Source organism: Lactuca virosa, chromosome 5 (assembly GCF_052849685.1).
Source record: "Lactuca virosa cultivar CGN04683 chromosome 5, Lactuca_virosa_CGN04683_v6, whole genome shotgun sequence".
NCBI classification, from domain to species: domain Eukaryota; kingdom Viridiplantae; phylum Streptophyta; class Magnoliopsida; order Asterales; family Asteraceae; genus Lactuca; species Lactuca virosa.
In genome coordinates this window covers 96,939,130-97,083,308 of record NC_136430.1, presented here as the reverse complement: position 1 = coordinate 97,083,308, position 144,179 = coordinate 96,939,130, and positions in this window count along the sequence as shown.

Genomic DNA, 144,179 nt, shown 5'->3' with positions numbered 1-144,179 from the left:
TATTTTTATTTGAGTTTAATGTAAAAATAAAACATTTTAGTTAAAATACTGACCATTGGTTATAATTAATATTTTCCTAGAAATTATATATTTATAATAAATTGGTAGAGAATTGAAATATTATGAATTTTATTTGAGTTTCATGAAAAAATAAAACGTTTTTGGCAACACAATAAAATTTTAACTATTACTTATAATTAATATTTACGTAGATATGAATATAATAAATTAGGAGGGAGTAGAAATAATATTAATTTTATTCCGAGTTTAATGTAAAAATAAAACATTTTAGTTAAAATACTAACTATTGGTTATAATTAATATTTTTGGAGATATTATATATTTATAATAAATTGTGAGGGAATTGAAATGTTATGAATTCTATTTGGGGGTATCGACAAGCTTGCTACCGAGTATCAAGGTCCGAAATGGGGCTCCCTAATTTGCTTATGTTCTCGGCAAGGGGGAGGGGGAGTGGGGGATGGTATAAGTGTGCGCCTGTTTTTGGGTCATTGATTTGGATCCTTGGGGGTATCGGCCAGCTAGCTAGTATCATGGTCCGAGACTTTACTTCTTAATTTTCTTATGTTCTCATTGAGAGGCGCCCTGGTAACAATGTGCGACTGTTTGTGAGTCATGGATGTAGATCCTTGGAGGTATCGGCCATCACGCTGTCTAGCGTCATTGTCCGAGACATGGCTCCCTAATTTTCTAAAGTTCTTAACCCAGGGGGGTGTCCATGTCTGGCTGTTTATGGGTAACAGATTTGGATCCTGCATGAGCAGCTGTGTTGTAGGTCATGAATTTGGATCCTTGGGGGTATCGGCCAAATATATATATATATATATATATATATATATATATATATATATATATATATATATATATATATATATATAGTATCATGGTCTGAGACACTGCCACTTAATTTTTTATGTTCCTTGCCGGGGGCGCCCTTTCAATGTGCGGCTGTATGCATGGATTAATTTGGATCCTTTGGAGGCATCAGCCAACTAGCTAGATAGCTAATATAAAGGTCCGAGATACTTCTCCCTAAATTTATTTTGTTCCCAGCCGGGGGCGCCATTATATCAATGTGTGGCTCTATGCATGGATTAATTTGGATCATTGGGGGCATCGACCAGCTAGTTAGCTAGCTAGTATCATGGTCCGAGATACTTCTCCCTAATTTTCTTACGTTCCCATCTGGGGGGGCTCCCTTGTCTCAATGTACGACTATATGCATGGATTAATTTGGATCCTTGGGGGCATCGACCAACTAGAAAGCTAGCTAATATCATGGTCCGAGACACTTCTCCTTAATTTTCTTATGTTCCCAGCCGGGGGGCGCCCTTGTATCAATGTGCGGCTGTATGCATGGATTAATTTGGATCCTTGGGGGCATCAGCCAGCTAGCTAGCTAGCTAGTATCATGGTCTGAGACACTTCTCCCTAATTTTATTATGTTTCAACCCGGGGGGCCCTTGTATAAATGTGCGACTGTATGCAAGGATTAATTTGGATCCTTGCGGGCATTGACCAACTAAGTAGTATCATGGTACGCAATACTTCTCCCTAATTTTCTTATGTTCCCAGCCGGGGTGCCCCCTTTTATCATTGTGCGACTGTATGCATGGATTAATTTGGATGCTTGGGGGCATTGGCCACCTAGTTAGCTAGCTAGTATCATGGCCCGAGACTCTTCTCCCTAATTTTCTTATGTTCCCAGCCGGGGGCGCCCTTGTATCAATGAGCGGATATATGCGTGTATTAATTTGGATCCTCGAGGGCATCAGCTAGCTAGCTAGATAATATCATGGTTCTAGACACTTCTCCTTAATTTTCTTATGTTCCCAGATGGGGGCACCCCTGTATCAATGTGCGCCTGTATGCATGGATTAATTTGGATCCTTAGAGGCATCGACCAGCTAGCTAGGTAGCTAGTATCATGGTCCGATGAACTTCTCTTTAATTTTCTTATGATCCCAGTTGGGGGTGCCCTTGTATCAACGTGCGCCTGTATGTATGGATTAATTTGGATTATTGGGGGCATCGGCCAACTAGCTAGCTAGCTAGTATCATGGTCCGAGACACTTCTCCCTAATTTTCTTTTGTTCCCATCCAAGGGGCGCCCTTATATCAATGTGACGTTGTATGCATGGATTAACTGGATACTAGGGGGCATCGACCAGCTAGCTAGCAAGCTAGTATCATGAACCAAGACTCTTCTCCGTAATTTTCTGATGTTCCTTGTCGGGGGTGCCCTTGTATCAATGTGCGGCTGCATGCATGGATTAATTTGGATCCCTGGGGGCATCGGCCAGCTAGCTAGCTAGCTACTATCATGGTCCGAGACTCTTCTTCCTTTTTTTCTTATGTTTCTAGCCGGGGGCACCCTTGTATAAATGTACGACTGTATGTATGGATTAATTTTGATCCTTTGGGGCATTGTCCAGATATCTAGCTCAATTGTATCATTGTCCGAGACACTTCTCCTTAATTTTCATATGTTCCCAGTCGGGGGTGTTGTAACGCCCTTTTTTCGGGGCTAAGCATTTTAGATGATGTAATAGTCTAGGTCAACTATTGTAACTATTTTTGAAGTAATAAAGATGAAATATTTGAATACTATGTGAATTATGTGTATTTGTGTGCTTATAACTTAATTATAAATGTATAATTAATAAAGAATAAAAATAAGCGTCAAAATTAAAGTGTGAGATAAGCACTATATATTTACATAAAGTTGTAGTGGTCGAAACAAGGATTCCGGGGATATAAGAACGCCGAAATCCGAGTTATAACGAAGAAGTTATGACCCGTCGAAGTTTTGCGACGGAACCGACATGATACCGGGAAGCGTAAATAGTGAATTTACGATAGAGCGAGTTTTAGCCTTAGCGATCTAAACGAAAGTCGTAGAATACGTTAAACCGAGAGCGTCCATAAAAAGAACGCCCAAATCTGACTTTGTATGAGGAAGTTATGATTTTTCGAAGTTTCGGCTTAACATTGTACAGCCCGAAGTTCGAATATTAGATCGAGCGGTTTTTAGCCGACACAACCTGAACAAGAATCGAAGATCTCGTTAATAGTAGCGTAACGATGAAAAGACAGACGAAAACGGACGTCGGATGAAGAAGTTATGAATTTTTAACGCCCAGCGTACCCCGGCCTTATCCCTTCCGAGTCCGAGTGCGAGCCAACTGTATGCGAGCTGGAGCCTTATCCGAAGCTACGCGCAGCGTAATGCTGCTGAACGCGCATCGTAGGTCCGAAGCCAGCAGCATATAAATAGCTGCGAGATTTCTCGGATTTTTCACACCATTCTCCTTCTCTCTCTAAACTACTTTCTCTCTCTAAGGGTTTTAACCCCCCCTAAACCCTAGGGAACCTCCCTAGCACCCGAAGGAGGCCCCGAGGCTCCCGGAGTCCCGAGAAAAAGGTCTTTCGGTTCGGAAACGCTGCTCCGAGTAGATCAGAATAATAACAACTAGACTATTAATTAGGAATTTAAAATAATTATTTGGGATATTATTATGAGTTATATAGAGTGTTGTTTAACGCTTATATAATAATAATAATAGCGAGACTATTAATTAGTCGCGGTTAACGTTAGACTAAACCCTAGTGGTATTGATACTAGGTTTTGTCGAGAGAAAATTATTCTGAGATAACGAAGCGCTGTTCAAGTGCAGAGTCACCACCTTTCAGGTGAGTGCATAATTACTTTCAGCTTACACATAGATATGAAGTATTTTATATAAATTACGTGTTGTGTGTGCATATTATTTGTATACTTGCTATCTATGCTGGATGAACGGTTTTTATACATGTTTTAAATGATTTAAACTGTATATGTATTTTATATCTACAAAATGTGTTGGGTAAAACATGGGTAGATGTAATAGTTGCTGTGTGACAAAATAAAATAATGAGAGGCCTCGTTATAATTGTTATTGATGATCCAGTCATCTAGCGGTGTATAGATGACGACCACGGACTATTCTAGACAGTCTAGTGGAACGCTAGCAGGCTCGCAACCTGTAGGTGTTTATTTGAATTGTGTGTTTATTTGAACTGTGTGCTCGCCAGGTGTACTCCATCCCCTACATGGTTGCCTTAAGGACATTTATTGCTGAGGAATCCCCTTAGCAGTAGTGTCCATCCCGATGATGATCCTTAGGCTAGGTCCCTCATGATAGGTGTTTTAGGGACGTAAAGTGAGGATAACGGGAACGGGTAATCGGGTTATTGCTGGTTGATGAAATTTAACAACTTATTTATTGTGGGTTGAAAACCCTATGTGCTCACCAGGCTCCCAAGCCTGACCCACTCAGTTTCTTGTATTACAGGTAGTGGCGCATGAACATAGATGTTTGGATGAGAGATAAGGGATTGTAGGCCTGTAAATACGAAATAATGTAGTAAGCCTTATGTTGTACTGTTTATGCTTTTGATCTGTATCGAACATGACATCCCGAGTCTTTTAATGAAATACATTTCTTCGGAAATGCTTTTGATAAAAGCATTAGTTTAAGCGAACTAGGAATTTGTAGGATTTCAAGACTTAAACTTAGAATGTTAAGCGATGATTGTGAGGTGTGAGCACTAGCTTATTTTAGGAATTATGCCTAAAATGTTTTTATGTGCTAAATACTTTGTGCCTGATATGCAGTTAATTGTTCGGATCTATGGTCTGTTGCCGACCGGATCTGGAAACCTTATGTGTTTAGGATTCTAAACGTACGACTACGATATTTGAACTAACATGTAAACGTTTCGGAGTGATAAGGATGATTTGAACGTCAGTCCTAAATAAAGATCTAAATTCACCTTATTCGGTGTATAGATCAAGATGGCAAGGACCCGTAGCGGAAACGTGAATGCAAATGGGAACCGAGATCAACCCCCAGTGATGCAGCAAATACCAGTCGTAGTAGAAGTTGTACCTGAGCCAATCACCATGGCTGGAGTACAAGCCATGATGCGGGCTTTGTTAGCTGAACAAAGGGAAGAAATGAGGCAAATGATGCAAGAGAATAGGGACGAAGCCATTGTGCCCATTGTGCAACAGGAGCCAATTCTCGAACAATCCGAGGAAGGAAACTACAGTAGGTCAGTGGGCCAAGCTGATCCGCCAGTAAATAGAAGAAACGGCCAAGATGATGGAGTCGAGAGAAATGGATGCAAGTACAAAGATTTTCTGACTTGCAAGCCATCAACTTTCACTGGAAAGGAAGATCCGATCGGAGTCATGGATTGGATCTCAGAAATGGAGTTAGATTTTATGATATGCGGTTGCAGAGGCAAGCTGCAAACCACTTTTGCAGTACTCCAGTTCTGAGGAGGAGCCAATACGCTGGTGGAACACCTTGGGGAAGACCTTGAGCCCCAATGAGCCCCTACAGCTGACATGGGCGGAGTTTTTAGTACAATTCAAGCGCACGTACTGCTTAGCCCAAAACTTGCTCGAGCTAGAGAACCAATTTTTGACCCTGAAAAAGGGAAGCATGTCAATCGATGAATACACAAACAACTTCACAGAGAAGATGGAGTTTGCCTTGTGTCTTGTCCTGGATGAGCTGACGAAGATCCACAAGTACGCTAAGGGACTCCCATGGGAATATGCAGTGCCAGTGCGTCAGGCACATACTCTGGAAGCAGCTATCTGGGCTGCCAAATCTGTGGAGGATATAATTAAAGGAAGGGCTGCCAGCAAGGTTGAGGTTGGCGAGAAGAGAAAATTTGAGGGGTCTGCTAAACCCAACAATAAGAAGAGCAAGTTCAGTTCCAAGAAGTTTGGAGGAGGAGGAAATGAATCGAAATGCTGCGAGAAGTGCAAGAAGAAGCACTCGGGAAAATGTAGGGAGGAAGTAACCTGCTACAAGTGTGGGAAAACAGGGCACTATGCCAATGAGTGCACCATCAACAAGAGGGTGTGCTACGAGTGCCATGAAGAACGGCATATTGCTAAGGATTGCTCGAAGAAGAAAGACGCGGCAAGGCCCAACATACCACCGAAGCCGAAGGCGAGAGCCTTTCATATGACGCTCGAGGCTGCGAAGGAGGCAGCAGACGTCGCTTCAGGTACCTTTCTTGTAAATGGATTGCCTGCCAATATACTATTTGATTCCGGAGCCAACTACTCCTTTGTATCGCATAAATTTGGTGGGAAATTAGCATTGCCTGTAGAAAAACTTGATAATGCCCTAATTGTGGAAGTTGCCAGCGACAAGTTCGTACCTGTTAGTAACCGTATTAGGAACATCGTCATCGACCTAAACGAAAACGAATTCCATGAAGAGCTATTGCCCATAGACTTGAATGGTTTTGACATCGTTTTGGGAATGGATTGGCTTAGCGCCAACGATGCAGAGATTCTTTGTAGGAAGAAGATAGTAAGGGTGAACCCACCCGGAAAAGAGTCGTTCAAGGTGTACGGGGACAAACGCATAGTAAATTCTGGAATCATCTCCCTGATGAAAGCCAGAAAATGTTTGTCCAAGGGATGTGCATCATACTTGGCATTCGTAATCGATGCTAAGAAGGAAAAGAAAGTGGTGCAGAATATACCGGTTGTGTGTGATTATCCGGAAGTCTTTCCCGAAGATCTTCCCGGATTACCACCTGATAGACAAGTGGAGTTTCGGATAGACTTGTTACCAGGTACAACACCGATAGCAAAGGCACCTTACCGATTAGCACCGACGGAGATGAATGAGCTTATGACGCAACTTCAGGAGCTGTTGGACAACGGTTTCATTCGACCTAGTTCATCACCCTGGGGAGCTCCGGTGTTATTCGTAAAGAAGAAAGACGGAAGCATGTGAATGCGCATAGACTACAGAGAGCTGAACAAGGCAACGGTAAAGAATAAGTACCCTTTGCCAAGGATTGATGACCTATTCGATCAGCTACAAGGTTCGAGCTATTTCTCAAAGATCGATTTTAGGTCAAGGTATCATCAGCTGAAAGTGAGAGATCAGGATATTGAGAAGACTGCATTCAGAACGAGATATGGATACTACGAGTTCTTGGTTATGTCGTTTGGACTAACCAATGCTCCAGCAGCATTCATGGATTTGATGAACATGGTTTGTGAACCATTCCTCGATAAATCCGTGATAGTGTTCATCGACGACATTCTGATCTACTCGAAAAGCCAAGAGGAGCATGGCAAGCATCTATGGGAAGTATTTGTTGGGTCAAAATATTGGTTTATACTTTGCTTTTCTAGTTGATTGTATTTTTCTGTAATGTTTTATGAGTTTACGGTCATTAAGTGTGCGAAACTTAAGGTGTGTTCTAGAGAGAAAAAGTGAATCTTTGTAAGGAACTTCAATCAAATCATCAATACATTCAAGATTCAAGTTATTCTTCTCCTCCTTCTCTTCTATTTTGATCTGGCATCATCCGTTTGATTGGGATTCCGCACCATCAAACGGATCAGATTGATACACAAGCATTTTGGGGACTTACAATTGGTATCAGAGCTTGGATTGTATCAATCAATTTTGTCAGAACTGGAGCTTATTTGATCTTATTTTGGAAAGATTTTTGCGTTTTTGGATAGATCTTGGCAAAATAAGGGGGAGATTGTTGGGTCAAAATATCGGTTTATACTTTGCTTTTCTAGGCAATTGTATTTTTCTGTAATCTTTTATGAGTTTACGGTCAGGTTTACGGCCAGGTGGGTGTTTACGGCCGTAAACAGGTTTACGGCCGTAAACCCTGTTTACGGCCAATGTTTCTCATGTATACATAGGGGTGAGGGGTGTGAGGTACGGATAAGCTAGAGAGAAGATAGGAGCTTAAGTGTGTGAAACTTAAGTTGTGTTCTAGAGAGAGAAAGTGAATCTTGTGTAAGGAACTTCAATCATATCATCAATACATTCAAGATTCATCATCTTCTTCTTCTCCTTCTCTTTTATTTTGATCTGACATCATCCGTTTGATTGGGATTCCGCACCATCAAACAGATCTGATTGATACTCAAGCATTTTGGGGACTTATAGTATTAGAAGTGCTGAAGAAGGAGAAGCTGTATGCAAAGTTCTCCAAATGTGATTTTTTGATCCGAGAAGTCCAATTCTTGGGTCATGTGGTTAACCAGGAGGGAATAATGGTTGACCCTACAAAGCTGTGATGAAGTGGGAACGACCAAAGAGTCCCACGGAGCTTCGAATCTTTCTAGGATTAGCCGGATATTACCGACGATTTATCCAAGGCTTTTCTTCGATAGCTGCACCATTGACAACGTTGACCCACAAAGGAGCTACATATACGTGGAATGAGAAACACGAAGAGGCATTCGAGAAGCTAAAGAAGAAATTATGCGAAGCACCGATTCTTTCTCTACCCGATGGAGCTGAAGATTTAGCGGTGTATAGCGATGCGTCGGGAGTCGGGTTGGGCTGTGTTATGACCCAAAGAGAAAAAGTGATAACATATGCCTCTCGACAATTGAAAGAGCACGAAAAGAACTACCCCACTCATGATCTGGAGTTGGGAGCGGTAGTATTCGCCTTAAAGATATGGAGGCATTACCTCTATGGCACAAAGTGCAAGCTTTTCACTGATCATAAGAGTCTCCAGTATCTCTTTCATCAGAAATAATTGAACATGAGGCAACGACGCTGGCTAGAATTACTCAAGGACTAATACTGTGAGATACTTTACCACCCCGGTAAAGCAAATGTTGTCGCTGATGCTCTAAGTTGAAAAGTCAATCTTGAAAGGAAAAGGCCAAGAGCGTTAAGAATTGAAGTTGTCTCGACAATTGTGGAAAGTATCAAGAAAGCTCAAGAAGAAGCTTCAGAAAAGAATGACCGAAAGGAAGAACGTTTGGGAAAGACGTTGGTATTCGGTACGAACCGTCAAGGACTGAAGGTATTCCAAGATCGGATTTGGGTACCTAAGACGGGAGGAATAAGAGATATTGTGATGGAAGAAGCTCACAAGACCATGTACTCAATTCATCCCGCTAGCACTAAAATGTATAGGGACCTAAAACCCTACTACTAGTGGCCGACGATGAAGCTCGATGTTGCAAAGTATGTGGCCGAGTGTGTGACATGTGCAAGAGTTAAGGAACAACATCAGAAACCGTATGGGAGTTTAGAACCCTTGCCTGTACCCATGGGTAAATGGGAAGACATCACCATGGATTTTGTGACTAAACTACCCAAGACGAAGAGCGGTCACGACAAGATTTGGGTAGTCGTGGATCGTTTCACAAAGAGTGCACACTTCATAGCTGCCAATGAAAGGTGGTCTATGGATAAGCTTGCAAATGCTTACGTGAAGGAAATTGTGAGACTTCACGGTGTTCCTCTAACGATTGTATCCGATCGTGATAGTCGTTTCACGTCGAGGTTTTGGAGGAGTCTACAAGAGGAACTGGGTACGAAGTTGTGTCTGAGTACAACTTACCATCTGCAGACTGGTGGTCCGAGCGAAAGAACGATTCAAACGCTTGAAGATATGCTGAGAGCATGTACCCTTGAGTTCCAAGGTAACTAGGATGAGCACTTACCTTTGGTAGAATTTTCCTACAATAACAGTTTCCATTCGAGCATCAAGATGGCACCCTATCAAGCCTTGTATGGAAAGAAGTGTCGTACGCCTTCTTGTTGGCTTGAGGCCGGAGAAAAGCAGTTTATGGGCCCCGAGATAGTCCATGAGGCTACTGAGAAGCTGAAGGTGATTAGGGAAAGAATGTTAGCAGCTCAGGATCGTCAAAAGAGCTATGCTGATAAGAAAAGACGACCAATGACCTTCAAAGTTGGGGATTCGGTTTTGCTAAAAGTCTCACCGTGGAAGGGACTTATAAGATTTGGGAAACGAGGAAAGTTGAGTCCAAGGTTTATTGGACCGTTCAAAGTTCTTCAGAAGATTGGGAACCAAGCGTACAAGCTCGAATTACCCGAAGAACTAGATGGTATTCATAACACCTTCCATGTGTGTTATTTGAGGAAGTTCACGGGAGAAGTTCCCGACATAATTCCAATATCAGAATTAAGAATGGATGAGAACAAGAGGCTGATTGAAGAGCCCGAAGCAATTGTTGACCGTAAGACTAAGAAGTTACGAAGCAAGATGGTCGACTTAGTGCTAGTCCGTTGGAAACATTCGAATGGGCCGAATCTCACTTGGAAAACAGAGAGTGACATGATGAGTCACTACCCGTATCTGTTTGCTGATGCATGATTCCGGGACGGAATCATCCTAAGGGGGAGATAATTGTAACGCCCGTGTTTCGGGGATAAGCATTTTAGATGATGTAATAGTCTAGGTCAACTATTGTAACTATTTTTGAAGTAATAAAGATGAAATATTTGAATACTATGTGAATTATGTGTATTTGTGTGCTTATAACTTAATTATAAATGTATAATTAATAAAGAATAAAAATAAGCGTCAAAATTAAAGTGTGAGATAAGTCCTATATCTTTACATAAAGTTGTACTGGTCGAAACAAGGATTCCGGGGATATAAAGAACGCCGAAATCCGAGTTATAACGAAGAAGTTATGACCCGTCGAAGTTTCGCGACGGAACCGACACGATACCGGGAAGAATAAATAGTGAATTTACGATAGAGGGAGTTTTAGCCTTAGCGATCTAAACGAAAGTCGTAGAATACGTTAAACCGAGAGCGTCCATAAAAAGAACGCCCAAATCTGACTTTGTATGAGGAAGTTATGATTTTTCGAAGTTTCGGCTTAGCAGTGTACAGCCCGAAGTTCGAATATTAGATCGATCGGTTTTTAGCCGACAAAACCTAAACGAGAATCAAAGATCTCATTAATAGTAGAGTAACGATGAAAAGACAGACGAAAACGGACGTCGGATGAAGAAGTTTTGAATTTTTTAACGGACCAATCATGTCCCGGCCTGTTAAAAATATAACTTTCAAAATATAGTCAAAATTAGCCGACGGTGTCTAAACGGAAGTTGTAGAGTACGTTCCCGCATACGCGTGGATATAAAGAACGTCAAAAACGGAGCTTGTATGCGAAAGTTATGAATTTTAGAAGTCGGGAAGGAAAACTGCGAAACTGATGCAAACTCAATGACGTGGCAACATCTAGACCATCCATCGCTGATCAAGCCTCGCATCCGATGAACGAGACGTCGCCCCTTCGCTACGCCCCGCGTCCGAGGTTGGGGACGCCCAGCGTACCCCGACCTTATCCCTTCCGAGTCCGAGTGCGAGCCAACTGTATGCGAGCTGGACCCTTATCCAAAGCTACGCGTAGCGTAATGCTGCTGAACACGCAACGTAGGTCCGAAGCCAGCAGCCTATAAATAGCTGCGGGATTTCTCGGATTTTTCACACCATTCTCCTTCTCTCTCTAAACTACTTTCTCTCTCTAAGGGTTTTAACCCCCCCTAAACCCTAGGGAATCTCACTAGCACCCGAAGGAAGCACCGAGGCTCCCGGAGTCCCAAGAAAAAGGGTCTTTCGGTTCGGAAACGCTGCTCCGAGCAAAGCCCGGTTTTCTTTAAAACTCGCTGTAAGTGAGCTACGCCTTCGCAATTTTTAATATAGCTTCTAATTAATTATAGTAACTATATTAGCACCTTAAAATAATTATTTGGGCTATTATTTTGAGTTATATAGAACGTTGTTTAACGCTTATATAATAAGAATAATAGCTAGACTATTAATTAGTCGCGGTTAACGTTAGACTAAACCCTAGTGGTATTGATACTAGGTTTTGTCGAGGGAAAATTCTTCTGAGATAACGAAGCGCTGTTCAAGTGCAGAGTCACCACCTTTCAGGTGAGTGCATAGTTACTTTCAGCTTACACATAGATATGAAGTATTTTATATAAATTACGTGTTGTGTGTGTATATTATTTGTATACTTGCTATCTATGCTGGATGAACGATTTTTAAACATGTTTTAAATGATTTAAACTGTATATGTATTTTATATCTACAAAATGTGTTGGGTAAAACATGGTAGATGTAATAGTTGCTATGTGACAAAATAAAATAATGAGAGGCCTCGTTATAGATGTTATTGATGATCCAGTCATCTAGCGGAGTATAGATGACGACCACAGACTATTCTAGACAGTCCAGTGGAACGCTAGCAGGCTCGCAAACTGTAAGTGTTTATTTGAACTGTGTGTTTAGTTGAACTGTGTGCTCGCCAGGTGTACTCCATCCCCCACATGGTTTCCTTAAGGACGTTTATTGTTGAGGAATCCCCTTAGCAGTAGTGTCCATCCTGATGATGATCCTTAGGCTAGGTCCCTCATGATAGGTGTTTTAAGGACGTAAAGTGAGGATAACGGGAACGGGTAATCGGGTTATTGTTGGTTGATGAAATTTTAACAACTTATTTATTGTGGGTTGAAAACCCTATGTGCTCACCAGGCTCCCAAGCCTGACCCACTCAGTTTCTTGTATTACAGGTAGTGGCGCATGAGCATAGATGTTTGGATGAGAGATAATGGATTGTAGGCCTATAAATACGAAATAATGTAGTAAGGCTTATGTTGTACTTTTTATGCTTTTGATTTGTATCGAACATGACATCCCGAGTCTTTTAATGAAATACATTTCTTCGGAAATGCTTTTGATAAATCTTTAGCATATTTTGTTTGTGGACAAATTCCGCAACACTTTTATTTAAAATGTTACTCTGATTTTCAAACAAGCATAAACAAAATCGGTCTTTTCTGGCCGTGAAAATGGGGATGTCACGGGTGTCATTGTAACAATATCCGACATTATGCATGGATTAATATCGATCCTTGGGGGCATTGACCAGCTAGTTAGCTAGCTAGTATCATGGTTTGAGATACTTCTCCTTATTTTTCTTATGTTACCAGCCACGGGCGCCTTTGTAACAATGTGTGACTGTGTGCATGGATTAATTTGGATCCTTGGAGGCATCGGCTAGCCAGCTAGCTAGCAAGTATCATGGTCCGAGACACTTCTCCCTAATTTTCTTATGTTCCCATCCACATGGGGCCCTTGTATCAATGTGTGGTTGTATGCATGGATTAATTTGGATCCTTTGGGGCATCAGCCAGCTAACTAGCTAGCTAGTATCATGGTCTGAGGAACATCTCCCTAATTTTCCTATGTTCCTACTCGGGGGTGCCCTTTTATGAATGAGCAGATGTATGCATGGATTAACTTGGATACTTGGGAGCATCGGCCAGCTAGTTAGTATCATGGTCCGAGACCCTTCTTCCAGTCGGGGGCACCCTTGCATCAATGAGCGACTTTATGCATGGATTAATTTGGATCCTTAGGAGAATCGACCAGCTAGCTAGCTAGTAAGTATCATGTTCCGAGACTCATCTCCATAATTTTCTTATGTTCCCAACCGAGGGGCACCCTTGTAACAATGTGCGGCCGCATGCATGAATTAATACAGATCCTTGGGGGCATCGGCCAGCTAGTTAGCTAGCTAGTATCATGGTTCGAAACGCTTCTCCCTAATTGTTTTATGTTCCCAGCTGGGGCACCGTTGTATAAATGTACGACTGTATGTATGGATTTATTTGGATCCTTTGGGGCATCGGCCAGATAGCTAGCAAGCTAGTATTATTTTCCAAGACACTTCTCCCTAATTTTCATATGTTCCAAGTCGGGGGTGCCCTTGTATCAATGTGCGGCTGTATGCATTGACTATTTTGGATCTTTGGGGGCATCAACCAGTTAGCTAGCTACCTAGTATTATGGCCCGAGACTCTTCTCCCTAATTTTATTATGTTCACAACTGGAGGCCGCCCTTGTATCAATGTGCGGTTGTATGCATGGATTAATTTGGATCCTTGGGGGCATCGATCAGCGAGCATGCATGGATTATGTTCCCAGCCGGGGGGTGCCCTTGTACCAACGTGCGACAGCATGCATGGATTAATTTGGATCCTTGGGGTCATCGGCTAGATAGCTATCTTGCTTGTATCATGGTCCGAGACGCTTCTCCCTAATTTTATTATGTTCCCTTTCGGGGGTGCATTTGTATCAATGTGAGGCTGTATGCATGGATCAATTTGGATCCTTTGGGGCATCGACCAGCTAGCCAGATAGCTAGTATCATGGTACGAGACACTTCTCCCTAATTTTCTAATGTTCTTAGCGGGGTGGCGCCCTTGTATCAATGTGCGACTATATGCATGGATTAATTTTGATTCTTGTGGTCTGAGACAACTCTCCCTAATTTTATGATGTTTCCACCCGGGGGCCTTTCTATATATTTTCGGTTGTATGCCTGGATTAATTTGAATCCTTGCTGGCATTGACCAACTCGCTAGCTAGCTAGTATCATGGTCTGAGACACTTCTCCCTAATTTTCTTATGTTCCCAGCCAGGGTGCCCTTGTATCAATGTGCGGCTGTCTGCATGGATTAATTTAGACCCTTGGGGCATCGTCCAACTAGCTAGCTAACTAGGTAGTATCATGGTCCGAGACACTTCCCCCAAATTTTCTTATGTTCCCAACCGGGGCTCCCTTGTATCATTGTGCGACTATATGCATGTATTAAATTGGATCCTTGGGGGAATCGGCGAGCTAACTAGCTATCTAGTGTTATAGTCAGAGACACTTCTCCCTAAGTTTATTACGTTCCCAGCCGGGGGGCGCCCTACTATCAATGCACGATTGTGTGCATGAATTAATTTAGATCCTCGGGGGCATTGGCCAACTAGCTAGCTACCTAGTATCATGCTCCGAGACACTTCTCCCTATGTTTACTAGGTTCACAGTCGGGGGACGCCTTTCTATCAATGTGTGGATGTATGCATGGATTAGTTTGGATCCTTGGGGGCATCAGCCAGCTAGCTAGCTAGTATCATGGTCCGAGAGACTTATCCCAAATTTTCTTATGTTCCTAGTTGGGGTGCGCCCTTGTATCAATGTGCGACTGTATGCACTGATTAATTTGGATCCTTGAGGGCATCATCCAGTCAACTAGGAGGCTAGTATCATGGCCCGAGACACTTCTCCCTAATTTTCTTATGTTCCCAGCCGGGGTCGCCCTTTTATCGATGTGCGGCTGCATTCATGGATTAATTTGGATCCTTGGTGAAATTGGTCAGTTAGCTAGCAACTTAGTATCATGGTCCTAGACACTTCTTCTCATTTTCTTATGTTCACAGCCGGTGGCGCCCTTGTATGATTGTGCGGCTGTATGCATGGATTAATTTGGATCCTCAGGAGCATCGGCCAGCCAGCTAGTGTCATGGTCCGAGACATTTATTCCAAATTTTTTATGTTTCTAGTCGGGGGGAGGCCTTGTATCAATGTGCAGCTGCATGCATGGATTAATTTGGATCCATAGGGCATCAGGTAGCTAGCCAGCTGGCTAGTATCATGGTCCGAGACACTTCTCCATAATTTTCTTATGTTACCAGCCGAGGGCGCCCTTGTATTAATGCACATCGGTATCTATGGATTAATTTGGATCCTTTTGGGCCTCGGCCAGCTAGATAGCTAGCTAGTATCATGGTGCGGGACACTCTTTTTGGGGGGTGCACTTGTATGAAGGTGCAGTTTTATGCATGGATTAATTTGGATCCTTGGGGGCATTAGCCAGCCAGCTAGCTAGTATCATGGTCCGAGACACTTCTCCCCAATTTTCTTATGTTCCCTATCGGGGGGGGGGGGGGGTCCTTGTATCAATGTGCGACTGTATGTGTGGATTAATTTGGATCCTTGAGGGCATCGACCAGCTAACTAGCTAGCTAGTATCATGGTTCGAGACTCTTCTCTGTAATTTTCTTATGTTCCCACCCGGGGGCGCCCTTGTATCAATGTGCGGCTGCATGCATGGATTAGTTTTGTATCCTTGGGGGCATCGTTGGTTGCTAATATCATGATCTGACACGCTTCACAATAATTTTCTTATGTTCCCAGCCGGGGGCACCCTTATATAAATGTACGATTATATGTATGGATTAAATTGTATCCTTGGGGGCAACGACCAGATAGCTAGCTAGCTAGTATCATATTCTGAGACATTTCTCCCTAATTTTCATATGTTCGCAGCTGGGGGGTGCCCTTGTATCAATGTGCGGCTGTATGAATGGATCATTTTGGATCCGTGGGGGCGTCATCCATTAGGTAGCTACCTAGTATTACAACCTGAGACACGTCTCCTTAATTTTATTATGTTCCCAGCCGGGGGCCGCCCTTGTATCAATGTTCGTTTGTGTGCATGGTTTAATTTAGATCCTTGGGGGCATCGATCAACTATTTAGATAGCTAGTATCATGGCCCGAGACACTTCTACGCAAATTTCTTATGTTCCCAGCGGGGGGGGGGGGGGGGGGGGGCGTTTTATCAATGTCCGGCTGCATGCATGGATTAATTTGGATCCTTGGAGGCATCGGATAGATAGCTAGCTAGCTTGTATCATGGTTCGAGATGCTTCTCCCTTATTCTCTTATGACCCCAGTCCGGGGCACCCTTGTATAAATGTACGACTGTAGTAATTGTAGTGGTCCGAGACATTCTCCATTATTTTCTCATGTTCCCAGCCAATGGTGCCCTTGTATCCATGTACGGCGGTATGTATGGATTAATTTGGTTCTTTTTGGGCGTCGGCCAACTAGATAGCTAGCTTGTATTATGGTCCGAGACACTTCTCCCTAATTTTCATATGTTCCCAGCCGGGGGCACCCTTGTATAAATGTGCGGCTATATGCATGTATTAATTTGGATCCTTGGGGGCATCGACCAACTATCTAGTTAGCTAGTATCATGGTAAGAGACATTTCTCCCTAATTTTCTTGTGTTCCCGGCTGGGGGACGCCCTTGTATCAATGTGCGTATGTATGAATGGATTAATTTGGATCCTTGGGGTAATCGCCCAGCTAGCTAGCTAGCTAGTATCCTGGTCCTAGACATTTTTCCCTAATTTTCCTATGTTCCCAGCCGGGTGCGCCTATTATCAATGTGCAGTTATATGTATGGATGAATTCCTATCCTTCGGGGCATCGGCCACCTAGTATCATGGTCCGATACATTTCTCCCAAATTTTCTTATGTTCCCAGCCGGGGGATCCTTTGTATCAATGTAAAACCGTACGTATGGATTAATTTGGATACTTTGGGGCATCGGCCAGCTAGCTAGGTAGGTAGTATCATGGTCCGAGACACTTCTCCCTAATCTTCTTATGTTCCCAGCGGGGGGTGCCTTTGTATCAATGTGTTGTTGTATGCATGGATAAATTTGGATCCTTGGGGGCATCAGCCAGCTGCGGGGTGTCCTTGTATCATTGTGCGACTATATGTATGGATAAATTTTGATCTTTGGGCGCAGAGGCCAGCTAGATAGCTACCTAGTATCGTTGTCTGAGACACTTCTCCCTAATTTTATTTTGTTCCGACCCGGGGGGGTGCCCTTGTATCAATGTGTGGATGTATGAATGGACAAATTTGGATCCTTGGGGGCATCAGCCAGCTGGGGGGTGTCCTTATACCATTGTGCGACTATATGTATGGATAAATTTTGATCTTTGGGCGCATCGGCCAGCTAGATAGCTAGCTAGTATCGTTGTCTGAGACACTTCTCCCTAATTTTATTTTGTTCCGACCTAGGGGGTGCCCTTGTATCAATGTGTGGATGCATGAATGGATTAATTTGGATCCTTGGGGGGCATCAGCCAGTTAGCCAACTAGATACTTTCATCGTCCGAGACACTTCTCCTTAATTTTCTTATGTTCCAAGTTGGGGGCGCCCTTGTATAAATGTATGAATTTATTTATTGATTAATTTGGATCCTTTGGGGCATCGGCCTGCTAGCTAGCTAGCTAGTATCATGGTCGGAGACACTTCTCCCTAATTTTTTTTATGTTCCTAGCCGGCGGGCACCCTTGTATCAATGTGTGGTTCTATGCATTGATTAATTTGTATACGTGGGGGCATCGGCCAGCTAGCTACTATCATGGTCCGTGACACTTCTCCCTAATTTTCTTATGTTCCAAGCTGGGGGGAACCCTTGTATTAATGTGCAACCATATGCATGGATTAATTTCGACCCTTGGGGGCATCGACCAGTCAACTACCTTGCTAGTATAATGATCCGAGACACTTCTGCCTAATTTTCATATGTTTCCATCCGGGGATGCCCTTGTATCAATGTGCGGCTGTATGCATGGATTAATTTGGATCCTTGGGGGCATCAGCCAACTAGCTAGCTAGCTAGTATGATGGTCTGAGACACCTCTCCCTAATTGTATTATGTTTCAACCCGGGGGGCCCTTGTATATATGTGCGGCTGTATGCAAGGATTAATTTGGATCCTTGCGGGCATTGACCAGCTAAGTAGTATCATGGTACACAATACTTCTCCCTAATTTTCTTATGTTCCCAGCCGGCGTGCCCCCTTTTATCATTGTGAGACTGTATGCATGGATTAATTTGGATGCTTGGGGGCATTGGCCACCTATTTAGCTAGCTAGTATCATGGCCCGAGACTCTTCTCCCTAATTTTCTTATGTTCCCAGCCAGGGGCGCCCTTGTATCAATGAGCGGATATATGCGTGTATTAATTTGGATCCTCGGGGGAATCGGCTAGCTAGCTAGCTAATATCATGGTTCAAAACACTTCTCCTTAATTTTCTCATGTTCCCAGATGGGGGCACCCCTGTATCAATGTGCGGCTGTATGCATGGATTAATTTGGATCCTTGGAGGCATCAGCCAGCTAGCTAGCTAGCTAGTATCATGGTCCGATGAACTTCTCGTTAATTTTCTTATGTTCCAAGTTGGGGGTGCCCTTGTATCAATGTGCGCCTGTATGCATGGATTAATTTGGATTATTGGGGGCATCGGCCAACTAGCTAGCTAGCTAGTATCATGGTCCGAGAAACTTCTCCCTAATTTTCTTTTGTTCCCAGCCAAGGGGCGCCCTTGTATCAATGTGACGTTGTATGCATGGAATAATTGGACACTAGGGGGCATCGACCAGCTAGCTGGCTAGCTAGTATCATGAACCGAGACTCTTCTCCCAAATTTTCTTATGTTCCTTGTCGGGGGTGCCCTTGTATCAATATGCGGCTGCATGCATGGATTAATTTGGATCCCTGGGGGCATCGGCCAGCTAGCTAGCTAGCTACTATCATGGTCAGAGACGCTTCTCCCTAATTTTCTTATGTTTCTAGCCGGGGGCACCATTGTATAAATCTACGACTGTATGTATGGATTAATTTTGTTCCTTTGGGGCATTGACCAGATAGCTAGCTCTATTGTATCATTGTCCGAGACACTTCTCCTGAATTTCATATGTTCCTAGCCGGGGGGTGTTATTGTAACAATATCCGACATTATGCATGGATTAATATCGATCCTTGGGGGCATTGACCAGCTAGTTAGCTAGCTAGTATCATGGTCTGAGATACTTCTCCTTATTTTTCTTATGTTACCAGCCACGGGCGCCTTTGTATCAATGTGCGACTGTGTGCATGGATTAATTTGGATCCTTGGGGCATCGGCCATCTAGCTAGCTAGCAAGTATCATGGTCTGAGACACTTCACCCTAATTTTCTTATGTTCCCATCCACATGGCGCCCTTGTATCAATGTGTGGTTGTATGCATGGATGAATTTGGATCCTTTGGGGCATCAGCCAGCCAGCTAGCTAGCTAGTATCATGGTCTGAGGAACATCTCCCTAATTTTCCTATGTTCCTAGTCGTGGGCGCCGTTTTATGAATGAGCAGATGTATGCATGGATTAACTTGGATACTTGGGAGCATCGGCCAGCTAGTTAGTATCATGGTCCGAGACCCTTCTCCCAGTCGGGGGCACCTTTGTATCAATGTGCGACTTTATGCGTGGATTAATTTGGATCCTTGGGGGAATCGACCAGCTAGCTAGCTAGTAAGTATCATGTTCCGAGACTCATCTCCATAATTTTCTTATGTTCCTAGCCGAGGGGCGCCCTTGTAACAATGTGCGGCCGCATGCATGAATTAATACGGATTCTTGGGGGCATCGGCCAGCTAGTTAGCTAGCTAGTATCATGGTTCGAGACGCTTCTCCCTAATTTTTTTATGTTCCCAGTCGGGGGCACCCTTGTATAAATGTACGACTGTATGTATTGATTTATTTGGATCCTTTGGGGCATCGGCCAGATAGCTAGCTAGCTAGTATTATTGTCCAAGACACTTCTCCCTAATTTTCATATGTTCCAAGTCGGGGGGTGCCCTTGTATCAATGTGCGGCTGTATGCATTGACTATTTTGGATCTTTGGGGGCATCAGCCAGTTAGCTAGCTACCTAGTATTATGGCCCGAGACACTTCTCCCTGATTTTATTATGTTCACAGCTGGGGCCACCCTTGTATCAATGTGCGGTTGTATGCATGGACTAATTTGGATCCTTGGGGGCATCGATCAGCGAGCTAGATAGCTAGTATCATGGTCCGAGACACTTCTCTCTAATTTTCTTATCTTCCCAGCCGGGGGGTGCCCTTGTACCAACGTGCGGCTGCATGCATAGATTAATTTCGATCCTTGGGGGCATCAGCTAGATAGCTAGCTTGCTTGTATCATGGTCCGAGACGCTTCTCCCTAATTTTATTATGTTCCATTTCGGGGGCGCATTTGTATCAATGTGAGGCTGTATGCATGGATTAATTTGGATCCTTTGGGGCATCGACCAGCTAGCCAGCTAGCTAGTATCATGGTACGAGACACTTCTCCCTAATTTTCTAATGTTCTTAGCGGGGTGGCGCCCTTGTATCAATGTGCGGCTATATGCATGGATTAATTTTGATTCTTGTGGGCATCAGCCAGCTAGCTAGCTAGCTAGTATCATGGTCTGAGACGCCTGTCCCTAATTTTATGATGTTTCCACCCGGGGGACCTTCTATATATTTTTGGTTGTATGCCTAGATTAATTTGAATCCTTGCTGGCATTGACCAACTAGCTAGCTAGCTAGTATCATGGTCTGAGACACTTCTCCCTAATTTTCTTATGTTCCCAGCCAGGGTGCCCTTGTATCAATGTGCGGCTGTCTGCATGGATTAATTTGGACCCTTGGTGCATTGTCCAACTAGCTAGTATCATGGTCCCAGACACTTCTCCCAAATTTTCTTATGTTCCCAGCTGGGGCCACCCTTGTATCATTGTGCGACTATATGCATGTATTAAACTGGATCCTTGGGGGCATCGGCCAGCTAACTAGCTATCTAGTGTTATAGTCAGAGACACTTCTCCCTAAGTTTATTACATTCCCAGCCGGGGGCGCCCTACTATCAATGCGCGATTGTGTGCATGAATTAATTTAGATCCTCGGGGGCATTGGCCAGCTAGCTAGCTACCCAGTATCATGCTCCGAGACACTTCTCCCTATGTTTACTAGGTTCACAGTTGGGTAACGCCTTTCTATCAATGTATGGATGTATGCATGGATTAGTTTGCATCCTTGGGGGCATCAGCCAGCCAGCCAGCTAGTATCATGGTCCGAGAGACTTATCCCAAATTTTCTTATGTTCCTAGTGTTGGATAAGGTGTCTAAGTCCATAACTATTTCTGGTATGTACTTGACCCGACCCGGCATGGTCCATTTGGGTTGCATGGCACCATGCAATTGGATAAACTAAAATGAGAGAAATAACACTTATGGTTTATTAATATATTATAAGTTCTAATATATTAATAATATTATTTAATTAGTTTGATCAAGAAGTAATTTAGAATTAATTAAGTGATCAAAAGATAACTAATTAAATATATGGGTAGATTATGTAAATCTTCCATATCTTATATAGTGGGCTAAGAGGCTCCATGGATTATCAAGTTGGGTTCCACCCATAGGATGCTCCATGGATGCTCCATGGGAGTTACAAACCCATGGGTCATGGAAATGAAGAGTCATGACACATTAGGGTTTACATGGTGTAACCCTAGATGTGTCACCACTATATAAGAAACGCATTCTCCACCAAAATAGGCTATACACTAAGAAACAAGAGGGGTAGAGCCGATTTTGCAAGTGTAAGATTCTCTCAAAGTTTACTCCTTTGCATTTGGTGTTGTGTGAAGCATTTGAGCCATCACACTTGGGGTGCTAGGCTCACAAGGTTTCAAGGATCATAATCAACAACAAGGTAAGTTATTCTATCTTTCATTCAAGTTAAAAATGTTCCCCATGTATGCTAGATAGGAATATAACCTTGGAATTCAACTTTGCATGATTATTAGACAAACATAGATCCAAGGTTATTAGGGTTGCATGTACACTTAGGAAGTGTTAGAATGCTCAAAACCCATCAGTGGTATCAGAGACTGGTTTGTTTGTTGTTTTTTTTGTGTGCAAACAGCTTGAAAAAAAAATCGTTTTTCTGTTTTCTGCTCGTATGAAAGTTTGCACATTTGTTGCTGGAAATGGACTAGAAACATTACCCTAAACTGTTTTGATGTTTTAAAGCTTGTTTTAGATGGTGTAATGTTTATGCTAATCCATTTACAATGGCAATTATTAAAATTACAAGTTTTTTTAAGTGTAATTTTTTTGATTCTTGAAAGTGTTCATATTCATGTTCTTGAACTTATGAAGATTAGATGATCATAAGAATTGTTTGTAACCTTCATGGTAGTTTAATTCATGATCATAATGTGTTTTAATGGAGTCCATAACTTGTCCTCAAGTTATGGAAAACCAAAAGTCTCACTTTTATTAAAGCCATTAAAAGAACACAAGAGTTATAAAAATGAAGAGTCTTCATTTTTATTACTCAATTAATTCATAAGTTATAAGAAATGAAAAGTTTTGGAAGTTTACAAAACTTGCCCTCTAGTTTTGGAACATGTAAAGTCTTGATTAAAACTTTAGTTCCAACCCTTAGAATTTTAAAAGTTAAATTTCAACCCTTATACTTTATAATATTATAAGTTACTAATATATATATGTATAATGTCAAGTCGTCTTACCGCTAGTACGCCTCATTCACGAAGCCGGTCTATAAGGGGGGTATAAGGTTGTTGCCTATAAAATGGCAACTTAATGGGTGTCCACTCTCACCCACCGCTTCCTTGATCGGTGGAGGGTCGTTAGCCGAACGGGTAGGACAAGGACTTATAAATTCTCATTAAAAGTATGATGAATATTATAAAGTAACTAAATGTTTTTATTAAATTCCCAATCTTAGTTACTTTAGGAAAATGTGAATAAGGTGCTAATCCATGAAATTACACTTTACACTTTGTTTAAGTCGTTGGTGGAGCGTGTGTGGTTAACCGACACACTAACTTGGACTTAACAAGGTAGGTAAAGGGTGACTTAAGGTTTACCGTAGCATCGGTGGAGCGTGTGTGGTTTACCGGCACATCGATTGAGTGATAAACCTTGAGGGTACCAAGTGATTTGCATGGTTACTTCACACCTCGTTTTGTGATCCTCGGTATCCCAGTCACAAAACTTGGAGGGCACACTCGAGATTGAAAGATGCCTTTGAAAAGTTCATTGAATCTCAAAAGAATCTAGGAATTTCTAAGAACCAATTAAAAACCTAATATCTATATTTCGTTTTTCATGGTGGAAATTGGTGAATCGTCATTCACCTACCTTTCAAATATGTTATAGCTTGGATTACGACATACCTCTTCTAAGTTATAATATATTGTGATTGGATTCTAGCCTTAATATTATATTTGGGTGTTTTATTAAGGACTCTCTTAATATCTAAACTAATCTTGTTCTCTTCTTTCAGATGTCTTCAAACAATGCTGCTTCTGGCTCTAATCCTAATGGCTCCTTTACCCTTATGAACTTGTGTGGGAAAGTCACTTTTGATGGATCCAACTTCAATGAATGGATCAGAAACATCACGATGATTACCCGCTACGAGGACAAAGAATATGTCCTTGACAAGGAGCTTAAGGAGATTGATGAGACCACTGCAACTCCCCAGGAGATCGCTGACTTCCGGGCACATGAAAGGGATGCTACAAAAGTGGCATGCATCATGTTGGCCACCATGGCAGCGGAACTCCAAAAGTCCTATGAGGACTTCTACCCTTTTGAAATGCACCAAGATCTGATGGAAAGATACCATCAAAGTGCACGACAAGAGAGGTATGAAATCATATGCTCTATCATAACAACCATGATGAAGGACGGGGAATCCGTCACGAGCCACATGCATAAAATGCAAAGGTATGTGGATCGGTTGCTGAAGCTTAATGTGAACTTCCCTGAGGAGCTTGCAATAGATATTATTTTGCACTCCTTACCATCGTGCTATGATCAATTCCGCATGACATATCACATGAATAAGGAAGATGTCACACTCAGCAAACTTCAGGGACTCCTCAAGACCACAGAAACAGGTCTTAAGGGTAAGTCGGTTGTTAACACTCCTACTCCAAACTCCGCCCCGGTTTTGGCAATCGGGAAAGGTAGAGGGAAGAAGAGGAAGAGCTCTTCGAAGGGTACCAAGGCTAGGACCCTTGATGGCTCTTCTTCAAGTGGAACCAAGAAAGGTTTTGCCACTCCTTCTTCTGACCCTAAAGAGGCTTAATGCTTCTATTGCCATGAAAAGTCACATTGGAAGCGGAACTGCCCAAAGTACCAGCAAGATGTGAAGGATGGGAAAGTTAACCATGCAGGTATTTACACTATCTTATCTAATAACTCACCCCATTCTAACTCTTGGGTCCTTGATACCGGTTGTGGTATTCATATCTGTTCTAATTTGCAGGGACTAAGAAGAAGTGAGAATGTGGAGCATGGAAGAATAAACTTAATCATGGGGAATAGGAAAGCTTTACTTGTCACCAAGATTGGAGTTTATACTTTATCGCTAAGTAGTGGGTTTAGTTTAGATTTGAATAAATGTTGTTATTTGCCAGAAATGGCAAGAAATATTATTTCCTTTCATGCATTGTATAAACAAGGTTTCACCTTTTCATTTGATAATGAAGTTGGTTCGATTAATGCTTTCTTTAATAATGTTCTTTATTTTAAAGCATTACCTTGTGATGGTGTGTATGAAACTGTATCTGTGGTTCATAACTTAGGAAATAATGTATTGTGTATTGATTCTGTTAATGATAATAACTTGGATAAAGCATCATTATGGCATTGTCGTCTTGGACATATAAGCAAGAAACGCATAGGCCAACTCCAAAAGGATGGAGTATTGGAGTCATTTGACCTAAAGTCAGATGATAGTTGCGAATCATGCTTACTTGGAAAAATGACAAAGTCACCCTTCACAGGTTCTTGTGAGAGGGGTGAAGGTTTGTTGGATCTTATACACACGGATGTGTGTGGGCCCTTCAAACATGCCACAAGGGATGCTAATCGTTATTATTTGACTTTTACTGATGATTACAGTAGATATGGATATGTCTACTTAATCAAGCATAAGTCAGAGACTTTTGAGAGGTTTAAAGAGTTTAAACAGGAAGTCAAGAATCAATTGGGCAGGATTATTAAGATGCTTCGATCCGATCGAGGTGGTGAGTATCTTAGTTCAGAGTTCCTCGACTATCTTAGGGAATGTGGGATTGTCTCACAACTGACACCTCCCAGAACACCGCAGTTGAATGGTGTAGCTGAGAGGCGTAATCGAACCTTGTTGGATATGGTTCGTTCCATGATGAGTCGAGCTTCGCTACCAATCTCATTTTGGGGGTATGCCTTAGAGACTGCCGCCCATATCCTTAATCTAGTTCCCACAAAGAAAGTTGCCAAAACTCCTCATGAGATGTGGACTGGTAAAGTACCCAAACTAGACCACATTAAGATTTGGGGTTGCAAGGCTTTCGTGAGACGCGAGACTCATGATAAGCTCGAACCTCGAAGTGAGAGGTGTATTTTCATCGGCTACCCACAGAAATCCTTTGGTTACCTCTACTACAGACCTAGTGAGAATGTGGTCTTTGTAGCTAGGAGGGCTTTCTTTCGAGAGAGAGAGAGTTCATAAGCCAAGGAGACAGTGGGAGGCAAGTTGACCTTGAAGAAATTCAAGAGTCAAGAGGTGAAGGAACTTCAAACCCTAGCACTCAACTTGAGGAGGAAACTCCTGTTGAGCCAATTGACAAGTCTGTACCTCTCAGGCGTTCCACAAGGGTTAGTAATCGACCTGAGCATTACTATGGATTCCATATTACTGCGGAAGGTGATACACTTATCAGTGATGAGACACTGATAGGTCTGGATGAACCTAACAGTTACGCGGAAGCCATGGCAGGCCCTGAGTCAGCCAAGTGGAAAGAGGCAATGGACAGCGAGATATAGTCCATGTATGACAATCAAGTTTGGAACTTGGTTGAGAATGTACCAGGTCGTAAGACTGTAGGGTGCAAATGGATCTTCAAGAAGAAGACCGACATGGATGGTAATGTACACACATATAAGGCACGACTGGTTGCAAAGGGTTTCTCACAAACTCCGGGAGTTGATTATGATGAGACCTTTTCTCCAGTGGCCAAGATTAAGTCTATTAGGGTTCTGTTAGCCATAGCCGCATTTCATGACTATGAAATATGGCAAATGGATGTCAAAACTGCTTTCCTTAATGGAAAGTTGGCTGAGGATGTTTACATGAGTCAACCAGAGGGTTTTGTCAACACAGAGTACCCTAATAGAGTGTGTAAGCTTGAGAAATCCATTTATGGGTTAAAGCAAGCACCTCGCAGATGGAATCTTTGCTTTGATGAGTAGGAGTGAAGATGAATCTTGTGTATATGTCAAGGCTAGTGGGAGTATAGTTAGCTTTTTGGTATTGTATGTGGATGACATACTACTCATAGGAAATGACATCCCAACTCTGCAGGAAGTTAAGTCCTGGCTTGGGAAGTGTTTCTCTATGAAGGACCTAGGAGAAGCTGCCTATATTCTAGGGATAAGGATCTTGAGAGACCGGAGTAAAAGACTAATTGGACTTAGTCAGAGTACCTACTTGGATAAGGTGCTGAAGAGATTCGGCATGCAGGACTCCAAGAAAGGAGAGTTACCCATCCAGAGTAACGCCAGATTAAGTAAGACACAAAGCCCTAGTATTGAGGCTGAGATAGCAGAAATGAGTCGAATACCTTATGCTTCGGCTGTAGGATCGATCATGTATGCTATGACGTGTACTCGACCTGATGTGGCCTTTGCTTTGAGCATGGTTAGCAGGTATCAGGGGAACCCTGGCAAGGCACACTGGACTGCGGTAAAGAATATCCTCAAGTACCTACGGAGGACTAAGGACTGGGTCCTTACCCTCGGTGGGAGTGAAGACTTGAGAGTTGTAGGGTATAGTGATGCTAGCTTTCAGACTGATAGGGATAATTTCCGCTCTCAGTCAGGCTGGGTCTTTACCTTAAATGGAGGAGCAATTTCTTGGAAGAGTTCCAAGCAAGAGACAGTGGCTGATTCAACTTGCGAATCAGAGTATATAGCAGCTAGCGAGGCAGCAAAGGAGGCGATATGGTTGAAGAACTTCATTGGAGACCTTGGAGTTGTACCAACTATTAAAGAGCCAATGGAAATTTTTTGTGATAGTGAAAGTGCAGTTGCCTTAGCCAAGGAACCAAGGGATCACGGGAGATCCAGACACATCGATAGAAAATACCATTTCATCAGACATCGAATAGAAGAAGGACTCCTCGTGGAAAAGAGGGTATCATCGGATGAGAATCCAGCAGATCCCCTCACGAAGGGACTGACTCGGGTTAAGCATCTCCAGCATGCTCGGAGCATAGGGCTGAAGGATGATATTAGATTTAGTAGTTAGATAACCTTGAAATTTGTAAAGTGTAATTGACATTAGATGATGAATAAAAGGTGTTTTATTTATGAGTAAAGTGTTGCTATCTCTTGTCGATCGTTTACTGTATTTCTTTTGCATGTTTTGACTTCCAGAATAATTATGTTTGGTATATCATATTATTCGAACCTCCACAGCCGGTCTTATGTCGGAAGTAGGTATGAATCAAGACTGTCATGATTGGTTGCAGAGGTCTAAGTTGTTGGACATGGCTACAACACTCATGAGTGCTCATAAGTTCTGAGCATTGGACTCAACCCACGCTCACTGGAATCACTTCATGGAATTTATCTCGAGTGATCGTGAGACGGTAATATCATATAAGTCTTCAAACCTAGAGATATGATTTGTTACTTATGAGTTGGTTATGCATTGATTGTACGTTAACGCATTGGTAACTCGATGTTATAAAACGTGCTTTTGTGTATAATTCAATGAGTGGTAGAACAAACATAGGAGTCAAAGTTTATCTGTTCCTTCTTGGATTAGAAGCTGATATCTGGGCCCCTCGATGATTTTGTTTTGACCTATGTACCGGGCCCGGTCAGAACTAAGTTGATGTGTTCAATTAAGTTCTTTGTCAAACAAATCGGAAATCGGGAAACAAACTGCTGGACAATAAGTAAGACATTGTTCCATGTATTTGTCCGGCTGATATCTAGAACAGAGGATTATATGATCACTTATCTTAAATGGCGTATCATCATCTTCTCAGTTCCGAGAGACCTTGAAAGAGCTACGATTGCCGATCGGTTCCTGAAGTATTGCAGTTATAGTTATTAGACTTATCCAAGTGGGAGACTGTTGGATAAGGTATCTAAGTCCATAACTATTTCTGGTATGTACTTGACCCGACCCGGCATGGTCCATTTGGGTTGCGTGGCACCATGCAATTGGATAAACTAAAATGAGAGAAATAACACTTATGTTTTATTAATATATTATAAGTTCTAATATATTAATAATATTATTTAATTAGTTTGATCAAGAATTAATTTAGAATTAATTAAGTGATCAAAAGATAACTAATTAAATATATGGGTAGATTATGTACATCTTCCATATCTTATATAGTGGGCTAAGAGGCTCCATGGATTATCAAGTTGGGTTCCACCCATAGGATGCTCCATGGGAGTTACAAACCCATGGGTCATGGAAATGAAGAGTCATGACACATTAGGGTTTACATGGTGTAACCCTAGATGTGTCAACACTATATAAGAAACCCATTCTCCACCAAAATAGGCTATACACTAAGAAACAAGAGGGCTAGAGCCGATTTTGCAAGTGTAAGATTCTCTCAATGTTTACTCCTTTGCATTTGGTGTTGTGTGAAGCATTTGAAGCATCACACTTGGGGTGCTAGGCTCACAAGGTTTCAAGGATCATAATCAACAACAAGGTAAGTTATTCTATCTTTCATTCAAGTTAAAAATGTTCCCCATGTATGCTAGATAGGAATATAACCTTGGAATTCAACTTTGCATGATTATTAGACAAACATAGATCCAAGGTTATTAGGGTTGCATGTACACTTAGGAAGTGTTAGAATGCTCAAAACCCATCACCTAGTCGGGGTGCTCCCTTGTATCAATGTGCGACTGTATGCATTGATTAATTTGGATCCTTGCGAGCATCAGCCAGTCAACTAGGAAGCTAGTATCATGGCCCGAAACACTTCTCTCTAATTTTCTTATCTTCCCAGCCGAGGGCGCCCTTTTATCGATGTGCGGCTGCATTCATGGATTAATTTGGATCCTTGGTGCCATTGTTCAGTTAGCTAGGAACTTAGTATCATGGTCCTAGACACTTCTTCTAATTTTCTTATGTTCCCAGTCGGTGGCGCCCTTGTATGATTGTGCAGCTATATCCATGGATTAATTTGGATCATCAGGAGAATCGGCCAACTAGCTAGTGTCATGGTCCGAGACATTTATTCCAAATTTTTTATGTTCCAAGTCGAGGGGAGGCCTTGTATCAATGTGTAGCTACATGCATGGATTAATTTGGATCTTTACGACATCAGCTAGCTAGCCAGCTGGCTAGTATAATGGTCCGAGACACTTCTCCATAATTTTCTTATGTTACCAGCCGAGGGCTCCCTTATATTAATGCACATCGGTATCTATGGATTAATTTGGATCCTTTTGGGCCTCGGCCAGCTAGATAGCTAGCTAGTATCATGGTCCGAGACACTCCTTTTTGGGGGTGCACTTGTATGAATGTGAAATTGTACGCATGGATTAATTTAGATCCTTGGGGGCATTCGCCAGCTAGCTAGCTAGTATCATGGTCCGAGACAATTCTCCCAATTTTCTTATGTTCCCTATCGGGGGAGTCCTTGTATCAATGTGCGACTGTATGTGTGGATTAATTTGGATCCTTGAGGGCATCGACCAGCTAACTAGCTAGCTAGTATCTGTTGGATAATGTGTCTTAGTCCATAACTATTTCTGGTATGCACTTGACTCGACCCGGCATGGTCCATTTGGGTTGCATGGCATCATGCATTTGGATAGACTAAATGAGAGAAATAACACTTGTGGTTTATTAATATATTATAAGTTCTAATATATTAATAATATTATTCAATTAGTATTGATCTAGAATTAATCTAGAATTAATTAAGTGATCAAAAGGAGACTAATTAAATATATGGGTTGATTGTGTAAATCACCCATAACTTGTATAGTGGGCTAAAAGGCTCCATGGGTTATCAAGTTGGACTAAGGTCCATTGGATGCTCCATGGATGCTCCATGGGAGTTACAAACCCATGGGTCATGGAAATGAAGAGCCATGTTACATTAGGGTTTACATGGTGTAACCCTAAATGTAACACACTATATAAAGAACATGTTATCTACCAAAATCGGCTACACAAGTAGTTGCAAGAGGGCTAGGCCGATTTTAGAAGTTTTCTACATTCTCTCAAAGTCATTCCAAGGCATTTGGTGTTGTGTGAAACATTTGAGGCATCACACTTGGGGTGCTAGGCTCTCAAGGTTTTCAAGGAATCAAAACAACTACAAGGTATGTAATTCTAGCCATCTTTTATGTTTAAAGTTCCCCATGTATGCTAGATAGGTTTATGAACATTGGAAAAAGTATTTTGCATGTATTTTATACAAACATAGATCCAAGGTTTTCTGGAGTTGCATGTACACTTAGGAGTGTTAGAATGCTCAAAACCCATCAGTGGTATCAGAGACAAGGCTTGATTGTTTGATACTTGCTGCAAAATAGTGAAAAAAGTCAAATTTCATGCTGTCTGCACAGGTTACTCGCTGAGTCCATGGGGGGACTCGACGAGTCCAAGCTTAAAATCAACCAACTCGGCGAGTTAGTTCATGCACTCGACGAGTTGGTCAGTCAGAGTGCAGATTTTCGACTTTTGCTGCTGGAAAGAGACTAGAAACATAACCCTAAACTGTTTTGGTGTTATAAAACTTGTTTTAGATGGTGTAATGGTTGTTCTAGTCCATTTACAAAGGCTAATATCAAAATTACATGATTATATGTGTTCATACGTTCTTGAAATTTTGATATGATTATTCATGTTCTTATGAGTTCTTGATAGATCATAGGAATCACTTGTTAAAACTTGTTTAATGCTGAATTCATGATCTTTATGTGTTTTAATGGAGTCCATAACTTGTCCTCAAGTTATGGATAACCAAAAGTCACTTTGTATTAAATCCATTAAAAGAACACATAAGTTACAAAAATGAAGAGTCTTCATTTTAATAACTCATAAGTTATGAATTGAAAGGTTTTGTAAAGTTACAAAACTTGCCCTCAAGTTTTGGAACATGTAAAGTCATCTAATAAACATTAGTTCCAACCCCTAGAATTTTAAAAGTTAAAATTCAACCCTTATACTTAATAGTATTATAAGTTTAATAATATATATATATATATATATATATATATATATATATATATATATATATATATATATATATATATATATATATATAAGATCAAGTCGTTTTACCGTTAGTAGGCCTCATTCACGAAGCCGGTTTATAAGGGGGGTATATGGTTGTTGCCTATAAAATGGCAGCTTAATGGGTGTCCACTCTCACCCACCGCTTCCTTGACTGGTGGAGGGTCGTTAGCCGAACGGGTACGACAATTACTTAAAATTCTCATTAAAAGTATAATGATTATTATAAAGTAACTAAATGTTTTTATAAATTCCCAATCTTAGTTACTTTAGGAAAATGTGAATAAGGTGCTAACCCATGAAATTACACTTTGCGCTTTGATTAAGTCGTTGGAGGAGCGTGTGTGGTTAACCGGCACACTAACTTGGACTTAAAAAGGTAGGCAAAGGGTGACTTAAGGTTTTTTATAGGTCGGTGGAGCGCGTGTGGTTAACCGGCACACTAACTTGGACTTAACAAGGTAGGCAAAGGGTGACTTAAGGTTTTTCATAGGTCGGTGGAGCGCGTGTGGTTAACCGACACATCGATTAAGTGAAAAACATTAAGGGTACCAAGTAATTTGCATGGTTACTTCACACCTTGTTTTGTGATCCTCAGTATCCCAGTCACAAAACATGAAGGGCACACTCGAGATTGAAACATGCCATTGAAAAGTTCAATGAATCTCAAAAGAATCTAGGAGTTTCTAAGAACCAAATACAACCTAATAATTTATATATTTTGTTTTTCATGGTGGAAATTGGTGAATCGTCATTCACCTACCTTTCAAATATGTTTTAGCTTAGATTACGGCATCCCTCTTCTAAGTTATAACATATTGTGATTGGATCCTAGCCTTAATATTACATTTGGGTGTTCTATTAAGGACTATCCTTATATCTAAACTAAACTTGTCTTTTCTTCTTTTCAGATGTCTTCCAACAATGGTGCTTCTGGCTCAAACCCTACCGGCTCCTTCTCTGTCATGAACCTTTGTGGGAGAGTCATCTTTGATGGATCCAACTTTACAGATTGGATCAGGAACATCAGGATGGTCACTCGGTATGAGAACAAAGAATATGTTCTCGACAAGGAGCTTAAGGTACCCGAGCAAACTACTACTCCCGAGGAGCTTACTGAATATGAGGCACATGAAAGAGATGCTACCAAAGTGGCATGCATCATGATGGTCACTATGACAGCCGAGCTCCAAAAGTCCTATGAGGACTACTATCCTTTTGAGATGCACCAAGATTTGATGGACCGCTACCATCAGAGTGCTCGTCAAGAGTGATATAAAATCATCTCCTCCATGATAACAACCCGGATGAAGGATGGTGAACCCATCACGGGCCACATCCAGAAAATGCAAAGGTATGTGGACCGTTTAATGAAGCTGAATGTGAACTTCCCCGAGGAGTTAGCAATAGATATCATTTTTCACTCCTTACCATCGTGTTATGATCAATTCCGCATGACATACCACATGAATAAGGAAGAAGTCACCCTCAGCAAACTTCAAGGACTCTTGAAGACCGCCGGAAGTGGTCTTAAAGGTAAGTCGGTTGTTACCAATCCTACTCCTACTCAAAACTCCGCAACTGTCCTGGGAATCGGGAAAGGTAGAGGGAAAAAGAGGAAGAGCCCTTCGAAGGGTACCAAGGGTAAGACCCTTGATGGCTCCGCTTCAAGTGGAACCAAGAAAGGTTTCGTCACTCCTTCTTCTGACCCAAAAGAGGCTGAATGCTTCTATTGCCATGAAAAGGCGCACTGGAAGCGGAACTGCCCAAAGTACCAGCAAGATTTGAAGGATGGGAAAGTAAAACCCAACCATGCAGGTATTTACACTATATTATCTAGTAACTCACCCTATTCTAACTCTTGGGCCTTGATACCGGTTCTGGTATTCATATTTGTTCTGATTTGTAGGGACTAAGAAGAAGTGAGAATGTGGACCATGGAAAGATAAACTTGATCATGTGGAATAGGAAAGTTTCACCTGTCACCAAGATTGGAGTTTATACTTTGTTGCTAAGTAGTGGGGTTACTTTAGATTTGAATAAATGTTGTTACTCGCCTGAAATGGCAAGAAATGTTATTTCTTTTCATGCTTTGTACAAACAAGGGTTTACTTTTTCTTTTGATAATGAAGTTGGTGGAATAAATGCTTTCTTTAATAATGTGTTTTATTTTAAAGCATTACCTTGTGATGGTGTGTATGAAGTTGTGTCTATTGTATCTAACTTAGGAAATAATGTGTTGTGTATTGATTCTACTAATGATAATAACTTAGATAAAGCATCATTATGGCATTGTCGTCTTGGACATGTAAGCAAGAAACGCATAGGCCAACTCAAAAAGGATGGAGTCTTGGAGTCATTTGACCTAAAGTCAGATGATAGTTGTGAATCATGCTTACTTGGAAAAATGAAAAAGTCACCCTTTACTGGTTCTTGTGAAAGGGGTGGAGGTTTGTTGGATCTAGTGCACACAGATGTGTGTAGAGCCTTCAAAACTGCCACTAGGGATGCTAATCTTTATTAGTTGACTTTTACTGATGATTATAGTAGATATGGATATGTCTACTTAATCAAGCATAAGTCAGAGACTTTTGAAAGGTTTAAAGAGTTTAAACAGGAAGTTGAGAATAAATTGGGCAGGAACATTAAAATGCTTCGATCCGATCGTGGTGGTGAGTATCTTAGTACAGAGTTCCTCAACTATCTTAAGGAATGTGGGGTTGTCTCACAATTGACACCTCCCAGGACACCACAGTTCAATGGTGTAGCTGAGAGGCGTAATCGAACCTTGTTGGACATGATTCGTTCCATGATGAGTCAAGCTTCGCTACCAATCTCATTCTGGGGGTATGCCTTAGAGACTGCCGCCCATATCCTTAATCTGGTCCCTACAAAGAAGGTTGCCAAAACACCTCACGAGATGTGGACTGGAAAAGTTCCTAATCTAGCCCACATCAAGATTTGGGGTTGCGAGGCTTTCGTGAGACGTGAGAGTCATGATAAGCTCGAACCTCGAAGTGAGAGGTGTATTTTCATCGGCTACCCACATAAATCCTTTGGTTACCTCTTCTACAGACCTAGTGAGAATGTGGTCTTTGTAGCAAGGAGGGGTGTCTTTCGAGAGAGAGAGTTCATAAGTCAAGGAAACAGTGGGAGGAAAATTGACTTTGAAGAAACTCAAGAGTCAAGTGGTGAAGGAACCTCAAACCCTAGCAGTCAACTTGAGGAGGAAACTCCTATTGATCCAATTGACGAGTCTGTACCTCTGAGGCGTTCCACGAGAGTTAGGAATGCACCTGAGCATTACTATGGTTTCCATATTACTGCGGAAGGTGAGACACTTATCAGTGATGAGACACTGGAAAGTCTGGTTGAACCTAACAGCTATGCGGAAGCCATGGCAGGCCCCGAGTCTGCTAAATGGAAAAAGGCAATGGACATCGAGATATAGTCCATGTATGACAACCAGGTTTGGGACTTGGTTGACAATGTACCAGGTCGCAAGACAGTTGGGTGCAAATGGATCTTCAAGAAGAAGACCGACATGGATGGTAATGTACACACGTATAAAGCACGACTGGTTGCAAAGGGCTTTTCTCAAACTTTGAGAGTTGATTATGATGAGACCTTTTCACCAGTAGCCAAGATTAAGTCTATTAGGGTATTGTTAGCCATTGTTGCATTTCATCACTATGAAATATGGCAAATGGATGTCAAAACTGCTTTCCTTAATGGAAAGTTGGCTGAAGATGTTTTCATGTGTCAGCCAGAGGGTTTTGTCAGTACAGAGTACCCTAATGGAGTGTGTAAGCTTGAGAAATCCATTTATGGATTAAAGCAAGCACCTCGCAGATGGAATCTTTACTTTGATGAGAAAGTCAAAGAGTTTGGCTTTTCGAGGAGTGAAGATGAATCTTGTGTATATGTCAAGCTAGTGGGAGTATAGTTAGTTTTTTGGTATTGTATGTGGATGACATACTACTCATAGGAAATGACATCCCGACCTTGAAGGAAGAGAAGTCCTGGCTCGGGAAGTGTTTCGCTATGAAAGACCTAGGAGAAGCTGCCTATATTCTAGTGATTAAGATTCTGAGAGACCGGAGTAAAAGACTAATTGGACTTAGTTAGAGTACCTACTTGGATAAGGTGCTGAAGAGGTTCAGCATGCAAGACTCCAAGAAAGGAGAGTTACCCATCCATAGTAATGCTAGATTGAGTAAGACTCGGAGCCCGAGTACCGAGGCCGAGATAGCATAAATGAGTCGAGTACCTTATGCTTCTGCTGTAGGCTCGATCATGTATGCTATGACTTGTACTCGTCCTGATGTGGCCTTTGCATTGAGCATGGTCAGCAGATATCAGGGGAACCCTGGTAAGGCTCACTGGACTGTGGTAAAGAATATCCTCAAGTACCTGCGGAGGACTAAGGACTGGGTCCTTACCGTCGGTGGGAGTGATGACTTGAGAGTTGTAGGGTATAGTGATGCTAGCTTCCAGACTGATATGGATAATTTCCGCTCTCAGTCGGGCTGGGTGTTTACCTTAAACGGAGGAGCAATCACTTGGAAAAGTTCCAAGCAGGAGACAGTGGCTGATTCAACTTGCGAATCAGAGTATATAGCGGCAAGCGAGGCAGCAAAGGAGGTAATATGGATGAAGAACTTCATTGGAGACCGTGGAGTTGTACCAGCTATAAAGGAGCCTATGGAAATCTTCTGTGATAGTGAAAGTGCAGTTGCCTTAGCGAAGGAACCAAGGGATCACGGGAGATCCAGACACATTGACAGAAAATACTATTTCATCAGACATCGTATAGAAGGACTCCTCGTGGCAAAGAGGGTATGATCGGATGAGAACCTGACAGATCCCCTCACGAAGGGACTGGGTAGGGTTAAGCATCTCCAGCATGCAAGGGGCATAGGGATGAAGGATGATATTAGTTTTAGTAGTTAGATAACTTTGAAATTTGTAAAGTGTAATTGACATTTGATGATGAATAAAAGTTGTGTTTATTTATGAGTAAAGTGTTGCTATCCTTTGTCAATCGTTTACTATTATTTCTTTTGCATGTTTTGACTTCCAGAATATTTATGTTATGTTTTACATATTATTCAAATTATCCACAGTCGGTCATATGTTCGAAGTAGATATGAATTAAGACTGTCATGAGTCGGTTGTAGAGGTCTAAGATGTTGGACATGGCCTCAACACTCATGAGTGCTCATAAGTTCTGAGTATTGGATTCAACCCACGCTCGCTGGTATCACTTCATGGAATTTATCTCGAGTGATCACGAGACGGTAATATCATATAAGTCTTCAAACCTAGAGATATGTCTTGTTGCCTATGAGTTGGTTATGCATTGATCGTACAAAAATGCATTGGTAACTCGATGTTATAAAACATACCTTTGTGTGTGATTCAACAAGTAGTAGAACAAGCATATGAGTCGAAGTTTATCTGTTCTTTCTTGGATTAGAAGCGATATCTGGGCCCCTCGATGATTTTGTTTTGACCTATGTACTGGGCCCGGTCAGAACTAAGTTGATGTGTTCAATTAAGTTCTATGTCAAACAAATCGGAAATCGGGAAACAAACTATTGGACAATAAGTAAGACATTGTTCCATGTATTTGTCCGGATGATATCTAGAACAGAGGATTATATGATCACTTATCTTAAATGGCATATCATCATCTTCTCAATTCCGAGAGACCTTGAAAAGAGCTACGATTGCTGATCGGTTCCTGAAGACATACTTGCAGTTATAGTTATTAGACTTATCCAAGTGGGAGACTGTTGGATAAGGTGTCTAAGTCCATAACTATTTCTGGTATGCACTTGACCCGACCCGGCATGGTCCATTTGGGTTGCATGACATCATGCATTTGGATAGACTAAATGAGAGAACTAACACTTGTGGTTTATTAATATATTATAATTTCTAATATATTAATAGTATTATTTAATTAGTATTGATCTAGATTTAATCTAGAATTAATTAAGTGATCAAAAGGAGACTAATTAAATATATGGGTTGATTGTGTAAATCATCCATAACTTGTATAGTGGGCTAAAAGGCTCCATGGGTTATCAAGTTGGACTAAGGTCCATAGGATGCTCCATGGGAGTTACAAACCCATGGGTCATGGAAATGAAGAGCCATGTTACATTAGGGTTTACATGGTGTAACCCTAAATGTAACACACTATATAAAGAACATGTTATCTACCAAAATTGGCTACACAAGTAGTTGCAAGTGGGCTAGGCCGATTTTAGAAGTGTTCTACATTCTCTCAAAGTCATTCCAAAGCATTTGGTGTTGTGTGAAACATTTGAGGCATCACACTTGGGGTGGTAGGCTCTCAAGGTTTTCAAGGAATCAAAACAACTACAAGGTATGTAATTCTAGCCATCTTTTATGTTTAAAGTTCCCCATATATACTAGATAGGTTTATGAACCTTGGAAAAAGTATTTTGCATGTATTTTAGACAAACATAGATCCAAGGTTTTCTAGGGTTGCATGTACACTTAGGAGTGTTCGAAAAACCCATCAGTATCATGGTCCGAGACTCTTCTCTGTAGCTTTATTTTGTTCCCACCCGGGGGCGCCCTTGTATCAATGTGCGGCTGCATGCATGGATTAGTTTTGTATCCTTGGGGGGCATCGTCGGTTGCTAATATCATGATCCGAGACGCTTCACAATAATTTTCTTATGTTCCCAGCCGGGTGCACCCTTATATAAATGTACGATTGTATGTATGGATTAAATTGGATCCTTTGGGGCAACGACCAGATAGCTAGCTAGCTAGTATCATATTCTGAGACATTTCTCCCTAATTTTCATATGTTCCCATCCGGGGGTGCCCTTGTATCAATGTGCGGCTGTATTAATGGATCATTTTGGATCCGTGGGGGCATCATCCATTAGGTAGCTACCTAGTATTACAACCTGAGACATTTCTCCTTAATTTTATTATGTTCCCAACCGGGGGACGCCCTTGTATCAATGTTCGTTTGTGTGCATGGTTTAATTTGGATCCTTGGGGGCATCGATCAACTAGCTAGATAGCTAGTATCATGGTCCGAGACACTTCTACGAAAATTTCTTATGTTCCCAGCAGGTGGGGACGTTTTATCAATGTGCGGCTGCATGCATGGATTAATTAGGATCCTTGGGGGCATCGGCTAGATAGCTAGCTAGCTTGTATCATGGTTCGAGACGCTTCTCCCTTATTCTCTTATGCCCCCAGTCCGGGGCACCCTTGTATAAATGTACGACTGTATGTATGGATGTGCGGCTGTATACATTGGTTAATTTGGATTCTTGTGGGCATCGGCTAACTAGGTAGTATCATGGTCCGAGAAATTTCTCCCTAATATTTTATGTTCCCAGTCGGGGGGGGGGGGGGGGGGGCGGGCTTGTATTCATATGCGACTGAGCTTATGGATTAATTTGGATCATTGGGGGCATCAGCCAGCTGGATAAGTAGCCAGTCGGGGGGGAGGGGGGGCTTGTATCCATAACGACGGTATGTATGGATTAATTTGGATCTTTTTGGGCGTCGTCCAAGTAGATAGCTAGCTTGTATCATGGTCCGAGACACTTCTCCCTAATTTTCATATGTTCCCAGCCGGGGGCGCCCTTGTATAAATGTGCGGCTATATGCATGTATTAATTTAGATCCTTGGGGGCATCGACCAACTATCTAGTTAGCTAGTATCATGGTATGAGACATTTCTCCCTAATTTTCTTATGTTCCCGGCCAGGGGACGCCCTTGTATTAATGTGCGTATGTATGAATGGATTAATTTGGATCCTTGGGTGAATCGGCCAGCTAGCTAGCTAGCTAGTATCCTGGTCCTAGACATTTCTCCCTAATTTTCCTATGTTCCCAGCCGGGTGCGCCTATTACCAATGTGCAGCTATATGTATGGATGAATTTCGATCCTTGGGGGCATCGGCCACCTAGTATCATGGTCCGATACATTTCTCCCAAATTTTCTTATGTTCCTAGCCGAGGGATCCTTTGTATCAATGTACAACCATACATATGGATTAATTTGGATACTTTGGGGGATCGGCCAGCTAGCTAGGTAGCTAGTATCATGGGCCGAGACACTTCTCCCTAATCTTCTTATGTTCCCAGCGGGGGGTGCCTTTGTATCAATGTGTTGTTGTATGCATGGATAAATTTGGATCCTTGGGGGCATCAGCCAGCTGGGGGGTGTCCTTGTATCATTGTGCGACTATATGTATGGATAAATTTTGATCTTTGGGCGCAGAGGCCAGCTAGATAGCTACCTAGTATCGTTGTCTGAGACACTTCTCCCTAATTTTATTTTGTTCCGACCCGGGGGGTGCCCTTGTATCAATGTGTGGATGTATGAATGGATTAATTTAGATCCTTGGGGGCATCAGCCAGTTAGCCAGCTAGATACTTTCTTCGTCCGAGACACTTTTCCTTAATTTTCTTATGTTCCAAGTAAGGGGCGCCCTTGTATAAATGTATGAATTTGTTTATTGATTAATTTGGATCCTTTGGGGCATCGGCCCGCTAGCTAGCTAGCTAGTATCATGGTCGGAGACACTTCTCCCTAATTTTTTTTATGTTCCTAGCCGGAGGGGGGGGGGGGGCACCCTTGTATCAATGTATGGTTCTATGCATTGATTAATTTGGATCCGTGGGGGCATCGGCCAGCTAGCTACTATCATGGTCCGAGACACTTCTCCCTAATTTTCTTATGTTCCAAGCTGGGGGGGAACCCTTGTATTAATATGTAACCATATGTATGGATTAATTTCGACCCTTGGGGGCATCGGCCAGCTAGCTACCTAGCTAGTATAATGATCCGAGACACTTCTCCCTAATTTTCTAATGTTTGCATCTGGGGATACCCTTGTATCAATGTGCGACTCCATACATGGATTAATTTTGATCCTTGCGGGTGTTGTCCAGCTAGCTAGCTAGCTAGTATCATAATCCGAGACACTTCTCCCTAGTTGTTTTATGTTTTCACCTGGGGTGCGACCTTGTATGAATGTGCAGATGCATGCACGGATTCATTTGGATCCTTCGGGGCATCGGCCAGCAAGTATCATGATCCAAGACACTTCTCCCGAATTTTTTTATGTTCCCGGCCGGGGGCGACCTTGGGCGCTTAGATCAATGTACGACTGTATGAATGGATTAATTCGGATCGTTTGGGGCATCGACGAGTTAGCTAGTATCATGGTCTGAGACACTTCTCCCTAACTTTATTATATTCCCAGCCGGGGGGTGCCCTTGTACCAATGTGTGGCTGGATGCATGGATTAATTTGGATCATTGGGGGCATCAACCAGCTAGGTAGCTACCAAGTATCGTGGATCGAGAAACTTCTCCCTAAATTTATTATGATCCCAGCCAGAGGGCGCCCTTGTATCAATGTGCGACTGTATGCATGGAATAGTTTAGTTCCATAGGGGCATCGACCATCTAGCTAGCTAGCTAGTATCATGGTCCGGAGACACTTCTCCATATATTGATTATGTTCCCATCCGGGGGCCCCCTTGTATCAATGTGCGGATTTATGAATGGATTAATTTAGATCCTTGGGGGCATCGGCCCGCCAGCTGTCTAGGTAGTATTACGGTCCGAGACACTTCTCCTTAATTTTCTTATGTTTCCAGCCGGAGTGCCCCCTTTTATCAACGTGTGACTGTATGCATGTATTAATTTGGATCCTTAGGGGCATCGACTAGCAAGCTAGTATCATGGTCCGAGACACTTCTCCCTAAGTTTCTTATGTTCCTAGCTGGGGGTGCCCTTGTATCAATGTACGACTATATGTATGGATTAATTTGGATCCTTTTGGGCATCAGCTAGCTAGCTAGTACCTTGGTACAAGACACTTCTTCCTAATTTTCTTATCTTCCCAGATGGGGGTGCCCTTTTATCAGTTTATGGCAATATGTTTGGATTAATTTGGATCCTTTGGGGCATCGGCCAACTAGCTAGCTAGCTAGTATCATGGTACAAGATACTTCTCCCTAATTTTATTATGTTCCCAGCCAGGGGGTGCCCTTGTATACATGTGTGGTTGGATGCATGGATTAATTTAGATCGTTAGGGGCATTGTCACACCCCAAAACCGGAACGGCCGAAACGTTCTGGGGTGGAGGACGTCATGTACAGTATCATAACAATGCATAATAGTAAAGACAAGCAACAACATCCATTGCATTAATATAATAGTTAAGTACAAGTGTGTTCTTTTGTAAGTTTAAATGACACCAAAAATGTACAATTAAAATGAAGACGAGTCTTGGATCCACTCCGTCCTTCAAAAGCTGCATGGGTATACCTGTCTTACTGGTTCCCTGAGAATACAAGTTATTTTGAAAGAGAGTATCAGCATAAAATGCTGGTGAGTTCATAAGTATTTAGTGTCATTGCTTGAATGAAAAATGTTTGTAACAATGTAGTATAAATATTCGTAGCTGTTTGTAAATGTTTGAACTCCCTAGAAAATCCTATATTTTCTACTGAAATGTAGTCTTCTACCAAGAACCGACTATTTGTATGTTTGTTCTTTTGTAAATGTGAGAGTTTTCCCCAGTGAAACTATCATTATAAAAATATAGCTTAAGCCATCATTTATGTGAGATGATTACAAAATAAATGTAATAAGGGAAAATAATGTTTTACCTCAGCAGTGACACTGCTGGCTATAAAGTAATAAAAATCCAGACTTTAGGTAGTATTAAAATGTACAATACACCTCGGGGAGTCTGTTTGCCTTTAATTCTTAGTCGGTTAATTAAAGGTTTGAATGTGAACCCGTATGTAACCATGCTGATCGACGACTGAATAATTGATGACCCTCCGGTGTCATATGTAGTGAGGTAACATTCTGTCACCCCTTGACCTTATCAGCTGGGACTGTAGCTAGCAGTCGGGGTGTGGGAGTGTCTGTCCTGTATAGATCTATACACACAATGCCCGCTCTCCCTCCAGGAGACTCTGGTTACAAGGTGATACAACAATGTAGTGTCGTATCGAGAAGTATTATATCACATTCTGGTTATCGTATTCAATTGTTTGTATAATATGTCATAGTATAGTAGTCTTTTACCTCCACTAGTGTATAGTATATTCTTCTGTATAGAGTATAGTATGTTCTCTTGTATAGTGTATAATATGTATTGTTTCTCATTATAGTACATGTGTAATGACTCGTAAATGTAATGACTCTTGTATGTGTCGTTGTGATAGTAATAGTGAGTAGTAATCTCTTAAACTATACCTATTATAGTTTACTAGTAATGTTGTTTGTATGACTTTGCAACTTAAAGGTACGTAACTGAAATAAAAGCCTTTATATCTAAACACATATACATGATATATAACTAAGGTTTCAACGACCTTTGGACAAATAACATAATACTCTATGTCCACAACCAAACAAGGAACATGAAATAAAGTGAGCTATCAGTCCTAAGCCCTTCAAACCTTACTTATATAAATATATCTGTAGAGATATGAGTTTGATAATAATGAAGTTTAAAAGAGTTTGATAAAATGTTTTGAAGTGTTTGAAATCCATAAGTCTGATAACAATTTGAAAGTAATAGAAAATTTTTCCGTTTGTTCTAGTTATTAATCACTTGTGATTACTGCAATAACTAGAATGTTTCTACTTGTATTTTCCCCCATAAAAGCATTTAAAGTCATTTCAAAGGTTGATTAAGGGGGTATGAACTCATCTGTAGTGAGTAACTCGAATGGAAGGTCGATATAGGATTATTGGGTGTCAATTGGAGTCTTGAGCACAAACGAATCCTATTTAACATACAATTACTCATATATGAATACATTTAATGTATATAACCACTAATGGTGATAGGGACCTGCCTTAAGGACATAAAAACACTTAGAATTAAGTGTTACCAACACATATGGTTGCACATAAGCGGTGTATGGCCCTATATTGGAGTGTAAGGCCACCAAATCATGGGTTTTGTGTGTGTGCGGCCAGAGTGTGTGGTCAAGTGTGTGTGCGGCCACACACTCACTATAAAATGTGTCAAAAACGTGTTTCCAAGCCTTAGGAATGTTCTAGGGAAGGTGTTTTGACCATTGCATAGCCGGAATGGAAGTTTGTTGCTATTTTGGACCCTTAAAAGGGTGTGTGCGGTTACACATGGTGTGTGTGGCCAGGTGTGTGCGGCCATGGAGTGTGAGGACGCACACTCCTACTAAAAATGGTCCAAAACATATTTCCAAGGTCATATCTTGTATCCCCTAAGTGTCTTTGATCATGTGCTCGAATACTACTTGAGTTTGAGGTCTTAAAGCACCAAAATAAGGGGTGTACGACCACATGAATGTGTGCGGCCGCACACTCCTTGCAGATCGAGTTTTGGACGTTTTCTAAGGATCAAACATAGCTAATAACATGTAGGATAAGGGTACTTACAATGTAGAAGCCTATAGGGGTGTTTGGAGCCCAAGAACTTAGCAGGTGTTCTTGGTGAATTTGAAGAACACTTGAAGATCTACTAAAATAGAGTGATTTCATGGATGAAATCAGTGATCTAAGCTAGATGAAGTAAGGAATCAACAAATCAAAGGATAGAAACACTTACCACTTGAAGATCTAGCTGAAAAATCGGTAGTTACTTGAGAGAAAACGAGTTCTTGACTAGGAGGGTCAAAAAGGGTTGAATGAAGGCCAAGACTCGATCATATAGCATCGAGTGTGCTGCCAGAGGAGAGTGTGCTGCCGGAGGAGGGGTGTGCGGCCGCACACCCAGGTGTACGGCCGTACACTCCTCGAGTTGGAGTGTTTGGCCACTTTTTGTGTCGGGTGAGCTTGCGGAACACAAATCCGAACTTCTAACTTGCAACTACTAGTTTTAGAACACCCAAATGACTCAAAACAAAGCTAGAAAATAGTAAAACAACGAGTCTAACTTTAGCTGATTTGAATAATACTACTAGATGAAAATTTCGAGTTGTCACATCATCCCCCCGTTAGAGGGAATTTCGTCCCGAAATTAGAGTTCAAGCAACTAAGTTATTACAAATAACTAAGGGAAAAGATGAGGATTTTTTAGTTTAAACTGATCCTCGCGCTCCCAAGTGAATTCAGGTCCTCGCTTGGCGTCCCAACGAACCTTCACTATCGGGATACGACTTTGCTTCGTCCGCTTGACCTCTCGGTCCATAATCTCAACAGGTTCTTCCACGAAATTGAGGCTCTCGTTGATCTCGATCTCGTCGAGTGGGATTACAAGAGTCTCGTCGGATAGGCACCTTTTCAAGTTCGAGACGTGGAAAATAGGATGTACGTTACTAAGCTCATGGGGTAGGTTGAGTTTGTAAGCTACATGGCCGATTCTAGCGAGAATATCGAAAGGCCCTATGTATCTTGGATTTAGCTTTCCACGCTTTCCGAAGCGTATCAAGCCCTTCTAGGGTGAGACTTTCAAAAGGACTCGGTCTCCCACCTGGAATTCCAAAGGTTTCCTTCGTTTGTCTGCATAGCTTTTCTGTCGGTCTCTAGAGGATTTCAGTCGTTCACGGATCTGAACGATCTTCTATGTCGTTTCCCGAATGATCTCCGGACCCGTGAGAGTGTTGTCAGGAACTCGTCCTTTAGCTAACTGAGTGTCACCCACCTCAGCCCAGCACATAGGGGATCTCAACTTCCGGCCATAGAGGGCTTCAAATGGAGCAGCCTTTATGCTCGTGTGATAACTGTTGTTGTAGGAAAACTCGACAAGGGGTAAATGTGTATCCCATGTCTTCCCAAAGTCGATCACACAGGCTCGCAACATGTCCTCCAAGGTTTGGATAGTTCTCTCACTTTGTCTGTCGGTCTGTGGATGGTAGGCTGTACTCATGTCCAGCCTCGTTCCTAAGGAGTTTTGTAGCGACTGCCAGAACCTGGAGGTGAATCTACTATCTCTATCGGAGATAATGGATATAGGAACACCATGCATTCGTACTATCTCCCGAATGTATGTTCTTGTGAGCTTCTCCATCTTGTCGGTCTCTTTGATGGGTAGGAAGTGTGCGGACTTGGTCAATCTGTCGACGATGACCCAAATGGTATCCAGTCCACTCGTTGTCTTGGGTAGCTTGGTTATAAAGTCCATTGTGATCCGCTCCCACTTCCATTCTGGTATCTCTGGTTGCTGTAGAAGACCAGAGGTATTCGACCTTGACCTTGGCGCAAGTAAGGCATTTACTCACGAAGGTAGCAATTTATGCTTTCATGTTAGGCCACCAGTATAGCTTCTTAAGATCCAGATACATCTTATCTGAACCCGGGTGGACGAAATATCGAGTGTTGTGCGCTTCTATCATGACCAAGTCTCTGAAGCCACCGTGTTTCAGTGTCCAGATCCTGTCCATGAGATATAAAGCTCCGTCACCCTTGACTTCCAAGTTCTTATCCATTCCTCGCAGAGATTCACCCGCCACATTTTCAGGTTTTAAGGCTTCGAGCTAAGCCTCCTTAATTTGTGTAGACAGATGCAAATGGATAGTCATAGTTAATGACTTGGCTCTTCGACCAGATTATTCTTTCCAACTTAGGGCGTCTGCTACCACGTTGTCTTTACCCGGATGATAACGAATTTCACATTTGTAGTCATTGAGTAGTTCGACCCACCGTCGTTGTCTCATATTGAGCTCCTTCTGGTTGAATATGTGTTGCAGGCTTTTGTGGTCTGTAAATATAGTGCTTTTCGTACCATACAGGTAGTGTCTCTAGATCTTCAGGGCGAACACAACTGCTGCTAATTCAAGATCGTGTGTGGTGTAGTTGACCTCGTGTGTCTTCAGCTATCTTGAGGCATAGGCGATGACCTTACCTCGTTGCATCAGAACACAGTAGAGCCCCTGGTTGGATGCATCGCAGTATACTACGAAGTCTTTTATCCCTTCGGGGAGGTATAGTATCAGTGCGGTGCATAAGGCTCGCTTCAGTGTTTGAAATGCCTTCTCTTGTTTCTCCTTCCAGTCAAAGGTCACACCTTTCTGGGTCAGTGTCGTAAGAGGTTTTTCAATTCGCGAGAAGTTCTGTATAAATCTACGATAGTAGCCAGCGAGGCCTAGAAATTGACGAATTTCTGTAGGCGTCTTCGGTGCTGACCAGTTCTCGATGGCCTTAATTTTGGAAGGGTCCACGTGGATTCCTTCTTCGCTAACTACGTGACCTAAGAATTCGACTATGCGGATCCAAAATTCGCATTTGGAGAACTTAGCATAGAGCTTCTCAGATCGTAACGTTCCTAGGACTTGTCGTAGATGATTGCTATGTTCTTCCTTACTTCGAGAGTAGATAAGTATGTCATCGATGAAAACGATGACGAACTGATCCAAGTAAGGACGGCATACCCTATTCATTAAGTCCATGAATACTGCGGGCGCATTAGTCAATCCGAATGGAATCACTACGAACTCGTAGTGTCCGTAACGAGTTCGGAAGGCTGTCTTCGGAACATCCTCCTCAAGCACTCGTAATTGGTGATACCCTGATCTCAGGTCAATCTTAGAAAATTAGCTCGCCCCATGAAGTTGGTCGAATAAATCGTCTATGCGCGGAAGAGGGTAACGATTTTTGACCGTAAGCTTATTGAGTTCCCTGTAGTCAATGCACATACGGAACGATCCATCTTTCTTCTTTATGAATAAGACCGGTGCTCCCCAGGGTGAGAAGCTTGGTCTTATAAAGCCCTTGCTGAGCAGTTCGTTAAGTTGACCGGACAGTTCTTGCATCTCTGCAGGTGCTAGACGATAGGGCGATTTGGCTATAGGGGTAGCCCCTGGAACTAAGTCAATCCTGAATTCGACTTGACGTTGGGGAGGTAAACCCGGTAGTTCTTCTGGAAAGACGTCGGGGAAGTCGCGTACTACGGGGAGGTCTTTTAGGTCTTTTGTTTTCTGGCTCGTATCGACAACGTGCGCCAGGAATGCACGATATTCCTTACGCAAGTATTTCTGGGCTTGAATACTTGAGAACATAAAGAACATAAATAACATAAATAACACACACTTACACACTCACTTTTACATCTCTCAAGCACACCTCTACAAGTGGACTAAACCCACCTTATATAGATGTGTTTACAAGTCTCTCTCTCACTCTCTATCTCTCATGTGTCACAAGGCTAATACTCCACATGCAAGTGGGTTTTACAAAAGTCAAACATTACAAATTCATTCAAGGAAAACTTTGTACCCTAACACTCGTATCGACAACGTGCGCCAGGAATGCACGATATTCCTTACGCAAGTATTTCTGGGCTTGAATACTTGAGATGATACGAAGGGTCGTATTAGGTTTGTCTCCGTAGATCAACAAGGTTTAGTTATTCGGTAGGTTTAGACGGACTGCTTTGTCGAAACACAGAATATCGGTATGATGAAGACTCAACCAGTCCATGCCCATAATGACGTCGAAACTCTTGATTGCCACGGGTATGAGGTCGATTGGGAATGAATGATTGTCTAGTGTGAGGGTACAACCTATGTAAATCTCATTAGAACTCTCTGTCTTTCCGTTAGCCATTTCTACAACGAAGGTTTCTTTTAGTGCTTGCGGTGATTGTTTAAGTAAGTGTGTAAATTTTTGGTTCACGAAGCTCCTTTCTGCCCCATAATCAAATAAGACACATGCATATGAGTTATTGAGGAGGAACGTACCCGTGACCACCGTGGGGTCTGCCACTTCTTCATTGTGGCCGATAGCAAGTAGTCTCCCCGCTCCTCCCGCATTCCCAGCTTTAGGGTACTTTCTTTTGAAGTGCCCTGTCTCGCCACAACCGTAGCAGGCCTGGCTCACTCCTGTACCAGGGATTTGGGTGATGGGTTTTGGTGGCGTCTTGCAAAATCGGATAGTATGGCCCTTCCGGTTGCAGTTGGTGCAGTGCATTTCCCGGCAGGGGCCGTTATGATGGAAATTGCACTTGGTGCACTTGGGTAGGCTCCCCGCATATGGTTTTGCTGGTACAGGGGCAACAGGAGTTGTGGCAGCATGGACAGCCACAACCTGTTGGTTCTTAGAAGAGGGTTGATTTGATTTGCCCTTCTTTCGGTCCCAACGCTTTCTCTTTTTCTCGGCCGCTTTGTTTGGTGCGGAGGAAGCCGTTGTATTTGTTGTTGGAGTAGAAGGAGCCTCGTGATCGATAAGCCTTTGGGCCAATTCCTTGGCACTATCAAAGGTCGTAGGGTTCGATGCCAGAACGTTCCCTCGATATGGGGGCACCAAACTCCAGATGTATCTCTCGATTTTCTTGCTTTCGGTGGGGACCATATTGGGACATAGAGTCACCAGGTCGCTGAATCTGGCTGTATAAGCCACTATGTTGGAACCCTTCATCTTAAGGTTCTACTAGTGAGAGTGATTTGACGTGGCCATTCCACCATGTCAAGGCCCTTTCGGTGAAGGTGCAGGCAGAAAATTTTATCTTGCTTCCTTCAGGACAAGAGCACATCTCAAAGATTGCTTCCGTTCTTTCGATCCATTGGGACAGCGCAATGATCCCTCCGGTTCCGTTGAAGTATGCTGGTTTGCAACTGATGAAGTCTTTATAGGTACACTCCCGAGTACGTGGCTGGACTTCACCATGGCTAGAGTTGGTGCCCGTTCCAGCTCCACTAGCACCACCAGAATTTACTTGAGCCATGGCTGCGGTCACAGCTGCGGTCACAACTGCCTGAAACATCACCGCATCGAACTGCGAAGGGGGTGGTGGTGGTGGAGTTTGATTTACAGGTCTGCCTCTGGTCGGACGCTTCCGAGGCGACATCTTTTACTGGAAATTTATAGAGATGATGATAATAGTAAGAATCAATTGTAAGCATAATGAGAGTGATTCATGGAATAAATCGCCATAGTCCAAATATCAGATAGAGACATGACCATAGAGTAGAGAAACACAAGAGTAAGGGCTTTCCAACGGATTAGATAACTGCCAATATTACTGGTATTAATGATGTAAATGAGTTCGGGAAAAATGACCTAACAGTAGGTCTTACATCAAACCATAAGGGAAAATGTTGACAGCTTAGAAATATAGTTAAAGTACTTGAAAGATAGGAATATTTTACAGACAAATGCTACATAGGCACAGAAAAGAAAGGCTATTCCTTAACCCAAAAGAAAAGATGAGTTGACATCTTCTACCGGCGACGAGTATCCCTCGGGCGAACCCTCAGATCTGCCAGCTGACGTACAACTTCCTGAAGATGTCACTCATGCGCTCTTTGACGCACTCGGAGTTCCATCACTTCGGCTCTGGATGCAGCCAGTTGTTGCTGCAAGGCCTCGTTGGTTCTCCTAGTCCTTTCCATAGCCTCTTCGAGTTGGCGAATGCGGACCGTGTTAATGCTAGAGTTGGCATCAACTTCCATGACTCGGTCGATGGCTGCTCGACCTTGCTCTACATTCCGAGCAATTCTGCGGACCATAATGGGCAGGACTCGGTCAGCTGAGCCTCCCTCGCTTATGTTGTAAAAGCTTCGGTCTCCGTTGAAGGGTAAGGGCTGACCCTGCTCATCACTCCAACGGTTCAAGGTTGTCGCCCACAAGGGAGTGGGGCCTTGAAATGTTGGTCGGGGGTTGAGATTTGGGATTGGAACCTCTTGGGGCAAGTTGTTGACTTCTGGCTCGGAGTCAGATCCATCCGAAAAACCTTCTGCGAGGTGATCATCCAAAGGGATTGGGTGATCCTCTTCTGGCTCATCATCGAGCCACACACCATTGCCTTGGTTGGGAAAATACGGATCGCCGGGGAGATGGAAGCCAGCCATGCTATCTACGCGAGAAAAGGGGGTATAAGAATCTTATAATAATAGACGTACTAATCTAAGATAATTATAAGATGGTCCTTACTAGTTACTTCAACATTTGCGTAGTGCATACCAGTTATATGTAACCAAGGCAGGATAGACCTTCGAATAAGTGACTCTAACTCTAAGTCCACAACCAAACAAGGAATAGGAAGTAAAGCAAAGTCATAGATTCTAAGTCTATAACACCTTAGTCACATAGAACTTTAGCGTATCCACTTAGCAACTATTGACCTACTAGTAAAGACCTTTTTAGTTCTCAAATAAGTAATTATAGTAACACAAAATACTCCTATAGTATTTTAGGTTTATGTTCTGTTCTAATGTTCTTGTTGTAGTAGTGTTGGTAAGTTTTTAGACTTGTTGCAACACCACAACCATTCTTAGGCACATGCTAGTCACTCCTCGGAAAATATAGTGGATCAGGCTATATCCTCCCAGGTTTGACTATATGTCTCTAAGCCTAATCGTGTTGTTCAACAATCGTAATACTTTTGTTCTGTCCTAATGACACTGATTTTAGTATTAATGCATGTATGTATACTTAGTTAAATATTTTATTATTTAAAAGTATAAACTCTTGGTCAGAGTATATTAATCCCGTTGTGTTTATAGTTTGTATATCTTTTATGGGTTGATATACTCGATTTACTATAAACAATGCTCTGATACCAATCTGTCACACCCCAAAACCGGAACGGCGGAAACGTTCTGGTGTGGACGACGTCATCTACAGTATCATAACAATGCATAATAGTAAAGACAAGCAACAACATCCATTGCATTAATATAATAGTTAAGTACAAGTGTGTTTTTTTGTAAGTTTAAATGACACCAAAAATGTACAATCAAAATGAAGACGAGTCTTGGATCCACTTCGACCATCAAAAGCTGCACGGGTATACCTGTCTTACTGGTTCCCTGAGAATACAAGTTATTTTGAAAGAGAGTATCAGCATAAAATGTTGGTGAGTTCATAAGTATTTAATGTCATTGCTTGAATGAAAAATGTTTGTAACAATGTAGTATAAATATTCGTAGCTGTTTGTAAATGTTTGAACTCCCTAGAAAATCCTATATTTTCTACTGAAATGTAGTCTTCTACCAAGACCCGACTATTTGTATGTTTGTTCTTTTGTAAATGTGAGAGTTTTCCCCAGTGAAACTATCATTATAAAAATATAGCTTAAGCCATCATTTATGTGAGATGATTACAAAATAAATGTAATAGGGGAAAATAATGTTTTACCTCAGCAGTGACACTGCTGGCTATAAAGTAATAAAAATCCAGACTTTAGGTAGTATTAAAATGTACAATACACCTCGGGGAGTCTGTTTGCCTTTAATTCTTAGTTGGTTAATTAAAGGTTTGAATGTGAACCCGTATGTAACCATGCTGATCGACGACTGAATAACTGATGACCCTCCGGTGTCATATGTAGTGAGGTAATATTCTGTCACCCCTTGAACTTATCGGCTGTGACTGTAGCTAGCAGTCGAGGTGTGGGACTGTCTGTCCCGTATAGATCTATACACACAATGCCCGCTCTCCCTCCAGGAGACTCTGGTTACAAGGTGATACAACAATGTAGTGTCGTATCGAGAAGTATTATATCACATTCTGGTTATCATATTCAAATGTTTGTATAGTATGTCGTAGTATAGTAGTGTTTTCCCTGCACTAGTGTATATTATATTCTTCTGTATAGAGTATAGTATGTTCTCTTGTATAGTGTATAATATGTGTTGTTTCACATTATAGTACGTGTGTAATGACTCGTAAATGTAATGACTCTTGTATGTGTCGTTATGGTAGTAATAGTGAGTAGTAATCTTTTAAACTATACCTATTATAGTTTACTAGTAATGTTGTTTGTATGCCTTTGCTACTCAAAGGTACGGAACTGAAAGAAAAGTCTTTATATCTAAACACATATACATGATATTTAACTAAGGTTTCAACGACCTTCGGACAAATAACAGAATACTCTAAGTCCACAACCAAACAAGGAACAGGAAATAAAGTGAGCTATCAGTCCTAAGCCCTTCAAACCTTACTTATATAAATATATATGTAGAGATATGAGTTTGATAATCATGAAGTTTAAAAGAGTTTGATAAAATGTTTTGAAGTGTTTGAAATCCATAAGTCTGATAACAATTTGAAAGTAATAGAAAATTTTTCCGTTTGTTCTAGTTATTAATCACTTGTGATTACTGCAATAACTAGAATGTTTCTACTTGTATTTTCCCCCATAAAAAGCATTTAAAGTCATTTCAAAGGTTGATTAAGGGGGTATGAACTCATCTGTAGTGAGTAACTCGAATGGAAGGTCGATATAGGATTGTTGGGTGTCAATTGGAGTCTTGAGCACAAACGAATCCTATTTAACATATAGTTACTCATATATGAATACATTCAATGTATATAACCACTAATGGTGATAGGGACATGACTTAAGGACATAAAAACACTTAGAATTAAGTGTTACCAACACATATGGTTGCACATAAGGGGTGTATGGCCCTATATTGGAGTGTAAGGCCACAAAATCATGGGTTTTGTGTGTGTGCGGCCAGAGTGTGCGGTCAAGTGTGTGTGCGGCCGCACACTCACTATGAAGTGTGTCAAAAACGTGTTTCCAAGCCTTAGGAATGTTCTAGGGAAGGTGTTTTGACCATTGCTTAGCCGGAATGGAAGTTTGTTGCTATTTTGGACCCTTAAAAGGGTGTGTGCGGTTACACATGGTGTGTGTCGCCAGGTGTGTGCGGCCATGGAGTGTGCGGCCGCACACTCCTAGTAAAAATGGTCCAAAACGTATTTCCAAGGTCATATCTTGTATCCCCTAAGTGTCTTTGATCATGTGCTAGAATACTACTTGAGTTTGAGGTCTTAAAGCACCAAAATAAGGGGTGTACGGCCACATGAATGTGTGCGGCCGCACACTCCTTGCAGATCGAGTTTTGGATGTTTTCTAAGGATCAAACATAGCTAATAACATGTAGGAGAAGGGTACTTACAAGGTAGAAGCCTATAGGGGTGTTTGGAGCCCAAGAACTTAGTAGGTGTTCTTGGTGTTCTTGGTGAATTTGAAGAACACTTGAAGATCTACTTAAATAGAGTGATTTCATGGATGAAATCAGTGATCTAAGCTAGATGAAGTAAGGAATCAACAAATCAAAAGGATAGAAACAATTACCACTTGAAGATCTAGCTGAAAAATCGGTAGTTACTTGAGAGAAAATGAGTTCTTGACTAGGAGGGTGAAAAAGGGTTGAATGAAGGCCAAGACTCTATCATATAGCACCGAGTGTGCTGCCGGACGAGAGTGTGCTGCCGGAGGACGGGTGTGCGGCCGAACACCCAGGTGTACGGCCGTACACTCCTCGAGTTGGAGTGTTTGGCCACTTTTTGTGTCGGGTGAGCTTGCGGAACACAAATCCAAACTTCTAACTTGCAACTACTAGTTTTAGAACACCCAAATGACTCAAAACAAAGCTAGAAAATAGTAAAACAACGAGTCTAACTTTAATTGATTTGAATAATAGTACTAGATGAAAATTTAGAGTTGTCACAGGCATCATCCAACTACCTAGCTACGTAGTACCATGGTGCGAGACACTTCTCCCTAAATTTGTTACGTTCCCAGCCAGGTGCGCCCTTGTATCAATGTGCGGCTGTATGCATGTAATAATTTGGATCCTTGGAGGCATCGTCCAGCGAGCTAGCTAGCTAGTAGCATGGTCCGAGACACCTCTCCCTAATTTTCTTATGTTCCCTGTCGGGGTTGCCCTTGTATCAATACGCGGATGTATGCATGGATTAATTTGGACCATTTGGTGCATCGGCCAGCAAGTATCGTGGCCCATGACAGTTCTCCCTAATTTTCTTATGTTCCTAGGCGGAGTGCCCCCTTTTATCATTGTGTGACTGTATGCATGGGTCAATTTGGATCCTTAGGGGCATCGGCCAGCTAGTTAGCCAGCTAGTATCATGGCCCGATACACTTCTCCCTAATTTTTTTTAAGATCCCAACCGGGGGCACCCTTGTATCAATGTATAGTTGTATGTATGGATTAATTTGGATCTGCTGGGGCATCGTCCAGCTAGCTAAATAGCTAGTATCATGGTCCAAGACACTTCTCCCTAATATTTTTATGTTCCCAGCCGGGGGTGCCCTTGTATCAATGTGCGGATGTACGCATGGATTAATTTGGATCCTTAGGGGCATTGGCCAGCTGGATAGCTAGCTAGTATCATGGCCCGAGATACTTCTCCCTAATTTTCTTATGTTCCCAGCCGGGGTGCCCCCATTTATCATTGTGCGGATGCATGGATTAATTTGGATCCTTGGGGGCATGGGCCAGCTAGTTAGCTAGCTAGTATCATGACCCGAGAGACTTCTCCCTAATTTTCTTATGTTCCCAGCCGGGGGCACCCTTGTTTCAATGTATAGTTGTATGTATGTATTAATTTGGTTCCTTTGGGGCATTGACCAGCTAGCTAGCTAGTATCACCGTCCGAGACACTTCTCCTTAAGTTTCTTATGTTCCCAGCCGGGGGGTGCCCTTGTATCAATGTGTGGCTATATGAATGGATTAATTTGGATCCTTGGGGGCATCGGCCACCTAGCAAGCTACCTAGCATCATGGTTCGAGATACTTCTCCCTAACTTTTATTATGTTCCCAGCCGGGGGCGCCCTTGTATCAATGTGCGGCTATATGCATGGATTAATTTGGATCCTTGGGGGCATCATCCAGCAAGCTAGATACCTAGGATCATGGTCCAAGACACATATCCTTAATTTTCTTATGTTCCCATCCGGAAGCGGCCTTTTATTAATATGCAGCCGTATGCATGGATTAATTTGGATCCTTGGGGGCATCGACCAGGCAGCTAGCTAACTAGTATAATGATCCGAGACACTTCTCCCTAATTTTCTTATGTTCCCTGCCGGGGGCGCCCTTGTATCAATGTGTGTGTTAGGTTATCAAAGCTAACAAATTAATGGGTACAATACAATCCAAAAGAACACAGGTATATTGCACTAAAAGATAGTATAGGGCAAGCAGGGTCGATCCACAGAGACATAGGGCCAACTTCTATACCTCTTTGCGTAAGGTACCTTGATCACAAGAAAATGGGGGTTTTGAATGCAATGATTAGAACAGATAATTAAAGACACAAGTAATTGACTTAATGAGTGAATTTAATTCAGAATTTCTAAGGACTCCAACTCTATGTATGACGAGTTAGCAATGCGATTCAAAGATGACTTGATATTTGCTCAATCCTATCTAAGTTGGTACTTGAAAGTGTTAACAACCTCTAACACTTCCCATTCACTACATTAATTAACCAAAACGTGCTCTTTGATTAACCCTAACCTTACTAACCTAATCCAGACAAGATCTTAGAATTAGATTGAAAGATTGCATTAAACTCTACGTGAATGTTCCCAACAACACCCAATACTCCTCACAAGCTCGGGAGCGTAAGAGTGTGTGAATAAGATTTACACTAAATTCATTCAATGGAAATCAGTTTAGTGCTTGTTACTTAGTCCAATTCACAAAAGAATAACGGATTTTGCAATTAGATAACTTGAATGATCTAACCCTAATTCAAATGGTCAATAAGAATCACAATTAGAATCAAACATTCGATTAAAGCAAAATCAAATTCACTAGATAGAAATTAAAAGCAAACATCAAGTCATATGAGTGAAATCACAACTAAGAAATCAAAACATAAGGTTGGAGAAACTAGGGTTGTAGCTACACATGGCTAGAACAAGATCACAAGTCGAAAGGATGGAAATAATAAGCAATTACAACCTACAAATAAGTTAAGTGATGTTTCCGAATGATAAATGATCAAATCCTTCCAAAAGCCTTCAAAATCCTCTCACCAGTAGTGCTATGATATCATGTGTGTCTGTAAAAATGACCCTAATCCCGTATTATCAAAGTTAGGAAAAACTGCGAAAAGTTAGTTTTAGGGCTGAACACGGCCCATGTCAAAATAGGCTAAACTGACACGTGTCGTGTTCAACATGGTAAACATCCTCTTTTTGGTCAAACACAACCCGTGCTCTCCTTTTAGTGTAAAGTCAACAAGCCCCGTGTACGCTCCTGCCTCCATGTCTAATCTTGATTTTTCCAACGTTTCCGTTTTGTGTCCGATCATCCCGAAATCTTCGCCACACTTACCGGCACCTCACAAGGCGCGTTCCAACCTCTAGTTTACCTGAAAAGATCATGAAAGAGTGCAAATAAAGTTGTTCTAGAGGATAATATGAATTTGATTAAATGCAAGAAAAATGAAGAACAACGATGTTAGATAGATGCATAAAAAGGACTAAAAGGTGCACAAAAAGGAACCTAACAGTGTGGCTGTATGCATGGATTAATTTGGATCCTTGGGAGCATCGGCCAGCCAGGTAGCTAGCCAGTATAATGATCCAAGACACTTCACCCTAATTTTCTTATGTTCCTAGCCATGGGGCGCCCTTTTATCAACGTGCGACTGTATGCATGGATTAATTTGGATCCTTAGGGGCATCGACCAGTTAGATAGCTAGCTATTATCATGGTCCGAGACACTTCTCCTGAATTTTCTTATGTTCCCAGCTAGGTTGTGCCCTTGTATGAATGAGCAGCTATATGCATTGATTAATTTGTATCCTTAGGGGTGTCAGCCAACTAGCTAGATAGCTAGTATCATGGTTCGAGACAATTCTCCCTAATTTTCATATGTTCCCATATGGGGGGAGCCTCTCTATCAATGTGCGACTGTATGCATGGATTAATTTGGATCCTTGGGGGCATCAACCAGCTAGCTAGCTAGCTAGCTATGATCATGTTCTGAGACACTTCTCCCTAATTTTCTAATGTTCCCAGTCGGGGGGTGCCCTTATATTAATGTGCAGTCATATGCATTGATTAATTTGTATCCTTGGGGGCATTGGCCAGCCGGCTAGCTAGGTAGTCTAATGATTCGAGACACTTCTCTCTAATTTTTTTATGTTCCCAGCTGGGGGACGCCCTTGTATCAATGTGTGACTGTATGCATGGATTAATTTGGATCCTTGGGGGCATCAGGGAGCTAGCTAGCTAGCTAGTGTCATGCCTCGAGACACATCTCCTTAATTTTCTTATGTTCCCATCCGGTAGGAGCCCTTGTATCAATGTGTGGCTGTACCCATGGATTAATTTGGATACTTTGGGGCATCGGCCAGCTAGCTAGCTAGCTAGTATCATCGTCCGAGGCACTTCTCCCTATTTTTTTATGTTCCCAGTCAAGGGGCGCCCTTACGTCAATGTGCGACTGTATGCATGGATTAATTTGGATCCTTGGGGGCATCGACGAGTTTGATAGCTAGCTATTATCATGGTCCGAGACACATCTCCCAAAATTTCTTATGTTCCCAGCCGGGGGGGGGGGGGAGGGGAGGAGGGCGCCCTTGTATCAATGTGCATCTATATGCATGGATTAATTTGGATCCTTAGGGGCATTGGCCAGCTAGCTAGATGGCTAGTATCATGGTTTGAGACACTTCTCCCTAATTTTCTTATGTTTCCAGATGGGGGGCGCCTATGTATCAACGTGCGATTGTATGCATGGATTAATTTGGATTCTTGGGGGCATCGGCTTGCTTGCTAGCTAGCTATGATCATGGTCTGAGACACTTTTGTCTAGATTTTTCATTTTCCCAGCCGGGGGACGCCCTTGTATTTATGTGCAGCCGTATGCATGGATTAATTTGGATCATTGGCGACATTGACCAGCCTTCCAGCTAGGTAGTATAATGATCCAAGACACTTATACCTAATTTTCTTATGTTCCCATCAGGGGGGCGCCCCTTTATCAGTGTGGGGCTGTATATGGATTAATTTCGATCCTTGGGGTCATCGGCCAACTATCTAGCTAGCCGGTATCATGGTCTCAGACACTTCTCCCTAATTTTTTCATGGTCCCAGCTGGGGGGCGCCCTTCTATCAGTGTGCGGCTCCATGCATGGATTAATTTGGATCCTTGGGGGCATCGGCCAGCTAGTTAGCTAACTAGTATCATTCTCCGAGACACTTCTCCTTAATTTTCTTATGTCCCAATGGGCGAAGCCCTTGTTTCAATGTACAAATGTACGTATGGATTAATTGGATCCTTTGGGGCATCGGCCTGCTAGCTAGCTAGCTGGTATCATGGTTCTAGACACTTCTTCCTAATTTCTTATGTTCCCAGCGATGGGGTGCCCTTGTATAACTGTGTGGCTGGATGCATGTATGAATTTGGATCCCTGGGGGGCACCAACCAGCTAGCAAGCAACCTAGTATCATGTCCGAGACACTACTCCCCAAAGTTATTATATTCCCAGCCGGTGGGCACACTTTTATCAATCTGCGGCTGTATGCATAGATTATTTTAGATCCTCGGAGGAATCGGCCAGCTAGCTGGCTAGCTAGTATCATGGTCCAAGACACATCACCCTAATTTGCTTATGTTCCCGGCCGTGGTCGCCCTTTTATCAATGTGCGCATGTATGCATGGATTAATTTGGATCCTTGGGGGCATCAGCCAGCCAACTAGCTAGCTAGTATCATGGTCCTAGATACTTCTCCCTAATTTTCTTATGTTCCCAGCCGGGGTGCCCCTTTTATCAATGTGCGGCTGTATACATGGATTAATTTGGATCCTTGGGGGCATCAGCCTGCTAGTTAGCTAGCTAGTATCACGGTCCGATACACTTCTCCCTAATTTTCTTATGTTCCTAGCCGAGGGCGCCTTTGTATCAATATACGACTGTATGTATGGATTAATTTGGATCCTTTTGGGCATCAGCTAGCTAGCTAGTACCATGGTCCGAGACACTTCTCCCTAATTTTCTTATGTTCCCACCTGGGGGTGCCCTTGTATCAATATACGACTGTATTTATGGATTAGTTTGGATCCTTTGGGGGATCAGCCAGCTAGCTAGCTAGCTAGTATCATGGTCCGAGACACTTCTCCCTAATTTTCTTATGTTCCCACCTGGGGGGTGCCCTTGTATCAATGTATAGTTGGATGCATGGATTAATTTTGATCCTAAGGGGCATCAACGAGCTACCTAGATACTTAGTATCATGGTCCGAGACAAATCTCCCTAAATTTATTATGTTCCCAACCGGGGGGCGTCGTTGCATCAAATATGCAGGTGTAGGCATAGATTAATTTAGATGGTTGGGGGCATTGGCTAGCTAGCTAGCCAGCTAGTATCATGGTTCAAGACACTTCTCCCTAAATTTATGGTGTTCCCAACCGGTGTCCCCCTTGTATAAATATGTGAAAGCTTGTATGGAGTAATTTGGATCCTTGGGCGCATCGGCCATCTAGCTAGGTAGCTAGTATCTTTGTCCGAGACACATCTCCCTAATTTTCTTATGTTCCCACGCATGGGGTGCCCTTGTATCAACGTGCGGATGCATGCATGGATTAATTAGGATCCTTGGGGGTATCGGGCAGCTAGCTAGATAGCTAGTATCATGGTCCGAGACACTTCTCCAATTTTTTTATGTTCCCAGCCGGTGGGTACCCTTGTATCAATGTGTGGCTTTAAGCATGGATTAATTTGGATCCATGGTCGCATCAAAAAACTAGCTAGCTAGCTATTATCATGGTCTGAGACACTTCTCCATAATTTTTTTATGTTTCCAAACGTGGGGCGCCTTTATATCAAAGTGTGACTTTATGCATGGAATAATTTGGATCCTTAGGGGCATCGACCAACTAGCTAGCTAGTATCATGGTCCGAGACACTTCCCCCTAATTTTCTTATGTTCCCTACCGGGGGGCGCCCTTGTATCAATGTGCGGCTGTATGCATTGATTAATTTGGATCTTTGGGGGAATCTGCCAGCTAGTTAACTAGCTAGCTAGTATCATTGTACGAGACACTTTTCGATCATTTTTTAATGTTCCCAGCCGGAGGGCGGCCTTGTATCAAAGTGCGACTATATGCATGCATTAATTTGGATCCTTGGGGGTATCAGCCAGCTAGCTAGCTAGCTAGTATCAAAGTCCGAGACACTTCTCCCTAATTTATTTATGTTCCCATCCAAGGGCGCCCTTGTTTCAACGTGCGACTATATGCATGGACTAATTTGGATCCTTGGGGGCATCAGCTAGTTAGATAGGTAGGTATTATAATGTTCAGAGACACTAATCCCTAATTTTCTTATGTTCCGAACCGGGGGGGGGGGGGGGGGGAGGGTGCTTCTATCAATGTGCAGCTATATGCATGGATTAATTTGGGTCCTTGGGGGCATCTGCAAGCAAGCTAGATAGCTAGTATCATGGTTCGGGACACTTCTCCCTAATTTTCTTATGTTCCTAAACGGGGGGCGCCTCTGTATCAATGTGTGGCTGTATGCATTGATTAATTTGTATCGTTGGGGGCATCGCCCAGCTAGCTATTTATGTAGGATCATGGTCCGAGTCACTTGTATCCATGTGCAACCATATGCATGGATTAATTTGGATCCTTGGGGGCATTGGCCAGCCGGGGGCGCCCTTGTATGAATGTGCAGTTGTATACATGGATTAAAATGGATTCTTAGGGGCATCGACAACCTAGCTAGCTAGCTAGTATGATCGTCCGAGACACTTCTCCCAAATTTCTTTATGTTCCCAGTCGGGGGCGTCCTTTGATCAATGTTCAACTACATGCATGGATTAATTTGGATCCGTGGGGGCGTTGGCCAGCTAGGTAGCTAGCTAGTACCATGGTCCGATACACTTCTCCCTAATTTTCTTTTGTTCCCTACCGATGGGGCGCCCTTCTATCAATGTACGAATGTATATATGGATTAATTTGGATCCTTTGGGGCATCCGCTAGCTAGATAGGTATCTAGTATCATGGTCCGAGACAATTCTCCCTACTTTTTTTATGTTCCCAGCCGGGGGGGGGGGGGCGCCATCGTATCAATATGTGGCTGTATGCATGGATTAATTTGGACTCTTGGGGACATCGGCCAGCTAGGTAGCTAGCTATTAACATGGTCCGAGACACTTATTCCTAATTTTCATATGTTCTCGGCCGGGGGGGGGGGGGACCTTGTATCAATGTGAGGATGTATGCATGGATTAAATTTGATCCATGGGAGCATCGACCAACTAGCTAGGTAGCTAGTATCGTGGTCCAAGACACTTCTCCCTAATTTCTTTTATGTACCCAGCCGGGGTGCGCCTTGAATCCATCTGCGACTATAAGCATGGATTAATTTGGATCATTGGGGGCATCTGCCAGCTAGTTAACTAGCTTATATCATGGTCCGAGACACATCTCCCTAATTTTCCTATGTTCCCAGCAAGGGGCGCCCTTATATCAATGTACGACTGTATGTATGGATTAATTTGGCTCCTTTGGGGCATCGGCTAGCTAGCTAGCTAGCTAGTATCATTATCCCAGCCGAGGGAGCCCTTTTATAAATGTGCAACTATGTGCATGGATTAATTTGGATCCATGGGGGCATCGGCCAGCTAGCTAGAGAGCTAGTATCTTGGTTCGAGACACTTCTCCCTAATTTTCTTATGTTCCCAGATAGGGGCGCCTCTGTATCGATGTGCGACTATATGCATGGATTAATTTGGATCCTTGGGGGCATCAAATAACTAGTTATCTAGCTAGTATCATGGTCCGAGACACTTCTCCCTAATTTTATTATGTTCCCAGCTGGGGGTGCCCTTGTATCAATGTGCAACCGTATGGATGGATTAATTTGGATACTTGGGGGCATCAGTCAGCTAGTTAGCTAGCTAGTATCACGACCCAAGTCACTTCTGCCTAATTTTCAAAAGCTGGCCGCCTAAGGGTGCTCTTGTAGCAATGTGCGACTGTAGACATGGATTAATTCAGATCCTCGGGGGCATCAGCTAGCTAACTAGTATCATGGTCCGAGACACTTCTCCTTATTTTTTTATGTTCCTAGCCGGGTGGCACCCATGTATTAATGTACAGCTATATGCATGGATTAATTTGGATCCTTGGGGCATCCGCCAGCTAGTAAGCTAGCTAGTGTCATGGTCCGAGACACTTTTCCCTAAATTTCTTATGTTCCTAGCCTGGGACGCCCTTGTATCTATGTACGACTTTTTGTATGGATTAATTTTGATCCTTTGGGGCATCGGCCAGCCAACTAGCTAGCTAGTATCATGGTCTGAGACTCATCTACCTAATTTTCTTATGTTCCCAGCTCGGTGGTGCCCTGCTTTGAATGTGTTACTGGATGCATGGTTTAATTTGGACCGTTGGGGGCATCAGCTAGGTAGCTAGCTACCTAGTATCATGGTCCGAGACACTTCTCCCTAATTTTATTATCTTCCCAGCTGGGGGGAGGGGGTCCCTTGTTTCAATGTGCAGTTGTATGCATGGATTAATTTGTATCCTTGGGGGTATCGGTCACCTAGCCAGCTAGCTAGTATCATGGTCCGAGAAATTTCTCCCTAATTTTCGTATGTTCCCGAACGGGGTGCACCGTTGTATCAATGTGCGGATGTATTCATGGAATAATTTGGATCTTTAAGGGCATCAGCTAACTACCTAGCTAGCTAGTATCATGGTCCGAGAGACTTCTCCCTAATTTTCTTATGTTCCCAGCCAGGGGGAGCCCTTGTATCAATGTGAAACTATATGCATGGATTAATTTGGATCCATCTAGGCATCAACCAACTACCTAGGGAGCTAATATCTTGGTTCGAGACACTTCTCCCTAATTTTCTTATGTTCCCAGATAGGGGGCGCATCAGTATCAATGTGTGGCTTTATGCATGGATTAATCTGGATCCTTGGGGGCATCGGCCAACTAGGTAGCTAGCTAGTATGGTGGCATGATACACTTCTCCCTAATTTTATTATGTTCCCAGCCGGGGGCGCCTTTGTATCAATGTGCAACCGTATGGATGGATTAATTTTGATATTTGGGGGCATCGGCCAGCCAGCTAGCTAGCTGGTATCATGACTCGAGTCACTTCTCCCTATATTTCAAATTTTCACCGCCGAGGGGTGCCCTTGTCTCAATGTGCGGTTGTGTACATGGATTAATTTGGATCCACGGGGGCATCGACTAGCTTACTTGCTAGCTAGTATCATGGTCCGAGACAGTTCTCCCTACTTGTTTATGTTCCCAGCCGGGGGGCGCCTTGTATCAATGTGCAACTGCATGCATGGATTAATTTGGATCCTTGGGGGCATCAACCAGCTAGTTAGCTAGCTAGTATCATGGTCCGAGACACTTCTCCCTAAATTTCTTATGTTCCTAACCTGGGGCACCCTTGTATCAATGTACGACTTTATGTATGGATTAATTTTGATCCTTTGGGGCATCGGCCAGCCAACTAGCTAGCTAGTATCGTGGTTCGAGACACGTCTCCCTAATTTCCTTATGTTCCAAGCTCGGTGGTGTCCTGTTATCAATGTGTTGTTGGATGCATGGATTAATTTGGATCGTTGGGGGCATCAGCTACCTAGCTAGCTACCTAGTATCATGGTGCGAGACACTTCTCCATAATTTTATTATGTTGCCAGGCGAGGGGTGGGGGCGCCCTTGTATCAATGTGCATATGTATGCATGGATTAATTTGGATCCTTGGGGGTATCAGCCAGCGAGCTAGCTAGCTAGTATCATGGTCCGAGAAACTTCCCCCTAATTTTCGTATGTTCCCGGCCGGGGTGCACCCTTGTATCAATGTGCGAATGTATGCATGGAATAATTTGGATCCTTGGGGGCATCGGCCAACTACCTAGCTAGTTAGTATCATGGTCCGAGACACTTCTCCCTAATTTTCTTATGTTCCCAGCCAGGGTGAGCCCTTGTATCAATGTGCAAATATATGCATGGATTAATTTGGATCAATGGGGGATCTACCCCTAGCTATAGAGCTAGTATCTTGGTTTGAGACACTTCTCCCTAATTATCTTATTTTCCCAGATAGGGGGCGCCTTTGTATCAATGTGCGACTGTATGCATGGATTAATTTTGATCCTTAGGGGAATCGCCCAACTAGGTAGATAGCTAATATCATGGTCTGAGACACTTCTCCCTAAATTTATTATGTTCCCAGCCGGGGATGCCCTTGTATCAATGTGTGTAACACCCCGATTCTCAGGTATCGATTTTGTATAAGAATTTCCTTGATTCAAGGCCTACTCGACGAGTTGGTTGCCCTAATCGTCGAGTAGCAGCGGGTTAGTCCACATATTTTAGTGACCTACTCGCCGAGTCCAAGAAGGGACTCGACGAGTAGGAGCTGGTAGATGAAACCCTAAATCCCGGGGCATTGCACCTTATTTAAAGGATCATTGGCCTTCCCCAGCCTCCCCTTTACAGTTACTTGACACCCTCAAACCCTAATTCGTATGAGCATACTCCATTTGTGTTTTTAAGCTTGGGAAGAGGATTTTTGGTGGGAAGAAGCTTGGAAATCAAGTGACTAGGAGCAAGGAACGTGTGGAACCAGAAATCTACCTCATTTAGCATCATTTCTGGAAGTTATTAAGCCGTTATCGTAACCCCTTTTCATTCTAGATCTATTTTGGGTGGATTTTAGGGCTTTTCTAGCTTATTAGGAAGCCTTTCTTGTGTTTGAGCTAAGATCTAACATTGCAACTTCAGATCTGAACTCTTTTGGGTCTCTAAGTCCATAAAGCTTTCAGCTTTTGCAAGAATAAGACTCTGCTAAGGTGTAGAGCTCCATTGAAACCTTGGATTGGTCATTTAGAATCTCTAGGGCCTTGCATGCATGTAAAGTTTGCAACTTTATAGGATAAGCATGCCCTAGGAGATTAGATCTGCAATATGGAGCCGTTGCATGGCTTAACAAGTACATGTATGGTTGAAGGGGCTCGGCGAGTTTCATAGTTAACTCGGCGAGCCACATGAAGATAGTCCTATACTCGACGAGTTGGATGAACAACTCGGCGAGTCCGTTGAAGATTGTCGTAGACCCGACGAGTAAGTAGAATGACTCGGCGACTCGGTTAGGGTTTTCCCAACCTTCGGACACGTACGAGCACGACAAGTTGTAAAGGGAAAACTCGGCGAGTTAGCCACGAAGTTACAACCACTAACACTAGGAACTCGACGAGTCACTCAAGTGACTCGGCGAGTTGGCGAGTCATGCCAGGAACTCGGCGAGTAACTAAGGTTACTCGACGAGTTGAAGTCAACATGGATAGTTGACCTTGAAAGTTGACTTGGATTTTGGCCGAGGGTTGACTATTGGACTTCTGGGAGTATCTTGGGAATTTATGAACTTTGTGATGTGTCAAATATAGGTGGTGGAGTTTGTGGTGGTGATCCAGGAGTGAGCTTTCTATTTTCAGACGACAGTTGCGAGGTGAGTTATCCTCACTATACTAAGGGGTCTAAGGCATGAAGGCCGGCCCATTGGATATGTTATCCTAGCTGTGTTAGAATGTTGAGTATGAGTAGTGCTGCATGTTTGTGGCTATGCCACTTAGGTAGATCTGTAGAACTACCCGTGGTTTTATATGATTATCTGTATGCTCAGTGGTTATGTTATCTGTTGATATGTTATGTGGGATGGGTTGAGGTGATACTGCTCTGTGCGGTAACCAACAAACCCGGGAGCATTCCAGATACGGGCTAAGGGAGACTTGTACTGTGGGTTCGACGGCAAGCCAGATCTGAGTTGTGGGCCCGTAAGGCAATCCAGACTCACACTGTGGGCCTAGGGGTGATCCAGTATGTAAAGTTGTGGGCTTAGTACATGCTGTTGTTTATATATGTGTTATTTGCAGTGTATCGGTATTTTGGGGGAACTCGCTAAGCTCTCGGGCTTACAGTTTCAGTTTATTGTTTCAGATACATCAGGGGAATGCGGCAAGGCGAAGGAATGATCGTACAGCTCCTCCTACTTTTTTTTATGGTTCTGGGAAAACTCTAATATAAACTATTTCGGAAATATGAATTTCTAATCATTAATGGATCTTTAATGTTTTGAAAACTTTAAATTTGGTCTGATTTTTGTGGATGTTACAAGTTGGTATCAGAGCTTTGGTTTGAGTGAACTGGAGGAACATGCGTGTGAATCTAGTCTCAAATCAAGGAAAGGTTTTCGAAATGATTTCTAAAATGGTTTTCAAAATAAGTAAAGGAGGATGCAGGTTGTACGATCAGCTGGAGCCAGTAAGTAGACCCCAAAATACCATACAGTTATTTGATTATGTGATATGTTAGAACAACATGCTAGAGATAAGCTAGGGATCTTCACGAATTGCATGATAGAATTGCTTGATTATATGATGCCTGCTAGGGTTTTCCTTATATGAGATTGTCATCATTATTGTATTTGCTTAGTGTATGCATCATGGTTATACATAATTAAGATCTTATAGCCTGAGAATGTTTGGCTTGACCTTATGTTCTGTTCTTATTGATTAGGGCTTAGGGTAGGATCGAATATTCGAAAGTCTATAGGGTCCAGCGTTATGTATGGCTAGCATACACTAGTGCTACAGGGTTGGTGGAAGTTTCATGGATGAGTGGGTTTTGAGATATCTAGCATTCCTCTAGGAGTGAGGATTGAGCGCTCGCTATGTTTATGTATTAGTAGGGTGTTGTGGTGATACTTGAGACAAATATGGGTATGTGTGGAAGGTAGTATGGGCTCGTACTACTGAAAGCACAGGACCCATACGCGTATCAAGGAAGTCGCAACCCCTAGGGTTTAGTCGGGAGTTAGCTCCCAGTTATTTATGTAGATTATCTGGAATCTTGTGGTATGTTTCAGAATGGTGATGACGAGACGCTTTGTGACTGGATCCAGTTCAGGATCAGGATCAGGAGATGGGGGCCAGGAGGGGCCAACAGCACCTGAGCCCATGGTGCAGATGGGTACAGAGGAGTTGGATGCCAGGATTCGGGAGATCCTGCATGATAAGGTTGCTACTGCGTTCCGGGCACAACTGCCGGAGATGTTTGGGTCTATTAAGACTGCCATGGTCAAGTACTTCGACGAGCGATACGCAACCCTTGCGGAGACGGCTGCCGCTGCAGCTGCATCTGCTGTAACAGCGGCAGGGGGAGGAGGAGGAGCCACTCGGGGCTTCCAGTATAGGGACTTCGATAACACGAAACCCCCTACATTTAATGGAACGCAGGACCCCATCAAGGCTATGAGGTCGATCTCAGATGTGAAGGGGTGTTTCTTTACCTCCTCCTGCCCTACTGACCACAAGGTCAGGTGTGCTCTGAACCTGCTAAGGTCCGGGGCCAAGGACTGGTGGAGATTGGCGACTGTGTCGTACATTGATGATCAGAGAGCTGTTGTTACTTGGGAGCAGTTTAGGGATATGTTTCGTGCCCGATTCATTCCGCGGGTCGAGCGGGAACGGTTGTCACGGGAGTTTTTGAGTTTGAGACAGGATGGGGAGTCGGTGACGGAGATCACCCGCATGTTTATTGAGAGGGCGATGTTCTGCCCAGAGTTTGCTTCCGAGTAGGCTCAGATGAATCGTTACCCAGCGATGTGATACTCTTTTGTAGTTGCAGGAGGCCGCTAGGTGGCATGACTTGGAGATTGAGCTGCAGTCAAGGGAGCAGCGGCAGGCCCCGGTACAGTCTCAGCCGGTGCCGAAGCGGTCTAAGATCGCTGATTCTAGGACTGGGGATCAGCAGAGCCGCACTTGTGGAAAGTGTGGCAAGGTTCATTCTGGTATTTGTCGAGCTGGTAGTGGGTACCACAGGTGTGTCAAGGAGGGGAAGTATGTGAAGGACTGTCGCCAGACAGTCCCGGTTCAAGGTATGAGGTTATGTTATCACTGTGATCAGGTTGGCCTCGTGAAGGCCAACTGTCCGTTGCTTGCTGCTAAGTCGGCACAGGTTTCCGCGCCAGCTACATTGAGGATTCCTGATAGGAGGCCAGTTAAGGCAGAGCCTCCGAAGGCTCAGGGGCGTGCCTTCCAGCTTTCGGCCGAAGAGGCCAAGGCAGCACCGGATGTGGTTGCTGGTATGTTTCTATCCTTTATCTCATTTACTATATCTGTTGTATGCTTATCTGTTGTACCTGTGATTAGGTACGTTTCTTGTGAACTCCTTACCTGCATTGGTTTTATTTGACTCGGGGGTAAGTCGGTCTTTTGTATCTCAGACATTTAGTAGGGTGTTCAGAGTGCTAGTAGGCGAACTAGAGTGTCCGTTGCGAGTCTCTATCGCCAACGAATAAGGGGTTTCTGCTTCTTCGGTCTACCGAGGATGTGAGATGGAGATCTTCGGGATACCTTTTCCGATATACTTGATTCCGATTCCCATGAGGGATGTATGCGTGATTGTGGGGATGGACTGGCTCAGTCGATTCAGTACCATGATTGATTGCGAGGGTCAGGGGGTAGTGGTTCGAACCCCAAGTGGGGGAGAACTGATCGTATATGGTAAGGGCACCAGAGTGCAATCAGGGTTTTGTTCAGCCGCCAGGGCTCGACAGTACATTCAGCACGGGTGTCCGGGTTACCTAGCGTATGTGGTGGATACGCGAGTCAGGGATCAGACCCCAATTTCGGAGGTTCCAGTGGTTAGAGAGTTTGCTGATGTGTTCCCGGAGGAGTTTCCTTGGATACCTCCGGAGAGGCAGGTCGAGTTTCGGATCAACCTGGTGACAGGTGCGGCCCCTATCGCTAAGGCGCCATACCGATTGGCCCCGCCTGAGATGTAGGAGCTATCATCACAGCTGCAGGAACTGTTGGGCAAGCAGTTTATTCGACCTAGTAGTTCTCCATGGGGAGCACCGATTCTCTTCGTCAAAAAGAAGGATGGTTCGCACCGGATGTGCATTAATTATAGGGAGCTAAACAAGTTAACAGTGAAGAACCGTTATCCACTTCCGAGAATAGATGATCTCTTCAATCAGTTACAGGGTGCATCTTGGTTTTCCAAGATCGATTTGAGATCCGGGTATCATCAGGTTAGAGTGACGGAGGAGGACGCGGAGAAGATCGCGTTTCAGACTCGTTATGGACATTACGAGTTTGTGGTGATACCGTTTGGGCTCACCAACGCACCAGCAGTATTTATAGACCTGATGAATCGGGTCTGCAAACCGATGCTCGATCGTTCGGTCATTGTATTCATAGATGATATCTTGGTGTATTCCAAGACCCGAGAGCAGCATGAGGAGCATCTACGGGAGTTATTGGGAGTCTTGAGGCGGGAACGACTCTATGCCAAGTTCTCTAAGTGCGAGTTTTGGTTACGAGAGGTCCAGTTCCTTGGGCAACTCGTTAAACAGGAGGGGATTTTGGTCGATCCGGCCAAAATGGAGGCGGTCATGCAGTGGGAGGTTCCGAAATCTCCCTCAGACATCAAGAGCTTTTTGGGATTTGCAGGGTACTACCGGAGATTCATTCAGGATTTCTCCCAGATTGCAGTACCCCTCACTCGTCTGATGAGGAAGGGGGTGGAATTCCGGTGGGGCCCTGATCAGCAGAGGGCGTTTAAGACCCTCCGGCAGCGATTATGCGAGGCCCCAGTCTTGACACTCCCGTAGGGAGTTGAGGATTTTATGGTGTTCTGTGATGCATCCATCACAGGTTTGGGGGCAGTCCTCATGCAGAGAGGACAAGTGATAGCCTATGCATCGCGGCAGCTGAAGCCGAATGAGACGAGATGCCCTACGCACGATTTGGAGCTGGGGGCAGTAGTGTTCGCTCTCAAGATATGGAGACATTACTTATACGGGGTCCGTTGCACCATATACACGGATCACAAGAGCTTGAGGCATATCATGGATCAGCCGAACATGAACATGAGCTAGCGCAAGTGGCTGGATGTAGTCAAGGACTACGATTGTGAGATCCTTTACGACCCCGGTAAAGCGAATGTGGTGGCAGACGCTTTGAGCCGCAAGTCAACTGGGTCTTGTACCCCAGCGAGATGTATGCGGATAGATGTGGATTCTCTGCTTGTGAGTTTGATCAGAGATGCCCAGGTTGAGGGCATGCGATCAGAGAATTGGAAGCTGGAGAGGATCAAGGGTGAGAATACCCGGTTTGTGCAGGATAGTCGGGGATTATTGACCCGATGCGGTCGGGTTTGGGTTCTGATGTTTGGTGGGTCAGGCAGACGGTCATGGAGGAGGCTCATAAGTCTTATTTTTCTATTCACCCGGGGGCCACCAAGATGTGTAGAGACTTGAGTTTGAGTTACTGGTGGCCATGTATGAAGCGAGAAATTGCTTGGTATGTCGAGAGGTGCTTGACCTGCAGGATGGTCAAAGCCGAACATTAGAGGCCGCATGGTAAGCTGCAGCCTCTAGTGATTCCCATGTGGAAATGGGAACAAATCACGATGGATTTCATTACCAAGTTGCCGAGGATGGCGAAGGGATTTGTTGCTATATGGGTCATCGTGGATCGATTGACCAAGAGTGCCCATTTCTTGGCTATTCGGGAGAGTTCGTCGTCCGAGAAGTTGGCCGATATGTACGTTCGCAAGATCGTGTCTCGCCATCGGGTTCCCGTCTCCATTGTCTCCGACCGAGATGTTAGGTTTACTTCCCATTTCTGGCAGAAGTTCCACGAGGAACTGGGCACGCAGTTGCACTTTAGCACAACATTCCATCCGTAGACTGACGGTCAGAGCGAGCGGACCATTCAGACCCTCGAGGATATGTTGAGGTGTGTGTCATTGACTTTGGTGGGAGTTGGGATTCCCACCTACCGCTTGCAGAGTTCGCCTACAACAACAACTATCATTCCAGCATTGGCGGCCCGCCTTTCGAACTGTTGTATGGACGGAGATGTCGCACCCCGGTTTGTTGGGGTGAGGTGGGACACAGGGTGATGGGGCGGACAGAAGTAGTCTTGCAGACTATTGAGAAGATTCAGCAGATTAGGCAGCGATTGCAGACCGCTCAGAGTCAGCAGCAGAGTTACGCCGACAGACGTCGATCTGAGTTAGAATTTCAGGTGGGTGATATGGTACTCCTGAAGGTCTCACCCTGGAAGGGTATGATTCGCTTCAGGAAGAGGGGGAAATTGGGTCCCCATTACATTAGGCCGTTCAGGATCATTGCCAGGGTTGGCAAGGTGGCTTACAGGCTAGAGCTACCGGAGGAACTTGGTCGGATTCACAGCACTTTCCACTTTTCGCAGTTGCGAAAGTGCATTATGGACCAGGAGGCAGTGGTGTCGTTGGATGATATTCAGGTCGATGAGCGCCTGAATTACGTGGAGAGGCTTGTGGCCATACTGGAAAGGAAGATGAAAGTTCTGTGGAACAAGGAGATACCTTTTGTGAAGGTACAGTGGGAACATCGGAGGGGGTCCGAGTGGACGTGGGAGCCAGATGCAGAGATACAGGAGCACTACCCGGAGTTGTTCGCCACGGCAGACTTCGAGGACGAAGTCTAGTTCAAGTGGGGGAGAATTGTAACGCCCCGATTCTCAGGTATCGATTTTGAATAAGAATTTCCTTGATTCAAGGTCTACTTGACGAGATGGTTGCCCTACTCGTCGAGTAGCAGCAGGTTGGTCCACGTATTTTAGTGACCTACTAGCCGAATCCAAGAAATGACTCGACGAGTTGGAGCTGGCAGATGGAACCCTAAATCCCGGGGAATTGCACCCTATTTAAAGGATCATTGGCCTTCCCCAGCCTCCCCTTTACAGTTACTTGACACCCTCAAACCATAATTCGTATGAGCATACTCCATTTGTGCTTTTAAGCTTGGGAAGAGGATTTTTGGAGGGAAAAAGCTTGGAAATCAAGTGACTAGGAGCAAGGAACGTGTGGAACCAGAAATCTACCTCAGTTGGCATCCTTTTTGGAAGGTATTAAGTCGTTATCCTAACCCCTTTTCATTCTAGATTTATTTTGGGTGATTTTAGGGCTTTTCTAGCTTATTAGGAAGCCTTTCTTGTGTTTGAGCTAAGATCTAAGGTTGCAACTTCAGATCTGAACTCTTTTGGGTCTCTAAGTCCATAAAGCTTCCAGCTTTTGCAAGAATGAGACTCACCTAAGGTGTAGAGCTCCATTGAAAGCTTGGATTGGTCATTTAGAGTCTCTAGGGCCTTGCATGCACGTAAAGTTTACAACTTTACGTAATAAGCATGCCCTAGGAGCTTAGATCTGCAATATGGAGCCGTTACATGGCTTAAAAGGTACCTGTATGGTTGAAGGTCTGAAGGACCTCAGCGAGTTTCATACTCAACTCGGCGTGCCACATGAAGATAGTCTTGTACTCGACGAGTTGGATGAACAACTCGGCGAGTCCGTTGAAGATTGTTATAGACCCGATGAGTAAGTAGAATGACTCGGCGATTCGGTTAGGGTTTTCCCAACCTTCGGACACGTATGAGCACGGCGAGTTGTAAAGGGAAAACTCAGTGAGTTAGCCACGGAGTTACAGCCACTAACACTAGGAACTCGACGAGTCACTCAAGTGACTCGACGAGTTGGCGAGTCATCCTAGGAACTCAGTGAGTAGCTAAGGGTACTCGACGAGTTGAGGTCAACATGGACTGTTGACCTTGAAAGTTGACTTGGACTTTGGCCGAGGGTTGACTATTGGACTTCTGGGAATATCTTGGGAATTTATGAACTTTGTGATGTGTGAAATATAGGTGGTGGAGTTTGTGGTGGTGATCCGGGAGTGGAGCTTTATAGTTTCATACGATAGTTGCCAGGTGAGTTATCCTCACTATACTAAGGGTTCTAAGGCACCAAGGCCAGCCCATTAGATATGTTATCCTAGAAGTGTTAGAATGTTGAGTATAAGTAGTGCTGCATGTTAGTGGGTATGCCAGTTAGGTAGATCTGTAGGACTACCTGTGTTGTTATATGATTATCTCTATGCTTAGTGGATATGTTATCTGTTGATATGTTATGTGGGATGGGTTGAGGTGATACTGCTCCGTGTGGTAACCAACAAACCCGGGAGCATTCCAGATACGGGCTAAGGGAAACTCGTATTGTGGGCTCGATGGCAAGCCAGATTTGAGCTGTGGGCCCGTAAGGCAATCCAGACTCACGCTGTGGGCCCGGGGGTGATCCAGTCTGTAAAGTTGTGGACCCAGTACATGTTGTTGTTTATATATGTGTTATGTGCAGTGTATCGGTATTTTGGGGGAACTCACTAAGCTCTCGGGCTTACAGTTTCAGTTTATTGTTTCAGGTACATCAGAGGATCGCGACAAGGCGAAGGCATGATCGTACAGCTCCTCCTGCTTTTTTTTATGGTTCTGGGGAAAACTCTGATATAAACTATTTTGGAAAAACAAATTTGTAATCATTAATGGATCTTTAATGTTTTGAAAATTTTAAATTTGCTCTGATTTTATGGATGTTACAATGTGCAACCGTATGGATGGATTAATTTGGATACTTGGGGGCATCAGCGAGCCAACTAGCTAGCTAGTATCACGACCTGAGTCACTTCTCCCTAATTTTCAAATGTTCCCCGCCGGCGGGTGTCCTTGTATCAATGTGCGACTGTATGAAGGGATTAATTTGGATACTCGGGGGAATTGGCCAGCTAGCTAGCTAGCTAGTATCATGGTCCGAGACATTTCTTACTGTTTTTTTATGTTCCCAGCCGGGGGGCGCCCTTGTATCATTGTGCAGCTGCATGCATGGATTAATTTGGATCTTTGGGGGCATCAGGCAGCTAGTTAGCTAGCTAGTATCATGGTCTGAGACACTTATCCCTAAATTTCTTATGTTCCTAGCCTGGGGCGCCCTTGTATCAATGTACGACTTTATGTATGGATTAATTTTGATCCTTTTGGGCATCGTCAACCAGCTAGTATAATGGTCTGAGACACGTCTCCCTAATTTTCTTATGTTCCCAGCTCGGTGGTGCCCTGCTATCAATGTGTTGTTGGATGCATGGATTAATATGGATCGTTGGGGGCATAAGCTAGCTACCTAGCTACCTAGTATCTTGGGCTAAGACACTTCACCCTAGTTTTATTATGTTCCCAGCCGAGGGGGGGGGGGGGGGCTTGTATCAATGTGCAACTGTATGCACGAATTAATTTGGATCCTTGGGGGTATCGACCAACTAGCTAGATAGCTTGTATCATGGTCCGAGAACCTTCTCCCTAATTTTTGTATGTTCCCGACTGGGGTGTACCCTTGTATTAATGAGCGGATGTATGCATAGAATAATTTGGATCCTTGGGGGAATTGGCCAACTACCTAGCTACCTAGTATCATGGTCCGAGACACTTCTCCCTAATTTTCATATGTTCCTAGTAGGGATGCACCAATGTATCAATCTCGGACTGTATGCATGGATTAATTTGGATCCTTGGGGGCATCGGTCAGCTAGTTAGCTGGCTAGTATCATGGTTCGAGACACTTCTCCTAATTTTCTTATGTTCCCAGCCGAGGCACCCTTGTATCAATGTATGACTGTATGTATGTATTAAATTGGATCTTTTAGAGAATCGGTCAGCTAGCTAGCTTGCTAGTATCATGGTCCGAGGCACTTCTCCCTAATTTTCTTATGTTCCCAGCCGGGGGTGCCCTTGTATAAATGTGTGGGTGTAAGCATGGATTAATTTGGATCATTGGGGTCATCATCCAGCTAGCTAGCTACCTAGTATCATGGTTAGAGACACTTCTCCCTACTTTTATTAGGTTCCCAGCCGGGGGCGCCCTTGTATTATTGTGCGACTGTATGTATGGATTAAATTAAGTCCTTGGGGGCATCGACCAGCCAGCTAGCAAGCTAGCTAGTATCATGGTTCGAGACACTTATCCCTAATTTTCTGATGTTCCTAGCCGGGGGCACCCTCAATTTACTATTGTATTTATGGATTAATTTGGATCCTTTGGGGCATTGGGAAACTAGCTAGCAAGCTAGTATCATGGTCTGAGACGGTTCTCCCTAATTTTCTTATGATCACAGCCGGGGGGGGGGGGGTGCCCTTGTATCAATGTTCGACTGTATGCAGGGATTAATTTGGATCCTTGGGGGCATCGACCAACTACCTAGCTATCTAGTGTCAAGGTCCGAGACACTTCTCATTAGATTTATTATATTTACAGATGGGTGGCGCCCTTGTATCCTTGTGCGACAATATGCATGGATTAATTTTGATCCGTGGGGGCATAGGCCAGCTAGCTGGCTGGCTCGTATGATGGTCTGAGGCACTACCTCATATTTTTTTATGTTCCCAGCTGGGGGGCGCCCTTTTATCAATGTGCGACTGTACGCATAAATTAATTTCGATCTGTGGGGGGCATTGGCCAGTTTGATAGCAAGCTATTATCATTGTCTGAGACACTTCTTCCTAATTTTCTTATGTTCCCAGTCGGGGGGCGCCCTTGTATTAATGTGCATCTATATGGATCGATTAGTTTGGATCCTTTGTGGTATCAGCGAGCTAGCTAGATAGCTAGTATTATGGTTTAAGACACTTCTCCCTAATTTTCTTATGTTCCCTTATGGAGGCACCTTTGTACAAATGTGCGGTTGTACGTATGGATTAATTTGGATCCTTGGGGGCATCGGCCAGCCAGCTAGTTAGTATCATGGTCCTAGACACTTCTCCCTAAGTTTCTTATGTTCCCACCTGGAGTGCCCTTGTATCAATGTGCAGATGCATGCATGGATTAATTTGGATCCTTGGGGGCATTGGCCAACTAGTTAGCTAGATACTATCATGGTTCGAGACAATTCTCCCTAATTTTCTAATGTACCCAGCAGGGGGCGCCCTTGTAGCATTGTACGACTATATGTATGGATTAATTTGGATCCTTTGGGGCATTGGCCTGCTAGCTAGCTAGCTAGTATCATGGCCCGAGACACTTCTCCCTAACTTTATTATGTTCCCAGCCCGGTGGTGCCCTTGTATCAATGTGTTGCTAGATGCATTGATTAATTTAGATCCTTAGGGGCATCGGCCAGGTACCTAGCTTGCTAGTATCATGGTCCGAGACACTTTTCCCTAATTTTATTATGCTCCCAGACGGGGGTGACCTTGTACCAATGTGCGGGTGTGTGCATTGATTAATTTGGAGCCTTGGGGGCATCGACCAACTAGCTAGCTAACTAGTATCATGATCCGAGACACTTCTCCTAATTTTATTATGTTTATAGTCGGGGGTGCCCTTTTGATCAATATACAGCTATATGTATGGATTAATTTGGATCCTTTGGGGTATCAGCCAGCTAGCTAGCTAGCTAGCTAGTATCATGGTTCATGACACTTCTTCCTAATTTTCTTATGTTACCAGCCGGGAGGTGCCCTTGTATCAACGTGCAACTCTATGCATGGATAAATTCGGATCCTTGGGGGCATCGGCCAGCTAGCTAGCTAGCAAGTGTCATGCTCCGATACACTTCTCTGTAATTTTTTATGTTCCCAGCCGAGGGGCCCTTGTATAAATGTGCAACTATATTCATGGATTAATTTGTATCTTTGGGGACAATGGACTAGTTAGATAGCGAGCTATTATCATGGTCCAAGACACTTCTCATTAATTTTCTTATGTTTCCAGTCGGGGGCGCCCTTGTATCAATGTGCGGCTGTATGGATAGATTAATTTGGATCCTTAGGGGAATCGACTCGGTAGCTAGCTAGCTAGTATGATGATCCGACACACTTCTCCCTAATTTTATTATGTTCCCTGCCAGGGCAGACCTTATATCAATGTGCGTATGTATGTATGGATTAATTTTGATCCTCGTAGGCATCAGCCATCTAGCTAGCTAGCTAGTATCATGGTCCGAGACACTTCTCTTTAATTTTCTTATGTTCCAAGCCGGGGGTGCCCTTGTATCAATGTGCAGTTGTGTGCATGGATTAATTTAGATCCTTGGAGGTATTGGCCAACTAGCTAGCTAGCTAGTATCATGGTTCGAGAAACTTCTCCCTAATTTTCTTATGTTCCGAGCCGGGGCGCCCTTGTATCAATGTGCGGCTGTATTCATGGATTAATTTGGATCCTTGGGGGAATGGGTATGCTAGGAAGCTAGCAAGTATCATGGTCTGAGACAGTTCTCCCTAGTTTTCTTATGTTCCCATCCGGGGGGTGCCTTTGTATCAATTTGTGGTTAAATGCGTGGATTAATTTGGATCCTTGCGTGTATAGGTCAACTAGTGTAAGGGTCGAATTGTTGTAATTAGTCGAAGTATGTTTTGGACTCTTCGAATGTTTTGTAATTTATTTTACTAGGGCGCTTTTATTCGAAGCTTTAGAGTCATTGCCTTAGTATATTTTTTGTATGCTTTCAGTTCCCAATAAATAGGGTTATTTACTAGAGTTAGATAAGAACTTTTACAGACTTGTCTATTGCACTCCGTAAAGAATTCGAAAGCATAATAGAGCATAAGAAGATCATATTTACATCCTGTGTTCAAATCTCGCATTCTTACTTGAATTCATACTCTGATTAATTCATTACTCGATTCATTGATTCATCAATTGGTATCAGAGCAGGAATCATATCTCTGATCTGATTTTCAGGCTGTTCAAAAAGTTTTTGAATCAACTTTTTGATTCAAAAGTTTCTGCACTTTTTGAAAGTGAAAAATTGTCAAGATCTTAGTCTGTGATTCGATTCTGCATTTGAATTGTTGAATCGAGTGTTATTCTCATCAATTCGATTTGATTCATCTAGTTTGTTTTCAAATTCTCAAATCTTTTCAAACTTTTCAAAATCTTCTTCCGTATAACAATGGCGAGTTTCAATCTCAATTCGATGACCTCGTTTTCTCATCTGCTAGGTTCATCAACCAAAATTCCAATGCTAATCCCTGAATACTATGATCAGTGGGCTGATCGTATGCATGATTATCTGAATGGTCTGGATGAAGAATTATGGTCATGTATCACTGGAAATGTCAATGTTCCAGTGAATGTTCAACCAATTGGATCATCTTCTACAAATTCTGGAGTTGATAATCAAACTGATCGTCTGAAAAAACTGGAGAAGAGGTGTATGAGGGAACTGCGAGGTGCATTACCTCCAGTTGTGTACAATTACGTTAGGAGTTGTACAACTGCAAAGGAAATCTGGAACAATCTGAAAGATAAATTTCAAGGAAGTGAGAAAACAAAAGTCAATTCAGTTAAATAGTGTTTGGTTGAGTTGAAAGACTTCAAACAAAAAGAAGGACAAACAATTGAAGTTTACTATGAACGTCTGAACGAGTTAATCTATCGTTGCAATCGCTATGGAATTACCAGGACTTCAATGGAATTCAATCTCATCTTTGTAATGGGGCTTCGAAAAGAATGGAGAAGTGTGAGTATGATGGTGAAGAATCAGCAAAGTTTTGATACATCAACTCTCAATGATTTGTAAAATCAGTTGAAAACACACGAAATTGAGGTAAATGAAATTGCTGAGGAATCGAAGTTGAATTTGGGAGGTCCATTAGCTCTTGTATCAAAGATTTCTGAGAAAGAAGCTGAAAATGGTGATTCTAAGGAAGAAGAAGGATTCATCATGAATTCGGATGATGAAGCAATAGCATTTTACTCGAATAATCGTGTCAAGAAATTTTTCAAAAAGTCGTTCAATTCGAAGACTAAGCTTGCTGAGGTGAAAGGAAATTTTGTGAGTAAAAATGTTGTTGAGGAGAAAAAGAAAGTTGAGAAGCAAGATTCGAAGATAGCTGATGGAAAGGGTCAGAAGAAGCTGAAAGGTGATGTTGGAATAGATTGTCATTATTGCAACGATGCGAATCATCTTGCAAATGACTGTATGCTTCGAAAGAAGGATGAGAGGAAGAATAAAGTCAAATATGAGGCATACTATGCAGAGAAGCTTGAGGTGGTTCGTGCTAAAGCAAAGAATTTGTCACTGGTTGCAAAGGGTGAGCATGAGGATGAAGATGGAACTTATCAAATCTGGTCATCCGGGTCAGCCGATGAAGAAATGAGGAATCCAACGCATGGAGCGTTGTATGCGAAAATGGAGGAGGACTCAGATGATGAGGAATTCGAAGTGAGGGGACGATGTTTCGTATCCAAAGCAGCTGACAAATCTCCAATGACAACAAAGGTACGTAAAATTCTCGAATCCTTTAATATTCCTACTCATGCTTATGATTCTGAACTAATTTCTTTTGATGAGACGGTTACTTATTTTGATTCAGTTGTTGTGTCTGCTAGCAATGAGGCCAACAAGTTGTCAATGGAGTTGTTAGAGGTCAAAAAGAGATTAGACATGAAAATAAGCAAAATTGAATGTTTGGAATTACAAATGATAAATATAATGTGTGATAGGGATAGTTTATCGAGTGATGTTAAACTTTTGCTAGCACAAAGAAACATTTATTGTAATTCTGCTAAACGACTTTATTGCAAATTAACTGATTTACATCATTCATGTGATATAAGTAAAGAGCAACATAGAAAATTACTACCTTTCCTAGCATTCGGAAGAGCCAAGGTAGATAATATTTCGTTTGATTGTGAGCTAATAATAGCTGATTTTGACAGAGTTCATGATGATAGATATAAATATGGAATTGTCAAAATTGATGAATGTCTTGATGCAAATGAATTAGTTAACATAGTGAATGATACTTTGACTAAATCTGAACAAATTCAAATTTTGAAAAAGACTGAGAATTCAACATCTGATTCTCAATCTAATTTTGCTGATATTGAAGATAATTCTGACAATATTAGTGAAATTAGTGAACTTGAAGATGTTGATTGTTCTCAGTTGTCTGTTGTTAATTTGTTTCAACATCTAAAGGAAAAGAAAAAGTTAAGGATTTGATGGTTGAAAATGAAACTGATATACCCTCAACTTCGAAAGTTTATGATATGAACTTCGTGGATCTCAAAGACAGCCAAACTGATGATAGTGATGATGAAGATGAAAAGAACATTTCGAAGGAAAAGAAATCTTCAAAGGAAGAAGAAACTCCTCGAATTGTGGTTGATCAGGTGTATGGTGATACACAAAAGTTCGAAAAAGTGATGAATGAAAAAAGGTGAACACTATCTTGAAACGAATTCAGTGGTTTATCCAAATTTCAAATGTACAGATGATGTCATTTTTCTAAATCAAGTTTTCGTAACTACTGGAAATGTTGAGAAAATCAAACCAGAATTAAAGAAGTTAGTTGAAGAGGATAATTCAAAAACAACTGCTGAAGGTTTTTTCACAAATCAAAGCACAGTTGAAAACAACTTAACCAAGAATTCGTATGTTTTCCAACGTCAAAAACCACAAAGAAAATGGGTTGAAAAATCAGAAATTGAAAAAGAGAATTCAAAACAAGTTGAAAAGGAATGTGAAAAATTTGTCAAATTAAACTCCAAGGAATTCAAAGATCAAATTGACAAATTTTCGAAGGAAAACAACATTTCAAAAAGACGAGCAAGAAAGAAAATATTTTGGCAAATGTTGAGTCTCAAAAGATGTCTGAATCACAATCACCCAAAAATGTTTTCAAAGCTAAAAATTCATCTTTTTCAACAAAACCTCAACATTCATCTCAATCAAATCATTCAAAGTCTGAAGTGAATAAACAACCAAGGTTTTCGAAAGTTTCAAAAACTAATATTTCAAGAAAATTTTCAAATAACTCAAAACCAAATCAAAAATTCTTTCAACGTCAACATTTTAAATCAACAGTTGATACATCATATGCTAAATCTTTTATAACAAATCCAAAAGTTGATTTTGTTCCTTAAAAGCCAAATTTTCCAAATCAAACGAAGAAAGAATTTATGAAAACTTCACGAGAAAAAGGAATAACGTCAAGGAAGAACATTGATCATTGGCTTGAAGGTAAAGGAAAGATGTATCAGTCAAATACATTTTCAAAGGAGCAAATTCACAAAGCATATGAAAAGTATGTGAATAATTCATCAAATGGCAGTTCATCGTCTAAGGATTCGAACATTTCAGCCAAAGCTCGGAAACCAGTAATAAAAGCAAAGAATGTTCATTCACAAACTCAGAATTCGAAGGGTAATGTCAGTGAACATTCGAAACCATCAAAAACTTATGTTTCGGTTCCTTTAAATGAAGATGTAAACTTAATTGATAGTCTCAAAACAAAAGTTTGTGATTGGGTTAAAAGTTCTTCATTACATTCGAAATTGAAATCTAATTTCCAAGGACCCAAAAAGCCTTAGGTACCTAAATTTTTCCATTGAATGTAGGTACTATGTGATGAGCAATAGGATAACAAGTGGTACATCGATAGTGGTTGCTCTCGTCACATGACTGGGAAGAAGGAGAATTTACGTGATTTTCGAAGTCTCAAAAATGTTGGAGTAGTGAAGTTTGGGAACAATAAAAAATGTCAAGTCAAAGGATATGGGAAGATCACGAATGGTCAATTCACAGTGAATCGTGTGGCGTATGTTGAAGGTCTTCAACATAACTTGATAAGTGTTTCTCAACTTGTTGTGGGCACTGGCAATCAAGTTCTTTTTAACGAAGAAGGAAGTATTATTTCGAATGTCACAACAAAAGAGGTGTTACTGAAATCCAAAAGGAAAGGTGACATGTTCACTTTGGACATCAATCCGATAGTAGGGAAACCTGCTATATGTCTTCTTTCGAAAGCAACATCAGACTTAAGTTGGCTTTGGCATCGAAGACTTTTTCATCTCAATTTTCGAAACATCAATAAACTTGTGGTACAAGATTTGGTAAGAGGTTTACCTATACTTAAATTTGACAATAATTCTTTATGTGCAGCTTGTGAAGTTGGCAAGCAACATAAACAAGGTTATCCAATTACGATTGATTCGAAAATAGTTGCACCTTTGGAGCTCTTACATATTGATTTGTGTGGACCTTCGACAGTTTCAACTCTCAACAAGAAACGGTACATTTTAGTGATTGTTGATTATTTTTCCAGATTTACGTGGGTTTATTTTCTCAGGCTTAAATCTGAAGTTGCACAAATCATGATTGACTTTATCAAAAACATGGAAACAACATTGAAGAAGATTGTTCGAAAAATTAAGAGTGATCATGGAACTGAATTTAAGAACAATGTTCTTGATTCATTTTTAGTGGACAAAGGGATTTCGCATAATTTTTCATCTCCATACACACCACAACAAAACGGTGTTGTTGAACGAAGAAATAGGTCTCTATGCGAAGCGTCAAGGACTATGTTGGCATATGCGAATCTTCCACAATATCTTTGGGCCGAAGCAGTATCAACCGCATGTTTCACTCAAAACAGATCTTTTATTCATCGTCGTTTTAACATTACTCCATATGAAATTCTCAACAATCGAAAACCTAACGTCAAATTTCTTCATGTTTTCGGATGTAGATGCTTCATTATGAATCTCAAGGATCATCTTACGAAATTTCAAGCAAAAGCAGATGAAGGGATTTTCTTGGGTTATTCGCATAATTCAGTCGCATATCGTGTGTTGAATAAAAGAACACGAAAAGTTAAAGAGACTTTTAATCTTACATTTGATGATTATTACGTTAAACAAACAAAATCACAGTTTGAAAATCATCCAATTCTGAAAAACATACAAGATGAATCTGAACCCTCACAAACCTTAGATAATGATTATGATTTAATTTTTGGAATTTCAGATCATGTTGTTGATGCTGAAATAAATGCAAGTGATAATCATATCTCTGAACTAACAAAGCATAATGATGCTTCAACATCAAATTCTTCAGAGAAAGGCGAAAGTATGCAAAACAATCCAGTGGAGGGGGAGCACTTGGATTCGAATACATTAGCTGACGACATGCATTCTTTCGAGGGGGAGAAAGAAAGATTGAATGATGATGTTGAGGGGGAGCATAATGTTGAGGGGGAGCATAATGCTGAGGGGGAGCATTCATAAAATATTGAAGATAATAATGATTTTGATGATGCTTGTTCGATTGTAGGCTCAGAAAACGATGATATATACGAAGATGCACCTTTGGAATTTGATCCAGCATATCCGCCAATGGAAAAGTGGACAAAAGATCATCTGAAGGATCAAGTAATTGGGAATCCACAAGAGGGAGTTTTAACAAGAGCTCAAATTCGTGCAAAGAATGAGGTATTAAATACTCATCAAGAATTTTGCATGTTCAATGTTTTCATCTCTAAGATTGAACCAAAAACAGTTAAGATTGCAATGGAACACTCAGATTGGGTTGTTGCAATGCAATCTAAATTGTCTGAGTTTGAACGAAACAAGGTTTGGAGATTAATTCCTAAACCTGAAAATGTTTCGATTGTCGGGTTAAAATGGATTTTCAAAAATAAAACCGACAAAGATGGAAATGTTGTTCGAAACAAAGCCAAACTTGTTGTTAAAGGATATTCACAACAAGAAGGAATCGACTATGAAGAAACTTTTGTCCCTATCGCAAGACTCGAGGCGGTTCGTATATTTCTGGCTTATGCAGCTCACAAAGATTTTGATGTTTATCAAATGGACGTGAAGTGTGCATTTCTAAATGGAGAGCTTGAAGAAACTGTTTACGTGGAACAACCCCCAGGTTTTATTAACGAAGAATTTCCAAATCATGTTTATATTTTAGATAAGATAGTTTATGGTTTGAAACAAGCACCACGAGCATGGTATGCAACTCTTACCTCATTTTTGAAACAATCTAAATTTAAACAAGGATCAGTTGATCCCACATTATTTTGAAAGAAAGTGGGGAATCATCTAATGCTTGTTCAAATTTATGTTGATGATATTATTTTTGGCTCAACTGACCCTGCTTTGTCTAGAGAATTCGAAGATTTGATGAAGAGTAAGTTCGAAACGAGCATGATGGGAAAAATCAATAATTTTCTTGGTTTGTATATTCGTCAAAACAGAGAAGGAATTTTTATTAATCAAGAAAAATATACGAAGAATCTGTCGGAAAAATTTGGATTGACGAATAGCACGAAGTTACGAGTTCCAATGGCAACGGGCATAAAGCTAACACCGTCGTTAGATAAACCTGCTGTTGACATAACTTTATATAGGAGCATGATTGGTTTATTACTTTATCTCACAGCTAGTAGACCTGATATCATGTTTTCTGTGTGTAATTGTGCTAGGTATCTGTCTAATCCACGAGAACCGCATCTCACTGCTGTAAAGAATATCTTTCGTTATCTTAAAGGAACAATTTAAAATCCTGATCATATGCTGATGACCATGAAACAATTTAAAATCCTGAATCAGAAGTTGAATTCAATACATCAATCCCAAGCTGATCTGGGGGTGGTTCATCTGTTTCAAGTCTGGAGATTGATTCGATGTTGAAGATGTTTGAAACCAGAGTTGTGAGCAAAGTCTCTGGAATGCTTACAGACTCTGAATCACGAATTTTGGAGAAAGTTGATCTCAATGATCAAAACAATGAAATTCGAATCAATTCTCAAAATTCAAAATTTGCTGGTGATCTGAGAGAGTTGAAGAATGTTGCAAAGGAAAGACATGTTCTTTTTATTCAAGATGTGTAGAAAGTTCGAGAGGATGTAAACTTGCAAATTCACGAACTTCGTGAAGATATGAAAAGAGAAATAGCTACTGTTCAACACGACTATGCATCATTGCATCAAAAGGTTGATATAATTTGTGACGATGTCACCAAATTTGTCAAATTATATGAATGTTTGAGTCCACAACTTACTCAAATTTCATCAACTGAAAGTGAAAACTTTGAGGAAGTGATTACTTTACTCAAGGAGTTAAAAGAAATTTCTGGCAGGCCAGTGTCTTCTTCCTTGATTACACCTGAATTTTTGTCACAAAAGTTTGTTCACTTCGAAGCAATTCTCAACAAACAACTTGCTCCTCTCTTTCGCATATCAAGTCTTCTTCCAACAACGTTTTCCCCACCTGTTTTCACAGGGGTGCAAGGGGGAGAAAGAAAAACTAGTGAGTCGAAGACTAGTGGAGAAGATGCGAAAGTTGTGGGAAAAATCTTTTCTTTGAAAATCCCAACAACTAAACCAGTAATAGTTTCTGCTGAACTTGTTACTTCAACTATTGTAACAACAATGGCAATTGCAAGACCAATTTCGAAAGGAATTGTGATTGGTAAATCTTCGGAGACTGGTGGGAGTGGTTCAAAACCAAAAGAGACAATTGACAATCAAGCCTTGAAAGATAAAGGCAAATCAATTGTAGTGGAAAAATCGAAAGAGGAAAAGAAGGCTGAAGTAGAAGCTGAACTTGAAAAACTAAGGATTATTTAAAGTATTATGACTCAGCGTGCTAGTGATCCGAAGCGAATGGATAAAGGTGATCCAGCCAAACATTATAATTACGAAACAATTGAGGCCAAGGTTGCTTTTAATCACATGTATACATTCGAGAAGAAACCAAAGCAGAGTTATTTGGTCACAAATACTGATGCAAGCCAGCTGGATTTTCCCATAAACGAAATGATTTTTATCATGCCTCAGTTCAAAGCAGAAGGGAATTTTTAAAATAAAGATGAAGGTACACACATGAAAATTCGTTTTCATGTTGTTCTTGGAAAAGCCCCTGAGGAAGTTGGGTCTTTAACAAAAATCAAGAAGGTCATAAGTATGAAAAAGGATGTGGTTTTCGAAAACACAGTCCAAAATGTTAAGTATGTGGTTGCCAGGGCAAATGGAAATATTTGCGAATTCACTGTTGCATATTTTCCATTAATGAACTTGTATGATCTTATACAAGTTGCATTACTTTTGAAAGACAAATCATTCTCATACCTTCAAAACACAAAACCAGATGAATTCAAGCTTGGAGTAGCTCACATCAAGATTTTTATCGAAAACTATTATGAGTGCTTGGCACTAACAGATGTTGAATTAGCTACTGCCAAAGAAATGGAAATTAAAGCTCCGATGGCTCCTACGAAGACTCAGGCGGAATTGAAGAAGTATGCTGATGGTGAAATTTGCCTGAAGCCTTTTGGAATTGTCTTCGCAGGAAAAGACAAAGCTGGAAAGTCTAAACGGTTCTTATTCCAAGCAAGTGAGGTAGAGAGATATTCAACATCTCAATATACGAACTTGATTGTTCGTATGAATCATTGCAAGAAGAACAATGAAGGTGACAAGAAAGAGCTGAAGAAGATTATCTCCTTGAAGTCATACTCTGATTAATTCATTACTCGATTCATTGATTCATCAACTAGCTAGCTATATAGTATCATGGTCTGAGACACTTCTCCATAATTTTCTTATGTTCCTAGGCGGGGGTCGCCGTTGTATCAATGTGCAGTTGTATGCATGGATTAATTTGGATCCTTGGGGGCATCAGCCAGCTAGCTAGCTATTATAATGGTCTGAGACACTTCTCCCTAATTTTCTTATGTTCCCAGCCACGGGGCACCCTTGTATCAATGTGCGGCTGTATCCATGGATTAATTTGGATTCTTGGGGGCATCGGCCAGCCAACTAGCTAGCTACTATCACGGTCTGAGACACTTCTCCCTAATTTTCTTATGTTCCCAGCTGGGGCGCCCTTGTATCAATGTGCAGCCGTATGCATGGATTAATTTGGATCCTTGTGGGCATCGGCCAACCAGCTAGCTAGCTAGTATCATGATCTAAGACACTTCTCCCTAATTTTATTATGTTCCCAGCCGGGGGCGCCCTTGTATCAATGTGAGGCTGTATACATGGATTAGTTTGGATCCTTGGGGTATCGGGCAGTTAGCTAGCGAGTATCCTGGTCCGAGGCACTTATCATTAGTTTTTTATGTTCCCAGCTAGGGGCGCTCTTGAATCAATGTATGGCTGCATTCATGGATTAATTTGGATCCTTGGGAGCATTAACCAGCTAGTTAACTAGCTAGTATCATCTTCCGAGACACTTCTCCCTAACTTTGTTATGTTCCCAGCTGGGGGCGCCCTTGTATTTATGTACGGCTATATGTATCGATTAATTTGGATCCTTAGGGGCATCGGCTAGCTTGCTAGCTAGCATCATGGTCCGAGACACTTCTTCCTAATTTTCTTACGTTCCCAGCCCGGCGGTGCCTTTGTACCAATGTGTTGCTAGATGGATGGATTAATTTGGATCCTTAGAGGCATCATTCATCTAACTAACTACCTAGTATCATGGCCCGAGACACTTCTTGCTACTTTTAGTATGTGCCCAGCCGGGGTGCCCCCTTGTATCAATTTGCGGATCAATGTGCGGATGTATGCATTGCTTAATTTGGATCCATGGGGGCATTAGCCAACTAACTAGCGAGCTAGTATCATGGTCTGAGACACTTCTCCCTATTTTTCTTATGTACCCAGCCGGGGTGCCCCCTTGTATCAATTTGCGGTTGTATGAATGGATTGTGTAGGCAAGATGTGATTTGTTCATCTTATGTGTTTAGAGATAGCCATCTAACATGCATTTCCCAAAGTTGAATACCAAATGAGATTAACTGCGATCCAAGTCTCATGTTCAACGGGATGTTTGTACAAAGGAATAATTGATATAGTTACCTTATACATCATTTGAATCTTTAAGCTTTTGGTAATTAAATGTTGATGAATTGCATTCTTCCTCATGTATTATTGGGGTAAGTGAAATTTTGATAGACGTTCACCATTGTCAATATCAATCTATGATGAGTCTTGTGCAAGTGGTAGATTAAAAGATCTTGTACTCCCAAGACTCATTATAGAATTATATTGCTAATGACATATGATCCTATAGGGTCACACCTTTTGGTCCATGTTTTGACTAGGCAAAATTATGGGGCTTTGGTACTCTTATGTTGGTATATAAAGGAGACTAGGTAACCAAAAACTAGTGAATTTTTGCCACCCTTTTTCTCTTATTTTTGGAGTTAATTTCATGGTATTCTAGTCTCTCATTTCTCCTATTTGTCTTGAAATTTGGTGCTAGATTAAAGGCTTTTAGTTTCTTCTCCTTTGAAGGTATATTTGGTATATACTTCTAAGGCTTAGGAACAAGTAAAATACAAGTGAAGGCAACCCTCTTTGGTGGTATTTCCTTGCTTGGTGGATACATTATACAAGACTTATTGTAGAAGTTATAATGCCATCTTCATCAACTTCCAAATTGCCAGAAGGAACCAACTTCTTCAAATTTTGTAAACTTCTGCTTTCTTTTGGTTGTATTTTAATCTTTCTAAGTCTTGCAAAATGATCATTGGTGCGTTAAAATGTAGCATCCTATTTCGAGAACTTTCTTATTTCGGGATGGTGGATAATAAATGGATCTTGTAAAGGCCTTGGGCTTCAAGGGAACATGGTTTAGACCCTATTGGATGTTGATAATATTTGTTATGCGATCCAAGCCCATAGTTTATGTTTTGGAGTGAAAGGGTAAAACATGAAAAGTGATGTTTCCTACTTCTTTCTTCGAATACGGATTTTATTTCGGTATGTTTCAGGTAAAAGTAATTAGATAGGATTGTGGGGCTCTTCAATACCTTTCTGTGCATATAAAGAATGTCAAAAACGGAATTGAAACGAAGAAGTTATTGATGTTTGAAGTTAGGCAAAGGGAGTCTGGCAGTACGTTCGGCGTACACTACGAGTAAGTTGCGCGTACTGAGATGAGGAAATCGCGTTTTTAGGGAATTACGATGGGAGTAACTTTAGGTACATTGGGCGTATCGCCGCAGAGTAAAAACCTACTTTCATGGTTTTGAGACTTATTTAAGGTCTTTAACCCATTGGGGGTCCTTCCTATTATGAGCCTCTAACTCGAAACCCTGGCCTCCTCTCACTTATTTTGAGCATTGGCATTATTTATGAGATTATTTCTCTAATATAAAGCGGGATCTTGAAGAACAAGGTGGTGGAAAAGTGTGTGGAAGAAGGATTCAAGCATAAATCCAACAAGATTACATCATTTGTGGACCTTTGTGAGTAAAAAGCTTCAAACTTGCTTATTATTTTCATAAATCTTGTTAATTATCATATTTGTCACTTTTTATTCACTTTAGTTCATAAAGTTTAGATCTTGAAAGTTTGTGACCTTATAATGGATAAAGTTGGAAACTTAATCGATCTAAACATCATATTGATTCAGATCTGAAGGTTGAAGACTTGGACTTAATGGATTAAGTTGAGAAAGATGCATTTTTGATCCCTTTGAGACTTAAAGACTAGAGCTTGGTTATTCGGACCATCCTAATTGATAAAGTTGGAAACTTTATCCATTATGGGGCTATTAGGAACCATAAAAATGTGATCTTGGTCTTTATATGCCCTCCATGCAAGAGTTATGATGTCTTAATGGATTATTAAGTTAATGTTTTAGCTTTTGGACCTTTTCTAGCCATCGAAATTCATAAAGTTAGAAACTTTATGACTTAGATTGATATTTGGGGACTAGATATGAACTTTGGAAGGAATGTCTTAATGGAATTGGCACTTAATGACGAAAAGTTGAATCGGGACGAGTACATTTCACGTACCTGGTGAAACGCGGAGCATACTGGGCAAAGGCCTTGTAATCTAGCCAAGGATCTTATATGCTAAGCATAGTGACTAAGCACGCTAGGCGTACTCAGTCTGTGTTGACCCTTTGACTTTTTGACTTTCACCTTTGACTAGGAATTTGAGAAAGTTTGAACTAAGGGCCTTTTGGGTAATTTTAATTGTCGTTTGAGATTTGGGTCCCTATTTTTTCATAGGTGACCTGTAGTTGGCATCTGGAGTAGTGATCTGTTCAACTAGATTTTAAAATGTGAGGTGAGTTTTCCTCACTGTACTCATGGGTCGAAGGCACCAATTTTGGACCACTAGATTGTGTTATGTATCCTTGTGTGTAGGATGTTGTTATGCGGTAATGATATGTTAGATTGGTAGATTTGTATGATTACCTGTACTTGCTGGTTATATGTTTATGCTTATCTGTTGCATATGTCGACATAGTGCAAGTTTTGGTTGAGGCTCTACTGCTATGTGCGTAAGCCAAAAAAACCAGGGCATTCTAGTCAGATGACTGATTGAGCCAAGGTATTCTAGTCTAATGACTGATTGTACATATTATATATTGGCATTCCAGACCGATGAATGTTGGGGCGAGGCATTCCAGTATGATGACTGATTGGGCCAGGGGTAATCCATCCTGATGGCTATGGACCCGAGGGTATTCCAGTCTGATGACTGATTGGACCGAACAAGCATGATTGGATATGTTCTGTTGTGTGGGGTATTTTGGTGGAAACTCACTACGATTTGGTTTATAGTTTGATTGCTATGGTTTTATGTACTCCAGAGGATAGGGGCAAGGCGAAGGTTTAATCGTACACATAATCCTCTATTTTTATGAGATTAAGATTTTAGGATAGTCTTATTCATGTTTATGACTTTTGGAAACTATGTTTTGTAAACACTTAAGGTTTTGAATTAATTTCAAAAATGAAAATTTTTACCTTGATTTTTAGGATGTTAGAAGTTGGTATTAGGGCCCTGGTTTGAGAGAATTGGATGAGCATTCATATGAATACTGACTCAAACTAAGGATTTGTAAAAGTTTCCAAAATTGTTTTCAAAAGTATTTTTCAAAGGTAACCAAAGAAAATGACATGTGTACGATCATCCGGAGCAAGAAGGTGTACCCCAAGATATATACATTGTTATTTTCTTATGATGATTATGATAGAAGTGCATGCTAGTTTGTAGGCTAGGGATCCTCAGGAATTACATGATAGAATTGTAATTGTGTAATGCCTAATAGCTTTGGATAATCACTTGTATTTTAGATGAATTTGACATCATTACTGTAGTTGCTTAGAGTGTGCATCAAAGTTGTACATAACTAAGATTTTATAGAATTAGAATGTTTGATTTAGCCTTATTTCCTGTTCTTATCTACTGAAGGGCTTAGGGTAGAATCAAGTATTCGAATGTCTATGGGATCCAACGTTATGTATGACTAGCATGCATGAGTGGCTGTAGGGTTGGTAGAAGTTTCATGAGTGAGTACAGTTTATAGTGAGCTAGTGTGTGGAATGATTAGTCACTCTTGACATAGTAGATATAGGATATATGTATGTCCTAGATGCTTGGGCGTAGTGGTCAGGATATATATATGTATGTGCTAGATTCTTGGGCCTAGTGGTCAGGAATTAGTCACTCGAGACTTATGTGCCTCATATTCAGGTCTGGTTGGTTGATAAGGTATCTCAAACTCTTATGGTCTATATAGATGGTGCAACGGACCCCGTACATATAATGTCTCCAAATATTGAGGGATAAAACCACAACCCCCAACTCCAAATCATGAGTAGGGTAGTTAGCCTGATGAGGCTTCAACTGACGTGACGCATAAGCAATCACTTTACCCGCTGCATGAGTACTGCGCCCAACCTTATGATGGAAGTATAACAGTACACCACCATATCCTCAACGCCCTCTAGAAGGGTTAATACTGGGGCCTCACGCAATATCTACCGTAAAGTATCAAATGTCGCCTGCTGTTCCGGCCCCCAAATAGAATCCACATCCTGATTAGTCAGAGGAGTGAAAGGGACAACAATCTTAGAGAAATCCTGAATGAATCTTCGATAATACCGGACCAAGCCTAGGAAACTCCTGATCTCCGAGGGAGTCGTTAGGATCTCCTACTACATCCCTTCCTTAATCTTGGCCTGACCGACCAATATCCCATTCTGGTTGTCGAGGTGTCCCAAAAACTGAACCTCACGTAACTAGAAATCACGCTTGGAGAATTTGGCATATAGCCTCTCCCTCCTCAGAACCTCAAGAAGCTCCAGTAGATGCTCCTCATGTTGCTCTGTTAGTAAGTAAAGCGGATAACTAGCAAAACCAAAAGAACACAAGACAAAAAATTTGCTTGGTTCGGTCTAGGTGACCTACATCCACGGGCAGGAGGGGAATATTTTTTATTTAAGAGCTCTCAACACAGATGTTACAAGTACAATTACACAAAGGTTCGCCTACCACTCTAGAAGTCAAGATACAAAATGACCCAGCATGCGTCCCTATTTATACTTGAGGGATCAGACCTAAAACCCTAATGGGCCAAGCCCATTGGCCCATAGGCCCATGAAGGGTGTCACCGAATCACAATCCACCATGCAACATCTTCTGGAACATTATTGAGCATTATCATCTTCTAGCCATACTTGGATCAACATGGCACAACAAAGGAATCAATATGGCGCATCATGTACCAAGATGGTCCATGATGGCACAATAGCTTCTTCATGGCGCAACAACAACCCTAGTTGGCGCAACAGGGATCTAAATGGCGCAAGAGCATCAAGTATGGTGCACAACATCAATTTTGGAGCAATAGCATCACCATGAGCAACAGGCACATGCATGGCTCAACAAGATAACAAGATGGCTCAAGAAGAGAACAAGATGGTGCAAGAGCATCCCTCTTAACCCATATCTTCATCATGTGGCGCAATAAGGACCCTTGTTGCTCCATATCCCTGGCAAGTACTCCAAACCTCTTCTAAGTGCTACAAATCCTTCTAGATGCTCCAAACCCCCTTGAACACGATCTGTTCCTTTGGCACTTGATCAGTTCCTTTGTCTAATGATCCATTCCTCTCTCAGAAGATCCGCTCCTTTGTCACATGATCCATGAACCCCAAGTGATCCATTGAGGTCCAAGTGCTCCAAATGCTTCATGAACGTGATCCAAATGCACCAAATGCTCGAGTCACATCTAACAATATACACCTTGACTTGAGCATCCTATGAAGTCCACCTCGAACAAGAACTTCCTCTCCCATCCTGCCATTCGTCCCCGAAGAGACCTATCTCCTACGAACATCAACCAAGTCCAAGAAAATCTTGAACTTCTCTGTGGGCAACAAATTTATCAACACATCTGCTGGCTTAACCTTGGTATCAATCTTCAGTATTGAAAACTTGTCTCCTTCTGGAATATATAGAATGAAATTCATTCTGACATCAATATGCTTCGTCTTCTCGTGATATACAGGATTCTTGGCAATACTCAAATCACTTTGACTGTCACAATACAAGACATGTTTCTCCACCTTCATACCAAGACTCTGAATAATCCCTTGCAAACATATCTCCTTCTTTATTCCGTCCGTCATGGACATGTACTCAGATTTAGTTGTAGACAACGCAACGGTATCTTGTAACCTTGACTTCCAACTGATGGCACATCCGAATAAAGTGCATATTTAGCACGTCTGCGACCTGTGCTTCAACAAGTCACCACCATAATCAGAGTCAACATATCCCACCAAGTCAATCTTCGTATTTGCTCCATACACCAGGCAAACATCCGTCGTTCCCTTCAAGAATCACAAGATCCACTTTACAACTTCCCAATGAATATTCCTTGGATTACTCATAAGCCTGCTAACCACACTAACTGCACGAGCCAAATCAGGTCTGGTACAAACCATAACATACATGAGACTTCCAACAACACTGGAGTATGGAACCCTGCTCATGTACTTCCTTTCTTCGTTGGTAGTAGGTATATTGCTTGGACCAAGTTTAAAGTGATCCGCCAAAGGAGTTCCAACTGGCATGGATAGATCACAATTGAAGGATTGCAGAACTTTCTCAATGTACTTCTGTTGTGAAATACACAACGTCCCTGCTTTTTTATCCCTTTGTATCTCCATCCCCAATTTCTTCTTTGTTGCTCCCAAATCCTTCATCTCAAACTCATTCTTCAGGGTTGCCTTCAAGTCATTTATTCCAGCCATGTCTTTGGTTGCGATGAGCATATCATCAACATATAGCAACATATATATGTACGAATCTGGTGACAATTCCTTTGAGTAAAAAAAATTGTCAAACTGGTTCCGAGTGTAGCTCTTCGAGATCATGAATGAATCAAATTTCTTATACCATTATCGTGGAGACTACTTCAAACCATATAGGGAATTATTCAGCAAACATACATGGTCCTTCTTAGCATCAAGGAACCCTTCCGGCTGGGACATATAAATCTTCTCTTCTAAATTTCCATGAAGAAATGCAGTTTTCACATCAAGCTGTTCAAGCTCCAGATCAAATGCACTCACCATGGCCAAAAGAACTCGAATTGTCTTGTGCTTCACTACCGGTGAGAACACCTCATGATAATCAATTCCTTCTTTCTAAGAGAACCCTTTTACCACCAACCTTGCCTTGAACCTAGCAGGTTCAACTCCTAGTATCCCTTCCTTCTTCTTAAAGGTCCACTTGCACCCCACTAGCTTTGCTCCATTTGGTAATGGATCAAGATCCTATGTTTCATTCTTTTCTAAAGATTGCATTTCTTCATTCACGGCCATCAACCAGACATTTGCTTCTTTACTTGCCACAACCTCTTTATACGATTGAGGCTCCTCAGTGTCAATGTCTTCTCCATTTGCTAAAGCAAAAGCAAAGGAGTCAAGTTCACCTGAATTTACACATCCCACATATATGTCAGGTTGTTGAATAACCCTCTTCGATCTTTTCCTTGCTATAGATTCAGAACCATCATCTTTCCCGACATCAGCACCACTAGACGAAGATCCCATGTGTTGCTCTTGGCTAGCACCATGATCTTTGTTCCCTGCTTGACTTGTTTCACCTCCTCCCTGGTTACCCATGGCAGATTCATCAAAGTCACATCTCCGACATGATAAATTTAGGAGTTCTTCCTTCTTGTGTACACCACAGTCGATAACATTTTACTCCTGTCGCATATTCTAAAATATGAACTTCATTTCCCTTGGCTCATGTTTACCATCATTCGCATGAGCATATGCGGGGCATCCAAATATACGTAAACAAAAATAGTTAGAGGGTTTCCCGGACCATACCTCTTGAGGTGTCTTCAAGTCTATTGCAGTTGATGGTGATCTGTTCACCAGATAGCATGCAGTGTTAACTGCTTCCGCCCAGAATTGCTTGGATAAGTTAGCAAATATCCGCATGCACCTTTCACGTTGCATGAGTGTTTGGTTCATACGTTCTGCCACTCCATTTTGTTGTGGTGTCTGCCGTACAGTGTGGTGCCTCACTATACCTCCTGCCTTGCAGAAATTATCAAATGGAGCATTGCAGAACTCCAGCCCATTGTCAGTCCTCAGAGTCTTGTCCTGTTTTCCTGTCCTTTTCTCAACTATGGTCTTCCACTCCTTGAACTTCCCAAACACCTCATCCTTCGTCTTCAGAAAGTACAACCAAACCTTTCTTGAATAGTTATCAATGAACTTCACGAAGTATAAGCGTCCTCATTGAGACTTCACTGGTGCAGGACCTCACAGATTTGAGTGAACATACTCCAGGGTTTCCTTGATTGTGTCTTGACCGGTACCGAACTTCACTTTGCGATGCTTTCCCTTGACGCAAGCTTCACAAAACTTTATCTTTCCAGTATCCTCTCCACCAAGCAGTCCTTGTTTACTTAGAACTCACATGCCCTTCTCACTAATGTGCCCTAACCTACGATGCCACAACTCTGTCTTGTCATATCCTTCATTCAAGGATAGGGAGATAGCCACCGTTCCCATAACCATACTGCCTTCTAGGATATAGATCCCTCCACGATTCATCTTCCTTTTCATTATAACCAGAGAGCCTTTGGTCAATTTGACCCAGTCGCCTTCACCAGCGTACTGTTGGGTTTTGAGCATTCTAACACTCCTCTGGTGTACATGCAACCCTATAAAACTTGGATCCATTTTTTCTCTATTATACATGCAAATATTAACTATTCCAAGGTTTCATCCTAACTAGCATATTATGAAACACCTATACTACAAAGGTCTAGTTAGATGACATACCTTTTGATGTAGCTTGATGTCTTCAAGCTTTAAGAGCTTAGCCCCAATAGTGTGGATGCCTCAAATGGAATCACAAATCACCAAAACACCTTGGAAGAACTTGAGAGAATATGTATGCACCCTAAAATCGGCCCACACTTTTTTTCACACACTTGTGCCAATTTTGTGAGCCAAGGACCCCTTTATATATTATGGAGGATTAGGGTTACATCCATGTAAACCCTAATACCCATGACCTTTCATTTACACATGATCCATGGGTTAAAAGCTCCATGGACCATCCATGAAAGCTTAGCCCAACCTAAATGAACTTGGCCCATTCCATATATATAAGAGTCCATATTTAATTAGTTCTTTTTGATCACTTAATTAATTCTAAATTAATTCTTGATCAATACTAATTAAATAATATGATTCCATATTAATATATTAGAACTTATAATATATTAATATAAATCATAAATATACTATTCTCAAAATACTATCCATATAAATTGTGCCGGTGAAGTGCAACCCAAATGGACCATGCCAGGTCGGGTCAAGTACATACCAAATATAGTTATGGACTTAGACATTAATCCAACAGTCTCCCACTTGGAAAAGTCTAAAACTATTATTGAGTATGACTTCAAAACCTAACTGGCAATCGTAGCTCTTAAAGCCACTGTCGAACTCTGACCTTGTCAATGACTTGTCTATTACATAAGGGATCATATATTCCTCCATTCTAGATATCATATGGACTGAGACATGGATTATAATCATTCTCTCTGTACATTTGTTGTTTCCCGATTTTCGATTTATGATGACTGACTGATTGAACAAATCAAATCAATCCTGGCTTGGCCAAGCACTCACATGTGTCATCGCTAAATCATCGAGGGGCCCACAAATATCGCTTTTATCCCGAAGGTAAAAGGAATGGATAAACTTCGACTCATATGGCTTGTTCTACTACTTGTTGAATCGTACACAAAGGCACGTTTTATAACATCGAGTTACCAGTGCGTTTTCGTGCAATCAATGTATAACCAACTCATAGTAACAACTCATATCTCTAGGTTTTAAGAATATAAGATATTATCGTCTCATGATCACTCGTGATAAAATCCATGAAGTGATTCAAATGAGCGTGGGTTGAATCCAATACTCAGAACTTATGAGCACTCATGAGTGTTGTAGCACCACTTTGTCCACCAACTTGGACCTCTACAAACCAACCCATTACAGTCTTGATTCATATCTACTTCCAACATATGACCGACTGTGGATGGTTTGAATAACTTAGTCATTCACGAAGAACGACTTAGTTATTCTGGAAGTCAAAACATGCAAAGTGAAACACAAGAATAAATGAATCAAATATGGTATCAAACCCTATGAATATAAATAAACACTTTTATTTATCACCATACTGATTACTCATTATTCATTGTTTCGGTTTTATCAACTTTATACTTGAATTAAAAACACTAGTTGTCCCACGCTCCAAGCATGTACACTATGTTTTTCTTAAACAATAGCTTTGCCATACACCAAGTATGCACTCTATGTTTGTCTATGATCCTTACTTTGTGAAATAAACCAATTGAACATAATTTCAATGATTCTAATTTCACACTCCCAAATCCTTATCGAAAAATGTGAGAATTTCAAATTCCTATCATTTATCGAAATCTATTTAGATTTTAAACTTATATGCACTGACCCTCCTGTAATGAATATGTACAACATCACAAAGACTTGTCAACAGTCATTATAAGGTATTCCAATGGAGATCAACTCCATGGAAACTAAGTCTCATATTCAAAGTACATTGCTTTGGGCATGCTTCTTGCATTAAGTTTTCTAATCTTACACAGATAACTTCCACCTATGGAGACAACTCCATATTCTCATTTTGACTATCACTTCTGAATAAGAGATGCCTCTTTTCAGAATATGTCAATATGGTCCTTCCAAAATTAGCACTATACTTCCAACTGTCCTTGAGCAACCAATCTTTGGTAAACCTCAGATTGTCCTCGACAATTGCTTAATCATTTTAGTCATATCCAATTCTAGACCTTTTACCTTCTTAATGCCTCTGGGCATTTGAAAAAATTTAGAAATGACAAATATTATAGGACATGCAATCGATCCTGTACCCAAAGCAAATGGTACACGATTCATGATGTCTCACATAAAGACATGATTCTAGACCGGTCTTTTGCTACAATATTTTTATTTGCCATGTTTTCAAAATTTGACTATGAAGAGGGATGCCATAATCATAATCGAATTTTGAGAACGCAAAATATAGAATTTCCTTAAGTTGAACCAATCCAACATGAAATTCATATATATATTCTTGACTAAAGATGATTAAGGTCTCAATCTAAGCCTTTAGAACTGAAATGAAGTATATCCTCTCTCTTAATTATAGCAAAACAACTTTTTCAATCCCTGCAGCCTCACGAATTGAAACTTTTGTTTTCTATAATTAACATTTCTAACTTGCAACACTAACAATAATTATCATGCTCCCACTAACATGATGATTATTAGCATAACACTTATGCTCCCACTAGCTTTGACATGTACTCAGAAATCAGCTGGACTTCTAGAAATCAATACTTTATTGACTTTCTTACCAAAGTTCAGATTTTTGATACGAGATGCTTTGATAAAACTTTATCAAAATCATACACCTTTCCTTAGATAGCATGCATGTGTGTCTAAACAATTTCAGAACTATGAAAAGGGATGCCGTAATCATAGTCTCAATTGTTTAGACCTTTTCCCATCTGCTTTAAATCTACTTGGTGGAAGTGTTTCATCACCATCATTTTCATGAATCGGAGAGAAACCTTATGACCCTTAGATTTTATGGTGTATGTGTTCTTATCCATGTGAATCGTCAAAACCATAGTCACAAGACAAGGATAATGACAAATCCAAACTCATATGGACTGAACTTATGCAATCTTAACTTCTTGCCACCTGGCAGTACAGGGCCTGCCATTGCTTCCAAGTTGTTATGCAACCAATTGAGAACTTTCAGAACTCCTATGCAAAGCCAACTTTAACTGGAATGGGCACAAAATATGTCAACACGATAGGTTATAAACCTCAAGTCGTGTGCTAGTGAAGAACCTCAGGTTTTATTCTTGATTAGTTCTTGAAATTCTTTTTAGGATCTTTAAGACTCCCACTATCCTCTTGACATATAAGATTATCTTGCCAAATATTCAAGAGATAGTGCGGATTCTTTATCAAGAAAAACACTTCACACAATTGGCCTTAGTTGGTCTTTGTTTTATCCAAACCATCACAACTTACCAATTTCAAATGTACAAGAGTAGGACACTTTTACTCTTACATTTGACAAGTGTTTCAAACCTTTATTTAAGATATGTCACTCAAGTTACAATCTTGGAGTATGACTCTAAGAATTGTTTTGGAACTAAGTATGACTCATCTTCCTGATGTAACCATTTCAACAATTCATGACTCCTCTTCTTAGTCATAAGAATGCACTAAGAAGACCTTTAGAGGACTAATTGTGATATGATTTCTAAATCATTAAGATGATCACAAACATGATACTAAAGTACTCTCCCATCTTTTCAGATTTGAGAAACTTTTATCTTTCTGCCTAATTTGATTCTTCCCATTCGTTCTGCCATACATTGAGACTTTTCCAATGTTTCAGAATTATACTTAAACTTGTAAGTATAACCATATTTACTAAACTTTAGTAAATCAAATAGTCTTAACGAGCTTTGTGGTGGACATGACCAGTGCAGAAGAATGTGTACTCGATCCCTTTAGTCCTTCACTTGACTCACACATCCATGTGAACAAGTAATTATTCTTGATTTTCCAATGCTTGAAAGTTCTCATTCATCATACTATTCAACTTGCATGATTCCAAGTTTCGGTCCAATTGAAACTTGGGTGATGAGGAACTTTCCTGATTTGGTAAATTTAGACACTACCACAAATGAAAGAATCAAATCCATTTTCCAATATTGTTGTCAGTGGAATCATATAAGCAACAATTTTCCACAAATGCCATTGTAAGGATACTTCAAATAAACAAAATTAAACAATTTTCTTTTATTTTAAAACTTTGCGGGAAAACTTATCCATACAATCCACATGGAAAATTGTTGTTATCTATTCCTTAGCAATATATCATAACTTCTTAAGCAACTGCTCAAAATTCTGATGCGATCGAAATCCACCTTCGCGATCAAAATCAGCATATACTTCCTTTAAGATTTCTCTCTATTCTTTGATTCTTAAAACATCAACATGTGACCTAGTCACATCATGTAATGAGGATCTCAGAATAGAACTTAACAAAGTTAGATAATGGGCTCTACCTGATGTAGAGTCAAACTTATTGACTTTAACATCCTTAGGTAAATTTGCCAGCTTTGCAATCAATGCCCCTTCCTTTGGCAAAATAAACATATGGACCCTTTGGTAATGGGACTATCTCAGACTTAGCCTTTCTCTTTACCATTTGGTCAACCGGGTTGACTATGGCCAATCCCTTTCCATTGGGAAGAGAATGCTTTTTCTGGATTTCTAGTGTCACCATTGTCACTGTCCATAAAGTTTTTGGGAAGTTGATCTTCTAATCAAATTTGCTTCACTATCGTTCCAAATCATTGTTGATTCAGCAGCACCAAGCAAATAGATATGATCATTAAGGTTCATGTCATAGTCTGTATCATAGTAGTCCCAAAGGAACTCACTATGTGACTTAGAAAGTGATTGAACATCCAACTTTCTCAAGACTTTGAAACCCAACTCTTCCGGCTTGTCAATATGTGACTTCATCTCTAAGATGTGATCACACATAGACCTTGCTTGTCATTAGGGCTTGAGTGACCTTGAACTTGTGGGTTAGGGAGAATAATTGGAGGAGGTGGAGGAAGTAAAGTTCCAAGAGATTTGGGAAGATCATAGATGTCTGAACTCAACATCTTTTGGGAGATATTCAAGATAGTTGATTTAAAGTCCTTAATATAACACCCAATATGAAATATTAAGGCTAGGATCCAACAACCTATTTATAAGTGGAAGAGGGATGCCGTAATCCGAGTTATAAAATAGTTGAAGGTAGGTAAATGACGATTTGCCAATTTCCACCATGAAAAACGAAATAATTTAATTAGGTTTTTTACTTGGATTTGAAACTCCTAGATCTTTTGAGATTCATTGAACTTTTCAATGGCATGTTTCAATCTCGAGTGTGCCCTTCAGGTTTTGTGACTGGGATGCCGAGGATCACAAAACAAGGTGTGAAGTAACCATGCAAATATACTTGGTACCCTTAATATTTACCCCTCAATCGATGTGTCGGTTAACCACATACGCTCCAACGATACTATGATAAACATTAAGTTACCCTTTGCCTACCTTGTTAAGTCTAGGTTAGTGTGTCGGTTAACCACACACGCTCCACTAACAGTTTAAACAAAGTGCAAAGTGTAATTTCATGGATTAGCACCTTATTCACATTTTCCTAAGTAACTAAGATTGGGAATTTATAAGTGTTTAGTTACTTAGTATTTATCATTATACTGATAATTAAGGGAGAATTATAGTCCTTGTCCTACCTGTTCGGCTAACGACCCTCCACCGGTCAAGGAAGCGGTGAGTGAGAGTGGACACCCATTAAACTATCATTTTATAGGCAGTAACCTTATACCCCCTTATAGACCGGCTTCGTGAATGAGGCCTACTAATGGTAAGACGACTTGCTCTTATACATATAATATATTAAACTTTTAATATTATAATAGTATAAGGGTGTATTTTAGACATTTAAAATACTTGGTGGTTTAATCTATTAATTAAACTAGACTTTTAATTTAATTAAACTCAAACCATATATTTATGGATTAATAATACTCTTTTAATTAAACGCTTTAATTAACTATTAATAAAGTCCATAAGAGTTAATTTGAACTATTCAACAAAACATCATAATTCCAATTATTAAACTCAAAATTAAAACCATTTAATTAATTGTTTAAGTTATGAACCCAAGAGTTTTAGAATTCAAATCTTTTTTTCATAATTTTTTTTCTCAAATTCCAAAACTTGAGGGCAAGTTTTGTAATTCTTGAAAACCTTTGGATTCCATAACTCATGGAATTAATGGTGTTTTATGATGAAACTTTCCATGTTCTTTTTTTTTCCAACTTTGAAAATAAAAGATTTGCATCAATATAACAGAAAACAACCAGGCTCTGATACCACTGTTGGGTTTTGAGCATTCTAACACTCCTATGGTGTACATGCAACCCTATAAACAATGGATCTATGTTTTCTCTATTATACATGCAAATATTAACTATTCCAAGGTTTCATCCTAACTAGCATATTATGAAGCACCTATACTACAAAGTTCTAGTTAGATGACATACCTTTTGATGTAGCTTGATGTCTTCAAGCTTTAAGAGCTTAGCCCCAATAGTGTGGAAGCCTCAAATGGAATCACAAATCACCAAAACACCTTGGAAGAACTTGAGAGAATATGTATGCACACTAAAATCGGCCCACACTTTTTTTCACACACTTGTGCCAATTTTGTGAGCCAAGGACCCCTTTATATATTATGGAGGATTAGGGTTACATCCATGTAAACCCTAATACCCATGACCTTTCATTTACACAGGATCCATGGGTTAAAAGCTCCATGGACCATCCATGAAAGCTTAGCCTAACCTAAATGAACTTGGCCCATTCCATATATATAAGAGTCCATATTTAATTAGTTCTTTTTGATCACTTAATTAATTCTAAATTAATTCTTGATCAATACTAATTAAATAATATGATTCCATATTAATATATTAGAACTTATAATATATTAATATAAATCATAAATATACTATTCTCAAAAGACTATCCATATAAATTGTGCCGGTGAAGTGCAACCCAAATGGACCATGCCAGGTCGGGTCAAGTACATATCAAATATAGTTATGGACTTAGACATTAATCCAACACGTACCTCATCCCATTCTTAGCCAATATGCCAAGAGAAATTAGATTCTTCCGAAGTTCTGGAACGTACCAGCAATCTAACTTCCTGACCATGTCATCATGCATCTTGGTCTGCACCATGCCACTACCTTTGATACTGCTCACCCAATCATCACCCATCTTGATTGTGCCATCCGACTCTTTGAAGGAGTCGAACTAGTCACGATAATACGTCATTGATAGGATGCTCTAGAATCCAAGACCCAAGCATCAACAGAACTTGATGAACACACAGTCACTACATCACCAATGTCCCCTTCATTAGAACTTTCCTGAACCACAACAACAGTTTTATTGTTGCTTGATTCATTCTTGGACTTCCCATTCCTCAGTTGTGGAAAATTTTGTTTGAAGTGCCCCTTCTCCTTACAGTTATACCATTTCATGTTTGATGAACCTTTAGACTTTGATTTTGAACGTGATCTCCCTCTGTTTCCCCCTTTTCCTCTCTTCTGTCCTGCCTTTCCCTGCAAACAAACCCGAACTGGACACCTCCTCTCCACCTGAAACTTTTCTTTTCAGTTCCTTGGACATCAGAGAGTCTTTCACATCATTCACAGTGATCTTTGTCCTACCATAAATCATGGTATCAACGAAATTCTCAGATACGCTAGGAAGCGAACATAAAAGAATGAGTGCCTGATCTTCATCTTCAATCTTCACGTCAACCCCTTGTAGATCCAAGATGATACGACTGAAGTTATCCAGATGATCTTTCACTTGGGTACTTTTAGACATTCTGAGAGTGTACAACCTTTGCTTCTGATACAACTTGTTCATCAGTGATTTGTTCTGGTACTTCTCACAAAGTTTATCCCAGAGCCCAGAAGCAGTTGTTTGATCCACAACCTCCCTTAGTACTTCATCTAACAAGCTCAATAGAATGCACTATGTGCCTTCGTCAGAATATCCACTTTCTTATCAGCCGTCATGTCCTTTGGCAGTTTTGCCTCTCCTTCAAGTGCCCCCCCACATCCTTGTTGAACCAGAAGAGCCCTCATCTTCACCTTCCACAAAGTGAAGTCATTTGAGCCATTGAACTTCTCCAAATCAAACTTGTGAGTAGACATCTTCAATCATAGGAATGCAAACCGCAACTCTGATACCACTTGTTAGGAAGTAAAGCAGATAACTAGCAAAACTAAAAGCACACAAGACACATAATTTATGTGGTTCGGTCAAGGTGACCTACGTCCACGAGAAGGAAGGGAGTATTCTTTATTTCAGAGCTCTCAAAACAGAGGTTACAAGTAAAATTACACAGAGATTCGCCTATCACTCTAGAATTCAAGATACAAAATGACCAAACATGCATCCCTATTTATACTTGAGGTATAAGACCTAAAACCCTAATGGGCCAATCCCGTTGGCCCATAGGCCCATGAAGGGTGTCAACGAATCACAATCCACCATGCAACATCTTCTGGAACATTCTTGAGCATTATCATCTTCTAGGCATACTTGGATCAGCATGGCACAACAAAGGAATCAATATGGCGCATCATGTACCAAGATGGTCCATGATGGCGCAATAGCTTCTTCATGGCGCAACAGCAATCCTAGTTGGTACAACAGGGATCTAAATGGCGCAAGAGCATCAAGTATGGCGCAAAACATCAATCTTGGAGCAATTGCATCACCATGAGCAACAGGCACATGCATGGATCAACAAGGCCATGCATGTCTCAACAAGAAAACAAGATGGCTCAAGAGGAGAACAAGATGGCGCAAGAGCATCCATCTTGACCCATCTCTTCATCATGTGGCGCAACAAGGAACTCTTGTTGCTCCATATCCCTTCCAAGTGCTCCAAACCTCTTCCAAGTGCTCCAAAGTCCTTCCAGGTGCTTCAAAACGCCTTGAACATGATTCTTTCCTTTGCCAGTTGATCAATTCCTTTGTGTGATGATCCATTCCTCTCTCAGAAGATCCGTTCCTTTGTCACATGCTCTATGACCTCCAAGTGCTTCATTGATGTCCAAGTCCTCCAAATGCTTGATGAACACGATCTAAATGCACCAAATGCTTGAGTCAAATTTAACATGCTCTCTGGTTTTAGAAAAGAGGAAGATGTCATTAATGAACACAATAATGGATCGATCGACATTCGCTCGACACACCCTATTCATCAGATCTTTGAAAGATGATGGTGCATTGGTGAGCCCAAATGGCACCACCAGAAACTCATAATGGCCATAACAAGTGCGGAAAGTTGTCTTTTCCACATCCTCCTCTCTAACACTCATTGATGGTACCCCGACAGCAAATTAAACTTGGAGAACCAAGATGCACCCTGCAACTGATCAAAGAGGTCATCAATTCTTGGGAGTGGGTAATGATTTTTCACTGTCAACTTGTTCAACTCCTGGTAATCTATGAACATCTGATGGGTACCGTCCTTCTTTTTCACAAACAGAATCGGTGCCCCCCATGGTGAACTGCTTGGTCGAATGAAATGCTTGCCCAACAGCTCCTGAAGCTGAGAGAACAGCTCCTGCAACTCTGGTGGTGCAAGGCGATAAGGTGCCTTGGTGATCGGGGCTGCACCGGGGATCAGATTGATCCTAAAATCCACCTGCCTCTTCGATGGTATACCAGGTAAATCCATCGCGAATACATCCAGGAAATCCCGAACTATCAGGACATCTGATACTAAACAACTCGGCTCCACACGAGTATCTACCACATACGTCAGGTAACCTGAGCATCCATGCTAGATAAACCTCCGGGCCCTCATTGCTGAGCCAAAATGTTGTATCAACCCTAGTACCCTCACCATATATCGTCAGCTCTCCCCCACATGGGGTACGAACCACCACGAGTTGTCTCTCGTAATCAATCTAAGCTCCAAACTGGCTAAACCAATCCATCCCAAAAATAATGTTGACATCCCCCATGGAAATTGGGACTAGGTCGATCGGGCATGACACCCCAAAAATCTCCAAATTAGAATCATGGAAAACATTCAAAACATGGACTCTGTCTTGGCTAGCAACATAAATCTGTATAGGATGCTCCAATGCATCAAGAGGAATGCTAAAACTCCTACTAAAAGCCGAGTATACAAATGGCAGACTCGCACCCGAGTCAAATAGCCATAATGCAGGCAAAGAGTTCACAAGAAAAGTACCTAACATAAATATGAATCATAAGCATAATATAAAATAATCAGACATAAAAATAAATAGATACATACTATCAAAGACGTACGGTGCCGCTCTGGCCTCCTCACCCGACATCTGGAAAGCATGTCCTCTAGTTCTCGGGGCCTCAGCCATCCCCTTACGTCCGTCTGTGATCCGAAGAGTAGTCGGGGCTGGTTCCTTCATAGGCCTAGCAACAAGTAGATGGAATTAGGGCTTCACATGGCCCACCTGATCGCAATGGTAACAAATATGTGAACCTGGTGAGGGGTCTACTGCTACGACTATCGGCAATCCCTTGCGAAATGGCTCTGCCTGCCATAATAATAGCACCCTGTCACTGATCGGCAAGCTCCCTCATGTTTCTTCCCGCACCTACCACAGGTGCGGCCCCTCTGCCATCCAGAGCGTAAATCAACAGGTTTGACACTCTTCATCGTCGGCTGTGACTAGGCGGGTGTAACACCGTAAAATTTCAAACAAAATATTCATTTTAAAAATCACATAATTCTCATAAACATAGCTCACAAATCTCCAAAATGAAAATTTATCAAAAACACATGTTCATAAAATTGTTTAAACACAATCAAGGATCCTCAAAACATAACTCCGCCTCGTGTGTACAATCAAGCCAGCGCTTTCCCGTGATCCTGAGAAGAACCTGAAACACATAACACATAACACGGTAAGCACGAAGCTTACTGAGTTCCCTAAACTACCACACATAACTCAGTAGCCTCTCATGGCTATATCTCAAATACGATGCTCCGGTCAATGTGTCTCAGTTGAACCCTCCGGTCCCACAGCTCGGCTGGACCCTCCGGTCCTAACTCAGTATAGCTCAGAATAATACACAACATAAATCACAAAGACATAATGCAGGATATCACAATACTTAATATAAGCATACAAGACCCTCCGGTCACAGATAGTTACCACTCAAGGTAAGTATAGTATGAAGACTCACCTCGTAAGCAAGCAAATAAACCTCGTACACGAATAACCGATCTAGCGTCCGCCTAACACATGATAATCATCTCTAATTAACACTCCAATCACAACTCTAAATAAACCAAACGCTATTCTCTCTCTCTCTCTAACTCTTGGAATTGGTAAAAGACCATTCTACCCCTCCATGGTCCCAATAATCCCTGTCTTGACCAAACCCAACTTAACTCGTCGAGTTGTCTCATCAACTCGCCGAGTTACTCATGTCCATACTCGTCGGGGAAAACCCTAACCGACTCGTCGAGTCAGCTCATCCACTCGTCGAGTCCCTTCAGACCCTTTTCTCATTCAGATGTTTTAAGGCAGATCTACAACCCCAAACTCTAGATCTAGCCTCCCAAGGCTGAGATACCATGTAAAGCTCCAATCTTTACCTCCATGCATGGCACGTAGGGTTTGAAATGCCAAAACAACTTCCATTTAAGGTCTTAAACATAAAAGCTCTTCTATAAGGTGGATAAAGTTGGGACCTTTGGACTCTAGGAACCTCACAAGATCCAGATCTAAAGTCTCAATCATTTGGTAGGCTCAACACACTCAAAGCCTCAAGGAAAATGGAATAAGCCCTAAAACTCCATAAAATGGGATCTAATCAAACTAATGAGCAAGGTGGATACTTTTTACCTTCCACAAAAGCTATAGATGAAATAACACCAGATCCAATAGTCCCTTCTCGTTCCTTGCTTGGATATTCTTCTCTTCTCTCCAAAAATGCACTAAAATACCCAAAGATTAGCTGTATTTCTCTCTTAGCTCAATATAGGTGATTAGGGTTTCAAACAAGGGAGTAAGGTGGCCGGTGAGGAGGAAACGAGGGCTTATGGTCCTTTAAATAGGACCCAACCCCGGAGAATGAGGGTTTCCTCTCACAGCGCCAACTCTCCGAGTTGGTCTCTCCGACTCGTCGAGTTGTTCATAAAACGTACGGGGTCAATCCGCCTCAACTCCACGAGTTGGGGCTTCCAACTCGTCGAGTTGCTCAAACAACTCATAAATAATTATATCAATATTATACCTGGGATTCGGGATGTTACAATTCTCCCCCACTAGAATCAGACTTTGCCCTGAAAGTCATGCTCCGGAAACAACTTTGGGTACTGCTCACGCATCTCGGACTCCGACAACCAAGTCCACTCGGATTCCATGCGGTGCTCCCACTGCTCCTTAACCAGTCGTACCTCCTTCTTCCTCAGGGTCTTAACTTTTCTATCCAAAATTGCTATCGATCTCTCGATGTAATTCAGGCTAGCATCTACCTGAATGTCCTCTAAGCGTTCCACCACCGTCTCATCGGCTACACACTTCCTCAACTAAGACACATGGAAGGTGTTACGAATCTGGCTCAACTCTGCAGGTAGGTCCAACCGATAGGCTACCTTCCCCACTCTGGCAGTCACTCTGAAATGACCAATATATCTAGGACCCAACTTTCCCCGCTTCCTGAATCGGATCACCCCTTTCCATGGGGATACCTTCAGGAGGACAAAATCTACAACCTGTAACTCTAGCTCGGATCGTCGCCGATCTGCGTAACCCTTCTGGCGACTCTGGGCCATCAGTAACCTCTCTCTGACCTGCTGGACCTGCTCTGTCGTCTTGAGCACTATCTCGGTGCTTGTGACATCCCCATTTTCACGGCCAGAAAAGACTGATTTTCTTTATGCTTTATAAAAATCGGAGTACCTCTTTTAATAAAAATGTTGCGGAATTTGTTCCCTGAAAAACATGAGAAATACATTATCAAATCATTTCCGAAGAAATGTATTTTTATTCATTTTCAAAACCCTGGGATGTCATCGTCAATACAGAAACATAAGCATAAACAGAACTTACATTCATTTAAACTAGTGATCTACATCTCTTTTAAATCTCTCAGTGTAATATAACTTCATATCGACACCTGTGATAGAAATAAGATGGAGTGGGTCAGGTTGGGAAACCTGGTGAGTACATAGGGTTTTCAACCCATAATAATATAACTATTATGTTTAAACATCAAACAATCAACCCAATTACCCATCCCCATTATCTTCCTTACTGTTTAGGTCTACCCTAAGAGTCATTTATCCTTCATTCGTTCATTCCGAAGTCCATTGCTTCCATGGTTTATATGACAGGCACTAAGTCCATAGTTGTCAATGCTCGTTTGTAAAGCACTAAATACATAGCTGCTAATCTTCATTTATCGGGAACTAAGTCCATAGCTACCAACATTTATCTAACAGGTACTAAGTCCATAGCTACGAGCGTTTCTCTAAAATGTACTAAGTCCATAGCTACCAACGTCTCTCTAATAGGTACTAAGTCCATAGCTACCAGTGTTTATCTAATAGGCACTAAGTCCATAGTTGCCGATGTTATTTATTAGGCACTAAGTCTATAGCTTCCAATGTTTACTCATACCATCTTTCATCTCTCATCGTTCATCTACCACCCTTATCTCATGGTCTATATAACCTCTCATCTCATCTACCAACTCATATTTCATCTACCCATGTTTTACCCAACATATTTTGTTGATATAAAATACATATACAGTTTAAATCATTTAAAACATGTATAAAATATTTCATCCAGCATAGACAGCAAGTATTCAGACAATATGCACACATAGCACATAATTTATATAAAATACTTCATATCTATGTGTAAGATGAAAGTAACTATGCACTCACTTGTTAAAGTGATGATTCCAAACTCGGGCAACGCTTTGCTTCTTAACAATATAATTTCCTTCGACGAAACGTACTATTATTACCACTAGATTTTTAGCCTAATATTTACTGTGACTAATTATTAGTCTTAGCATTATTATTATTATTATTATTATTATTATTATTATTATTATTATTATTATTATTATTATTATATAAAAGTTTAAACAATATTTTCCAACCACTATGTACAGACAGGGGCCTGACATAAAACACCGGAGAGTAGGACCATTTTCGCATATAGCACTTCTGAAATCAAACAACCCTATGTGGCCCTTTAAACCAGATTCCCCGTACCGCGAGTGTTAAAAAGATATTATAACGACACTTATATAAGTCATAATAATAGCCCAAATATTTATTATAAGTTCATAATAACAATACTAATTTTAAATATAAGCAATATTAAAATAGGGTAAGCATAACTTACTTACAATGGGGTTTTAGCTAGGAGTCGGGCTCTGCAGGGGCAGAACTTCGTCACTGAATCTTTCTAAGAAAGATTTGTGCAGCGCTTCAGCGCTCACCTTACTATACTAAAACTACAGAAAGAGAAGTCGAATCACGAGGGACCGAAATGCTCGGGGGATAAGAAGAGAAAGACTCTTGAATCAAGAGAATGGTGCAAGAAATATGAGACCCAGAATTATTTATAGTAATTGAATTTACAAAAACTACCCTCAATAATTACTTAATGACCTTATAGTTATATAAACGACTAAACACCCATTCATAATACTATTTTAAATAGATTTAACGATATGTGTACTAAACTAATGTCGAAAGTACTCAACACTAGTTTTATAATGACCACATCGTCAATACCTTTCTAATGATATATACATTTGTATATATATGTGTACGTATTTATGATTTATACTTTATTTTAATACGTAAATATGCTATTATAATTTGTAACTCGTTCATACGAACTCCGTTTTTAACGTTCTTTATATATCCACGCGTAGGTGGAGACGTAGTCTACAACTTTCATTTAGACTCCGTTGGCTAATTTTGACTTTATTTTTAAAGTTATATTTTTAAAAGGTCGGGACAGGAAAAGTCCATTAAAAATTCATAACTTCTTCATCCGACGTCCGTTTTGGTCTGTCTTTTTACCGTTGCGCTACTATTAATGAGATCTACAATTCTCATTTACGTTGCGTTGGCCAAAAATCGATCGATCTAATATTCGAACTTCGGGTTGTATACTGCTAAGCTGAAACTTCGAAAAATCATAACTTTCTCATATGAAGTCAGATTTGGGAGTTCTTTTTATGGACGCTCTTGGTTTAACGTTTTCTACGACTTTCATTTAGATCGCTAAGGCTAAAAGTCGCTCTATCGTAAATTCACTATTTACGCTTCCCGGTGTCGTGCCAATTTTGCCGTAAAACTTCGACGGGCCATAACTTCTTCGTTATAACTCGGATTTCGGCGTTCTTTATATGTACGGAACCCTTGTAACATATACTACCACTTGGTTAAGATTATTCCTTCTAAATAATCTTCCATCAAAAACTCATTTTTGATGCTCGTTGTCTCTAAATTGACTTGCCCAGGTCTATGAGCGTTACAATTATCTCTCCCTTAGGATGATTACGTCCCGGAATCATCAACGAAACAAGGTTGTATAATGACTCCATGCGTTATCTCTTCATCCTAGGTAATAACCGTAACTCCTATGTTCCTTCAAATTAACTTCTTTAACTGTAGGCGGTGCTCGATCTTGAATCCGCTCTATGTCTCATGTTAGACTCCAAATTATGACCTTCAAGTCACAATGTCGATCCTTACTGGAGACTCCTTCTTCTTCTTAACAAACTTTAGATAAGTTGTTTGATTTCCACAATAGACCGATGGATCACGTTCCAATGACCTCTCATCGTGTGTCGCAATGCTTAGACTCAAGTCTCTTAGAGTCAAATTCCGGAATGGAATATACTTTTCTTCATGTTCTAATGTGATATAATCACATTTCAACATGTAGCATTTCTAGCTACCAACTTCTTTAACTATGAGCACGATACTGCTTCGATTATCTTTTACTTCAATCTTCTTGGCTTAAGTCAGATGCTACATCGAACTTGGTTTTCTAAACAATGTAACATACTCATCGTAGTCGGACTCAATTTGATATGACCACTAGGGTCGAAATAACAACAATCTTCTTAGTCATTACCGAAACAATGGTAACGACATACTTAAATAAAATGGTATCAATTACTAGCTTCTTGGTAACCTTGTGACTTTCCCTGATCCAAGTGTGAGTCTTGTGCTTCCGGTATTATAGGCCTCTACTACCATTCACACCTACTCATACTCGTCCCAAGTATTGCCTCGCAGTTTTCCAAGTCACAATACAAGAAGATCACATAACAATTTAACACACCAGATAACAAAACGAAGGTTTTATATTATTCCTTGAAATGATTACAAAGGTTTTCAAGTTCACCCTAAACTATGCCTCTAGTAGGCTACATCATACGATACTATGGCTATTGCATAACTCGATCTTCCGATACGAACTCCTCATCCTCGATTTCTCGCGTCGTTTTCTGCTTCGTCGAGGATCATGTGGAATGCCCTTGGCCTTGGTGGCGTTTCTGGCCTTGCTGCCTCGTTTTTCTTCAGGTAGTCTTTAGAAACATGCCATTCTTTGTTACATCTGTAGCACACCCTCTTGTTGGATGTACACTTGCTGGCATAATGCCCTGTCTTTCTACATTTGTAGCAAGTCACCTCCTCGCTACATTTCCCGAAGTGTTTCTTTTTACACTTCTCGCACCACTTAGCTTCACCTCCTCCTCCTCCTTTGAGAATTTCCTTTCTTTGTTGGATTTTGAAGATCCTTCGTACTTCCTTTTCTCGCCAACTTCAACTCTCTCCAGACCTTTTTCCCTAATCTGGGTCTAAACATTCCTGGCAGCTCTAACGGTTGTTTTCAAGGTAGTTGCCATTTTGACTATTGGGCCACAGTCTGTGGGCAGTTCGTTAGCAAACCTATCGATCTTGGAGAATTCAGTAGGCACCAAGTAGGGGAATAGTTTCATCCTCTCGGTGAATGCGGTGGCATACTCATCCACACTCATCTTTCCTTTCTTCAGGTTCTGAAATTCATCGTTTAGGTCTATCAGATCTATCTCTGAGCAGTACTGCATTTTCAACTGCTCCACGAATGCTTCCCAAGACATTCGCATGGCTTCTCCTCGTGGCATTGTATCTGCCAACAACTTCCACCAACTTAGCACTCCAGTCTTTAGTTTTCTGACTGCAAAGACGGACTTTTGCTTGTCTCTATAGTCACAGCTCTCAAACACCATCTCCATTTCAGAGATCCTTTCCATAATCTCAACCGGCTTCGGGCTTCCAGAAAGGCTTGGTGGCTTGGCTACCAAGAAGTTCTTATATATTCATCCATCCTTGTCATTTCCCCTCTCTGGGCCATTCCGTCATTCTCCTTGAGTCCCAACTTGACTCACAGGGCGGCTATAGTTCCCTTCCTCCGATTGCTCGGGAATCAGCTCAGGTTGCTCAATGGGCATGGTAGGTTCGTCCCTATTTTCATGTAACATCCTCCTCATTTCTTCCCTTTGTTCAGCTAACATAGCCCGAATCATGGCTTGTACTCCAGCCATGGTGATTGGTTAAGGTGCAACTTCTATTACAACAGGTATTTGCTCAATCACTGGGGGCTGTTGATTCCTATTTCCATTTGCGTTCCCCACTCCACTTCGGGTTCTTGCCATTTCGATCTATACACGAATTCAGACGTTCGGTGTGTAATGACGAGAATTCAGATAGGAAAGATTTTATTTACTATCGACGTGTAAATTTCCCTATCACTCCGAAAAGTTACATGCCAGTTCTAATACCGTAATTATACGTTTAGAAATTTGAACACATAAAGTTTCCAGATCCGGTCGGCAATAGACCATAGATTCGATCATCTAATGCATATCATAAATCATTTAGCACATAAAAGCATATTAGGCATTTTCCCTAGATAAGCTAGTGCTTGTGCCTATTCAGGTGTATTACCTAAATTTTATTAGACACACTCCTCACAATCATTGCTTAGCATTTCTAAGTTTAAGTCTAGAAATTTCCTACAAATTCCTAGTTCGCTTAAACTAATGCTCTGATACCAACTGTGACATCCCCATTTTCACGGCCAGAAAAGACCGATTTTGTTTATGCTTTATAAAAATCAGAGTACCTCTTTTAATAAAAATGTTGCGGAATTGTTCCTAGAAAAACATGATAAATACGTTATAAAATCATTTCCGAAGAAACGTATTTTTATTCATTTTCAAAACCTTGGGATGTCATCGTCAATACAGAAACATAAGCATAAACAGAACTTACATTCATTTACACTAGTGATCTACATCTCTTTTAAATCTCTCAGTGTAATGTAACTTCATATCGACACCGGTGATAGAAATAAGCTGGAGTGGGTCAGGTTGGGAAACCTGGTGAGTACATAGGGTTTTCAACCCACAATAATATAATTACTATGTTTAAACATCAAACAATGAACCCAATTATCCATCCTCATTATCTTCCTTACTCTTTAGGTCTACCCTAAGAGTCATTTATCCTGCATTCGTTCATTCCGAAGTCCATTGTTTCCAGGGTTTATATGAGAGGCACTAAGTCCATAGCTGCCAATGCTCGTTCGTAAAGAACTAAATCCATAGCTGCTAATCTTCATTTATCGGGCACTAAGTCCATAGCTACCAACATTTATCTAACAGGTACTAAGTCCATAGCTACCGGCGTTTCTCTAAGAGGTACTAAGTCCATAGCTACCAACATTTCTCTAACAGGTACTAAGTCCATAGCTACCAATGTTTATCTAATAGGCACTAAGTCCATAGTTGTCGATGTTATTTATTAGGCACTAAGTCTATAGTTGCCAATGTTTACCCATACCATCTTTCATCTCTCATCGTTCATCTACCACCCTTATCTCATGGTCTATATAACCTCTCATCTCATCTTCCAACTCATATTTCATCTACCCATGTTTTACCCAACATATTTTGTAGATATAAAACACATATACAGTTTAAATCATTTAAAACATGTATAAAATCTTTCATCCAGCATAGACAGCAAGTATTTAGACAATATGTACACATAGCACGTAATTTATATAAAATACTTCATATCTATGTGTAAGATGAAAGTAACTATGCACTCACTTGTTAAAGTGATGATTCCAAACTTGGACCGCGCTTCGCTTCTTAACAATATAATTTCCTTCAACGAAACCTACTATTATTACCACTAGATTTTTAGCCTAATATTTACCGTGACTAATTATTAGTCTTAGCATTATTATTATTATTATTATTATTATTATTATATAAGAGTTTAAACAATATTTTCCAATTACTATGTACAGACAGGGGCCAGCCATAAAACACCGGAGGGTAGGACCATTTTGGCATATAGCACTTTTGAAATCAAACAACCCTATGCGACCCTTTAAACCAGATTCTCCGTACCGCGAGTAGTTAAAAAGATATTATAACGACACTTATATAAGTCAAAATAATAGCCCAAATATTTATTAGAAGTTCATAATAACAATACTAATTTTAAATATAAGCTATATTAAAATAGGGTAAGCATAACTTACTTACAAGGGGGTTTTAGCTAGGAGTCGGACTCTGTAGAGGCAGAACTTCGTCGCTGAACCTTTCTAAGAAAGATTCGTGCAGCGCTTCAGCGCTCACCTAACTATACTAAAACTACAGAAAGAGAAGTCGAATCACAAGGGAGCGAAATGCTCGGGGGATAAGAAGAGAAAGACTCTTGAATCAAGAGAATGGTGCAAAAAATATGAGAGCCCAAGGCTCTTATTTATAGTAATTGAATTTACAAAAACCACCCTCCATAATTACTTAATGACCTTATAGTTATATAAACGACTAAACACCCCCTTCATAATACTATTTTAAATAGATTTAACGATATGTGTACTAAACTAATGTCGAAAGTACTCAACACTAGTTTTATAATGACCGCATCGTCGATACCTTTCTAATGATATATACATTTGTATATATATGTGTACGTATATATGATTTATACTTTATTTTAATACGTAAATATGCTATTATAATTTGTAACTCGTTCATACGAACTCCGTTTTTGACGCTATTTATATCCACGCGTAGGTGGAGACATACTCTACAACTTTCATTTAGACTCTGTCGGCTAATTTTGACTTTATTTTTAAAGTTATATTTTTAACAGGCCGGGACAGGAAAAGTCCGTTAAAAATTCATAACTTCTTCATCCGACGTCCGTTTTCGTCTGTCTTTTTACGGTTGCGCTACTATTAATGAGATCTTCAATTCTCATTTAGCTTGCGTTGGCCAAAAATCGATCGATCTAGTATTGGAACTTCGGGTTGTATACTGCTAAGCTGAAACTTTGAAAAATCATAACTTCCTCATACGAAGTCAGATTTGGGCGTTCTTTTTATGGACGCTCTTGGTTTAACGTTTTCTACGACTTTCATTTAGATCGCTAAGGCTAAAAGTCGCTCTATCATAAATTCACTATTTACGCTTCCCGATGCCGTGCCGGTTTTGTCGTAAAACTTCGACGGGCAATAACTTCTTCGTTATAACTCGGATTTCGGCGTTCTTTATATGTACGGAACCCTTGTAACATATACTACCACTTGGTTAAGATTATTCCTTCTAAATAATCTTCCATTAAAAACTCATTTTTGATGCTCGTTGTCTCTAATTTGACTAGCCCAGATCTACGGGCATTACAGTGCTCCCCTACACACTCTTTTCGGCAGGGTGACGAGAATCCCTACGCTGCGAGCAATTCATGACAACCTCAAAACTCCAAATCCAAGGTTAATAAAAGATCGAGCCAACTCCTTTGCCCGTACCCTTGGGCTCCAAGGCACATCTTGGAAACTCAAAACATACAACGATCTCCTCAAGAAAACTGAAATCCTACACAAGGCCCGACCTCCCGTCAAACTTAACCATACCAACACAACCCTAGGACGATTCGGTTTCGGACCCGAACTGAATGACCATGCCCAACCGAAAGTATCCACTGATATATTCGAACATAACTCCAACCATCTTCCAATGCCCAACACCAAACCCGGATACACGGTCAACTCCTGACCCAACCGTGTTACCACCACAGGCTACCCTTAGCACCTTCGGCAATCCACCACTGTTCCATCCAACGGAACTATCTCGCTAAATCACGTTGTAATCGCAATCACTGAGGTCACTCTACTCCAAGCGAATGTTACAACCGATCTGTAGTCACACATCAATTCCGACCTCTGTCGTCTACTCTTTGCTACTCTCCATGTGCGCTGTGGTCCTCCCCACGCCAATGAACCGACCCATACAAAGGTGTAAAACTCCAGATGGAAACCATAACCACTCAAATGAAATCCATCTGTAAATTCGAAATATCAACTCAATACTCAACTCATGTCTTGAGATTCGAGAATCTGCGCATGCCTCATACCCTCAATAATTCTGATTCGCAGCAAACCTTTCCCTAATCTGGGTCGTAACGGTTCCCGTCCATCACTGAGAGCCCAGTCTCAAACCTGGTTCGGCCACCAGACTCCCAAAGTCTCCAATGACAAGGCTACCTCAAGCCTAAGAACACCTGTGTGTCACACGCTGACTAGTGGATGCCACGGCTCCCCGTGGTCCCACAACACACTCTCTCTCTCACAGACTAGTGAAGGCTACGACTCTTCGCAATCTTACAACACTCTCTCACCGACTAGTGGATACTACGTCTCCCCGCAGTCCCACAACACTCTCTTGCTGACTCGTGAATGCTACAACTCCCTGTAGTATTACGATACCCTCTCGTACTGCCTCGTGAATGCTACGGCTCCCCGTAGTATTATGATACTCTTTCTTACTGACTTCGTGAATGCTATGGCTCCCCGTAGTATTATGATACTCTCTCTTACTTACTTCGTGACTGCTACGGCTCCCCGTAGTATTACGACTCTCTCTCTTACTCGCCATTGGCTCACCCCATGGTTTTTCCTGTCATTCCTAAGTGATTACTCCCATCTGGATCAACTCACTTTCTTGTCACCCCACAATCTCACCATCAAGCTATCACCATTCTATGTTCACTAACTTATGCTCCGCGGTTCAACATAGGAAGGTGCGCTTACCTTCCCAATTTATGCATCACTACTCTTGACGAAAATTCTCGTAGAAAAAGCACTTTCCTTCAGTATAGTTCACCTCCCTGAACAATCCCTGTCTGGCGACAATTACTGATGGTCTCACATATGAAAATATAGTCGCTTGATGTTCCACCTACCGTTTGACAAACCCAAGTCTCATAGTAATCCAATAAATTAGGGCACCATACTCGGATACCTCGATATTGTTGGATTAATGTCTAAGTCCATAACTATATTTGGTATGTGCTTAACCCGACCCGGCATGGTCCATTTGGGTTGCACTTCACCGGCACAATTTATATGGATAGTCTTTTGAGAATAGTATATTTATGATTTATATTAATATATTATAAGTTCTAATATATTAATATGGAATCATATTATTTAATTAGTATTGATCAAGAATTAATTTAGAATTAATTAAGTGATCAAAAAGAACTAATTAAATATGGACTCTTATATATATGGAATGGGCCAAGTTTATTTAGGTTGGGCTAAGCTTTCATGGATGGTCCATGGAGCTTTTAACCCATGGATCCTATGTAAATGAAAGGTCATGGGTATTAGGGTTTACATGGACGTAACCCTAATCATCCATAATATATAAAGGGGTCCTTGGCTCACAAATTTGGCACAAGTTTGTGAAAATAAGAGTGGGCCGATTTTAGTGTGCATACATATTCTCTCAAGTTCTTCCAAGGTGTTTTGGTGATTTGTGATTCCATTTGAGGCTTCCATACTATTGGGGCTAAGCTCATAAATCTTGAAGACATTAAGCTACATCAAAAGGTATGTCATCTAACTAGAACTTTGTAGTATAGGTGCTTCATAATATGCTAGTTAGGATGAAACCTTGGAATAGTTAATATTTGCATGTACAATAGAGAAAACATAGATCCAAGGTTTATAGGGTTGCATGTACACCATAGGAGTGTTAGAATGCTCAAAACCCAACAGTGGTATCAGAGCCATGGGTTGTTTTCTGTTATATTGATGCAAATGTTTTATTTTCAAGTTGAAAAAAAAAGGTAAAAAAAACATGACGTTTGTCAAATTTTAAGATAATTACTTGTTTTGTGAAAAAAACTAATTATTTGTAAAATTTGAATCATTTGCTATATGAGTTGAATTAGGTCAAATTTAGTAAAAGATAAAATGATATGATGATTTTATTAGTTTTAAAAGTTTGATCTAAATGTTTTAAGGAGTTACAAATTTTGTCATAAAATTTTGGAGCTCAAAAGTTTTTTTTAAGTTGTGATCTTAAGTGTTTTGAAACCTCCATAAGTTATGGATATGAAAGTTTTTTTTAAAGAAAAATTGATTTAAAGTTTTTATGGAGTTACAAAATTTGGAGTTAATGTTTTAAAGAATTCCATAACTTGTTCTTAAGTTATGGAACATGAAAAGTTTCATCATAAAACAAGTATTTAACTCCATAAGTTATGGAATTCAAAGGTTTTCAAGAGTTACAAAACTTGCCCTCAAGTTTTGGAATTTGGAAAAAGGTTTTTATGAAAAAAAAAGAATTGAATTCTAAAACTCTTGGGTTCATAACTTAAACAATTAATTAAATGGTTTTAATTTTGAATTTAATAATTGGAATTATGATGTTTTATTGAATAATTCAAATTAACTCTTATGGACTTTATTAATAGTTAATTAAAACGTTTAATTAAAAGAGTATTATTAAATCCATAACTAAAGATATGGTTTGAGCTTAATTAAATTAAAAGTTTAGTTTAATTAATAGATTAAACCACCAAGTATTTTAAATGTCTAAAATACACCCTTATACTATTATAATATTAAAAGTTTAATATATTATATGTATAAGAGCAAGTCGTCTTACCAATAGTAGGCCTCATTCACGAAGCCGGTCTATAAGGGGGGTACAAGGTTACTGCCTATAAAATGGCAGTTTAATGGGTGTCTACTCTCACCCACCACTTCCTTGACCGGTGGAGGGTCGTTAGCCGAACGGGTAGGACAAGGACTATAATTCTCCCTTCATTATAAATATAATGATAAATACTAAGTAACTAAACACATATAAATTCCCAATCTTAGTTACTTAGGAAAATGTGAATAAGGTGCTAATCCATGAAATTACACTTTGCACTTTGTTTAAGCTGTTAGTGGAGCGTGTGTGGTTAACCGGCACACTAACCTGGACTTAACAAGGTAGGCAAAGGGTAACTTAATGTTTATCATAGTATCGTTGGAGCGTGTGTGGTTAACCGGCACATCGATTGAGGGGTAAATATTAAGGGTACCAAGTATATTTGCATGGTTACTTCAGATCTTGTTTTGTGATCCTCGGCATCCCAGTCGCAAAACCTGAAGGGCACACTCGAGATTGAAACATGCCATTGAAAAGTTCAATGAATCTCAAAAAAATCTAGGAGTTTCAAAACCAATTAAAACCTAATAATACATTTCGTTTATCTTGGTGGAAATTGGTGAATCGTCATTCACCTACCTTCAAATATTTTATAGCTTGGATTACGACATCCCTCTTCCAAGTTATAAAATAGTTTGTTGGGTCCTAGCCTTGATATATAATATTGGGTGTTATATTAAGAACTTAAATCAACTTTATGTGAATTTCTCCCATTGTTGATGTCTGGTTTAGACAACAATGATCTTCCCAAACCAAGCTTTCCTAATGAATATGACTTCCCGAGTTTGGCTCATGGAAGTCATACTTCTCTTCCTCCACCTCCTCCAATTATTCTCCCTAACCCACAAGTTCAAGGTCACTCAAGCCCTAATGGAAAGCAAGATCTATGTGTGATCACATCTTAGAGATGAAGTCACATATTGACAAGCCGGGAGAGTTGGGTGTCAAAGTCTTGAGAAAATTGGATGTTCAATCACTTTCTAAGTCACATAGTGAGTTCCTTTGGGACTACTATTAAACAGACTATGACATGAACCTTAATGATCATATCTATTTGCTTGGTGCTGCTGAATCAACAATGATTTGGAACGATAGTAAAGCAAATTTGATTAGAAGATCAACTTCCCAAAAACTTTATGGACAGTGACAATGGTGACACTGGAAATCCAGAAAAAGCATTCTCTTCCCAATGGAAATGGATTGGCCATAGTCAACCCGGTTGACCAAATGGTAAAGAGAAAGGCTAAGTCTGAGATAGTCCCATTACCAAAGGGTCCATGTGTTTATTTTGCCAAAGGAAGGGGCGTTGATTGCAAAGCTGCCAAATTTACCTAAGGATGTTAAAGTCAATAAGTTTGACTCTACATTAGGTAGCCCATTATCTAACTCTGTTAAGTTCTATTCTGAGATCCTCATTACATGATGTGACTGGGTCACATGTTGATGTTTTAAGAATCAAAGAATAGAGAGAAATCTTAAAGGAAGTATATGCTGATTCTGATCGCGAAGGTGGATTTCGATCGCATCAGAATTTTGAGCAGTTGCTTAAGAAGTTAAGATATATTGCTAAGGAATATATAACAACAATTTTCCATGTGGATTGTAAGGATAAGTTTTTCTGCAAAGTTTTAAAATAAAAGAAAATTGTTTAATTTTATTTATTTGAAGTATCCTTACAATGGCATTTGTGGAAAATTGTTGCTTATATGATTCCACTGACAGCAATATTGGAAAATGTATTTGATTCTTTCATTTGTGGTAGTGTCTAAATTTACCAAATCAGGAAAGTTCCTCATCGCCCAAGTTTCAATTGGACCGAAACTTGGAATCATGCAAGTTGAATAGTATGATGAATGAGAACTTCCAAGCATTGGAAAAACAAGACTAATTACTTGTTCACATGGATGCGTGAGTCAAGTGAAGGACTAAAGGGATCGAGTACACATTCTTGTGCACTAGTCATGTCCACCACAAAGCTCGTTAAGACTATTTGATTTACTAAACTTTAGTAAATATGGTTATACTTACAAGTTTAAGTATAATTCTGAAACATTGGAAAAGTCTCAATGTATGGCAGAACGAATGGGAAGAATCAAATTAGGCAGAAAGATAAAAGTTTCTCAAATCTGAAAAGATGGGAGAGTACTTTAGTATCATGTTTGTGATCATCTTAATGATTTAGAAATCATATCACAATTAGTCCTCTAAAGGTCATCTTAGTGCATTCTTATGACTAAGAAGAGGAGTCATGAATTGTTGAAATGATTAGATCAGGAAGATGAGTCATACTTCGTTCCAAAACAATTCTTAGAGTCATACTCCAAGATTGTAACTTGAGTGACATATCTTAAAGAAAGGTTTAAAACACTTTTCAAATGTAAGAGTAAAAGTGTCCTACTCTTGTACATTTGAAATTGGTAAGTTGTGATGTTTTGGATAAAACAAAGACCAACTAAGGCCAATTGTGTGAAGTGTTTGTCTTGATAAAGAATCCGCACTATCTCTTGAATCTTTTGCAAGATAGTCTTATAGGTCAAGAGGATAGTGGGGGTCTTAAAGATCCTAAAAAGAAATTTCAAGAACTAATCAAGAATAAAACCTGAGGTTCTTCACTAGCACACGACTTGAGGTTTATAACCTTTCGTGTTGACATATTCTGTGCCCATTCCAGTTAAAGTTGGCTTTGCATAGGAGTTCTGAAAGTTCTCAATTGGTTGCATAACAACTTGGAAGCAATGGCAGGCCCTGTACTGCCAGGTGGCAAGAAGTTAAGATTGCATAAGTTCAGTCCATATGAGTTTGGATTTGTCATTATCCTTGTCTTGTGACTATGGTTTTGACGATTCACATGGATAAGAACACATACACCATAAAATCTAAGGGTCATAAGGTTTCTCTCCGATTCATGAAAATGATGGTGAGGAAACACTTCCACCAAGTAGATTTGAAGCAGATGGCAAAAGGTCTAAACAATTGAGATTATGATTACGGCATCCCTCTTCATAGTTCTGAAATTGTTTAGACACACATGCATGCTATCTAAGGAAAGGTGTATGATTTTGATAAAGTTTTATCAAAGCATCTCGTATAAGAAATCTGAACTTTGGTAAGAAAGTCAATAAAGTATTGATTTCTAGAAGTCCAGCTGATTTCTGAGTACATGTCAAAGCTAGTGGGAGCATAAGTGTTATGCTAATAATCATCATGTTAGTGGGAGCATGATAATTATTGTTAGTGTTGCAAGTTAGCAATGTTAATTACAGAAAACAAAAGTTTCAATTCGTGAGGCTGCAGGGATTGAAAAAGTTGTTTTGCTATAATTAAGGGAGAGGATATACTTCATTCCAGTTCCAAAGGCTTAGATTGAGACCTTAATCATCTTTAGTCAAGAATATATATATAAATTTCATGTTGGATTGGTTCAACTTAAGAAAATTCTATATATTGCGTTCTCAAAATTCGATTATGATTACGACATCCCTCTTCATAGTCAAATTTTGAAAACATGGCAAATAAAAATATTGTAGCAAAAGACTGGTCTAGAATCATGTCTTTATGTGAGACATCATGAATCGTGTACCATTTGCTTTGGGTACAGGATCGATTGCATGTGCTATAATATTTGTCATTTCTAAATTTTTCCAAATGCCCAGAGGCATTAAGAAGGGAAAAGGTCTAGAATTTGATATGACTAAAATGATTAAGCAATTGTCGAGGACAATCTGAGGTTTACCAAAGATTGGTTGCTCAGGGACAGTTGGAAGTATAGTGCTAATTTTGGAAGGACCATATTGACATATTCTGAAAAGAGGCATCTCTTATTCAGAAGTGATAGTGAAAATGAGAATATGGAGTTGTCTCCATAGGTGGAAGTTATCTGTGTAAGATTAGAAAACTTAATGCAAGAAGCATGTCCAAAGCAATGTACTTTGAATATGAGACTTAGTTTCCATGGAGTTGATCTCCATTGGAATACCTTATAATGACTGTTGACAAGTCTTTGTGACTTTGTACATATTCATTACAGGAGGCTCAGTGCATATAAGTTTAAAATCTAAACAGATTTCGATAAATGATAGGAATTTGAAATTCTCACATTTTTTCGATAAGGATTTGGGAGTGTGAAATTAGAATCATTGAAATTATGTTCAATTGGTTTATTTCACAAAGTAAGAATCATAGACAAACATAGAGTGCATACTTGGTGTATGGAAAAGCTATTGTTTAAGAAAAACATAGTGTACATGCTTGGAGCATGGGACAACTAGTGTTTTTAATTCAAGTATAAAGTTGATAAAACTGAAACAATGAATAATGAGTAATCAATATGGTGATAAATAAAAGTGTTTATTTATATTCATAGGGTTTGATACCATATTTGATTCATTTATTCTTGTGTTTCACTTTACATGTTTTGACTTCCAGAATAACTAAGTCGCTCTTCCTGAATGATTAACTTATTCAAACCATCCACAGTCGGTCATATGTTGGAAGTAGATATGAATCAAGACTGTCATGGGTTGGTTTGTAGGGGTCCAAGTTGGTGGACAAAGTGGTGCTACAACACTCATGAGTGCTCATAAGTTCTGAGTATTGGATTCAACCCACGCTCATTTGAATCACTTCATGGATTTTATGACGAGTGATCATGAGACGATAATATCTTATATTCTTAAAAACTAGAGATATGAGTTGTTACTATGAGTTGGTTATACATTGATTGCACGAAAACGCATTGGTGACTCGATGTTATAAAACGTGCCTTTGTGTATGATTCAACAAGTAGTAGAACAAGCCATATGAGTCGAAGTTTATCCATTCCTTTTACCTTCGGGATAAAAGCGATATCTGTGGGCCCCTCGATGATTTAGCGATGACACATGTGAGTGCTTGGCCAAGCCAGGACTGATTTGATTTGTTCAATCAGTCAGTCATCATAAATCCAAAATTGGGAAACAACAAATGGACAGAGAGAATGATTATAATCCATGTCTCAGTCCATATGATATCTAGAATGGAGGAATATATGATCCCTTATCTAATGGACAAGTCATTGACAAGGTCAGAGTTCGACAACGGCTTTAAGAGCTACGATTGCCAGTTAGGTTTTGAAGTCTTACTCAATAATAGTTTTAGACTTATCCAAGTGGGAGACTGTTGGATTAATGTCTAAGTCCATAACTATATTTGGTATGTACTTGACCCGAACCGGTATGGTCCATTTGGATTGCACTTCACCGACACAATTTATATGGATAGTCTTTTGAGAATAGTATATTTATGATTTATATTAATATATTATAAGTTCTAATATATTAATATGGAATCATATTATTTAATTAGTATTGATCAAGAATTAATTTAGAATTAATTAAGTGATCAAAAAGAACTAATTAAATATGGACTCTTATATATATGGAATGGGCCAAGTTTATTTAGGTTGGGCTAAGCTTTCATGGATGGTCCATGGAGCTTTTAACCCATGGATCCTATGTAAATGAAAGGTCATGGGTATTAGGATTTACATGGATGTAACCCTAATCCTCCATAATATATAAAGGGGTCCTTGGCTCACAAAATTGGCATAAGTGTGTGAAAATAAGAGTGGGCCGATTTTAGTGTGCATACATATTCTCTCAAGTTCTTCCAAGGTGTTTTGGTGATTTGTGATTCCATTTGAGGCTTCCACACTATTGGGGCTAAGCTCTTAAAGCTTGAAGACATCAAGCTACATCAAAAGGTATGTCATCTAACTAGAACTTTGTAGTATAGGTGCTTCATAATATGCTAGTTAGGATGAAACCTTGGAATAGTTAATATTTGCATGTATAATAGAGAAAACATAGATCCAAGGTTTATAGATTTGCATGTACACCATAGGAGTGTTAGAATGCTCAAAACCCAACAGATACGCCATCACAGAATCTCACAATGTCTTGCCACAATCACTGATCTTCTACTCACACAACTGGAAGCCTTGAAGTACTCCAACTCACAACTTGAAGCACGAAGGAATTATCAATGACTGAGAACGCATTTAAGACAATCTAAAACCTCATCCCCTACCGATCAAGCCCATGCGAAACTACTCATACCGACCCTGAAGTTGATTGAAAAATAACTGCTGCCCTTCTCGGAGTACAGGTAACAATCTATACGTCGGACTATCAATCTCTCAGCAATCAAAACTTGACCTCAACAACCCGTCCGTCTCGAAACTACAACATTGGCAAACCCTAAGAACACGGACCACAATCAGATTCCTGACTAACGGCCACCTGCCGTGAAGACACTCATTCTATCCTGAGCCTATGCAACATGCATCCTCTTGCTCTGTATTTGTGTTGACTATCACACGACACCCGTCTCATATACTCGGACTGCAGATCCTCATAACCCAATCTTCTGTACCACATCAGATTGATGATTCTCCCCGCTGAATACCTAGTTCTCCCCCACTTACGGTTCGAACCATCGTCCCTTGACATACCAAACAAACCACACTACAGACTGGCTCACCAGATGTACCATTCCCGACTCACGGAACGTACCACGCAGCACTCGATGATCTCCCAGATAATGACCAAATAACTCCAACTATCTCGTATCTCAGATGAAAACCTCAAAATCCTCCCAATGTGGCTGCCTCTAGTCACCCAAAATCTCATACCGACACATCACCGAACATCTCAACCATCCCGAATTAGTTGTGGCTCTCAACCTGAGAGTAATGAACTATTACACACACACACACACCTCATCTCTGAATGCTCATCCACCATGCCATCATGTGAATTATCATAGAAGCAAGAGACCTCACTCTCACAGTCGATATACAGCTTAAACAACGACGGTCGCCGCCCCAATATACTCCTCTTGATTACCTGGAACTGCTACAAAAATGTGCCTTCCTATACTCATCTAAGGCATATCCTTATCCTCATCCACCTCAGTTCCCTCTGGTGACTCTCTCATGATATATGAATACCCGCAACAGACATACCACACATACTCTGGTGAAAATATCTCAACTAAATGCTACCCCACACGGTTTACCTCCAAACTATGAAACCAGAAACTCGTTATCTCCTTCGCTTCACACGGAAAATGGAAATAGTATAGTTCTCGTCATAGAAAGTGACATCTCAACCATCGGCCGATCACTCATCCCAGACCGCAATCCTCGACAGCGTATCATCTCCACTTTTCTTCAAGTCATGCGACTCCAACTGGCAGCTCACCAGTCAAACTCGTTGGGACCTAAACTCAATTTTCCTCGCAAGGTACACTCTATCGAAGCTCAACCGACATGGCCCTCTGGCCCCACAGTTTACCATATCCATTCTCAGTCTGAACACCCCTCGTCAGATAACCTGTAAAGATGTAAACACACTCTGCTACGAATCATGGTACCTGAAACATGTTATCTCCCCTTATCCTGCTATTTAGAACCTCCATAATTCTCCAAGTTTCGAGTATAGGTCCTCTGCTTTCAGTAGTATGGGCCCATACTACCTGCCACATCTACCCATACTTTCCACACGAATCATCCCAGATTTCCTAAGTAGCTGCTCAACCTTCTCGATCTCCAATCCCATTGCACATGTTCGCTCTCCAGCGAATACCTGCCTCTAAGCAGCATACTCATCGGGCTAAAATTACTCCATAGGCTCTCCTAGGTTCTCACACTTCCCTGCCATCAGCTGCTGAGGAACTCCTCATGATGCCAACTATCTACCTCCTGGATATCGTCATATTCACTTAGTAGCTGACTCCAATCATCGAGAGTTCTACAAAAGCACAAAGCAAGCAACATTCAGCCATTAAATATCCTTTACCAGCACATAAAGCCACTCTAGCGTACAACTCCACTCGCTCTATCCACAACTCAAAAGGCGTCACCGAACTCAGGCAACCCTACCTCTCGTGGGTATCTAACTACTCTCTCAGTAGATTCCTCAAATGCACATCTAGGTATCTCTCCTACATTACTCCTCTACTCAAATCTCTCTCTAAAAGATTCCTTCTAGGAACTCCTACTCAGCACATACATAGAACAAATAGCAGATAATATCAATCAATAGCATGCATCATGAATCAGGGAACTCTAGCCCTATTTTCTGAAATACCTAGCCTACCCACTAGCATGCAGCTCTAATATCTCATAAATATCTCATAATGTAAACAAGTAATGGTACTTTGGGAAATCACCGCTCGGGCTCTGGCTAATTGCACACAGCTCCGTCTCATTTTCTCTTTAAAACTCTTACTCGTTTTGGAAAAATCAATTCTCTTTATAAAAAATTTCTCAGTTCCTCAGTTTGAGTCGAGACATACTCGAGAGTACATCCGAATCCATCAAACCAAGGCTCTGACACCTACTTCTAACACCATAAATTTTCAAAAAACATTTTCATTTTAAAATCACATAATTCTCCTAAAGAAAGCTCACAAATCTCCAAAATGACAATTTATCAAAAATACATGTTCACAAAATTGTTTAAACACAATCCAGGATCCTTAAAACATAACTCCGCCTCGTGTGTACAATCAAGTCGGCGCCTTCCCTTGATCCTGAGAAGAACCTAAAACACATGACACATAACATAGTAAGCACGAAGCTTAGTGAGTTCCCCAAAATACCACACATAACTCAGTAGCCTCTCATGGCTATATCCCAAATACGACCCTCCGGTCAATGTGTCTAAGTGGAACCCTCCGGTCCCACAGCTTGGGTGGACCCTTCAGTCCTAACTCAGTATAGCTCAGAATAATACACAACATAAATCACAAAGACATAATGAAGGATATCACAATACTCAATTTAAGCATACAAGACCCTCCGGTCACACATAGTTACCACTCAAGGTAAGTATACTGAGAAGACTCACCTCATAAGCAAGCAAATAAACCTCGTACACGAATCACCGATCTAACCTCCGCCTAACACATGATAATCATACTCCAATCACAACTCTAAATATACCAAAGGCTATTCTCTCTCTCTAACTCTTGGAATGGGTAAAAGACCATTCTACCGCTCCATGGTCCCAATAATCTCTGTCTTGACCAAACCCTAAACTCAACTGAAGTCAACACTTGAGTCAACAGTCCATGTTGACCCGACTCGTCGAGTGCATCCCTTTGACTCGTCGATTCCCCCTGTTCCTTAAAAAATGTCGCGAAAACCCAACTTAACACGTCGAGTTGTCTTATCAACTCGCCGAGTTACTCATGTCCAGACTCGTCGGGGAAAACCCTAACTGACTCGTCGAGTGAGCTCACGACTCGTCGAGTCCCTTCAGACCCTTTTCTCATTCAGACATTTTAAGGCAGATCTACAACCCCAAACTCTAGATCTAGCCTCCCAAGGCTGAGATACCATGTAAAGCTTCAAGCTTTACGTCCATGCATGGCACTTAGGGCTTGAAATGCTAAAACAACTTTCATTTAGGGTCTTAAACATAAAAGCTCTTCTATAAGCTGGATAAAGCTGGGACCTTTGGACTCTAGGGACCTCACAAGATCTAGTTCTAAAGTCTCAATCACTTGGTAGGATCAACACACTCAAAGCCTCAAGGAAAATGGAATAAGCCCTAAAACTCCATAAAATGAGATCTAATCAAACTAATGAGCAAGGTGGATACTTTTTACCTTCCACATAAGCTATAGATGAAATAACACCAGATCCAACAGTCTCTTCTCGTTCCTTGCTTGGATATTCTTCTCTTCTTTTCCAAAAGTGCAATAAAATGCCAAAGATTAACTCTATTTCTCTCTTAGCTCAATACAGGTGATTAGGGTTTCACACAGGGGAGTAAGGTGGCTGGTGAGGCGGAAATGAGGGCTTAAGGTCCTTTGAATAGGACCCAACCCCGGAGAATTAGGGTTTCCACTCACAGCGCCAACTCGTCGAGTTGGTCTCTCCGACTCGTCGAGTTGGTCATAAAACCCACGTGGTCAATTTGCCTTAACTCGTCGAGTTGGGGCATCCAACTCCTCAAGTTGCTCAAACAACTAATAAAGAATTATATAAATATTATACCTGGGAGTCGGGATGTTACAGTTGGGGCCTGCCGTTGCTCCCTAAATTAAGTCTTGTTATCAATCTCTTTCCTTCAAGCAGCATACCAGAGCTCAGAAAGAGTCTGGTACTGCTGTGTAGACATATAATCTCGTATATCAGTTTTGAGAATGCTCAGATATCGCAACTTCTGAACCTACTCGGAAGATTCATACTCAGGGAAAAATAGTGCCCTCTTAGTGAACTTCTTGGTGATCTCGATCAGCGACTCAGTCGTCTGTCTGAGTGATAGATTCTCCTGGGACAAACACTCACTCTCCACTAAAGGAACATACTATGCATGAAAGATCCCAGTAAACTGACCCCAAGTCACTGCGACCGTCTCCGCAGGTGAGTAAGAATCGGTCACAAGCTTCCACCAGTCCTTCGCCCCCAAGCGTAGGAGGTTCAGGGCACACCTGAGCTTCTGGTCCTCCGGACAAGAACACGTGAAGAAATAGCCCTCCATGTCAGGAAACCATCTCGTCGCTACAATTGGGTCCTTGAACCCATCAAACTCTGGAGGCTTCGTGTTACTGAAGCTCCGATACTGGAAAGATCCTTCTACCCTACCTGCAGCGACATTCGCAGTGGCTGCTGCAACGACAACCTGCATCACAGCAGCATAACTCTCGTCAAAGAGCTCAATCATAATAGTCTTCACCAACCCAAACATCTCCAAGATAGCACCCCGAACAGCTACAACTACCTCTGCAAAGATCAACTCATGAATCTCCTCATCCAGTACAACCAACCTTACTGGCTCACCAGCTCCTGCACCACCAGCTCGGGATCCCAAACCTTTAGTGACCACCATGCTGAAAAATAAACATAAATTCATCAGATCACCAATAGAGTAACTTTCTACAGCTCACATATCTCAACCTCAAGTCTTGTGGTTTCCCTGACACGTATATGGGTCCTACGCTTTCAGTAGTACGGGTCCATACTAACTTCCACACCTACTTGTATTTATCTTAGTAATCCCCAAAAAAACCCTTCGGCCACTAGGCCCCCTATGCTTGGTACACACGCCCCCTAAAACACACTCCTAAAGAGTGACCACAATTCCTAGTTCCAATAGGACTCTACAAATCCAACTCACGACCCATGAAACCTCACACTAACACCGCGGTCACCTCGCATATGCCAACCGTACATAGCGCCAGATCCGATAGATAGTCTAATATGTGATTCTACCCTAAGCCAACACCCAAACAAGGAACATGAAGTAAGGCTAAATCAAGAATCCTAATGTAACATCCCAAAATTTAAGACCAAATTTTTTTTTTTAATTTAATAATTATAAAACCATTTGTCTGAAAACATCCATAGTATCAACTCATATCAAAATCAATGTATATATAGTCAAAACATGTCATGATAAAACAACATCAGAATATAACTCCCAAAGATCTCGTGTGCGGAAAACGTAGTGTGATGCGATGCGATCATGCCGACTCCTTTCCCTTCGAAAAGGAAGTACCTAAAACCAAAACTGAAAACCGTATGCACAAAGCTTAGTGAGTCCCCCCATAATACCATATACCATACAATACACATATTGCCTAGCAAATCCGGGTACTGGCCTACCCCTTCGATCTCTTTCAACCGGTAATCGCCTAACATATCAGGGTGCTGGCCTTATAATTTTAAATACATACCAGAAACCAGGCGTTACAAATCTCCCCCACTTTTCTCAAACTTCGTCCTCGAAGTCTGCTGCGGCTGGAAATAGCTCTGGGTAGTGCTTCCTCGTATCATCCTCTGGCTCCCACGTCTATTCTGAGCCCTTGCGGTGCTGCCATTGCACCTTCACCAACTCTACCCTCTTGTTCCTCAGATCCTTCGTCTTCCAATCAAGAATGACTACTGGTCTCTCAATGTAGTTTAGGCTGTCATCCACCTGAATATCCTCTACGGGCACAACTGTGGAGTCATCGACTAAGAACTTTCGTAGCTGGGAGACATGAAAAGTGATGTGGATCTAGCTAAGCTCGGCTGGCAGATCCAGTCGATACGCAACCCAACCTACCTGAGCTAAAACCCTGAACGGACGAATGCACAACTTGCCCCGTTTCCAGAACCGGGTGATACCTTTCCAAGGTGACACCTTCAGCATGACCATATCTCCTACCTGAAACTCTAGGTCTGATCGACGTCTGTCGGGCGTAGCTCTTCTGCCGACTCTGGGCCATCTGGAGTCTACTCCGGACCTGCTGGATCTTCTCTGTCGTCTTAAGTACCACTTCGGTACTCCCCATGACCCTCTGTCCGATCTCACCCCAGCAGATTGGGGTCCTGCACTTCCTCCCATAAATAATCTCGAAGGGAGGACGGTCGATGCTGGCGTGGTAGCTATTATTGTTGGAAAACTCTGCAAAGGGAAGTTAGATATCCCAGCTACCACCGAAGTCTAGAACGCACGCCCTCAGCATATCCTCCAAGGTCTGGATGGTCTGCTCGCTCTGACCATCCGTCTGTGGGTGAAAAGCCTTGCTGAAGTGAAAACGAGTACCCAACTCGTCATGAAATTTCTTCCAGAACCTGGAAGTGAACCGCACATCTCGGTCAGAAATCACGAAAACTGCCACCCTGTGCCGAGCTCCTACCTCCCTGAATCGGAATGAAATGGGCACTCTTGGTCAACCGATCCACGATGACCCAAATCGAATCCACTCCCCGTGCGTTCCTGGGAAGCTTCATGATGAAATCCATAGTAATATCATCCCATTTCCACACAGGGAAATCCAATGGCCACTTCTTGTCATGTGGTCTCTGGTTTTCGGCCTTGACCTTCCTGCAGGTCAAGCACCTCTCGACATACCAGGCTACATCCCGCTTCATGCAGGGCCAGAAGAAATCAGGACGGAGATCTCTATACATCTTCGTTGGCCTGGTATGGATGAAAAATCTGGATTTGTACGCCTCCTCCATCAGGATTTGGCGCACACCGCCCGCATACAGAACCCACACTCTGCGATGGAGTGTCAATAGCTCGCGGCTATCATAGCTGCGATGGAGCATCACCATGAACTCATAGTGGCGATAGCGAGTCTGAAATGCTGTCTTCTGCACATCCTCGTCTCTGACTCTCATCTGATGGTAGCCTGATCGCAAATCAATATTGGAAAACCAAGATGCTCCCTGAATTGGTTCTTCATTGTTACCTTATTCAGCTCCCGGTAATCTATACACATCCGATGTGATCCATCCTTCTTCTTCACAAGCAGGATCAGGGCTCCCCAAGGCGAACTACCCGGATTGATAAATCCCCTGTCTAACAGCTCCTGCATTTTGGGAGGAGCCAACCGATATGGTGCCTTGGCTATCGGAGACGCACCCGGAACTAGGTCAATCCTGAACTCCACCTGTCTCTCCGGAGGTATCCCAGGAACTCCTCTGGGAAAACATCCGGATATTCCCACACAACTGGCACATCGCTCACAGTTGCCTTACCCCCTTCTCGGGTATCCATAACATAGGCAACATAACCTGCACAACCCTGCTTAAGGTAGCGCCTAGCTCTCGCTGCTGAACACAAAGTCGGCCCATGGTGCCGCCTCTCTCCCTGAATCACCAACTCTCCCCCACTTGGGGACTTATACGAACCAACTGCTTCTTACAATAGATCTCCGCCCCATTAGGGCTCAACCAATCCATGCCTATGATGACCTTGTTCCCACGCAAAGGAATGGGAACCAAATCCAATAGGTAACGCTCGTCATACATCATCACGACACAATCTCTATAAACCTCTGGTGCCCGTACGGATCGGTCGTCCGCAATCTCGACATCTAAAGGACAATCCAACATCCATGAAGACTCAGCAAACCTCTTGTTGAGTGTAAGAGATACGAATGATTGGGTAGCCCCCGAGTCAAATAACACATGTACTGGGATGTCGGTCACATGGAATGATCCTAAACAAACCACATAGAATATAAATATGAAAACTGACATATAATAAAAGTTAGGGAGAAGAAAACATACCCTTTACCACATCCGGTGTGGCACGCTCCTCCTCGATGGTCAGCTAGAAGGCTCGGCTCCTCACCACTGGAGCATCTGACTTGCCCTGTCGGCCATCTGTGATCCGCATGGTCACTGGATCTGGCGCCGACATTGGCGCTCCTGATGTCAATCTCGGGCAGTTGGCCTTTTTATGGCCCTTCTGATTGCAATGAAAGCAAATCAGGTCTGATATCTGAATGGTGGGGGTAGGGGCAGTACAATCCCTGCCAAAGTGCCCCAATTTTCCGTACTTACAGCAACCTGATCCCCCTAATCTGCAAACCCCCTCATTCGTCTTGCTGCATTTCGTACAGCGGCTCCGGCCCTGCTGGCCCTTCGACCTCAAGTCGAATCCCTTGGGTTTCTTTCCAGAAACCCCAAACGTCTGCCTAGTCTCCGCCTTCCTCTTCCTGATACGCTATATATCAATCTCCCTCTCTCGTGCCCTGACTATCATATCATCCAAGGTCGGGTACGCCGAGTAGCTGACATATTTCCGAATGTTAGCTCTAAGCATATTATGGTACCGGGTAAAAGATTTCATTTTAAAACACAAACCCATAAGCCCAAAAGTTACCAAAACACTGTTTACAAATCATATTAAGTCAAAACATCAAATCAAAGTATCAATCAACATAAACTGTGGGATGATGTGTATAATCATGCCTTCGCCTAGCCCCGCTCATCAGAAGTACCTGAAACATTGAAATCCAAAATGAACCAAAGCTTAGTGAGATTCCCAAAATACCCCATAATGGAAACAAATATTGATACAATACAAGAATGCATATGGGTTTGTTGATACTTGACATCAACCCAATCATATCGGGTTTGTTGGTTTACAACTCAGAGAAGTAAAACATCAATCCAACCATCTAGGGTTTGTTAGGACATGGACTCAACCCAACAATCCACATTTGTTGGCACGTGGCCTTAACATTACCATACCGGGTTTGTTGAGCTCCAGTCTCAACCCACCGATACCAAATTTGCTTGCATGTGGCCTCAATCCAACAATCCATATGTTGACATATATACAAATAATTCACACATAGAACTATCATAGAAAATCCTACAGCCTAGGATACATAAACTCAATAAATGGGCTGGCCTTGGTGCCTTAGACCCATTGGCATAGTGAGAGAACTCACCTCACAATCAAAAGGATGGATGCACATATATCTATTACTCACACCGACCCTACCGCTCGCCTAAAAAATAAATCGAGACCAAATTACATAGTGATAATTCAAAATACTCCAAAAGTCCCCAATGTCAAAAATTGGTCAAAAAGTCAATGGTTAACGGTCAATGGTAAAACTTGGTCAACCCAGACCGAGTACACTCAGTTTACTCGACACGTACACCCGACGTACTCACAATCTAAATCAAGTTGCATGCAGCGTACGCTCAGCATACGTCCAGGTACGCCCAGTGTACACAGTGTGTTAATGATCCATCTTTTAAAGGCTTATTCCCTTAAGCCACTTTGTCCAAGTCTCAAATCTAGTCCCAAATGACACTCTAAACCATATAGTTTCCAATTTTATGGTTCTACATGTCAAAATCAAACCCAACAACAAAACCCTAACTATTCTTAATTACTAAAGCTCTTAATAACTTGTATGAGGGAAACCAAGAAGCCAAGATCACATTTTTATGAATCAAGACATGGGAAAACGTCCAAAAGGACAGCCCATAAGTTGTATAGCATGCCTTGCACAATAAAGTCATAACTTGGGGATAAAAGCTCATAATATCATCATATAACAAGATCTATCAAGTTAACCTCCAAGGTATGACTTTATACCTTCTCGAGGTTGAGAATGATGCAATAATTCTAGATTCACGCTTCCTTCTAGCTCCCAAGCTTCACCACTACCTTATTCTTCCTTTTAAACATAAAAAAACACACACTTTTAAGCTTTAAAATGCAACAATGGGACTTTTCACGCTTCCTTCTAGGGTTTGCAAGGGGGATGTTTCTAGTGATGGAGGCTAGAAATGGGACTTAAGATTCAATATATAGGGACCAAACCCTACAGATTAAGGTTTATGTCCAGATTGAGTACACCCTGCATACTCAGAGTAAGCCCAATGTACTCCCCAAAACGTTGTCGTTTCACAATAAGCCCCTAACGCCCGCTGTACCACCCAGGTACGCCCTGCGTAAGGTACAAAGTTGCACAATTTTAATCTTAAAAGAGTTAAAAGGGAACTTACCAGGACTTGAGTGAAACATTGGGTATCGGTTATGGGATATCAAGTCATGAATTTCATTATGAATGTTTCGAGTGATTTGTTACGTGGAGGTACACCTGAGCTGATAAGGGATTTAGATACAAGATGATAATTATTGTATTGACCCTCCTTATGCTCGTGTGATAAGCGGGTTGGTGATGACTTCTCATGAAGTCAAGTGCGTATTTAAGGTTATTGGGTACAATCTCTGGATTGGGATTAAGTGAAATTCACAATCGGTATATTTTGAGTATTCCTTTGGCATGGTTGAGTGGTGTTCCTAGTCAGGGACTAGGGGAGGATACGATGAATGAAAGATCAATACTCCTAGGGAATAATTTTAGGGGTTTAAATTGATGTGTTCCAATTTTCAAAAAGTTTACTGCTTTGAGTGGTTTTCACTGTGATTTGAGGTCTTCAAGTTGGGATGCGTGAGGTAGTTGTTTCAGCTCTTAGGCAGAACGGTTAGGTTTCTATCATTGTCTGAGGGCAGAGTGTCAAGTTTCATTCTTATAGAGGGATAAGTGATTTCTGATAAGATGGGGTTTCGATGGTAAGTTTGGGAGGCGGTCGTTGTTATGGGATAAATCTTCAGTCTTAAGCAAAATTCAAGAAGTCTATGCAAGATCTTCTAGCGTGGCAGAGGAAGTAGTAATGAATGATTTAGAGGATGAAATCTAATTTAAGTGGGGGAGAGTTGTAACATCCTGTTTTGAGAAGTTTTTTTCGGGATTGTGGATAATAAATGGATCATTTAAAGGCCTTGGGCTACAAGCGAATAGGTCTTAGACCCCATTAGATGTTGATTATATTGGTTACGCGATCCAAGCCCATAGTTTATGTTTTGGAGTCAAAGGCTAAAACAGGAAAAGTGATGTTTTGGAGTTTTTCTTGGAATAATGATTTTATTTCGGTATGTTTTAAGTTAAATGTAATTAGATAGATTTGTGGGGCTCTTCAATACCTTTCTGTGCATATAAAGAACGCCGAAAACAAAATTGAAATGAAGAAGTTATGGTTGTTTGAAGTTAGGCAAAGAGAGTCTCGCAGTACAATGGGCGTACACTAGGAGTACATTGGGCATACTGAGCTGAGGAAAACATGTTTTTAGGGAGTTAGGATGGACATAAATTTAGGTAAGCTGGGCGTACCTCCGCAGAGTAAAAACCCGATTTTCATCGTTTTAAGCCTTATTTAAGGTCTTTAACCCCTTGGGGGTCCTTCTTATCATGAGCCTCCTCCCTCTTGAGCCTCTAACTCGAAACCCTATCCTTGTCTCACTTATTTTTATCCTTGGCATTGTTTATGAGCTTATTTCCCCATATGGGATCTTGAACAACAAGGTAGTGACAAAGTGTGTGGAGGAAGGATTCAAACATAGATCTAGCAAGATTACATCATTTTTGGACCTTCGTGAGTAAAAAGCTTCAAAATTTCTCATTACTTTCATAGATCTTGTTAATTTTCATATTTTTCACTTTTTGGTCACTTTAGTACATAAAGTTTAGATCTTGAAAGTTTGAGACCTTATTATGGATAATGTTGGAAAATTTATCCATCTAAACATGTTGGGTATATGTGTTGTGTCATTGTGATTACTTATTTAGTCTATTTTGTAACCGGGTTGGGCCTGTCCACCCGTCATTTATCATTAGGGTTATAGTATTTAAGGTGCATGCATGCACTGTGTTTTTGGTATCTTGGGAAACAATGTTGTAACCCTACACAGCTCTACAGTAGCAATTCTTCATCAAGTTTTTCTGAGGCTGTGGATTATAATCATTCAGCATATTTTAATCTACTTGTCGTGTTCTTATTCATTAGTTGTTTGAATCTATTCGATCTAACTAGGATTCAATCCTACTAATTGGTATCAGAGCAGGAGACTATGTAATCTATACGCATCTCTTCTGTTGAAAAAAGATTTTTAGGGTTTCCGCTAATATTGGATCTTGTGTCACCCATCATCATCGTTTGTTCATCTGTTGACGTTGATCTTTATCTTAATATTACCCTAATCTTCTTTACACATCTGGTTCATACAGGTTCTGTTCGATATACAAAAATGCATTCAGAAGATTCTCACGTTAACTAGATAAATCTCTCAAGCGACATTGGATCCACAACAAGGATTCCTATCTTATTCCCTAGTGAATATGAAGTGTGGGCGTTGCATTTTGAAGACTACGTCCTTGGCCTAGAAGACAATGGATATCTGATCTGGGATGCCATTACAGTTGGGGCGTTTGTTCATACTGGAACAAGAAGAGTAATTAAAACTCAGTCCGACTATAACAAGCTTCTTATTGAAGTGAAGGATGTTCCAGAAGATGAAAAGGAAAAGTTAATTAGCAACGTCAAGGCAATGCGGATTATTAGGTTTGACCTACCACCAGACACATTTCGATTGGTTAGTTCATATGATGTAGAGCATTCGACTCAAACGTTACTGTTGTCGGAGTTTGGAGCTTTTGTGCAAAATCCTAAAGAAAGTTTAGATCAGACCTTTAATCGATACAATTATCTTCTCAGCAGGATGATGAAACATAAAATTGGACGTGAATTTATTCAGCAAAAAGTCACGTTCATGAATGGTCTAAGGTCAGAATAGAAGGTCGTTGTTTCTACGGTTAAAGCACATGAGCAGTTTAAGAACTACACGATGGCTAAGCTTGTGTGTATTCTAAGGTCACATGAAGATGAAGTGACAAAAGAAGGGAAAATTGTTTTTGGAGTAGGTTCACTGGCACTGGTAGCTAAGGGTAAGAAGGCTGCAGAAGATGGTGAATCAGATTTTGAGCTCTCTGATTGTGAACTTTATAAAGAAGAGTTTGCAATGATGGTGTCCAACCCAAAGAGGTTCGCAAATAAGAACTTCAACAGGAACAAGAACCGAAACTCGCAGGGAAGCTACAGATCTGAGAAGGTAAAAGAGGAGAGTGAAAATAGTTCTTAGAAAGAAGAGGACAAGAAGGAGAAGAAGCTCGTGGGCGATTCTGGCTATGATTGTAATTACTATCATGGCAAAAACCACCTAGCCAAGGAGTGTATGCTGCGAAGGTTGAACGAGAAGAAAGAAGGAGAAGACGATGAGACATACCATCTACGAAAGCTTGAGGAGATAAAGAAGAAAAAGAATACTGATAACTCTATGCATGCTTTGATTGTGCAGGAAAACAATGTTGAAGATGAATTTGGCAGGGTTGAAGTCTGGTCCACTGATTCCAAAGATGAGGAGGTTCGCAGGCCTACTCATGGAAGAAGTTTCGTAGCGAAGGAAGAAGATTCACAGTTTGGAGGGAGGTTCTTGATGGTGACGAATGATGTGTCAAGACTGAGAGGATATGCTACCGATGGCGACTGTCACACCGCAAAACCGGAACGGCAGAAACATTCTGGGGTGGAGGACGTCATGTACAGTATCACAACAAAGCATAATAGTAAACAAGAAACAACATCCATTGCATTAATAGAATCATTTTAATACAAGCATGTTCTGTATAGTATGTAAGACACCAAAATGAATAATAAAAATAAAAGATGAGTCTTGTATGTGCTCCATCTTCTCAAAAGCTTCATCGGTACCTGTCTACTGATGACCTGAGAATACAAGTTAATTTGAAAGAGTTTATCAGCATAACGCTGCTGAGTTCATAAGTAATTAGTATCATTGCTTGTATGAAAATGTTTGTAACAACTTAGTATATATGTTCGTAGCTGTTTGTAAGTGTTTGTAAATAGTTGAACTCTCTAGAAAATCCTATATTTTCTACTAAAATGTAGCCTTCTACCAAGACCCGACTGTTTGTATGTTTGTTCTTTTGTAGAGTAAGAGTTTTCCCCAGCGAAACTATCATTATGAAAATATAGTTTACTTAAATGTCTATGTGACAAGGTCATAGGGTAAATGTCATAGGAAAATAATGTTTTACCTCAGCAGTGACACTGCTGGTCATAAAGTGATGAAATATAGACTCCAGGTAGTACTAAATGTACAGTACACCTCGGGGAGTCTAAAGAAAATGAAAATGCAGGCTCCAGGTGGTATTAAATGAACAATACGCCTCGAAAAGTCTGTTTTGCCATTAATTCTTAATTAGTTAATTAAAGGTTTGAATGTGAACTCGTATGTAACCATACTGATCGACGGCTGAATAACTGATGACCCTCTGGTGTCATATGTAGTGAGGTAACATTCTGTCACCCCTTGGCCTTATCGGCTGGGACTGTAGCTAGTAGTCAGGGTGTGGGAGTCTCTGTCCCGTATAGATCTATACACACAATGCCCGCTCTCTTCCTCCAGGAGACTCTGGTTACAAGGTGATACCACAATGAAGTGTCGTATCGAGAAGTAGTATGTCACATTCTGTATATAGTATTCAAAAGTTTTGTATAGTAGGTCAAAGTATAGTAATGTTTTCCCTGTACTAGTGTATAGTATATCTTCTTGTGTAGTGTATAGTATGTTCTCTTGTATATTGTATAGTATGTTCTCTTGTATAGTGTATAGTATGTTCTTTTGTATAGTGTATAGTATGTTCTCTTGTATAATGTATAGTATGTTCTCTTGTATAGTGTATAGTGTGTTCTCTTGTATAGTGTATAGTATGTATTGTTCCTCAATGTAGTACTTATGTAGTGACTCGTAAATGTACTGACTTTTGTATGTATCGTTGTAGTAGTAATAGTGAGTAGTAATCCCTTAACTATACCTATTATAGTTAAATAGTAATGTTGTTTGTATGCCTTCGTTACACAAAGGTACTGAACTGAGGTGAAAGCTTTTATATCTAACACATATATATATGATATATAACTAAGAGTTCAACGACATTCGGACAAATAACAGGATACCCTAAGTCCACAACCAAACAAGGAACAGGAAATAAGGCGAGCTGTCAGTCCTAAGTCCTTCAAGTCTTACTTATATAAATATATTAGTGTAGATATGAGTTTGAAAATAATGTAAGCTTAAGAAGGTTTGAAAACAGTTTTAGCATCTAAAATAGTTTGATAAAGGGTTTTGAAGTGCTTGAAATCCATAAGTTTAATAACAACTTGAAAGTAATAATAAATCTTTCTGTTTGTTCTAGTCATTAATCATATGTGATTAAAACAATGGCTAGAATGTTTCAACTTGTATTCCCCCCCTAAAAGCATTTAAAATGATTTCAAAGGTTGATTAAGGGGTATGAACTCACCTGAAATGAGTGATGCGAATGTAAGATCGGAAAAAGGATGCTAAGTGTCAAGTGAAGACTTGAGCACACACGGATCCTATTTAGCATATAAAGACACATATATGCATGAAATTAGTGCTTATACAACTAATTAAGAAGGGTAACACTCTCATAGACTAGAAAACACTCTTATAGAAGTGTTACTATCATAGATGATTACATAAAATGAATGTATGGTTACCAAATGGGGCTTTTGGCCTAAGTCGTATGTTCCTAGGAGCTTTCGGTCCTAATGGTATTTTCTGTCCAAATGGTTCACGGTCCAAATGGTTCTCGGTCCAAATGGTTCTCGGTTTTTAGGGTTTTCGGTCCATGAGGTTAAGACCGAAAACTCATGATATTTGGTGCATAAGGTGATTTTCAAGGGCTTTCAAGTATGTATAGGGTTTATATGTTGCATCCAAAGCCTTATGTGAGTTTAAGGTCTTAAAGGAACATTTCTTTAGGGTTTTTGGTCAAGGGAGATACACTTGGCCGAAAACACCTATTGTTCTTGAGAAATGGATGTTTTCAAGGCCCTAAATCAAGTATCCTTACTAGATAACAAGTATAGGAGATAAATACTTACAATATGGAAGCAAAGAAGGGTGTTTTCAGCCCAAAACACTAGTGTGTGTTCTTGGTGTTCTTGGTGAAATGAAGAACACTTGAAGATCTATGAAAAAGAGAAGATTTCATGGATGAAATCATGTATAACTACTAGATGAAGTGTTGTATCAACAAATCAAGAGAAGAAACACTTACATTTTTGGAAGATTTGGAAGAAGCTCTTATGATACTTGAGAGAGAATGTGGGTGTTCTTGAGTTTGGAGGTAAGAAATGAGGAAGGGAGGAGTAAACTCATGCCTTAAGCATGAGTTCTCGGTCAAAGGGGAGTTCTCGGCCCAAACCCCTCATGTTTGGCCGTGAACACCTCATTAAGGTGTTAATTGTTTTAATTGTTCCCCAATAATCCTAGAAAATACTTCCATTCATTTGTTTTCTCGAAAAATAAATATTAAAAATACCCAACCGGACTTTAAACCGAGCTAAAAATTAGCAGAAATGAATTTGACTTTTAATTGAAGTGCTAGACGGTATAGTTTGATCAAATGGAAATTTCGGGTTGCCACAGCGACCATGTTTCTGATAGCTGCTTCGATGCGAAAACTGTTCCTGAGCAAATAAGCGAGTGCGAGCAGGTCATCAAAAAGGTAAACTCTATTCTCGAAACTCTAAATATACCCTCGTCTCGTTACGAAACTGAACTAAATGATTTAAGATACACTTTTTCAAGTTTTCGTGATAGTTTAAAAAGAACTCTTTTAACAAACTCTAACCTAACCGATCAAATCAGCAGGGTTTCTTCAAAGAGTGAGGAGAGACGCATATGGATAAAGAAAATTGAGTCTGATTTATCTAAGGCTAGGGATGAGTCGATTTATTTAGAGAGGGATAATTTGAGTATTTTAAAAAAGTGTAATATTTTTTGTTTGATTGCCAAAAGGCTTTACTTCAATGCCAGTAAATTGCATCTTAATTATGGGATTGGTGAGAAAATTCACAAAATGGTTTTACCCTTCCTCGAATTCAAAGAGGAAGAAATTGATGCTGACTGTTACAAGTGCGAATCCATTGTCTCGTCTGACGAAACTTCAAATGCGTTCCGAATTGGACTAGACAAAATCGAATCATTCATTAAGTCCAAAGATCACAAAAACATTCTCAAACAACTTTTGGATGAAAAAGACAGAGAAAATCAAATCCCAAACTGTGCAAAAATTTGACTCCTTAATGTTGAAAACATTTCTAAATTTGACGATGTTGTAAACATTTCTAAATTTAACGATGAAAGTGATATGAGTAAAATCTTTGTAGAGGAAGAGGTTGACTATCTGAGTTTGTTAAAAACGAACCTGTCCCTGTTAAAGTCCTAATTTATGAAGTTTCAACTGAGTTCGCACGTATTTCTAAAAATAAACCTGAAGTTTTAAAAGCAAAAGCAACTGTTTTTTCCTCAACTCCAAACTGTTCCTAACCAAGTTTTTTCAACTAAAGGACTGGACAAAAATCAAAAAGTTGAATTGACGTCCGTGGTCAGTGATGACAACATTGATGGATGTTATGAGTACTTCTGGTTTGCTCCAATCGACAATGTAGATGAAACCAAAGGTCTATCTGAAATGACATCATGGAGAAAAAAGAACAGATACGTAGGAGAACCCCTAAAAAAAGTCAATTCAAGCTACGAAAAGGGAAGTCCAAGTCAAACTAAGAGTGTTTAGAGTGATACATCATCAGTTCGGACTGAAACTCCTACCAGAAAGCCAAAGCTCAAGGCCAATATTCACAAATCCTCAGAGCAGTTCACAGCACAAAAACGCCAATGGAATGCTAGATAT